The sequence below is a fragment of the Crocuta crocuta genome, unplaced genomic scaffold, assembly GCF_008692635.1.
Source record: "Crocuta crocuta isolate KB4526 unplaced genomic scaffold, BGI_CrCroc_1.0 scaffold170, whole genome shotgun sequence".
In the NCBI taxonomy this organism is placed as follows: Eukaryota; Metazoa; Chordata; class Mammalia; order Carnivora; family Hyaenidae; genus Crocuta; species Crocuta crocuta.
In genome coordinates this window covers 5,067,356-5,211,534 of record NW_027527853.1, presented here as the reverse complement: position 1 = coordinate 5,211,534, position 144,179 = coordinate 5,067,356, and the positions used below count along the sequence as shown (strand labels likewise).

General features: G+C 40.5%; 4 protein-coding genes across 8 annotated transcripts in view; 2 read left to right on the top strand and 2 right to left on the bottom strand.

The window, feature by feature from the left end:
- Positions 1–13,014, top strand: part of FFAR4 (free fatty acid receptor 4) — a 19,452-nt gene extending 6,438 nt beyond the window's left edge. The window contains exons 2-6 of one of the 2 annotated variants that reach the window (XM_077780721.1): positions 2,457–2,585; positions 4,956–4,979; positions 5,085–5,090; positions 7,591–7,608; positions 11,649–13,014. In XM_077780721.1, the coding sequence (XP_077636847.1) occupies positions 2,457–2,585; positions 4,956–4,979; positions 5,085–5,090; positions 7,591–7,608; positions 11,649–12,038 (567 nt within the window). In that variant the 3' untranslated portion in view covers positions 12,039–13,014. The remainder of the gene's footprint in view (positions 1–2,456; positions 2,586–4,955; positions 4,980–5,084; positions 5,091–7,590; positions 7,609–11,648) is intronic. The other variant, XM_077780712.1, reaches the window with a different exon arrangement.
- Positions 13,015–15,281: 2,267 nt separating this feature from the next.
- Positions 15,282–24,013, bottom strand: RBP4 (retinol binding protein 4). The gene is made up of 5 exons (XM_077780703.1): positions 23,876–24,013; positions 23,638–23,774; positions 23,396–23,502; positions 17,580–17,792; positions 15,282–15,565 (listed from the first exon to the last, which is right to left on the bottom strand). The coding sequence occupies exons 1-5, from the start codon at positions 23,984–23,986 to the stop codon at positions 15,528–15,530; spliced, it is 606 nt and encodes a 201-aa protein (XP_077636829.1). The 5' UTR covers positions 23,987–24,013; the 3' UTR covers positions 15,282–15,527.
- A 9,281-nt stretch (positions 24,014–33,294) lies between these two features.
- On the top strand, positions 33,295–74,972 carry PDE6C (phosphodiesterase 6C). The gene is made up of 22 exons (XM_077779691.1): positions 33,295–33,714; positions 39,732–39,884; positions 39,989–40,078; positions 41,006–41,146; positions 42,411–42,485; positions 43,424–43,488; positions 43,589–43,655; positions 46,408–46,455; positions 49,212–49,361; positions 49,946–50,089; positions 51,348–51,416; positions 53,807–53,953; positions 54,206–54,313; positions 54,703–54,812; positions 60,754–60,841; positions 67,596–67,696; positions 69,449–69,556; positions 69,685–69,748; positions 71,884–71,958; positions 72,074–72,157; positions 72,535–72,688; positions 74,640–74,972. The coding sequence occupies exons 1-22, from the start codon at positions 33,295–33,297 to the stop codon at positions 74,699–74,701; spliced, it is 2,523 nt and encodes an 840-aa protein (XP_077635817.1). The 3' UTR covers positions 74,702–74,972.
- A 3,514-nt stretch (positions 74,973–78,486) lies between these two features.
- On the bottom strand, positions 78,487–130,824 carry LOC144244414 (protein FRA10AC1). Of its 4 annotated transcripts, XM_077779723.1 has the most exons (16): positions 115,561–115,611; positions 115,394–115,455; positions 114,959–115,147; positions 113,521–113,597; positions 112,147–112,242; positions 111,975–112,020; positions 109,085–109,161; positions 107,679–107,762; positions 107,003–107,087; positions 98,537–98,582; positions 96,130–96,243; positions 94,620–94,662; positions 92,131–92,249; positions 86,796–86,834; positions 80,763–80,841; positions 78,487–78,665 (listed from the first exon to the last, which is right to left on the bottom strand). In XM_077779723.1, exons 4-16 carry the CDS (start codon positions 113,595–113,597, stop codon positions 78,623–78,625), a joined length of 948 nt encoding a protein of 315 aa, XP_077635849.1. In that variant the 5' UTR covers positions 114,959–115,147; positions 115,394–115,455; positions 115,561–115,611; the 3' UTR covers positions 78,487–78,622. The 4 variants fall into 4 exon arrangements, with proteins under 4 accessions (XP_077635849.1, XP_077635838.1, XP_077635831.1 ...); XM_077779712.1 differs by lacking the exon at positions 114,959–115,147; XM_077779705.1 differs by lacking the exons at positions 114,959–115,147; positions 115,394–115,455; positions 115,561–115,611 and adding an exon at positions 130,812–130,824.
- Between the last annotated feature and the right edge of the window lie 13,355 nt (positions 130,825–144,179).

The window sequence follows — 144,179 nt, the reverse complement described above, 5'->3', positions numbered from 1 at the left end:
ATTAACTTTTACTGCCTTTTTTGGCACATTCTAGAAAATTCAGAAAAGAACAAAAACAACTTGAGTCCCACCTAGAAACAGACACTTAGTTTTCTGGACTGTAGCCTTCCAGGCTTTATTCTATGCACGCATGTGTGTAGGTGTGTATCTATTCATTCACACCTACACATTTTCTTCAACAGCACTGGGCAAAGCAGATTGCTTGGGGATCTACTTTTTTGCCCCTATTGTAGGGAGAATACCCAGCTCTATCATTACATATTCTACAAAATGGTGTTAAGCCTGGAGAGATTTTGGCAGATATTCTGGAGAATGCTTTTGGAAAGAGTTGGGGGCCCTTGGGGGTTTTAAGAAATGGTTCTGGGGCTTTCAGCCCTTCTGGTACATTTACACATCTCAAGTACAGAAATCTGAGACCAAGTCATATCCAGGGCTGAAATCTGTCTCTTCCGGTTGCTGCTTCAGCATATTTGCTGGAACGTGCTGCCCACCGATGTAGTAGAATGAGGGGTCCATGGTGGCCAGAGGTCTGAGAACCAATCAAGCAGCAAGGATTAATTATCTAAAGGTAATCACCACACCGCCACTATTCAGAACTTTGAGAGACACAAGTTTCTTTGCAATCACCAAAATGTAGAAAGATCTAATGGACCTTCTCCCCTCAGGTGTGGACAGTGGGGGTGGGGATGGAAGAACACGTTTTTGGAATTACTAGTGCATTTGTGAGCCATCTAAACAAGGTAGGAGAAGGAAGCAACATTCTCATCCTCCTTTTCGAGGTGAAAATATGGTCAAAGCATTCTTCCCTGCTTGACTTGCCTTAGAGTTTTCTTGGTATGTCTCTGGATTTCTTTTATAACTTCTTAGCTCTCTTGGGAAGACATTCTATGATTAAAAAGTACTATACCAGTAAGTGTCTTAGATTACTGTTTTTGGAGGGTGTTTCTAAGCCTTAGTTTTCTCATCTGTGTAATGGGAAAAACCATAATATGCATTTCAATATGGTTGCTGCAAACATTCAATGAAATAATGTATTTAAAGTGCTCACTGGCATAGAATAAGTGCTCAGTGAATATCAGATTTACTATTTTCTGTTAGTAGGAAAAGAAGTGACTATTTGGCTGAATTTTGAATTTGACCACCAATTGTGATATATGTGATGAAAGTTCTTTGCCCTTGCTTAGTGTAGCATTCAATAAATATAGGCTGAGTGAATAAATGAATGATGCTATAAGTAATACTACTACATTGGGGTGTCTCGGTGGCTCAGTCTGTTAAGCGTCTGACTCTTGATTTCTGCTCATGTCATGATCTCATGGTTTGTGAGATCAAGCCCTGTGGGCTCTGAGCTGACAGCATGGAGCTCACTTGGGATTCTCTCTTTCTCCCTGTCTCTGCTCCTCTCCCGCTCACTCACTCTCTCTCAAAGTAAATAAATCAACATTAAAAAAAATACCACTACTCCATTGGTTAAGATGTCTCATCCATCAGAAGTCAATAATGTGCTCCTTTTACACAAAATGTGCTCTTAAAAGTCTGTTCTATATGTTCAGAGTGTTCAGGACAACTTGCTCTCTAAAGTTCTGTTTCTACAGTCAAGCACACGTGGGGAATTTGTGTTTGGGAGGAAACACAGACAGACAAACAGACAGGCAGACCACTGACCCATCTGATGGAGTGGATTATTCCAGTAGCTCCCAGTAACCACGTAAGAAGGTCCCCGTATGCCTCAAGGTGTGTAATTACTGTCAATTGCCTGAATTCAGCCCAGCAGACTGACAACAGCAAAGGTCACAAAGCATGCTTTTCTGCCCCATTCCGGCGGTTTTACACCTCGACCGATGGAGAATAGTGTGTGGCTGTAGCGTGCTCCCCTGCAGAAGGGACACAGGAGGAGAGAGCTTCCAAGTCTGGACACCACTATCGTCTTGGAGTTAGCCCTGCCTTCTCTAATGCGGCTTGACACATTTTAGACATCCTCATTCCCCTGAATGAGCGCTCAGTGTCTCCCCATGGTTTCTGGTGCCTTCAGCAGTCCCAATGTGATTCACTGAAACCCTGTGCATGTCACTTCCAGTCTATGTGACCTTTCAGGGCTCAGGGTCTCACCTGTAAAATGAAGAGAAGGCTCAAGGGCTCTTTGCAGCTCAGTCCAGGAAGTGGAAAGAGCACTGGGCCTGGAGTCCTGCCTGGGAGCTAACTTGAGCCATTACCTGCATGTGACCCTGACACCCAGCTGTGTCTCCTGGAGAATGGGAGTAACAATTGTGGGTATTCTATGGGTCTGTAGGGGTGGTTGTGTGGGCAGGGGAAGGGAGGCTGGGGTTTCCTGTCATCCTGGTTGTGTTACGGTAACACAACAGTGTAACAGTGTTAGGCACTCTCCTACTGGGACTGAGCTCAAGGCAAACAAGAAACCACCACTTAAATGGCATTTTCTTCCCTCTTGTAACCAGGAAATTCTGATTTGCACACTGATTTGGCCCAGCATCGCCGGAGAAATCACCTGGGATGTGTCGTTTGTTACTTTGAACTTCTTGATGCCAGGATTGCTCATTGTGATCAGCTACTCCAAGATTTTACAGGTACGTGCACTTCGAGGGCCATGGCTGAGCCGCATCCGGGCCGAGGGTGTTTCGATGGAATCTTAGCCTTTCCAGGGGGCAGTTACCTGGGAGCTCATGCCCCAGTCCCAGCCTGGCTCACCGCCCAGGTCTACTCCCTCTGCAACACCAAGGAGTGAGAATGTAGTATTTTTTAAAGTTATATCTTTGTGATTGTTAATATTATTATTATTTTGCTGATCACTAAAGTAATACAAAGCTCATTATAAAAAATTAAATTAAAGGGGCGCCTGGGTGGCTCAGTCAGTTTAGCATCTGACTCTTGGTTGCGGCTCAGGTCATGATCTCACGGTTTGTGAGTTCGAGTCCCACATTGGGCTTTGTCCTGATGGTACAGAGCCAGCTTGGGATTCTCTCTCTCCCCTCTCTCTCTCTGCCCCTCCCCTGCTTGCACTGTCTCTTTCTCAAAATAAATAAAGTTAAAAAAATTAAACAAAATTAAAGACATATAGAAATACGTAATATAGAAACTAAACATCTACTCTCATTGTTAATGGTTCAAAGTACATTTTTCAGGTTATTTTTCTTATAAATATGCCTATATGCATACTTTAATATCATATATATATGATAAACCATATAAAATGGTCAAATATCAACTTTCACCATGGTTCAACCCAATGTTTCTTTGTTTGTTTCAGATTTGAGATAACACTATTAGCTCTGTAATTTCCTTTATTGGTTTAACACTATACTGGAATATCTTTCCATGTTTGTTTTTATATCACTGTCTCATTCTTTTTAGTGGCTTCCTGGTCTTCCACCATATAGATGTGACATAATTCATTTTATGGGCTTTTGGGTCGAGTCCATTGTTACCCCATCACAAATAGCAATACAGTGATAGAGAATGTACACTTTAAAAAAATTTTATTGAAGTATAATATGCATCTAGAAAAGCATAGCCAGCATGCATGTACAATGCACAAACTGACCTCACTCCCAGAAGCAGCTTCCAGAAACAGAACGAGAAGCACAACATTCCCAGAAGCCCCCTCCTGTTAGCTTCCCATTGCTACCCCACACTCCCAGTTGGAAGGTCCTTTTCAAATGCGCGCAGAAAATAAGTCAGGCAGAGAAGGACAAATATCATATGTTTGCACGTATAGGAGGATTAGGAGGAACTTGATGGAGGAACAAGGGGGAGAAGAAGGGCGGAAATGGTGGGGGAAAGGGAGAGAAGCAAACCATGAGAGACTCTTGAATGCTGACAAAAACTGAGGACTGATGGATGTGGGGGGGAGGGGTGGATGGGCATGGAGGAGGGCACTTGTGGGGATGAGCACTGGGTGTTATGTGGAAACTAATTTGACAATAAACTATTTGTAAAAACAAAAACAAAAACAAAACAAAACAAAAAAACAAATGCGCGCTGAGCCAGGAAGTAATCTCTAGCTTGGAGGTGTGTACAGGGACGTAGACAGGACCCTGTCAGCCCGTGTCCCACCTCCTCAGGTGGCCCATTCACATGTACACCACTGGCAGGCAAGCAGCAGGTACGTAGATGTTCATGCCCACCTCAGAAGGTTTTGTGCAAAATCTCAAATCCTCTTGAAGGTTTACAAGTTGTTGAATCTTGGGTTTATTGCGTGTTATGGGTTATCTGGCAAACAAATTTATCCAAATGGGGCCCTGTAGGTCCTGTTTGCTATCTGGCTACTTTTATGGCCTTTTCTTTGTAGCTGAGGATCTAGAACCTTCTTAGCTGCTCAGAACCAGGCCAACCTCCATCTGGGTCTATTAATTTTGGGTTCTGCGGGAGATGGACCCCCAATCTATTCCCTAGACTCTTCCCCACCTGTTGACTTGTGACCCGCTTTAGTGACACCCAGCCTGGGGCTTGTTCAAGGGTATAAGACAGATTCAGGCCTGGAGTCAAGGTCAATAAAGCACTTGCAGTAGGGGCCTGGCATGTGTCGATGCTATGTAAGTATTAGCTATTATTGCCTTAAAAGAAAATCAGTGAGGGAATAAGGAAGAGAAATTTAGAATGAATCCCTTAAAAATGATTTAATAAATATTTGTGTAGTATTTACAATGTGTCAGGAATGAATTCATTTAATCCTGATAAAAATTACAGATGAGGAAACCAATGTACAGAGAGACCAAGTAACTTGCCCAAGAGCACACAGCTCATAAGCAGTGTTATCAGGATTTGAACTCAGGCCATCTGGCCCTGGAGTCCCGACACTTTAATTCCTTAGACATTTGTTAAGGATCTGCTCTGTGCAAAGTGTTGGTGGGGAGTGGAGATTGGTCAAGAGTTATCAGGTCACATTTTTTTTTTTAATACAGAAGGGGCCTCAACATAGGAAGGGGAAGGGGAGACAGACAGCGGGACTGTTGCTTGATGCAGTGAGCCCTTGGCACACATGACAGAGTGACGTTAGGACTCAGTGTGAAGACGCTTGGCAAACCATTAAATGGTTATGAATAAGGGGTAAAAAGACAGAAGAGCAGAGGGCCGTGAAGGGCAGACATGGAGACATGAAGGGCTCTTCTGATAACCTGGCTTTTGAGTTCTTGCTGTGTGGCCTTTGGCAAGTTACTTACTTTCTCTGAACCTCTGCTCCCTCATCTGCAAAATGGTGATGATAACTCAGACAGTGCACGGTTGTTGGGGGACATGTCAGGGATACTACCACAACCCACAGGGCCGTGCCTGCCTGTAGGGGGTGGGGTGAGTAGACTACATCTGTTGTTATTTGTTAGGCAAGGCTGTTCCTCTGACCCTACTCTCAGAGCATGATGGGAAAAGGTACCCCTGAGAGGTTTTGAGAGAATAAACCACAGGGCCCAGATTTGGAGTGTGGCAAGAGCTAGGAGCCGATGCTGGGAAGGGGCGGTCATACTCCTGGGTTCCTTGCAGGCCACAAGGGCCCCCGTCTGCCCCATTGTACTTCACCCGAGACACCTCAGCTGGCTTCTGACGGAGGATTGACCTACTCCACGGAAAGGTTTCCCACCCTCTTCCATCTTTTTCTCAGGCCAGGGCCCACGCAGAAACATTCTAGGAGACCCCAAGAGCCCTGATGAGTTGGGGGAGGTGTCATCATATCCATCTGCCTCTAGACTCCAGTTCATCACTTCCCAGGCACTTTGATATAAACCCATGGCCAGCTTTCAGTTCCTCCCGTCACAGACTACAGGAGAATATCTATCATGACTCACAGTTATGAAACAGTGCTCTGAGTAGTGACTCAAAGGTACCATTTAGATCCCACCACTTCTCTCATGTGTGGAGCAAACCTCAAAGCCCTCACCTTGAGGCCTTGTGTGATCTGGCCTCTGCCAGATCTTCTTACTCTCTCTTGTGTCCACCTTGACATTGGGGCTATTCCTCACACACGCCAACACACAGCTGCCTAAGGGCCTTTGCACCTGTGATTTCCTCTCTCGGATCTCCAGTCCCCCAATTACTGTGTGGGCCACTCCCCCCACTCCATTTAGGTCTCTGCTCAGAAGGCCCAGAGTGCCTCTTCACCGTTCTCTAGTCCCTCATCACCCTGATATATTTCTCTTCAGTGCACTTACCACCCCTGTCATATTCCATTTACATGTATTTATCTGTAAGGCATCTGTTTTGCACACTAGAATGCAGGCTCCATGAGGACCAAGACTTTGTTATGTTTACTGCTGTAGCTCCATGCCTAGCACAGAGCCTGGCTTATTCATTGTAGATACTCAGTAAACCCTCACTGAATGAGTAAGACAAACTTTGGATCACACTGAAAGGGCCAACTGTACCTTCTCCTTCTGGGCAGTGGGGAAATCACTGAACAAAAAGTCCTAAGACCTTGCTTCTAGTCCAAGCTTTATTACTGTATGACCTTAGGCAAGTCATTTAACTACTATGGGCCTCAGTTTTGTCTGGAGTTAGACAGGCCTCAGTGGGTTAATATAATAAAATGAGAGTGTAGATATGATAATATTTTGAACAGGCTGCTAGACTTTAATTGGAAAGGTATCTAACATTGTGATTTTGAAAATCACGTTAATGCAAATGTAAGACTTTTAAAAAATGACTTTTCACCCACTAGCCAAACTTACTATTGCCATTTCCCGTGAGGACTATGAAGTTTGTCCTCACTTTGGACCTGTGGGTTTGCCAGGTGGGTACCTTGGAAGCAGGTAAGCTGCCAGGCAGATGGAGTGTTTGGATGGGGCCTCATAGCTTGTGTGTCTCTCTCTCGCTGAGATACTTGTCACTCAGGGACGCTGGGCCACCTTTCCAGCTGAAATTTTTCTGTCAAGAGCATACTCTGTAAAATGAATTGAACACCAGTGTTAATCAGCTATTTCCATAGAGACACGACCAGCAAATCATTGGAAACCCCAAGATGCATAATTCCACCTGCCATCCCCTTCCCACCAGGTCTACCTCTTACTTGTCGGTACTGTCTCTGCCTCAGTTTCCATCTACAGGCCTGGGAAGTGCCTCTCTGAAATCACCCCGATCCTTTATTCCTCTAAAGACAGTGTCTCCCCTACAGCACTCTCTAGGTCTCCTTGGGCTGTTAGATGGTAAAAAGGGAGTCCGTGATCAAATAAGTTTAGGAACCGCCAATGAGTCCATGTTAAATGGGTTTCTTTGCTGCAGGATGTCTGGGAGGCCTCATTATGCTAATGTCCTTTGAGAGTTCCCACCCCAGGAATAGAGGAGGCAGCACCCCTAACTCTGACCACAGACCCGCTTCTCCTCCCAGAGCAACTCTCTGCACTGTGTTCTTTGGGTCTCCTTTGGGGAGCACTGCTCTGAAGTCCCTGCCGGGCTTGCTGGCTCTGCCCTGGGCAAGGACTGGAGAGCAGGCTTCACCTGGGCTCTTCCCTTCCAAAGTGGCTTCACGTGCTCAGGGCAGTGGCCTTAGGAACAGCTCTGCCTTCCCTGCTTCCTCTTTCCTCATGACTCCAGCCTGCTATATATCTTTAGTGGCTTTTTCCAATCAATAGTTTCCCAGGGTAATAGTGCCCCAGTCACTCCCAAGTGCCTCCAATCAAGCTGGCAATGCTAGCCATTGAGGCTTGGTTTACATTGTCACCCAGCAACCACTGCCGTGCGAAGAAGAGATTCTTCTATCCTTTCTTGTCCCCTCCTCATTCTCTAGGTGCACACTAGAAGGCAAGAGTAGCGGGGGCAGGGCCCCCTTCTTTCTGGCTGTATACCCAGCACCTTGAGAGTACTTGGCACAACATGATAGGGTTGTACAAAAATAAATATTTGCTGAATGAGAGAACGAAGGTATTGCTTGAGGTTGGAAAACCCTCACCCATCTCAGGGCTCAACTGAGAAATGAACTCTGTTTTAGCTAAACACGAAGGTGTTAGGTAGCAAACATTCAGCCCTTTCTCCATGCCTGGCCCTCAGTGCCCAGGTGTGGGGCCTGCTTGCCAGTGATGGAGAGGGAGGTGGGCCCTCTGGAAAGGTGGAATCTGTTGTCAGGAGATTCTAATCTGTGTGTTGCCAGTTGACCAAGCAGCGCCCCAAGGAAACCCAACTCCCAGGGCCCAAGCTGTGTCAGTGGGGAGTCACTTCCCCCTGCACCCACCTGTCAGCACCATGGTATGGTGGCATGGTGACAGGGGTGTGAAGTGGAGAGAAGCTTCCCTTGGGGCCTTCGGACACTCACATGGGTGTGAAGCCAGTATGTCTCAAAAGGACCGTTTAAAAAGTGACTCTTTGGGGCGCCTGGGTGGCTTAGTCGGTTAAGCATCCGACTTTCGCTTAGGTCATGATCTCGCAGTTCGTGGGTTCGAGCCCCGCGTCGGGCTCTGTGCTGACTGCCAGCTCAGAGCCTGGAGCCTGTTTCAGTCTGTGACTCCCTCTCTCTCTGACCCTCCCCTGCTCACGTTGTCTCTCTCTCTCTCCTAAAAATAAATAAAACATTAAAAAAAATTTAAAAAGTGACTCTTTATGAAGAACTGTAGGAAAATTCCAGATCTGTTGTCCTGTATTAGCAGTTCCCATACTTCGGTCAGCAAAGATCACCTGGGAGTTTGTGAGAAGTACAGTTTTCTGGGCCCCCTCAGACCCACAAAAGTGGGTGTCTGACGGTGGGCCCAAGCGCTCAACCGGTGACTCTGACACAGGGGCCATGGACCACATCCCTGGGAGCATCGTCCTCCCCTGGGAGCTCCTCAGTGAAGAGCTCAGACGCCTTCCCTGAGGTGCACTTCCCCTCCACCTTGACCATGAGACCTTGGATGTTCCTTCCCCTCTCAGAAGGAGAGCCTTCATCTTTCGTACCCCAAGTGGGGTAATGACAGAACCTACCCTGCAGGCTTGTTTTAAGGATTAAAGTTAATCTTCAAGTTAGTTGAGCATTTAATTTCTTCTAAAACACATGAAGCATTCTGTGCAACAACAGAGACATTTTAAAGCCTGGATAAAAGTTAATCCATCTTGTCATCTAATGTGGGGTGGGAAGAAGCAAGGAATTATAATGACGCCCTGAAAGTCATGGGAACCATGGGCAGAGGAAATGGTGGCATCAGTCAGTGCTAAAAACACACCCAACCACTTATTCACTCGACCCATGAGTCAGTCCATTTCTCTGTCTGTTTGTTCACAGTCACTGTCAGGCACTTGCTAGAGCCCCAGGCCACAGAAGCCACAGGGCTGCCCATGGAGCCTGCAGTCTGGTGGCTGTTAGAAGTAACAATGATGCTTTAGCATCTCCCACATGGCCCATGCGGCAAGGGCCATGTGAAGACAAAGCACTGCAGGATGCCATGTGGGCGATGAACCAGAAAGCCTTTTTGGAGTTTCTGGCACCAGAGGGTGGAGTTAGTTATAGGCCAGGCAGAGGGATTTCCATTGGTGGATATTAGCAGAGGGTAGGAAGAAACTCATTTAAGATTAAGAGCATGGGCTGGAGTCAGGCTGCCTAGGTTTGAAGCCCAGCTTTGCAACTGCTTAACTGGGTACTGGTGAGCAAGTTCCTCAGCCTCTCTGAGCCTCAGTTTTCTTATCTGTAAAATGGGGATCATCAAAGTACCTATGTCACCGAATTGTTGAGAGAATGTAAAGAGATAATTAAGAGATATGTACAGAGCCTGGCACATAGTCAGTGCTCAATAAATATGAAATCACATCAACATCATTCAAAAGTATGTGTAACACACAGCATGAGGGACTCCATCCTTCCTGGCAGGGCAGTGTGGATGGCATACACGATGAGGCCCCTGTTGGAGGCATCCCTTATGTGTCCCCCCTGTGAGGTGACCATCCCCTGTGGCCGGTCATGGCATCTGGTCTCCATGTAGTTGGTGGAGACCCTACTGACCAGGGGCTCATTCCCAAGTGGCTTGCCTCCTGGGCCCTTCTCAGAGCAGCTTGGCTTTCAGGCTGACTCCTGGAAGCAGCTAGCAAATGACCGGCCTCCCGTCTCAGCCGCCTTCCATCCCCCACCCCTCCCACAGGGGCCTGTGGCAAGACTAGAACCCATTTCAGCTGCTCCTGTGAAAGGAAGGAACCAGATGTGGGGGTTCAGTGCTCCCTGTCTGTCCAGACTGGCCACACCCTCACACCATCTCCCACTGCCCTCTCCGCCACCCAACAACCTGGAGGGGCGGGGAAAGGAACAAGTGTGTGGGCCGCCACTTAAACCAGTACCTTCAGCTCCCCCCCACCCCAACCCCACAAAGGCTAATAAGACCCATCCAGAGGGGCCTGGATAATTCCTGGTACAGGATTCCACAGTATGGAATCTTTGCAGCCACTTCCCAGATAACAAGGATGATGTACCTTCTCTCTGGGCTGATGTGGAATGAGTACCAAGGTATGCTGCTGAGTGGAAAGGAAAAAGGGTTAAGAGTAGGGTGTATCGTGTGGTCCCATTTGTGTGCAAAGCAAAAGTGCAGACGTCTGTGTTTCCATCACCAAGCAGAGCATTCCCAGAAGGACAGACAGGACACTGGTCACGGGTTCCTTCCAGGGAGTAGATGCGGACAGTACAGGAAGCTAGAAGCCTTACTTATATTTTTAATTTGATCTCCTTCAGTATCACGTTGCTTGAATTTGTACCTTGAACATCACATCTGCTTTTAAAGTTTTTTTAGTATTTGAAAAAAATTTTTTTAGTTTATTTATTTTGGAAGAGTGGGCATGAGGGGGGGTGGTCAGAAAGAGGGGGAGAGAGAGAGAATGAGAGAGAGAATCCCAAGCAGGCTTTACACTGTCAATGCAGAGCCCGATGCAGGGTTCAATCTCATCAATCTCAAGATCATGACCTGAGCTGAAATCAAGAGTCAGATGCTCAAATGACTGAGTCACCCAGGCACCCTGAACACATACTGCTTTTATACGGTTACTTACTGACCTCTTTCAAAAATAGAAATAATAAGGAAAATGTGTGTCTTGGTCTGTTTGGGCTACCATAACAAAATACCACAGATTGGGTGGCTTAATAACAACAGAAGTTTATTTGTCACACTTGTGGAGGCTGAGGTTGAAGGCTAGGATGCCACCCAGTCAGGTCCTGATGAGAGCCCTCTTCCGGTTGCAGACTGCCAGCTTCTTGGTGTCTTCACATGGTGGAAGGGCCAAGGGAGCTGGCTTGGGACTCTTTTCATAAGGGTCCTATTCATGAAGGCTTCATCCCCATAACCCGATCACCTCCCAAAGGCCCTGCCTCCTAATACCATAACCCTGAGGGTTAGGTTCTACCGTTTGAATTTAGAGGGACACATTCAGACCACAGCAATGTGCTTCCATTCACACATTTCTCTTCTAGACCATTCAGTTCAGCCTTTCCACTCCTCAGCATCAACTCTATTTACATTATGGACAGGGGCCATGTATCCAGAGGGCCAGCCAGGTGCCCTATTTCCCCCAGAGCATCCTAAGTGCAGGCAGTTGCCAGGCCACTGAGACGGGCCCTCTCCACACAAAGTTCCAAAGTCGAATTGTCCCAGGGCAGCAGGGATGGCAGATTCCCACTTCTAGATGATCTGCTCCTCCTCAGACCAAATCCCTGACATCCTACAGTGAATATGTGGCTCTGGCTCTGTTTTGTGTCCCTGCAGATCACAAAGGCATCAAGGAAAAGGCTTACGGTGAACCTGGCTTCCTCGGAGAACCACCACATCCGCGTGTCCCAGCAAGACTTCCGGCTCTTCCGAACCCTCTTCCTGCTCATGATCTCCTTCTTCATTATGTGGAGCCCCATCATCATCACCATCCTCCTCATCTTGATCCAGAATTTCAAGCAGGACCTGGTCATCTGGCCATCCCTCTTCTTCTGGGTGATGGCCTTCACGTTTGCCAACTCAGCCCTGAACCCCATTCTCTATAACATGTCACTGTTCAGGAATGAATGGAGGAAAATTTTTCACTGCTTCTTCTACCCAGAAAAGGGAGCCATGTTTACAGATACATCTGTCAAAAAAAATGATCTGTCAATTATTTCCAACTAATTAAATTTTCTCTATGGGCAGAGTTTATCACCTTCTGGGAAGCCAGGATATGCTTTCAAAGGGAGTTTATTTCCAGGACCATCACATCACTGTAGCCTGCTTTAAGAAAACGTAACCTATGCAAATACACATTTGTAGCACCAATAAATTAGGGTGATCATTCAGTATGACAATTTTACCCTTTATAAAAGGATTTGTTATGGGTTCCTTTTAAACATGAACTTTTTCCAGTGTGTTTATAATATTATTAGTTTAATAAATTTTTATTTATGGCCATTCAGCAATCACATCTCTTACATATAAAGCCACATCATGCTAGAGTGAGTCTTGGAAATGATCTAACACTCAGGGTTTTCCTTGAAGGGTCACTGCTGCTGTAGGTCCCCGCCCTAGACTTTCAAGGCCTCAAAACTATTCAATAAAGTCAACAAAACTTGAGGAATTTCCAAAAATTCAAAAAAACTAAAGTGACTTTAGTTTTTCACTTATAAGAAATCCATGGACCTCTTTGGGAGAAGCCATGTCATGAAATCAGAGAAGAAATAGGATGATTCAAAACACTGAGAGTGAGAGCATAAGCAATTCCCTCCACGGAGCCACCTGTCAGATACCTCTTAAGCCCATGCTGTGGCCAGTGTTCTTGGTGCTGGGAACACAGCAGTGAACGAGACAGCCATGGCCCATGCCTTTATGGGGGCTTACTTACCTTCTATCTGGGGGAAGAAGCATTAAACAGAAATCGGTACATAATATAGCATTATAGAGTGGATTCACATCATGAAGAAAATAGGATAGTGATAGGGTGCACGGGTGGCTCAGTCAGTTAAGTGTCTGACTGGCTCAGGTCATGATCTCGTGGTTCCTGAGTTCCAGGCCTATGTCGAGCTCTGTGCTGACAGCTCAAAGCCTGGAACCTGCTTCAGATTCTGTGTCTCCCTCTCTCTCTGCCTGTTCCCTGCTCATGCTCTGTCTCTCTCTCTCAAAAAAAAAATTAAATAAACATGAAAAAAAGTTTTAAATAAGACACTGATGGCAATTTGGATGGGGGTGGGGAGGGATCCAGGAAGACCTTTCTGGGAGTGATATTTAGGCCAAAAGATAAACCACCAGAAAGAGCTAACCATCAGAATCCAGGGGAATGGGGCTTTGCAGACATTGCAAACACTGGTCCTAGTGCAAAGGGGCTGGTGTCCTTGTGGACAGAAAGAAGATTAGTGTAGAAAAAGCAAACTATTGACTGATCTTCTTCTGTGCTACACACTGGCGTTGATGCCAGGATAGAGGGGTGCCCTGCTGGGGCCCATTGACTGAAACCAGGGAAGGTACAAGGCTGAACTACGTTGGGGCTGGGAGGCCACATAGGGAGCTTATTCTGTGTTCAATGGGCAACCACTGGAGGTTTGCAGTTGGAGACTGATATGACCTAATATCTATTTTTAAATATTACTCTGCGGTGCAGAGAATGGACTTTGAGGAGCAAGAATAAAAATGTGACCAATTGGGTGGCTGCTGAAGTAGAGAAAGATGGGAAGTCTACATCCTGATTTACTGACGGACAGGATGTAGAACATGAGGGAAAGAGACAATTCGAGAGTGACTCTTGGATGGATGGTGGTTGGATAATTCAGTAGGCCACAAAAATAGGGGAAGACTAGGAGAAGAATGGGGGATGGGAGAGTCAGGAGTTTCATGTGGGGATACATTTGAGATCCCAGTGAGATCCAATGGAAAGTAGGCAGTTGGATGCAGGGATGGGGGGCTTGGGCCCAAAGATACAATGTTAGGAGTCATCATGCAGTGTTTACCCATATCCGTTTTTATGAACTATCCCTGTGACAAAGAGGCGGGGGGGGGGGGGTGGGGGGAGAAACCAGAGCCATTGCTTGGAGGCTGGGCAATGGCAGGACCATGCAGGAGCTTGGGTACTGGCCCACAGTAGGTGCTCAACAAATCTTGGTAACAGAGTACACTGGTTGCCATTGCTCACAAAGTTTCTTGAGTAGCTTGCTTCTGAAGTAAGGTTTATGGTGGTCACAAGCTTGAGAAAAAGAGGACAGGGATCTTTTGTTCATCTTTAGTTGATAGATTTGGTAAATTAAAGCTGTTTTTTGATGTGATGTGTGGCTATGTTATGGGTGTCTGGAACCATCAGACTGAAGGTGAAGAGCCCAGCACTGACACCTGCTGTTCCACATAAACGACAGGCAGAGCCTGCCCATTCTGGGTTTCCTGTCATCTCCTTCTTTGGTGGGAGAAAACACAATGAAGTGGTGGACCCATGAGTCCCCCTCGGCTCCATGATATGCCAGCCCCGAGGCAGAGATCTCTACACGTGCATGCCCTTCTCCACCTCTAGACTCAGTTCATGAATGTCAGCCTGGCATCATCTCAAGGGCTTGCACAGCTCCTGAGTGCTCTAACTGAACCCTCACTGCACCTCATCAGGCAGGTACTGTTTCCCCATATTTCACAGGAGTTGAGTGAGGCTCTCAGAAGCCATATAACCAGCTCCAAATCACATAGCTAATACATATCTAAGCTGCATTTTGAGTTAAAACCAAGACTGTGGTACCAAAGCCTTGATGTCTTTCCCAAATAAGAAACTGAGGCTCCTGGGAGCTCCTGGGAAATGAAGGGAAATGGCTCTCTATGTGGTTAGACACTGTATTCACAAATGCTACTAATGGTGTGGGACACTGGTGTTCCTTCTAGCCCCACTACTTCTAAACCCAGCTAGCCCCTATCCTGCACTCCAGTAGGGGGCGCCATGATCTTCCCACAGATCTGATTTCCAGGACCCATCTCCTAACCCCCTCAGGGAAGCCCACAGTCACCTGTCCCTCAATATTCTGGCCATACCTGAAATAAGAAGTAAATTAAGTGCTAGAAATAATGAAGGGTTGGCGGTGAGCCCAGCATCCTATCCACCTCATGAACCTTGGGTCCACTGAGGTCTCGGGCTCGTTGGCCTGGACTAGCCATCACTCACCTCTTTTGGCCTCGGTGGCTTGGCCAGGCTAGTAGCTAAGGCCTTTCTCAATGGGGAAACCCATTTTTTCAGGAAGTCAGGAGAAGCCACAATTATTAATAATGGAGATTGGGCACTAGAACAGGTCAAAAGTTATGAAGACCTGGGAGAGAAGAGCCCCTCCTGGCACATTAAAGCACACCGTACCCAACTATCTGTAGAACTTCTCACTTTGACACAGATGCAGCACAAATGAAAACCCAGAACACAGGAAATGGTTGACTATATTTTAATAAATCAAAGTCTGGAATCTTAAGACCCTCAAACAATTCCTTAGAACATTCCAGGAAAGACAGACATTTGAGTGCAGATTCACTTATCCCCACATATATTTTTACGTGTACTGAGGTTCCATGTTTACTGAGGGGAGGGGAGCAGAGCAGGGAAACTAGACTCTAAGGTAAGATAGAGTTGAAGGCTAAGTGAGTTAATGGGAACTTTTCAAACGAAACTCCATATTGCTACAAAATGTTTTGTTCTGATTTGCCGTCACAGTAACCTGAAATATAGAAAACAAAGTCGTTAATGACAGATAGATGCACCCAGTGGTAAAGGTACATGGGGAATATCATGATAGCCTTAGGGCTCAGCTTTATTCAAGTATTTCTTGTAGGGTTACACCTAGATGTGGCTGTAATTCATCAGCATCCCTCAAGGTTCTTTCTGAAATCCTTTGAATTTCTCTGGGGGCAAGACAGGGGCTGAAAGCATAGGAGCTGCTGTTTGAAAATTTTCCTTTTACTTGTCTTAAATTTGCATCACTGCATGTCTTTTCTTTTATTTAAAATTTTTTTTAATGTTTCATTTATTTATTTTTGAAAGAGAGAGAGAGCGAGCGAGTGCAAGTGGGGGAAGGGCAGAGAGAGAGGGAGACACAGAACCTGAAGCAGGCTCCAGACTCCCAACTGTTAGCACAGAGCGTGATGCGGAGCTCAAACCCACAAACCATGAGATCATGACCTGAGCCAAGTTCTGACGCTTAACTGACTGAGACACCCAGGCTTCCCACCTCACTGCATTTCAAAGGATTGGACGCACATCCTCCTATTTCAGGAAGCGGAGGCCAAATCAGCCTGGTCTTAGCCATTCCGTGGGTGGTTCTATAGAATGTTCACCATGTCCTCTGTCAGGTGCCAGCAGGCGGTTCCACAAGGAGGGTTGGAGTCAAAAACAACCTTGGTTTGCATCCAACTCAATCACCTGTGGGAGGTTTGGGGCAACCTGTGTAATCTTTCTTAACCTGAGTTTTCTCATTGGTAGCATGTGGATCATGAGAGTATCTATTTCATCAGGTGTCTCTGAGGATTAAGTGACATAACTCAGGGAAAGGGCCTGGCGTGGGCCCTGGCTGTGGTGAGATCCTTTGCGCACCCTCCGTTTAGGCGGCTCCCAGGGTGGAGCATCAAAATCTTATTTTTTAATGTTTTTGGTTTGGTTTCCTGTCTGTTAGGTGTGGCATGGGCCAGCTAATTAGATGACTGACGGAAGAGTTCAGTTTTATTCTCTTTTTCTACATTTTAATATTACCCTATTTGGATTTTGAAACTCAGTTTCCCGTGGGAGTGAGTGTCATTTCAAAATAGACTGCACACTTTCCTCCAGAATGTTACTGAATTTTAAAGCAAGATCAGACAGAGGTAGTGCTCGCTTAAGCAGCACATACACCAAAAAAAAAAAAAAAAAAAAAAAAAACAGATCAGATAAGGGTAAAATCTATAAAAAGATTCAACGTTTGTTCTAGGGGATCTCAAAAAACGTAAGTGAGGAAAACCAGCTAGTCAATGTCAATTTCACGGTTCTCTAGTTCCAGTTCCATATGAGAAAAAGAGCGTTTGTTAAGATGGTTTTGTTTTGGAACTTGCTATGGTGAGGTCTCTCTTTAACTTTTTTTTTTAATGTTTATTTATTTTTGAGAGAGAGACAGAGTTTGAGCCAGGGAAGAGTAGAGAGAGAGGGAGACACAGAATCTGAGGCAAGCTCCAGGCTCAGAGCTGTCAGCAGAGAGCCTGACGTAGGTCTCAAACTCAAGAACTGCGAGATCATGACCTGAGTCGAAATCAGACGTGTAACCCACTAAGCCACCCAGGCGGCCCTCTCTTTAACTTTTGACACCAATGGTCACATTTGCTGCCTGGCTCTTCACTGGGGCACTGACTGCCTAAACAATATTAATTTAGTCAAAATGTTTTTTTTGGGTAGTGTAGCCACACAGACTGGGCCTGGCGTAGCAGATATAAAGGACGAGCTTGTCCTCTGCAGTTTGATTTAATTAAAAGTGCCAGGGTTTTGGAAAAGGGATTTTGCCCATGCTTTCAGAAACAGTCCCATGATAAGGCCAGTGAAAGATCTGGTCAAGAAAGACCTAGCTGGGCCCAATGGGGCTCCTGAGACTCTTTGTTTTCTCTCTCTTGCAGAAGAAACGCATTTCACTGGCCTGCGACCCAAACTCACTGCCCGCTGACCCCTCAGGGAGAGTGTGCAGTGCTCTGACCCTCACCCCCTCACCCACTCACCGTTGTGAACAATCAGCCTGTACTGCCTCGCCAGGCACAGCTCATCCTGTCTCTGCCGCACGATTTTCTGCACATCCGGCGGAAGGCCCTTGGGGTCGCGGGCAAACACGAAGGAATAGCTGTCGGCACAGGTGCCATCGAGGTTCAGGAGACGGCAGGAGTACTGCACCGCGTAGGTGTCATAGTCGGTGTCGATGATCCAGTGGTCATCATCTGCAAGCCAGAAAACCACATCGTCAGTGCCTCTCCCTCGCCCCACTCGGGTCAAGAACCTGGTGACTTCCTGGAACTGGTTTTATTTCATTAGGAAGCAGGAGACTATGGAGACATCTGATGGCTTTTATAAAACTGGGGAAATGAGAAAGGCTTTGTTGTCCTTTGCAGAAAAGAACCCTGGAGTTGAGAGTGTGGGGGGGCCTCGTTCACTTCAAAGATTATCTCTCACCCTGACAATAAATGGGATGGTATCTATCCAAAGAACCACTGAGAATGTGGGCCCATTGAAACCACAAAATAGGCCTTTCTACAGTTGTCTTCTCCATCTATTCTCCAACAGTGTCTGCACCTTTGTGGCTGATGTCTTCTTGCTGCCCTGCTGTCCCCACATCCACTGGAGGAAGCCACTCTGATGATCCCCTTCACGGCTTTTCTGCTCCATCCTAATGCTGGCTTAGAAACCTGACTCATTTCTCTGGCTGGCAAAAGAGAGTAGTTTTTGTGTCGAGGATACAAGGTGCCTGCCCTCTGACATCACATATTCATTCTTAGAGCTTGTATTCTTCAGATCTCCCCCGAAAGAGGCAGAGCTGAGCCCTTGAAGAATTTAGATTCTGTTTATTCCTAAGGCTGGAAGCTAACAAGCCATGAAGAAGTCTACACAAAGGTGATCTAAATGTCAACAAAGGCAGGATGAGAAATAACATACATAAGAATGTATGTTTGAGAGATTTGGCCTGGGGAAACAACAATACTCAGGTTTACCTGAATACCTTATATTTGGTTAAAAAGTGTCACATTTCCAGGGAGCCTGGGTGGCTCAGTTGGTTAAGCATCCAACTCTTGATTTCAGTTCAGATCATGATCTGACAGATCATGGGATTGAGCCCCGTGTTGGGTTCTGTGCTGACAGCTTTGAGGCTACTTAGGATTCTCTCTCTCCCTCTCTCTTCCCCCCCCACCCCCCGCCCCGTGTGCATGTGCATGCACGCTCTCTCTCTCTCTCTCTGAATAAACTTAAAAAAAGTATTGAACAAAATTAAAAAAATAAAAGCCTTTTTAAAAAGTGCCACATCTCTACTTAATTTAACATTCTCTCTCTGTAACCATGGCTAGGGCTTTCTGAGCTTTTAATTATGTTGTCAGGCATTGTCTAAACACTTTTTCAGTGTTTTCTCAATTATTCCTCACGTCTACCAAAAGTTCACACTGTTATTCCTATTTTACAGATGAGGAAACTGAAGTACAGGAAAACTAGGTAATTTACCCATGATCACAAAGAACAGGACAGAGCTGGAGTCCACATGCCTAATGTCTACACCACATTGATTTTCAGGTAGTAGATACCTTGGGGAAGGAGGGGACAAGAAACAAGAAACAAAAAGCCTCTGTGTCTCCATCTCATGGCCAAGCCATGAAACAGGTGACGGTCGCTGTTCTCTGTTGGTTCCATATGAGAGGAATGCAGAGGAACCCAGGGCCCCCCAGTATCAGAGATAAGGGAGCTGTCTACCACCCAAGCTAAGCCACCCCAGGAGAACCCTGGGAGCGCCAGCTGAGGAAGGGTTCAGAGTGAACCCAGGCCCGCAGGACAGCTGAGCCCACTGTTCAGCTCACTAAAGGCTCTCCAGGAGGAAGACTGAGCCACTGCCACACCTCCACGCTGTCCCACAGGAGAAAGTCAGAGGCCACAGCTGGGGGTGCCCAGACACGAGAGCCGGGCCAGGACCAGAAGCCATGGGGGCCCCTGCTGGGCCTCACCCTGAGCACAGCCCCCCCTCGCAGGCTCCCTGGCATCAGGGCAGAGTCTGCCTACTCTGAAAATGAAGTCATTTCTTCCCTGGTGACGGAGCTCAGTGTGTCTGTCAGAGGCGCCCCAGCAGCCTACCCCTCAGACACAAATGCACTCTCCTTTGAAATGTTACCCCAATTTGAGATCGAGGCAGCTGTTAGCTCAGCAAATCTGCAGCTTAATTTTGTTTTTCCAAGATTGTTGCCAGAATGTGAATTCTGACTTAAGCATTAAATCGTTTTCAATGCTTGGTTTTAAGAAAATTGACTACTGTTCTTGGCTTAAAAAAAAAAAAGGCCTACATTGGTTTGGTTTATCTCCAGGTTCTTTTTGGCTAAACAGTTCAAAGAAGGAGAATTTAAATCCTAACGATCTTTGCCAGATTCTCCTTCCTAAGGCAAGAGATGAACTGCCTGAGCGCCGCTTGGAAGAATAAACTTGGTCCTCCAGCCTCCTCCCTCCCAGCAGCTGGGGTGGGTCCCCCTGGAGACCAGACACCCCCAGACATTTCTGAATAGTAGCTGTCTGCATGCAATAGAGTTGGGGAGGGAGAGTGCTCAAGGCAGCGGCCATATGGCCAGGAGCCCCCACAGCTGCCTCTATACTGTACCCACACAGAGGATTTAGAGATTTTGACTGCTGGTCCAAAAAACAAAGAAAACGCTTGGTGGATGGAGCTATCTCAGTGACCTGGGTCCCCTGCAGACCTGTTGCTCAGTGCAGCGGGCTAGAAACGGGTCCCTACAGCATCCTATACCTGTGTCCTCCAATCATCGAAAGTGAACAAACAGGTGAGAAGCTCCCTCTGGTTCCCAGTCTAACAGTCCAGTAGAGCCAGATGGTGGGTGTGATGCTATTTCTGACTAACTGCTCCCCGCCCCCAAAGCCCAACAGGTCCTGGCAAAGTGAGTGGAATCTGAGGCCTTGAAACCCGAGTAAGCAAAGATAACTCTTTGGATTGAATTATCTAGAGCAGTTTCTCAAGCCTCACTGTGCAGAAGGAGCATACCTAAGGACCATACTGAAATCGCCGACTCTGGGGTCCTACCTCAAGAGTTTCTGAGTCAGAAAGTCTGGGTTTGACCTCACAAATCTGCACTTTTAACAACCAGCCAGCTGATCTAGATGTAAGTGGTCCAGGGACCCAGGATTCGAGAAACTGATGTAGAAAATCTGGCCCGCACTGTTATGTAACCTGCACAGGCTCCTTTACCAACAGAGTGACAGACTTTATCTGGAAGACAGACAGTCTTTGTCCAGATCTTTCAGGAATGGTCTGAAACAATAATGACCAAAGCTAATATTTTCTGAGCCCTTATGCACCTGGATAAGCATTTTTCATGCATTACCTTAACCTGTCCTCCCAACAATCTTATGAAATAAAACTATTCTTTATCCCCATTGCAGTTGAAGAAATCAAAGTTCAGAGATGCTAGTCAATGGTGAAGCCTGTATTCCACCAAGATCAGTTGATGGTGGCATTCCTTAACTCCTGAGACGGCCTGTTTGCTGCTGGCAGAGCTGGGGCAGAAGGAGACCAGTACAGAGCACGCCCAAGGCTGGGGCAGCAGGCCGTGTCGGAGTCTGCGAACACTGACACTTAATATTCAACTTTATAGATGTATTGCATTTAATCTTAAAATAACATGACAACAAGTTTAGTGAGCATTTGCTCCTGAGCAATTTTTCCTGCATAAGCGTACCTCATTTTAAACACATCCGTTTGGTGAAATGCAGCTTATGAAGAAAGACAGAGACTAAGAACGCAGGCCACTCACTGAGGCCTCAGACCCTCCTGACCAAGTCAGCGTTTAATGCCAGACTAAGATCAAGGAAGAAAGAAATTGGCACAAGGAGAGAGAGTAGATTTTGTAAAACCTCCCCGCCTCCCCAGCCCCCAAATCACATAAAACACAGGAATGTAGCAGCATCAAATCATACAGTTCGTGGACACCTAGAAAACACAGGGGTAGCTCATGCCTTTTTTTGTGCCCTGGGCAAAGAGATGTCACTAAGGGCCACTAAGTAGCCATGTGGCCCCGGGCTAGTCACTTCTCTAATAGAGTCCTCAGTTTCTTCACTTGTAAAATGAGAGGCTTGAACTGATGGTCTCTGTGAGACCGTCTATCCTGCACCCAGAAGATGTTATATTATTTGATGCCTGGGGAGAAAAGGAAACACTAATGATCTACACTTGGAGAGAACACATGTCTCAGGCATTTTTCCAACTTGCTGCAGGTCAACTCACTGCATCCACAGAAGACAACTCCATGAGGCAGGGGCTTTGATCACCTCCTTTCACAGAGGAGGAAACTGAGACACTGAGAAGATAAGGAACACACTTGAGTTCCCATAGGTAGTGGGTGGAGATAGGATTTGAACTCAGGTAGTCTAACTTTTGAACCCCGCACGGGTGCTTGACCACTATACAGCACTGCTTCTTTCCTGAAAGAGAATCTCACAAGGAACTGAATTCTGATATTGTAGTCATCTCACTGAGTATCTATAGCCATCACTTTAAAGATTTCTAGTGGTTTTTTTTTTTTTTTTTTTTTTGTTTTTTTTTTTTGGTTTTGTTTTTTGGGTTTTGTTTTGCCTACAAATGAAATCCTGGCTAGAATCTCAGTCTACCAGAGGTAAAAGCAAAACTAATCTGGTTTGGTAGCAGAGCGGGGGGAAGACACAAGAGGCAAACCCCAGCTCCTCACGGGGTCCTCTCCCACCCTTCCCAAATGCACTACCAGAAGAACCCTAGTTCTCTCCAGAGTGGATCTCAAGATGCAACAGAGCATTACCTGTTTACATTTACTAAAAATTAGAAATCTTGTACCTTCAGTATTGGTTTTTGTAGTTCATTACCAGAAAAGTATATCTTGCACACTAAATGAATCACTCTAGCAAGTTTTGCTACATTATTTGAAAAAATTTTTCACTACTTACCTGACAGTTGGAACACCTGGCCTTTGACACTGGCTCCCACAACTTGTATGACTATGAGCGATCACTACTCTCTCTTGGTCTCAGTTTATTCATACTGAACCCCCCTTTTAGGGGTAACTCCCCATCTCTAAGATCCCATGATATCCCTGGCCTGCACTATCTCCTAGGTACCAAATGGATTCCAGATTTGAAACTTAAGAGAAATGGAAAGAAAGTAGAAAAGGCATGTAAATGTTCTTATGATCACCCTAAATTTTAGGATACTTTTCTGAGTCTTCAACACCCTGTCTGCCCCCCATCTGAGTTTTGGTGCTTGGGAGAAAGGAGAGAGGTCAGTGCCACCAGGAGCACCGTGCCTGGCTCAGACTCTCAGCATCTGCATGCAGGGCACCCTGGAGTGAGCCACCCCACAGAGCTCCTTACATCCTTGGATAAAGGTCTTCCCAGCCTCTGCTGGGGGCCCCAACTAATCAAGCTGTCGCAGGCATTCAGCCCAGTGAAATGGAGGAAACACAAAACCAGGCTGAGTGGTGATGGAGGATGGGTCTCCCAGAGGTGGGGAGTCTGAGCATGGAGAAGGCGACACACCTTGGCACAATGGCTGGACAGGAAAATGGCAGAAGGAGGTCACCTGACAAGCCCAAAGTCCTTTTGAGCTTGGGCCAGGTTTTCTGAGCTGGAGGTGGGGAAAGTGGGCAGGGAGGGGGCCTCCCCAGTCCCAATCTCACCCCTCCAACCTCAGGCCCCGCTTAGGGTTCCTGCCAGTTACAGACCATTCTTTCCAAGGATGCCTCGGAATAAGAAACTAGACAATCTGGCCAGGATGACCCTCCTCCCCTGAGATGGTCCCACTGAACTGACTACTCACTTCCTTTCTGGAGAAAGGACGCTACGCCCCAATACTTCATCTTGAACTTAGCAGAGTCCTCAGTGTCTGTGAAGGTGCCCACCATGTCTGCGCACACGTCCCAATTACTGCAAAAGCCAAGGAGATGCTGAGCCGGGCAGAGAAAAGGCTTCCTCCCTCCATCCCACCCGGAGGCCGCCCACCCTCCCCGGTCAGGGTTGGGTGCTCAGCTGGAGGTGGGGGGCTGAGGCAGAGGCTCTGACTTCAAAAGGCGGACTCGGCCCTTGGCCGTGGCGCTCATCTGGCCATTCTCATCCACAGAAAACTCGGCGACGATATTGTCCTGCAGAAAGAGTCCCTCGGGGTCCTTCTTGGCCATGGCGTACCAGGTCCCGGAGAACTGCGAAATAGGCGAGCGCAGGGTTTGGTGGCTCTGCGTGCACGGCCAGCCTCCGGGAAGGGAGAACGCGGGGCACCGGGGACCGCCCGGCCGATACCTACGCGAGCCTTGTCGAAGTTCTCCTTGACTCGGAAGCTGCTCACCCGGCAGTCGCGCTCCGCCTGGGCGCTGCCCAGCGCGGCCAGCAGCACCAGCGCCCACACCCACGCCATCGTGCTCAGGAGTCCGCCCTGCGGGGACCNAGCTGCGCGCAAGCCTGGGCGCGGCGTGGTGCGTGCGTGGAACCAGGGAGGCGAGCGCGCCGCGGGGGCCGCCCGGCCGCTTTATAGCCCCGGCGGGAGGGGGGTCGCGCTTTCGTAACGGCCGGGGTGAAAGACCGAGGGGAGGCGCCGGGCCGACCCGCCAGCACTTGCATAATGCGCCCTGACTCACCGCCGCCCGGGTGCAGGGAGGGTCCCATAGGGCAGCTCACCTCCGGGGCCGCCGCGGGCGGTGGAGCTGCCGCGCGGGGTGGCCTCGGCCGAGCCACGGGAACAAGCCCTGGCCCTGCCAGCCAGCACTCGTGCCAGCGGCCGCCAGCTGCGGCCTGGGGTGGCCTCGGGACCCGGTTGCTCTGGCTGCGGGCGCACATCGGCCTGGCGGGAAGACCCAGGGGGAGGGGGACCCAGGGATGCTGGCTGGTGCCTCAGCGCCCGCGTCCCGAGGTCATGCCAGATTGGCCTCTCTAACCTCCGATGGCCAGTTGTGCAGGGGTTTGGGGATATTTCGGCCAAGGAGTTTTTCATTTTATAAAGGATGTATTTTACTCTCTTTCAGGAGAGTTGTGGTACTTTCTGGGTCAATATTTGTTCTTTAGTTTCAACATCTTTAGAAGCATTAAAACCCTCCCTGTTAAATATTCTCCAGAAACGAACCCTGGTCAGGGCAGGAAATACTTGAGCAACTTCGGTGGTCGCCTACTTACTCTGCGGTACTTTCCTCAAACCGCTTTGAAACACGTCTACCAATTGTTTACGATGCAATTTTATTTCAAAGTCATAGTGGAATTTGGTTTTGTTTTCAAAATAGCTAAGGTGAGTTCACTGGGGAGAGGACAGGAGCTGGGAGGTGAACAAAACTCTACCGTCAGTGGTCAATTGAGTCAAAATGCTGTGACTCTATGCTATTTTGCCTACCTGATGGCACCATTTACTAACCACGTTTTTGTCTTATCTTTCAAAGTGAGTGTTCCTCTCATCAAAGAAGTCAGAGGATGCAGCTTTTGACTGAAGGAGAAAGAGAATTAGTGGTGTGGCAAAGAAGTAGTCACCTTCCTGTAACTCTTTGGACATCCACCTGCCTGGTTCTCTGCCTCCACTTGCCACCTTGTCCTCCATCCCTGTGTCCTCCCCCAACTTGGGTCTTTAGGGTGTCTCCACAGCGCCAGTGAGGATGCATTTAACTTCTTACTGCCCCGGAGGTAGGAAAGCCCTGTTCTCGCCAGCGGCTAATTAGGAGACGTTCTGGTTAGGACAGTTTTATCACAGGGCAGATCATCCCAAATAGCTCAAATAAGAGCTATTCCCTCAGGGCCCATGTGGGGGAGATGCACACGTGGCAGTATCTTTGCACCCTGGGTGGAAAATGACTTTCGGGCATCATTCTCCTGTCCAATCTTGCACCCTGTCCTCAACATTCCAGAGTAAAGCTCTTCCAGCTTCTTCTCCAACACGTCCAGTGATGGAGGGAGGGCTCTTGGCCCAGCTAACTGCCCTTGGATGGTTATTACTACCAGTAAAGTTCTCCCAGGAGCCACATCCCTTTCATCTGTTTCCCCTAGAACATGTGCTCGTGGTCCTTGCACACACTACACGCTGAGCAAATGCAGGGAATTTTGGCACATCGTATGGCGATCATTTCTGCAACATGTTTTTTCATGTGTTAGATGCATAAGAGGTGCTGTAACTGTTCCTCCTTTTCTGTCTCTTTTATTGATCAGTAGTGAACCTTGGCATCCCAGATAGCAGCAAAGAAAAACAGTTTATTTTGGCATTCTCTCTCAAATTTCTTCCTGATTACAAATAGGTGAATACAGGTCAACTGATGTTTTTAAACTTCAGCGCTTTGAAATTTGTCCTCATAAAATAATTTTTTCAAATATGCATGTATCTATATAATAATATAAACAAGAAAAGATGTTCATAGTGATTACCTCTGTGTGATAGGATTAAGGATATTTGAAGGNCATGCTGTCTCTCTCTCTCCTAGAAATAATAAATAAATAAATAAATAAATAAATAAATAAATAAATAATATCTTATGAATTTAAATAATATACATCAAAGTTCATTTTCCGCCATATTTCATGGAAAGGCAGACCACGGGTCATTCATCTTGGTATCTGCCCCTCCCCCAACTTTTCCATGAGATTTATTAAGAGACTTGCACTTAGTAGGCACTCCATTAACAGACATCGACTTCATTTGTTTTACTGAAATGAATCACTTTAGGTAAGCGTCATAAAATATTTATTTTCAAAGACTTGGTCAGAGGTCATTCTTTCTAAAATATAATTTCTCCGGATATAGCACTTATAGCAGAGGTGAGAGCTAGTCTTCCACTGAAAAGTGTGCACTCCTCTTCCATGTTGCAGAGTTGTTGAGAAGAGACTTTTTTGCCAGAAGGCACCTCCCCACTTCCTGTAGCTCTATAAAGCCACATGCCTAAGTCTGGAGGATGGAATGCGGACAGAAGTGCTGTGTGTCAGTCCCAGACGGGGCTTATAAAAGCTGCCTGTCCAATCATCCTTGCTGTCTCCCTTCCTTCATCTGCCAGCTGGCTGAGTCTCCATCAGCCTGGTACCCCACCAGTGACTAACTTTTTGTGAATGAAAAATAAACTTCCGTTGGGTTAAGCTGCTGAGATTGGGGGATTGGGGGGGGGTCCCTGTAACAGAACAGTGTAACCTTAATGAATACAGCAACAAGCAAGTCACTAGCTCCTGGGAAATAGGGAAAGATGTTTTACTATAATTGAAAGAAGGACTTTACGTCCTTACCCTCATAACAATTAAGCATTTCAAACCAATTCCATTTCATGCAAACTGACATTTACATCCACATCCTGACAGAAAGGCCAAGGAAAATGAAAAACAAGGAAATTAGGTAGCGTTTATCTTCTCACTACATTCGAAAGATGCCAAAGACATTGGTGGCAAATGAAAAGATTAGTTATTCGGGCACTTTTTCAGGTGCAAAGAGTAAAACTGATTTTTTCAGTAGGTTTTTTTTTTTTTCCCAATGGTTACAAAGTCATCAGTCAGTGTCCTCAATTTAGGTGAAAATAACATGGATTCCACCAAGTGAATTATTCCTGAGACACCTGGTCACACCCATCAATTAGATGGGCTCAGAGATTCCTGTGAGCAGATGTGCAAGGTGAAAGAGCCCTTTGCGCTTGACTGCCAGGATGTGACTGAAATCCCTGTCTTTGGGGGTGCCTTTCGGTGATAAGTAATAGTAGGAACAGAGAACCCGGCTAAGGTGGAGCTGAAGAGTGTATTCAGTATAATGATCTGACACGTACTTGGCTAATCTAGAATATTGTTGTTCGTTTTGTGTTGGTGCTTCAATCTCATGTGCATATGGTTTAGCTATTATATAAACATTGTTTCCTGTAGAAGTCGTCAACCGCAGTGGAAAATGTTAGCAGCAAAAGAAGTATTATATCTATAGTATAGCATACTACTGCGGAATGCAAACTTGTTAAGCAGAAAGTTTAAGGAAGTGAAACCATTCTTTCGTACATCTGTAGGCTTTTAAAAGAGTTCCTGGAATTTTTATTTAACTTTTTTTTTTTTGGTGTTTAATGCCATTTAATATATATATATATGTATATATATATATCCTTAAAGGAAATGTCTTTGTATATTCCCCTATAGCAGCTTTATGATGTCTTGTGTACCTCATGGGTACACTTTTTCATTTGATCCTATTTAAACTGGCCGTTTTGGGGTAGGTCACTATCCTTACTAGTTGTGTGACCTTGAGCTAGTTAACTTAATTTCTCTGTGCTTCAATTTCTCGCCTGTAAAATACAGACAATCACAGTACCTGCCTCATTAGGTTCTTGTAAGAATTAAATGATATAATATATATAAGAGTCTTAGAAGAGTACCCGGCACAGATTGTATATTATAATGTTAGCCATTCTTATGATCAGTTTTTTATTATTAATACCTTGTGGCTTATATTTCTAAAAATATTCTAAGTGGAATGGAGCTTTCACATTGGCCTAATTATTGTTTCAGAGATGTTTTAACTAAATAAATGATAATTAATGTCTGTAATATCTTAGAAATGGTGACATAAAAATTAAAGAATGAAGTTCAACAAAGTCAACAAGTATTGTGTAGTATTAAGAATTCAGGGGCGCCTGGGTGACTCAGTCAGTTAAGCATCTGACTCTTGAATTCGGCTCAGGTCCAGGTCATGATCTCATGCATTGTGAGTTCAAGCCCCGCATCAAGCTTCATGCTAACAGTGCAGAGCCTGCTTGGGATTTACTCTCTCTCTGCCCCGCCCCCTCTCAAAAATAAAATAAACGTTTAAAAAATCTTAAAAATTTATTCTAAGTGGTATGTTTGGTAATTCTAAAAACTATTGCTGTTTTCTTGCATTTGTTTTTTTCAGTGCCTTGGACCAAACAGCCAATGAGAGACACAAAGATCTTGTCAGCACTGGCCAGAGACTCTGCAAGAACTCTCCTGAGCAAGAAGGGCGACAGAGACAATAGGACTTGGTCAAAGACAGGACGACAGAGATATTTGTGTGTGTGTAAAAGGCAGGTGTCCAGAATTTCCTTTAAAAAATATCTTTGTGGGGCGCCTGGGTGGCTTAGTCGGTTAAGCGTCCGACTTTCACTTAGGTCATGATCTCGCGGTTCGTGGGTTCGAGCCCCGCGTCGGGCTCTGTGCTGACTGCCAGCTCAGAGCCTGGAGCCTGTTTCAGTCTGTGACTCCCTCTCTCTCTGACCCTCCCCTGCTCACGCTGTCTCTCTCTCTCTCCTAGAAATAAAATAAAAATAAAAAAGAAATAAAAATAAAAAAAAATCTTTGTATAAAATGTCATGCCATACTCAAAGTAGACAGTGTGAGCCCTTTGTTTGCTTGCTTTTTTTTTTTTTTAAGTTTATTTATTTTGAGGTGGGGGAGGGAAGGGCAGAGAGAGACGGAAAGTGAGAAACCCAAGAAGGCTTCGCACTGTCAGCACAGAGCCTGATGTAGGGCTCGATCTCATGAACTGTGAAATCATGACCTCGGCCGAAATCAAGAGTCAGATGCTTAATCGACAGCCCCCCAGGTACCCCCCGCTTGCTTTTTCTAACTAAACAATTTCCTGCTCCTCTCAACTGATACCTAGAATTGGGACTCACAGTTTATAGTTTCCAAGCAACGTCATCCATAACCTATGAAGATAACCTTAAAAACTTTGTTCATTGGGGTACCTGGGGAGCTCAGTTGATTAAGTGTCCAGCTTCAGCTCAGGTCATGATCTCATGGTTCATGAGTTCGACAGCTCACAGGCTGGAGCCTGCTTCGGGTTCTGTGTGTCTCTCTCTCTGTCCCTCCTTGCTTGCATTCCTGCTCTCTCTCAAAAATAAATAAACAAAAAAAATTTTTTTAATAGTTTTGTTTACGAATGCATGAATTTACTACATAAATTATATATGTTCATTGTAGACACTTGAGAAAAAATCAGATAAGCAAAAAAGAAGATTAATGTGTTGAATCCCATCACTTTGGAATAATCACTGTTAACATGGTGGTATACACACCTCCATGAATGTATATATGAGTGGAACTGTATTGCAAAACTATCTTACAGTTTACTACATATCATAAATATTTCTTTATATCAATAAATAGACCTTTATGGTAGGGTTATTAATACATGTAATTTGTATTCTGTGGATGTATGCCATTTATTTACTCAGCTGCCTATTGTTGAAAATTTAGGCTATTTTTGATTTTTTACTTTTATATTTGTACTTTTCATGAACACTCCTGTAACTACATTAATCACATACAATCTTAATTATTTCTGCAGAATTGCAGAGTCAAAGTCTATACACATTTTTAGAGTATTTGATAATGAGCAAAATGCAATAAAGCTGCTCAATCTGTTTCCTGATGTCCAGTATTTCTTTCCTCCAGCTCATCTTTCTAAGCACCACCAGATTAAATTTGTGGAAAAAGACCTTATAATGTTTTTTTTTACCCCCCAAACTTTCCAGGGTTTAAAATCCTCAGACTCATCTCTGAGACTCTTGTGATCTGAGCCCAATCTGCCTTTTCAGACTCAGCTCTCACTCTTCCCCATTACTCTATGCCCCATGCGATTGCTCCTGTGGTGACTACCATCTGGAACACTCGATTTCCTCCCCATCTCCACCCATTGCAGATATGATCCCTTTTCTGAACTCTCCTAGCCATGTGTATATATCTCATTTCTGGCATTTATCATATTCTGTTCCATGTCTTATGACTCTTTATGTACTGCTTTTATCTCCCTTACAACACCACAAGTGTGTGTGAAACTGGGCAAAGACTTACTTGTCACCTGCATCCCCTGAGTAGAAGCGTAACAGTCAGGACTGATTTAGCTGTGCTGCAATAACAAACAGCCCTCATCTCTCAGAGGCTAAAAACAAGAAAGGTTTATTTCTCTTGCTACACATCCATCTCAGGTCAGCAGGGGGCTCTGTTCCAGGACATCCTTACTTGGAATCAGCAGGCCCCTCCATCTGGAACTGATGAGGCAGCAGGGAAAATAGAGAGTAGAGGGTCTTAAGCTGGCAATTAATTGTTCTTACCTGGAAGAGACATTCCTGCCTACAACCCATAGGCAAAATTAGTCACGTGACCCTACCAGGGGAGGAGGGTGAGAAAGAATAACCTCATATAATGAGGAGGAGGAGAGAATCAGATGAGGGGGAGTATGAAGTCTCTACCACAGAGGCTAATATGGTGGCTTGCTTGTGATGGACAAACAATAGATGTGTTGAAAGAATGAGCAAATCACAACTCTAAGAGTAGTTATAAAAGCAAAAGTAAAAAGAATGGTGACAATAATAGAATGTTTCATTTTAAAATTAATTTTCATTTGTATAAGTAGAGGAATGTTAACATCTGTGGGTATTTTGTTTTTCCTATTAAGTGTGTATCTGCGTATGGAATACAGATATATGTTTCTCCTTTCTCTGCTTATTGAGGGAAGGATGGAACCAGGGAACTGTGAGCACACAACACACTTTTGGTAAAAGTTGGAGCTGTGCCATAGTCACATAAAAGAACTAGGTAGCCACTGGGTGGCTCAGTCAGTCAAGCCTCCGACTTCAGCTCAGGTCATGATCTCAGAGTTCATAAGTTTGAGCCTCACGTCGGGGTCTGTGCTGACAGCTCAGAGCCTGGAGCCTGCTTTAGATTTTGTGTCTCCTTCTCTCTCTGCCCCTCCCTCACTCACTCTGTCTCTCTCTCACTCTGTCTCTCTCTCTCTCTCAAAAATAAATAAACATTTAAAAAATTAAAAAAAGAAAAGAACTAGGTAGGACGTGTCCAAACTGTGAGAAGGTGATGGTCCCATGGGAGGAGTGAGTGAGTGGACTGACTCAACTCCTTTCTCTTCAGAGATAAACCTCTGCATTACTCTGATAATAATGAGATGCCAATCGGGTGTTATTGCTAATAGTAAACAGCACTCTGAAGAGGACCGTTCTGAGACTAGACAGAGGAGGATAGAAGGTATGCGCTCGGCAGGGCCCCTTGAGGTAGCAAGTGAAGTCCATCATAAGAGGCCGCATGGCTCAACAAGGGCCAGTTTGACTTGGGTTCTTCTGGGAAAACCATGTTCCAACCAGGAACCTCTCATTTTCTGACCTAGAACCTGCGACCTCAGTGGATGTCCTTATCTTTTCTGGTGACACTATTATCACTCTGTCAAGGTATGCTTTAAGTTTAGCAAAGTAAATGAAACCCGCAGGCTTGCTATCTTTGAAGTGGACTTAAATGTGGGTCTAACAGTAACTTTTAAAGTCACTGTAATATGTATGCTTATTCAAGAGAAATCTGTCACAAAGTTTATAATCTTATTGAAATGCTTAAAAGACCTTGGCTACCTTTGAAATCGGTATTTAAATGTTCAAGGAAATTGGGGGCACCTGGGTGGCTCAGTCAGTTGAGGCTCCAACTCTTGATTTCAGCTCAGGTCATGATCCCAAGGTTGTGAATTGAGTCCCAAGCCAAGCTCTGAGCTGGGTGTGGACCCTGCTTAAGTTTCTCTCTTTCTCTCCTTCTGCCCCTCTCCCCTGCTTGTGATGAGCTCATTCTCTCTCACTCTCTAAAAAGAAAAAAGAAAATTCAAGGATACTGTATCATTAAATGTGTTGTTTGACTTATTAGCTGTATAACAGTGTTTAAATATTTGGGGAAGTGTGATTAATCGATGTAAAAGCTTAATAAACCAAACATTAAACCAAACTAAGTAGCGGTACATGTTTTTCCATGCACAACCCCCCAGAGATAGTGGAGATCCTAGCAACGGACAGGACAGGTTTTATCCACTAGATTTAACAGACTGTGTCTCAGAGCAAAAATGCATGAGAATGGCCATTACTATTCAAAACAAAATCCAAACTAATATGCGTGGCAGGAAAACCCAGTTAGCAGCTACATGGGCTGCCTTTTACGATCACGTCTGTTGACACGGATTATTGCTTAAGTTGTGGCTTGATTATGGTTGGATCCCGGGCAAATGTTTTGCCATGCTCACCTTTCTAGAATGAGATTAAGGTTTGTTTCTTTACAACACTCCCAAGGTCAAGCTTTTAAATGAGGGGGAATTGAGAGGTGAAGTTTTAGAGAAAGTAGGCCAGGCAACTTGTATGATCGTAGGACTTTTAAGGGAGGTAAAGATTAATATTCCATTTTATGTTGCATGGATGCTAAACCCTTCCATCTCTACTACACGCTCGTTAAAGATGCCATATAAATAAGGAGACACTTCCAAGGTCTAATAGTTTCACTTCATATAGCTATCATAAAAAAAATGAGTCAAATTGTCAATCAATGCTAATGTATTATCATTAATGGATATATTGATGGTGCTTCTTGCTGTGGCCAGTGGCCCATGCTCAGTTATTCTTCTAGAATAGTCACTTCGACTTGCCACTTGTCTGGCTGATCTAAGATGTTCTGAGGATTCTCTGAGGATTTATGAGCTAATAATGCTTAGGGATTTCGTGTCCCGAAGAACTCTTTAATCCTGTGCTTCCTGAATCCTACTCTAATCCAGACCTTCTGTCACAGCCCAAGAGTTACTGGCAGTGTTTGAAAGCTCTGCCGAGCAATCATTCTGTTTCATCTTTGGGGGACCCTGTGAGGTGCCCTTGCCAGGATGTATTTCCTCCTTGGCACCGGGTCCCAGGCGACGCTCTGAGGGTGTCCATTCCTGAACGACAGCGGCAAAGCAAAGTGGACCACACCATGGGTGAGATCAGCCAAGAGGCCGTGGAGAAATACCTGGAAAACAACCCTCAGTTTGCCAAGGAGTACTTCGCCAGGAGGCTGGGGGAGGCGCCCGGCCCCAGCAAGGCGGAGGAGTGGGCCCTGTGCTCCGAGCTGCTGCGGGCGGTGCAGGAGGAGGCCGGCGCTGAGGCCGCCGTGCACGGGGCCCTGCAGAAGCTGGCGCGGCTGCTGCAGGCCGACCGCTGCAGCCTGTTCGCCTGCCGGGCTCGCAATGGCACCCCCGAGGTGGCCTCCCGGCTGCTCGACGTCACCCCCACCTCCAGGTTTGAGGACAACCTGGTGGGTCCCGACAGAGAAGTCGTGTTTCCGTTGGAAATTGGGATAGTGGGTTGGGTTGCTCACACGAAGAAAGCCATCAATGTCCCAGACGTGCATCAGGTAGGTGGCTTTATGACGGTGGGGGCCACCAGACGTCTTGGCGGGGTATTGGGGAGGAACCAATGGAGAGAGAGCTGGGAGCCCGGGGCCACCCTTGTAGCATGGCTTTGGCTATACCCTGAGGAGTAGGAACAGCCGGGGAGAGGATCCTGCAGGCCCAGGGTTGCCGGATTTAGCAAAAAAAATACGCGATGCTCAGTTTAGGTTGAATTTCAGATAAACTTCAGAGTAAGTTTTTAGTGTGTGTCCCTTGCAATGTTTCGCATTTAATCGGGCAAACTTACCTGGGCCTAGTGCATGCCACAGCTGCTCCTTGCTCTCCTCCCTGCTCTGGGAACTGTCCTCCTGAACAGCATGGCAAAGTGGCCCTCCTGGGAGATCAGCAAGCTCCCTCATGCTGAGACTTGTGAACTGCCCACCCGCCCCCAACCTCTCACTCACAATCTTTCAGGTTACTCAGTGCTCTGGGATGGATGGCCTGGCTCACAAATGGATGCTTTCATCTACAGACCAAATGTGTAGAAAGAAAAAATAATACTATTTGAAAGTTCAGATGTTCACATTTGGACTGTGAAAAATGTAAATTTGGGTGATAAGTGCAACTGACCATCCCAACCCCCCATAACTCAGTACTATCCAGAATCAACTCCAGGGGCACCTGGCTGGCTCAGTCAAGGGAGCATGCGACTCTTGATCTCGGGATCATGAATTCGGATTCTGTGCTGGCTGTAGAGATTACTTAAATGTAAATAAACTAAAAAAAAAAAAGAATCAACTCCAATCCTGTAGTTTGCTCCTGAAGAGCCACAGCATCTTGTACAAACACAAGGCATTGTTATGCATTTTTAAAAACAAACACACAAACAAAAAAACCACTCTTCTTACCACCACAGTGCTTGTTCATTAAAAAAAAAAATGATAAAATAGAAATAAACAAGAGGGAGAAAAGGTTATAATAATTACTCTGCTCATCAATAACCACAGGTACCAGTCTGGGCTTTCTCCTGCTGACTTTTCTCTGTATGCACGTCCCATTACTACGATTTGCTATTAACCAAAGGGGAGCAATGGCTTATGATGGAACAGAGTTGATGGGGGAGTGGTCCCTAAACTCTCTTTGCTTTCCGTGCTGAGGTTTGTTGGCTGGTGAATGCGGGCAGCTGGCCACGGGAGGATAATCCCCTTCATGCCTCCTGAAGCTGATTACAGGGGGATGGCTGAATGGATCCAAAAAGCACAGAAGTCGTCAAACATTAGCAACACTCTGCAAACAACCACAGCACAGCCCTTAGGTGCAAGGGTTACCATCACACGGCACAGAGTCCCTCAGCCCTTTCTGATTCCTCCCTTCTGTGAGTTCAGGCCGGTCTAAGTGAGGTTCCGAGGCTGACTGCCCCAGCTTCAGTGACTAAAACAATTTGCACTCTTTCAACAAAATTCTCTTGACACCAATTAGGAGGCTATGCCCACTGACCCTGACGCTTTCTCACGGGAATATGCTTCTTGCCAGTCTCCACCATCTCCAAACTTACTAGGACTTCAAACTTAAAGTGACATGCAAGATTTTTTTTTTCTGAAAAACAATTTGTTTAAAGGGACAGGTAAAATGTTTTCTGTTGTAATGCTTTATTAATGAGCCTAGTTCCACATGCTGAGAGGAGAAAAATAGCAGAGAGCTACTTAACAAATAAGGCTGTCTCGGTCTGTTGCTGTCCATGGTGAGCATTGCTGCATGGACAGGAGAGTAATGGAGGTGGAGGTGGGTGGGAGTCGTGTACCCCCCCTTTTTTTTAACCTAAGGACTCCTGGTTGCTATGGGCAGAACAGAGAAGTATATGTTGAAGACAGACACCGTCCTCAGCTCAGAGGAGAGACAAGGGCCTCATTTGCTTTCCATTTCTATTGCTTTCAGCGTTTTTTCTTATGGATGGAAGAGTAGTGCTTTTCAACTCTGAATGCACATTGAAATCGGATTGGGAGCTTTAAAAGAATACCATGCAAGACTTAATAGACCAGACTCTCAGGGGGTTGGGATACTAGCAATAGTATTTTTTTAAAAGCTCTCCAATTGATTCTAAAATGTAGTCAATATTGAAAACCACTGGTGTGTTGGGTGTGCAGATGCAGGAGGAAAAAGTGGATTCCAAAGCAAGCATGGGACACAGATGGAAGGGGCCCCGGCAGCCTGGAGCTGAGTCCTTCCTTGGGAAGAAGAAGCTGAGGTCAGAGGCTGCATCTCTCCTAGAGCCCATGATATGGTCAGTGAGTAAGACTCACTAGATGAGATGTCCTCACTGTGTCTAGGGATCTTTCCACCCTCCCACCCACCACACATCCCTGCAATTTTGTCAGACTGTAATCAACTGTGGTAAAATCTGCAAAGGGAAAGAAGATGGAGACCAATGTTTTAATGAAATTTCTACTAATTTTTTGCTTTTTCATTGTATCTGACAATTTACAGGCGTTTTCACATTTGTAATCTATTTGATTCCAGCAAAGATCCTGAAAAGAAGGAGGGACCATGTTTTTATTTCCACCCTGTATATGTAAGAATCTTCTCAATGGCAATTAGGCAGCATGTGGTGGGTCTGGGACCATAACTTGGGTCTTCTGAGGCCTCTCTCTTTTACCCCACCACTGACCACACATGGCTTTTCTCTGGTTGGCAGTGTGGGCACAGATGAGGGAAGGACATCTCATACCTTGACGAAGAGGCAAAGCCAGATGCCTTGACCTTGGGGGCGTCCATGAAAGTTGTAGCAGGGAAGCCACATGGTGTAGGGTGAGAGCCCAACCCCGGTACAGGTGCAGGTCTGAGACCAGGTAATTGTGTGATAGACTGCTTTTCTGCACCTGAGACATAGTGGCAAATAAAATACAGATTCAATGTACATAAAGTGCCTGTTTCCTAGTAGGTGCTCAGTAAACTACAACTATGTTAATATTATATTTATGCCAAGGTGCTTTTGGGGTCTGGATATAGGTGGCCAAAAAGGGTCAATGACTATTGCCTGATTTTAAAACAAGTTAAAGACAGGAAAACTTTTAATAATAGGAAACGGAGAGATACTCTCCTCAGGTTAATTATTTCTTTTTCTGTTGGGCAAACTACTGATCGACTATATGGGTAGCTTTCATTCTGACTGTGGTTTAAAAGAAAGCCACAGAGAAGTCCCAAGTTTTCAATAATTAACAGGTTGCCTATAGCTCCCGTTCTTCTTTCCTCTGTCTTCCTTCCCTTATCTCTTTCTGGCTCCTGGTCTCAAGGGATAATGATACTTCATCAGAATCTAACAATGGGAAGATTGGATGAGGGACACAGTCAGTCTGCTGCTCTACACAATTTCTCAAGTTGCCTTCAGTGGCTTCTTTGAAGGACCATCAAGGGGAGTTTGTGAATATAAGAAATACAGGAATTACTCAAGCATACTTCACTGGGGCTTGTTAGAGCTAGTGAACTAGAAAGCCTCACCTACCCTGTAATCTGACAGATGGTTTTTCTCTAAGGCTTTCAAATAAAATAATAAGGAGGCATTGAAACTTGTATGTCATTTTCTCAAAACAGCCTTAAGAATATTTTAATATTTTAATATCTTAAGAACTTAAGAATATTTCCTTGGGTTTAGAATCTAGGATAAAATAGCATCAAGCTTTGAAGCTACAGAGTGAAGTGTGTTTGCAAAGAAACACTGCTTGAGGGGCGCCTGGGTGGCTCAGTTGGTTGAGCATCCGACTTTGGCTCAGGTCATGATCTCACAGGTCGTGGGTTTGAGCCCTGTGTCCGGCTCTGTGCTGACAGCTAGCTCAGAGCCTTGAGCCTATTTCAGATTCTGTGTGTCTCCTTCTCTCTCTGACCCTCCCCTGATCACGCTGTCTCTCTTTCTCTCTCTCAGAAATAAACATTAAAAAATATTAAAAAAAAAAAAAAAGAAACACTGCTTGACCCCATCCCCTGGTGCATGTGTCTGGTATTTTGATTATCCATTTAGTGGCCAAGATTGATGTGTAAATGAGGCAGATTGGTAATCGCAAAAGAGAACTACTTCTCATCCTGGGAGGCCCAATAACGTCCCAGGTGTCTCTTCCCAGTAATTTTTGACTATCTACTATATGTCAGACACCTTTCTAAGTGTTCTACCCATACTGTGTTATTCTATGTATCAGGAACTCTGGGCAGTTAATATCAGCGTTCCTTTTTTTCACAAAGGCTAAGTAGCCTGCCCAGGATCACACAGCTGGTAAACTGAGGCCTGGTTTCAGCCAGGGTATCCTGACTCCAGAGCCTAAGTAAATAGTTTATTTGTAAGGTAAAAGAGAGATCTGGGATAAGGGGCTGCATTTCACTCCCTTATCATCTCACCATTACTAAGGGATCCTACAGGAGTGATTCACCCACTGAAAGTACAGATTTCTCAGGAACATTGATTCTATTTTAGGAAGTTAGGATTCACTGGGTCTATAGCTCTGCATTTATCTGCAAGTGGTTGTGAGGCACAGCCCAGGTCTACTGCTCTGAGCTGAGCTGTGACTTCTATGGGTAGAAATCACATCTATTGTTCCCTGGTAGATTCTGGCCCAGATGTTGCACACTAGAGGACTCCCACATTTTTAATTTGGGATACTGAACAGAGTCCAGCCTCTGCTCTTTTTGTGCTGCTCTTAGAAGCACCATCAACACAAGGAAATGAAAATAATACAACCTATGAAGAGAAAACCACATTAATTTTGGTGGGTGAGTCTCAGAGTCAGGCCAAAAGTTTAGTTCCAACTGAAGGAGACTTAGGTTCAAAGGAGAGATAGTATGAGCCATGAAAGGCTGAGTCTACACCTGTCTAGAATGTGTAATCGTCTAACTTACAGCTAATAAGAACCACTATCCTTAACCCTCTGAAGCTCTTCCATTTTTGAGCCTCTTCAAGCTCATGATCTGTCCTTTCCATGGTTAGGGTATTAAGATCATCTCTCACATCTACTGCATGAGGCTTGTATCTGGGAAGATCCACTTCATCTCTTCCAAAGAGAGAAATTAAACAAACAAAAACATGTATGAACGACATTAGGTTGGTAGCACATTAAAAACTGATAAGTATCTGGTGCTGGCAAGGGAGTGGTGCTCTCATGCATGACCAGTGGAAGTAAGATTTCCAACCTTTTATAAAAGTAGTATGTGTAAATAAAAACTACATACACCTGTGGATCCAGCAAAAGATACTCCCACCTTGGGGAATCCATCACATAAAAATGAAAGCAGGGATTAGTGTAGTGTTGCTTGCAGTGAGGAAAACTATAAACAGGCTAACTCAGTAGAGAATGGTTGAGTGGACCATGGGTCCCCCACACTGCGGTATTGCACAAGAATCTAGAGGGTAAATTCACATCCATATGCACTGGTCTGGAGGGAAGTACATAAAATATTGTTATAGGATGAAAGTATTGTTCAAATTCAAAATGAAAACTTTGTAAAAAAGGAAAAAGAAATCTTTTGTCCAAACATTAGAGAGAGGTAGACAAAGAAACATACCAAGCAGTTAAGACTGGTTCCCTCAAGTAGTTGAGATTAGAATTAGGTGGGGATTATTAATTTTTTATTTGTGTTATGATATACTGGTTGTCTGATTTCAAGTGCACATTTTACTCTCATAATTAGAAAGAAGAGCTTGATGGTCTTTACCTGTAATTCCAGGAGCTGTACGCTCCTTCCCGGCACTTTCTGTCCATTGTAACCTTGCTTCCTCTTAGCACCTCACTTCCCATTTGGCTATGACATCACCTCTTTTCTCCTGGCCCAACCTCAGCCTCACCTAGATAGGCCATAGCTCAGGTGGGAGATGCTTGTCCTGAGACTGGTGAGTTCATTCTGTGTGATCATGGGATGGGAGTGTGGGTGGGACCACTGTGCCGGGGCCCTGGTTATCTGTCCATATGGTTTGGACTAAAGAGAATGGTCTGTTGTCATTCCCGGATCTACACTCCATGGTTCTGTGCTGCTTTGGCAAATGTGTGAATGTGTCTTTCAGAACAACCATTTTTCTGACTTCATGGACAAACAAACCGGGTATGTCACAAAGAACCTGCTGGCAACCCCGATCGTGATGGGCAAGGAAGTTCTTGCTGTGGTTATGGCAGTTAACAAAGTAAATGCATCTGAATTTTCCAAACAGGATGAGGAGGTAATGCTAACCCTGGGCATTCAGTCAGAGGCTTGAGAAATTTATTTGTTGTTTAATGGAGAGAGAGATATCATACCTGATTTGTTTTTCTCTGCCTTTTGTAGAGCTTTTCCAAATACCTCAACTTTGTTTCTGTCATCCTAAAGCTTCATCATACCCACTACCTGTACAGTGTTGAATCCCGGAGAAGCCAGGTAACAGGAAGGTGACATTAATCACTCCATGCTGACCTGTTCTGACAAAGGGACCAGAGGCAACAAGCTCCCACTCCTCCTATCACCCATGGGGTTTAAGCCACATGGAGCAGATTCCCAAACTTTAGTCCCAATTGTCTTCTCATGGTCTGTTCCTGCCTCCCACCCCACTTCCCTGCTTCTCCATCTGTAGATACCACTGCCTTGCCTTTCTTCAGCCTTTATCCTGGTAGCCATGGTTTCTTCTGTGGGTTGGTTATAATTAGAGCAACCTACCCTACACGGTTGTTGTAACTATCAAATGATCATTATATGAATTTGTACACATAAAGCTCTTAGCAGTGCCTGGGACATATTGAAGCTATTAATTTGAGGAGCAAATCACTATTCTGAAGTCTGTTGCCTCCTTGAGCCAGAAGAATAAAGAACAACATTGGTAACCAGGGCAACTGAGTCCAGGCTGCTCTCTGGACCTCAGTTTCTTCATCAGTACAATGTGGGGGAGAGTGGTGGGGACAGAGAGCTTCCAAATCCTCTCCCATCCAACTTTCCAGGTAAGGCTACCTCTGGGTAGCTCAGGATGCATGAAAGGATGGATATGGCTTTCTCCCCACAACTGCTAGCAGGAGCCAGAGGGCTGTCAATACTGGACCCTCTCCCCAAAGACTGTCTCTGCATCCAATTTTAGGTCATTTGCCCTTTGAAGCCAAAACATTTGGACACAGGGACCAATCATGGCTTAATACTTTTATAAACCCACACCCTTGCATCTGAGTAGTTTGTCAGACATGTACATGTTCAAAACTGAAACTGTATTGTTTAGTGATATGTATTCTTTTTATCTGAGACACTTCGTCCTTTCTTTTGACTAATGCTCTATCTCTTCACTGTATTTTGTTCTGTTTTCTTTTTAATTCCTCCTTTCAGATCCTTATGTGGTCAGCCAATAAAGTATTTGAAGAGCTCACAGATGTTGAGCGGCAGTTTCACAAAGCGCTCTACACAGTTAGAACATATCTGAACTGTGAACGGTATTCCATCGGACTGCTGGACATGACCAAGGAGAAGGTCCTCGTTCTTCCGTATATTTTGTCCCACCTCAAATCATCTATACAATACAGTCATCATGTGAAATGTGATCCATTAAAAAATGGAAAATATCACAATGTATAATGTTCATTTCTCATCTTGTTTCATTCATTCATTCGGATGGAGTTCTCCTAGCTCAACATAAGTAATGAACATCGTATCATTTCTATTTCTTCTTATTCTCCTTGTGAATGGAAGTTATTTTTTTCAGAGTAATTGTTCTAAGTGGACAAACACAGGACCAAGTGTCAGGAGAGCTGGGTTCTGATCCTGGCTCTGGGACTTTTTAGTTGAGTGTTTTGGTTAGGGTGCTTTTGGCTGCAAGTAACATCAGAGCCAGCTAAAAGCATCTTTAACAATAAGACAGTTATTATCTCATTTAACAACAAGTCCCAAGTTCTTCTTGGAAGAAGAAGGGCAGAAAAAGGGCAGTTCTAAGGCTAGTTCATTGAGAGCTCAGCACAGTCTTCAAGGCCCCAGGGGCTCCCTGTTTTCCTATGGCAAGGTCTCTGCCGCCTTCAGCTTGGGTTGGCAATATGGCTGTTACTGCTCAAGGCATGGCACATGGACAGGACAAAGCTGGGAGGCTCCTCCTGCAAATGTCGCCTTCATCACCCTTCATGTAATGTGAAGAACACAACTTCCTCAGGAGTGCCTTGACAGATTTCTCCACCTTCTTCACTGCTCAGAACTGGGCCATGCACCTGCCCACAAACTAATCCCAGGCATCTCATATGGGCCACCCAGGGGCTGTGCAGGCTCATCTTTCCTGAGAAAAATGACCACCTGGTACCTAAATAAAATCAGGGTCTGTTAGAGAGGAAGAAGGAGAGAATAGATGTTGGGTAAGATGGCCCACACTGTTGGCCATGCTGCATGACTTTGGCCATCCCTCTTAACCTATTTAGATTTAGTTTAGTTATCTATAAAAGAGCTACTAGCTATTGAGTCACTTTGACTCTGTGTCAGGGCAGGTGCTCTATATGTATTGTTCATTAATGCTCACCACAACCCTAGAGTATAAACTCTATTATTATCCCTGTTTTACAGATGAAAAAGCTTGAGTGACTTGTTCACATTCACAAGTTCATAAGCAATATTACTGGAAATGATAGGTCTTTTTCAGCTTTAAAATTCTGGAATTATAAATTAACATAAAATATACAAAACCATGAAACTCATAGAAGATATAGTAGGTCATGGAACAGTTTGTTTAATAATGTTTAAATATAATTGCTTCCAGGAATTCTATGATGAGTGGCCAATCAAACTTGGAGAAGTCGAGCCTTATAAAGGTCCAAAGACACCAGATGGCAGAGTAAGTGCAAACATCTTCCTCAGTGATATGTGTGCATGGTACAGGGTGCCAAAACCAGTAGGTAGGAAAGAGCACTGGGCTGAGAAGTCCTGGGTTCTAGTCCTGTACATTTCTGGGGGACCTTGAAGTAGTAGAAAGAGCAATGGACAAGGAGTTTGAGGTTCAAGTCCCAGCTCTTCCCAAGCCAGCTAGCTGCTCCTTGCCTTAATTCATTGTTTAACCTCTTGATTTCCTTTTCTGTAAACCTGGGCTTGGTGAATCAGTAGATCTCAATAGAGAGGGACACATCAGAGCCACCTGCCCAGCTTTTTAAGCACACTCTGCCCAGGCCCTCCTTCAAATCTGCTGGACTGGAAACTCCAGGCAAGGGTTGGATTAGATTTAATGTCCCCCTTGACACAAGCTTCAGAAGGCAGGAACAATGTCTCACCACCATGTTCCCAGCACACAGGAAAGTGAAGGTGCTGGGATGGACTGTGTCCAGGCCTCGGGTTTTTCATCTGTCCAAAGAAGTGGAGAGATTAGTTCTCAAGTTCCTTCCAGCTTGGAAGGCGGGAAATGTTTGTTATACAGTGGAGAGGGAAAACATTGACTGAGGTTGAGAAATTACATGGTTTGTTCCACTGAAGTTAGCAGTCAGGTATTTTTGGACAATAGAAAGGAATCAGCTAAAAGTTAAAGAATATTATTCCTGTGAAAGCTGTTTGGATAAACTCAACTTTTAAAATTTAGCTTAACAGGCTTGTTCATGTAGGTAAATGGCCCATAGTATTTCTAGTTGTGTTGCAAGCTTGTAATCAGGACATGAGTAATTTCCTGGTAGTTATGCAGAGCAATGTGGTTACAATATAAGGTACCATTTACATGAGTTTTAAAGTATTAAAAAAGAGTGTTTTCTTTGGGAAATAAGATTATTCTCATGATCTCTTTCTGCTTAGGAAGTCATCTTTTATAAAATTATTGATTACATTTTACATGGAAAAGAAGAGATCAAAGTGATTCCGTGAGTACTGTCTTGAGGAGCCAGGGGTCACCATTTTGTTTTTGCTCACAGTGCATTTCTCTGTATGACGATGATTTTCTTTCCTCCAATCTTCCTCAAGGACACCTCCCGCAGACCACTGGACTCTCGTTAGTGGGTTGCCGACCTATGTTGCTGAAAATGGGTTTGTAAGTTACCGAACACATTTAAATCTTGAATAGTATTGGACAAAACTCTTATTAGCTATGGGATGGGAGCAGTTGTGAAAGTAAAATGCATACACATGTGAGATGCCCACACAGGACATGAGGGAGAGGAATCTTGGCAGTTGAAAGTAGGTTAATTGAAGACAAAAATATTTAGTTATTGTGAGAAAGATTCATCCATTCCCCCCAACTTCTCATTTGTTAGCCATGCAAATTTCAGATATCCTTTGGAAATCTGTGACCATGATTCACGTTGGGCTTAATTTGATCTTAAGTACAGTTACCTTGGTCAAGATTTTTGAAGCATGGAAAATTACTGACAAGAGAGAAAAATGAATGGAGATCTTTGCCACTGATTGCAATGCAAAATGTAGTGGATTGATAAAGGAAGTGAAGATCTTTGCCCTGGTCTGTCGGGCAGGGTGGGGTGGGGTTGACAGATAGCAGGCCATGTCTGTCAAAGAGAGATCAGGTGTGGGTAGACAACAAGCACAAGGTCTCTGGTAGGTCCCACAGGTCTCCAGGCCAGAGAACCAGTGTTGCCATGGCTTTCTCACCGCCTCAACCATGCTTTCCTTCTTTCTCGTGGCTGATTTCTCTCCCTTGTTGGGCTTCACCATCTGTGTCATCTTTTGGCACCAAGATTCCTCTCTGCAAGAGAGTTCAATGCTTCCAACATTTCTTTGTGTTGGCATTTTTCTATCTTCCCCCTTATGAATCCAAATTTCTGTAATGTATTTATAGCACTTATTTGCATATTTGATTTTGCTTTAGTGTTGTCCTTGTGTTTTGAGCAGTGTTCATTCATCTTCATTATTTAATAAATGGGCATGTGAATTATCGTGACTGATAGAGTCATTCGAGGGTCAGAAGGAAGGAGAAATAAAACCTAGGTTAGCTCCTGTTTTCTTTTACTGTCACAAATTTGCCTCTTCTTAGTGTGAAAGTTCCTGGGTTTCGAATGATAGCAGAGTAAGGAAAATTCCAGATGTGACCACAGGATGTTCCTATGTCAAAGGGCTTTGCTTTGGGGTTTCCAGGAGGCCTACACCCTGGGCTCACTGGGTACAGGAACAGGTGGCCTCAACCAAGTGACATGATCCCTTTTTCTAGTGTAGGGACGTGCCAAAGGGGAAGAAAAGAAAATGAAGAGAAAAAACAATTTTGTTTCTTTTAGGAATAAACAGCACTATACACTAACAAATATCATGTTTTCAAAATCACTCCAAAATAATTGGAGTGTTTTTCAAATGTCATTCCTGACTTAGTAGTAATGACCAAAACATTCCAATTCATTCTTGATTCCACAGATACCACAACTTTTCAGCTTCAGTACATAACCAAATTGCTTGACCATTGACCCCCATCCTTGGTTTCCTGGCAGGCCACCTACCAGACCCTTATTTGGAGCTATTATCAAATTTGATATGGCCAGAGCTGCTGCAGCTGATGTGAAGGGATTTATGCCCCAACTTTTAAGTACCTCTTCTCTCCTAGGAAGCTAGGAAGTTTTTCCTAAAAATCAATTTGGAGAAAGTGACTGTGTCAAAAGCCCATTCATTGAATGGTTAATTTGCCGGGTCATCGACTTGCCATAAAACCAGCTTGCCAGTGGATTGATTCCCAAAATGGGAGGATTTTCCATCATGCACATGCTTCACTGCTGCCTTCCACATCTGAGCTCCTTTCCTGGGCCCCATCCCTGCTCTGCTGGGAGCCAGGCTGGTGGCAAACTGTTGTAAATCTAGTTTAAGGTACTTCTCACCAAATTGCTCACTAGGCAAATCGGCCCTGGGACTCCATAATCAGGGCGAACATACATTCAGTTTGCCTGGGCCAGTCTCCATGTACACCTGTTATGCTTGAGTTACCAAGAGTTCTCCCTTTCACTCCCAAAGATATCACCCTATCCTGGGTACTTAAAAAGAGGCAAGACTTACTAAAAACATATTCTGTATCTCACACAGGATTTTCTCCAAATTGACGTTACTGACATTTGGGGCCAGACAATTCCTTGTGGTGGGGAACTATCCCGTGCCCTGTTGGGTGTTTAGCAGCATCACTGCCCTCTGCCCACCAGATGCTGGACACCATGCTGGCTGGGAGCCACTAGCCTAGAGGATGATTTCAAACATTTCAGTAGCCGCGGCCAGAGCAATGCATTCCTGGAGGGCTGCTGTAATATGGTGGTGCACTCTATGACTCAAGAGCCCTGGGTGCCTTGCCTCAGTCCTGCCCTGGGCAAATCCCTTGGCAAATCCTTGACCTTGGGCAAGGGAGGGAGAGAGGGAGGGAGGGAGAGAGGGAGGGAGGGAGGGAGGAAGGAAGGAAGGAAGGAAGGAAGGAAGGAAGGAAGGAAATAGAGCCTTTCCAGCATTGCTGTCATCCCTGCCCCAGCAGAACGACCTTCTCCTCTGCTTCTTCCGCTTCTTGGTCTGAACAGCTAAATGCTTTGAATTTGGAAGAAGAATCCTTAGAGGCTAGGAGAGTAGGAGGAAGCAGAGATTGTGCTAAATGTCACGCAATGACTTAATTAGCAGAAGAGAACCTCAATGTGTTGTTAGCAAATGTGGCCCAGCCCAGGTTCCGTGTGAATAATTTGCCTGCGAACCACGGAGAGCCACAAGCCACGGAAGAAACCCCTGCTTCCGAAGCATCCTTTCTTACTCTGCTTTGTGGGTTGGTGGTTCTACTACATGATGTTTCAGCACTTCCCTGTCCTCTTGCTTTCCAGATCTGTAACATGCTGAATGCCCCTGCAGATGAGTACTTCACCTTTCAGGTAATGTTGCCCTCAGCCAGGCCCCGCCTATCAGCACTGCCCCCAGGCCCCATCCTCAGAGTCTGCCTTGTGCTCAGGTAGCCAGGAGGCACACACAGGCTTATGTCCCATTCACCCTGGAGGGACCAGGGCCACCAACCAAATAGCAGAGTCTTCAGGGAAGGGAGAAGAGGTGGAACATGGAGGGGGATGGGAGGAGACAGGGTGTTTATTGCCCCAGCACTGGGTGGGGGTCCCTGCCACTTCTCCATGTTCTGCCACTCCTGGTCACTCAGTGCTTAAAACAGCGCCTGGCACATCATGCATGCTCACTCAGTGTTCTTCACTGGTGTGATCAGCTACACACAGTCTACCACCTGGATTCAGCCCTTTTTTGAATTTCCCAGGCCCTTCCCTGCAGCTTATTAGAAAAGAAACACTATTTATTGGGTCCTCAGGAACCTCTCCTGCCATCAGAATCTTGGTTTTATCATTCCTCCTGCAGCATCCTGGGACTCCCCCTCCCTACCTGTCCCCTCTGCCACCCCATCCCCATGTGACTGCTGGGGAGAAACTGTCATCTGTCTCTGCAGCCCCTCCCTTTCTGCCTTCTTGCCTGTGTTCTGTGTCCCTATTTTAATAAACATCCATTTAGAGCCCTAGTTCTCGTCGGGAAGAGAGAGCCACCAGTATCTTCCTGTCTTTCTCACACAGACACACACACAGAGACCTAGCTCTGCCTGCTGGACAGGCTGCCACCTTGGGTGAGAGGGGTGTGCGAGCAGCAGCAGATGCAAGCTGGTCTGGGAAAACCTATGGGCGCCTGCTTTGTTTCCTGGAAGGCTTCTCTCGGATCTCCTTGTTCGTCCTCTGCTCGCTGACGTGGAAAACACACAAACACCATATGGCATATTTGCTCCAGTTCTTCCCTCCTTGCAGCCAAAGCCTCAGTGTGACCATGCCTTTCCGGCCCCGACCCCTACATTTATGGCAATCAGGTGCCAGGGAAGAGTACACAGGAGGGAACAAGGGGGCAAGCACTTTCTAAAGTGTTTGACCTTAATCAGAACAGAGAGGGAGGGGAGCTGACCTGGGAAAGCCCACGCTGTGCTCTGATATTTGGGGCAGCCACGTGCGGCTCCGAGGACAAAGACTTTGAGAGCCACTGTGCGCTTTTTTCCCCCAAAGCTTTGAACATTAGGGCACAATAAGTTGAGGGTTTTTTTCTCTGCTTTTCATTCCAAGTATAAAGACGAGCTGTCTAAATAATAAGCAGTTGTTCATTAAGCACCTGTCATATGCCCAGCATGGGCCCAGCACTTACTCAGAAGCCTACAGTGTAGGAAATGCTCTTCAGCAAGATTCAGAAATAGCCTCACAGGCAAAAATCAACAACCCCAAAACAATTGGAAATCATCTAACTGTTACATTGTGTCCTCCAGGCTATAAGTGCTGATAGAATTCTGAAAAAGAAAAGTTCCATACGGGTGAGAAAGGTGAGACAAGACTTCACAGGAGAGGCTGGCCAGCCGGGGCCTCTGGGGATGGCTAACTGTGCTGAAAGAAGCAGAAGACAGAATAGGGTGGTGTGTTGACTGCTTGGCTACCTTTGCCTTGCTCATACTGTTCAGGTTCCGCATCCCGGATCTCAGATGTCAGAGAACATCAGAATTACCCAGGGAGCTTATTTAATTTTTTAAAAATGTTTTATTTATTTCTGAGAGAGAGAGAGTAAGAGAATAGAAGAGTCAGAGAGAGAGGGAGAGAGAAGGGAAGGGTCGGAGAGAGAGGGAGATACAGAATCCAAAACAGGCTCCAGGCTCTGAGCTAGCTATCAGCACAGAGCCTGATGCGGGGCTCAACCCCATGAACTGTGAGATCATGACCTCAGCCAAAGTCGGACACTTAACCAACTGAGCCACCCAAGCACCCCTCAGGGAGCTTATTTAAGATGCACACCCCCAAATTATGAAACAAGGTTGAAAAAAAAAAAAGTGTTGCACATAGACTTTGGGCCACACTTTGAGAAATGCTTCTAGACTTCTGTGTCTGCATCCCCCACTAGAATGTTATCAACCTGAGGTTAGGACATGTGGTTTATTCCTCTTTGTAGCCCAGGTCCTGGCACATCACAGGGTGGAGCTGCACCCCAGAACTAAAAACTCTTTTGATGGATCCATCAGGAACACAGAAACCACACTAGGTATTTCAACAGAGAGAATTTAATATAAGGAACAGGTGTTGGGGGACAGAAAANAGAAGACATTAGGGTCGTTACAATGCAGACACCTGTTTCTAGTACAATGCATCAAATGGCCTAGAAAACTTTCATGGCTCTATACAGTCCCAGCTATGTTCTGACAGAGTGTAGGAATTGTGAATCTAACATAGAGATTAGATTATTCTTCTTTAAAGATATCCAGAGTTGGGGGAAGGTGGCTATGACAAGGCTTTAAAGAAGCCTGTGGTGCTCCTTTAGTCTGCTATCTCGATCCTAGTGATGGGTGCACATATGTACACATATGATGAGCTTGCATAGAAACACATGCACAATAAGTACACATAAACCTAGTGAAATCTGACTTAGATCCATGGATTGTATCAGTATCTATTTCCTGGCTTTGGTGCACTATAGTTACACAAGCTGTTACCCCTGGGAAACCGGGTGAAGAGTACCTACAACTTCTCTGTACATTTCTTTTGCAACGTCCTGTGAATCTATAGGTATTTCAAAATTAAAAGTTAAAAAATAATCTAAATGTCCTTACTGTTTGTAGAAAGGACCTGTAGATGAAACTGGCTGGGTCATTAAAAATGTCTTATCCCTGCCTATTGTCAACAAGAAAGAAGATATTGTGGGAGTAGCTACATTTTACAACAGGAAAGATGGAAAACCTTTTGATGAATATGATGAACACATTACTGAGGTAAGTGCAATCATAAAATAATGGAGGCAAATGAAATTCATGAAACAATAGAGGTGGCGCAATTATTTGTTATTCTGGAGTGATATTTTTGAAGGGCCATTAAGGCATGAGTCACACATGTTTGCGATCAATATGTGGTTATTGTGTCACTTCTGTTTCCTGACTTCTGTAAACTGCAACATTTTCTTCCAAAGATTGAACTCGGGCTTAATCAAAATTCTTTACAATATTAGGAAATCGGACAGAAAGTTTTTATCTCCTTTCCCCGCCCCCCTCTATTCCTTATGTTTCTTGCTGTCACCCTCAATCCTCTGAGTTTCAAGCTGTGCTTTATTCTACTGGATATTGTAGTTACTTTTCTCTAATAAAATATTCATGGTGCCTGGTGCACTTTGAAAAGCAAGTGATTAACCAATTTTATTGTCTAGGGCTGATTTTTAGGACTTTTTTTTTCTTAGATTGAAATACGGAGCTGGATTGTTGATGGTAGAAGGGAGATTGATTGAGAGGAAAGAATGTAGGTGGTTGCCTCCCAAATCGGTTCTTCAGTTTTAGAGAACTGAATCACATTTTATCCATTTCAGACTCTCACTCAATTTCTTGGATGGTCTCTTTTAAATACTGACACCTATGATAAAATGAATAAGCTAGAAAACAGAAAGGATATAGCTCAGGAAATGCTCATGAGCCAGACCATAGCTACTCCTGATGAAGTCAAGTCTATTCTGGTAAGTGGGGAATTCAGTCCTGTGGACATTAGGTGGCATCTAAACACAGCTGCTTGAATTTGCTTAATTACCTAAAGGTCTGACAAATGAGAATAGGTTTAGTCCTAGGCTGAGGAGGAGACAAAGAAAGGGGGGGGGGTTGCTGCAGACCTGGGTGGCCCAGTGGACACAGAGCCTTATTGGACTTCTTGGCTGCTTGGTTGGAATAGCACTTTGCTTAAACAAAAGCAGCAGCAGTAGCAGCAACAACAATAACAAAACAATTCCTGGGTCTATAGGAGCTGGAGGAGTGACATCTATATTCAAGTATGTTAGCAAGAAAAAAAATATTTCCAGGATGGGAAGTGTATCAGCCAGTTATTGCCGTATACATTGCCATGTATAACAACCATAATATCTCAGTGGTATACAACATTAAACATCTATTTTTCACTCATGCATTGGTGGGTTAACAAGTCTTCAACTGATTTCTAGTTGGGCTTGGCTCTAACCTGTGAATTTGGTTCCTCTATGTATACCTCATCCTTCTCAACCAGAAGCCACTTGATAAATGTTCTTCTTATGGTGAGGTCAGAGGTGCAAGAGAGCAAGCCCAACTGTGCAAACTCATTTCAAGTCTTCACTCATGTCACATTCACTAAAATTCTCATTGGCCAAGTGTGGTCAAGACCAATATCATGGATGATGGGGAAGCAAGTAGATAGATATTTATTAACAGTGTTCTAATCACCACCAAATGGAGGGAATGTATCACACATCCACTATCTCTATTCCTTTTATTTCCCTGGTTTTCAGAGTATGTGTGTAGGTATAGTTTTCTTGGGGTGGGTCATTTTTTTCTGGTTTTGGTTTTGCTGAGTTATTTGAGGGTTAAGAGAAATTTTATTTGACAGTTTGGGATAATTAAAATGAGAAAACCTAGGGATGATAAAGAGAAATTTCTATAAACTAATAGAAAAACAAATATAAGCCACTCACTTTCCTCCCTTTCTTGCCTACATACAAATAATCCATTTCTCTCTCTCTCTCTCTCTCTCTCTCTCTCTGTCTCAGCTACTGTTACATTTTTGGGGAAATAAAGAAGTTAATTATATTAATTTTTTGGAGAAAATTCTTCATAACCAATGCTATATATAGATTTTTTGTATCTAGAATACATCTTTGCATAGAACTCATTTAAACTGATTTTAAAAGTAGAAGAATCAGATAGAAATTTACTTTATGGGAATTTCACACTTCAATTGCTTTTACATTTTAGAAAATTAAAGAGAAGTTAAATATAGATGTAATTGAAGACTGTGAAGAAAAACAACTTGTCACAATTTTGGTAAGTGTTTTACTTCTATCCTTAACACCTTTTAAATAAAATATATTAGGACACATGTTCTCATTTCTCATGTAAGTGTTGACTTTCCTCTTCTCTGGCACCTTTAAAGGCTAAAAAGAAAAGAGATTTCTTATAAAGAGTGATCTTCTAGTTCTCTGCATTTCTTCCTTCTTGTCCCCTACAGTCCAATCCACAAAAATAGTGTAGAATCAGAGACTAGGCTTTTGCATAAAGGGATGCAGGCACAGATTCTAGGCATGTCATGGCCTTGTTTATTTTGATAGTTTTGGATGACACTGTGGTCACTCCAGGAGACATGACAGAATTACAGTAGAACACAGACCCTTCGAGGCACAATTGTCCTCTGCCAGCACTAGCTTCTGCTTTCTGAAACTTGGTTCCAGGAATGTGGAATGTGGTTCTTTTCTCTTTTTGCCACCAGATGAAATCGTTGAAATAACTTCTCTTCCTGTTATTAATTCTATATTTGGTTCTAGATAGTTTTGGCCAAAACTTCTTTGCTGTAGACGTCTTTGCCACCATTTTGTGGCAAACGTTTTTGCTGCATAACTAATTGATCTGTTAGGGCAGTTTTTCTATAAAAGATAAAAGATAAAACCAAACTGGTTGACAGTTTGGTTTCCTTTCTTCATTGATGAATTAACTGCCTTTGGCAGAGTTAATCTATTGAAGCTAGTTATCAATTGGGTTTCATTTCTCCATTGATAAACCTCTCATCTTTCTATTATGTAAACCTCAGCAAGCCCCCACAATGGTCTATATGAACCTCAGCTAGCCTTCATAGTGGTCTGTGCCATGACAAGTAGACAGGGTGGTCTTAAAGTAAAGGGTGATGACAGCTGTTTATACGGAGTTCATAGTAAATACCGTGATAAACCTCACCAAAGTGTGGAGTAGAATGTGAAGCCAGGCTGCGCACTAGGCTGTACTAGACATTGGTAACATGCCAGTCAGAATGACGGAACCTCAGTTGCAAGCGCGTTACAGCGTTAGCGTTTCCTCCACATTTCCCATAGAACTTTGGAACATCTATCAGCAGACGTGGGACAGTCTGCCAGGAACAAACAGTGGAGAAGGCTTTCACAACATAATACAAAGCTCTGTTACAAATATGCATCCTAGTATTTGGAAACTGATGCCTCTCTTAATGAAGGAAGAAATTTTAATGAAAAAAAAAGAAATTGTGATGCCAAAGGAGGAGACAAATCAACAAGCAAAAAAAAAAAATGTGTAATACTCTGAACGAAAGACTTTGAAGGCATGTGCTTAGGTTCAATCCACAGAATAAAATCAGTTATTTGTGCAGTATTTCCATGAATCTACCCTACGCATTCTAAATTTGAGGGACTTGGCCTGAACATAGTGTGTAGGACTTAGGACGGGTTCAGTAAACACCCACTGCACTGAATCTCTCCTGTACATGGACCCGCGTTGCTCTTGCTAACTTCTCCCTCCTGGTGCTTTCTCTCCTTCCATGCGATTTCCTCCTCCCTGCCTTCCAACAAATCAGCTGAACCCACATCCTTCCTGAATCTCTCCTTCTTTAATCCCACCTCCAGTCTGCCTTCAACTTCTCCCCAGCCCTGGGCCCCGGATGTTATACTTTGTGAATATTCTAAGCTCTCACCTTTCAATGATCTATACTGTATAACCATTTCAATAAGCTGAGTTCTTTAAGGGCAAGATCCATATTTTTGTTTTCCAGGCCATGTCAATAACCATGTGCTGAGTTCACTATCTGACCCATAGTCCTAAATCCTAACAAGTTATGGAGGTAAATGAGGTGTCTCCAAATGTACCAATTCACCACGGAGCATTTGTTCATTCAGTCCACAGGCACTTCCTATGCACCTGCCTGGGACAGGCCCTGCAGACTCTGGGCTACCACAGCAAATAAGACACACATGATCCCATATTGTGGCACCCACAGTCTACTGAGCATGCAAAGAACATGATAGAAAAGAATGAAGCAACCACATACTATTTACTGAATATTTCTTGAATAGGAAAAAAAGAAGTCAAGTACTGAAAATGGGTAAGGTTGCTGCAATGAAACATTTCATTTAGCATCAGAGAAAGAAAACAGCCACTGGAGATGAATTTGGACTTGAAATCCTTCACTCAGAAAGTTTCTTAATATAGCTGAGTCTCAGTGTCACCATCTAGAAACTGGGGATAACTGTGCAGGTTTGTTGTGAGGATAATAGTACATGTCAATGGCATCACCGAGAGCCCATCCCACTGAGGCTCAGGGGATTGCGTGCAGTATCATTTTGTGGTAATTTTGTTTTACGCCCAGTGTTGAATGTGTGAGACCAAAAGGAAAGAAGATGCATGTAACCTGAAACAATCTATCCTTGTCTCAACAGAAAGAGGACTTGCCAGACCCACAGGCGGTGGACCTGTATGAATTCCGCTTCAGTGACTTCCCCATCACAGAGCACGAATTGATTAAGTGTGGGCTGCGACTGTTCTTTGAAATAAATGTGGTGGAGAAATTCAAAGTACCCGTAGAGGTCAGACAGCATTTAATTTAAAATACTGTGTGATTAATTTAAAATACTGAGTTGCTGTACTCACTAATGTGTCCCATGGTTCAAAAGATTAACTTCAGTTTGGGTTTTCAATTATTATTAACTTTGTAAATATATCAGCTTAAACCCTGTCAACAAGACCAACCTATCTTTTTAGATAAGATTGTCACAGACCTTCTAACCTTCAGAATTCTATTCCAAAGTCTGAATGGTGTTGTCTTCTTTGGGTGACAGGTTCTTACCAGGTGGATGTACACTGTGAGAAAAGGGTACCGTTCCATCACTTACCACAACTGGAGGCACGGGTTCAACGTGGGGCAGACCATGTTTACCTTGCTGATGGTAGGTGCAGAGAGCTGTAAATAATTGTAAACCCACACATTTCCCTCTTAGGCATGATGAGAAATGGATAGGGTCCACAATTTTAGATCAGTAATTTTGGAATTCATGAACACAATCCTATAAATCCCAAACTTCCCTGTAGATGATGCCAGGGAACATGGGTGTCCCTGGGCACGTGGCCAGATTATCACTGTGACATTCACACACTTACCTCTTTAAAGGAAAATTGGGTTACCTGCTGGGTTTTGTAATTGCCCAGAATGAGCTGCAATACGCAAGAAATAAAGCCAACTTGCTCTGAAAACACAGCAGGCTGTCTTCTCCTTTGCAGGCAAACTTGTTCAGAAGTGTATTTATCTAAGTAAATGCATGTACATATGTTTTTTTAGACAGGGAGACTAAAGAAATACTATACGGATCTTGAAGCCTTTGCCATGCTCGCTGCTGCTTTCTGCCATGACATTGACCACAGAGGCACCAATAATTTGTATCAGATGAAGTAAGTGATGTACTGATGACATCTGAAGGCACCTCGGGGGAGAAGAGAACTTGTCCCTGTCCCTCAGCCCTGTCAGCTCCTCTTAATCACGTTTAGGAATCTTGGGGCCATGTTCTGTTCCTTCTCAGCTTCAGCCTCATGATAATATCTGCTCTTTCTCCCTGGAAGCTTGCAGCCCCGCAGCACCCTTCCCCATGGGTTTCCAATTCCAGACGTGCCCTACACTATTCCTAAATGCCTTCACTCCTCCTTTCTTCAGCTTGGTTGTTCAGAGTATCAAATTCGTATATGAAAGTGCACCAGCCTTGGTGCACTTGTACACACCTGTGTGACCCCCAGCTTGAGCCAAAGGGTGTTTCTTCCTGGGCTCACTCCCCTCCACTCCCCTGGCTCTCCCCATCTCTCCTTCAGCTGGTTTTCACCTTATTCTCCTGCCCCAACAATGTGCAAACAGTAAGAGTACAGGTTCTCAGCTCAGACAGATTTGGGTTCACAAGTCATTTACACTTTGTAAGCCTCGACCTCCTCACCTGGAAAGAAAGAGTTATAATAATGATACCTAACAGGTAAGGTGGTTGTAAAGATTAAATGAGATCATATATATCAAGCATTTGGCTCATGGTAGCCTCTTGGCAGTAAAGAAATAATACGGACTATTATTATGTCACTGACACTCTTCACAATTCATCAGCAATGCCCGTGGCCAGCCTAGCTCCTTGATAATGGGTTTTAGCATGCCCTGTCTGCTTTAGATACCGAATCTTCAACTCTGACATACTAGCTACACATTTCCAGAGGCACTAGGCATTCTAGGGACAGCAAGCTTTGGAGTCTGGGCTTCTGGGGTCCAACCACTTCCTGGTTGAGGGAGCTTGGGGAAAGTCATTTTGTCGTTTTGTTGAGATTCCATTTCTTAATGGTAGAATGGGCACAATATCTACCCACAAAAACTTGTGGGAATCAAATGAAATTACATGTAGATGAAACTACATAGTTGGGTGCTCAAGAAAAATGTGCTCAATGAGTGAAGAACACATTGTGAGCAGCGACTTCTCACCTATGGGGCTTTGCCTTGAAAAGAGGACTGGCACTCTGGCTTCTGGCAAGGGACGTCTTTCTCCTGAGAGACTTGGCCCACGTTGGCCATTCTGCACCTTGCACACAAGTCTCCCAACAGTTGGGTCCCCTTTCTTTCTGCTGATCACTGGTGCATTAGCCAATTCAGGTCCAAAGGAGTTCACATTTATTGAGCCCCTATTGTGAGCTGATCCAGGCTAAGAATGTGACACTCATCATCTCATTTAATCTTTGCTATTCTCCACCTTTTACTGATGAAGAAACAAGCTCAAAATGTTAAGTATAACTTGCCTTACTTTAAAGGAAGTAGCCATATTGGATGTGGCATCTGGCCTCTAGTTTGCAGGAAGGATGCAGCCACAGTTGAGGTCTCTGCTCTGGTCTGGGATTCAGAGTCTGTATGATCCCCTTGTTCATCAACTAGGGGGCATGCTGACCTTCTCCCAGCATTTCTCCCTGTAGACTGGACAGTAGAAGTATGTGGCTGCGGAAGGCCTGGGACATGTGCACGTTTCCCCACCATGGGCACAGATGTGTTCCTGTTCCTGGCAGCTCTGCTACAATGCCATGACCAAACACTGTCTTTCTGCTCACTGTCCTTCATTAGTGACACTCGATGAGTCTCTTCACATCCTTATTGTTCTGGAGGAATTGCTTAAGAGCCTACAAAGATATGGAGACATTACATTGGCAAAAGCAGTTCACAAAAAGGTTGAATAAAACAGAATTATAATTCTCATATTGATGGTTACAAATCAGGTCACTGCCTAGGGTGACATGAAGCGGCAGGGACAGAGATGACTCCACTTCCTGGCTGGACCTTGTGCCCTTGGTCTGATTTCTTGTCTCCAGCATGTCTGGCCCCCTTGGTTCTGGTTTCCCCCCTTTTCCCCCAGCCCTAGCCTACCCTCTGACAATGCCCTAAAAACCTGGCCATTTTCAAATTTCTGTTATTCCCTCCACTTCTCCTGTGCCCTGTGTTCACTTCACTTTGCTAGCCAGTTTGTTTTCTGCTTCCCTCATTTCTAAGCTTATGATTTCTTTGTTCCATTCACCCCCTTTCCTTGTTTAGTTTCTCACCCCTCTTGTCTTTCTGCCTCTTTACTCTCCTCCGTCTTGTTCCTGAAGAAATACAGTTATCAGGACAAAAACACAAAGAAGTTTAGAATTTATCTCATCTCCCATCCAATGCAGACCTCTCCTCTACTGCCTTCCTCCCCATGTCCTTGAGTTCACATCTGATTTTTTTCCGTAATGGTCCACAGGTCAGACAGCTCTATTTGTAGATGATTCTAATGGTTGGACGTTTTTCATGATATTGAACTGAAATTGGTCTGTCCNACAATAATTAAGACAGGATCTTAAGTGGTTTAAATTTAATCTTTATTAAATTTCATCTTCTTAATTTGATTCTTCATTCCACTTATTTGAAATCATCATTTGTCGTGCTCTGTCAGCCAGTGGATTATTTATTTTCTCCAGTTTTCTGTCATTGGAAAATTAGTCATGATTTCCATCAATATTCATTCAAGTCACTGATAAAGTTATGCATCAGGACAGGAGCAATGGTCTTGTTTTGGGGCCCAGGGCTGGAAATCTACTTCCAGTGTTGAAGATGGTCAATTAAGTACACTCATAGAGCTCTGCTGTTCTGGCCTGTACTGAAGATATCCTGAGGTGTCCTGTCAATTGCCTGGCTGGAATCCAGACACAAGAGGTCCCTGGCCTTCCACTCCCACCAGCTCTGTCACAGAAGGGTCCATAACGTCAACTTGGCACCATTTTCTCGTTCTAAACCTTCTCTGAAATTTCCTTGTGATTATTCTGTAAACGTTCACAAACTCCTAGTGATTATTCTGTAAGCATTCATAAACTCTGAAACAGTTTAAACTGTTAAGATAAAGGTCAATCTTCCTGTTCTGACATCTACAGATTGTGCCATTTTCTACTTCTTACATTTAAGGATAAAATTTGCTTGTACTCAGTCTTCAATCATTTCCTCCACCACCTCAGAATTCTCCAGGGAATACTGACAGTGGTGCCCACCCGCCCCCACCTCACCTCCCAACTACAATCCTCAAATTTCTTCAGGAAGTTGGGATGTTAATAGTCTACCATAAAAGAAACCCTTAGTGCTTCTTTACCAACACTGCTCCTTGCTAGAGTTCTAATTTTCAAAAATCATTCTTGGGGAATGTTCCAGAGAAACTGGTAGGTTGAAGTCAGGTCACACCATAATCTCTATTGCTTGAGTTTCTCTCCTTCGGTTAGTTTCACCCTGAGTGCCTGGACAGTGTCACAGTCTACACTAGTGATTTTCCATACTGCAAGCTTACTGTTGGCAGACATCCAAAACACAGAGAATTATTGATGGATGGTGTGATTTAAAATTTTTTCCCTCAATATCCCATTGAAACTTTTAATAACTTCTCTAAAATTTACTTTAAAAAATATACCTTGCCAAATTCATTTTCTCTCCAGATATGTATATACATATGTGTGTATGTATATAAATTCCTTTTTTTTTTTTACTGAACCATTTGTGAGTCAGTTGCAGACATCATGACATTTCACCCTGAAGTATTTCAGCATGTATTTCCTAAAATAGGGGAGACATTTGCCCATATAAACACAACATGATGATCACCCTCAGGAAACTTAGTGTTGGTAAAATACTATTACCTAATATAGAATGTTTACTCAAATTTTTCCAATTTCCCCAAAAATGTCCTTTAGAGCTTTCTTTTCTTCTGATTCAAGATCTATTCAAGGATTTCCCCCTTGCGTTTGGTTGTCAAGTATTTTTAATCTCCTTTCATCTAGAATAGTCCCTCAACCTTTTCGTGTCTTTCTGGATACTGCCTTTTTTTGAGTCTATGCCAGTTCTTCTAAGGGAAAGCCCTCAATTTGGGTTTTCCCAATGGCTTCCTGATGAACAAATTTGGGGTAAACTTTTTTTAATATTATTTTCTTATTAAGGTTTTTTTTTGTATGTGAGAGAGAGAGAGAGAGAGAGAGAGAGAGAGAGAGAATGAGTGGGGGAGGGGCAGAGAGGGAGGGGGACAGAGAATCTGAAGCAGGCTCCATGCTGACAGCAGAGAGATGGATGCAGGGCTCAAACTCACAAACCATGAGATCTGACCTGAGCTGAAATCTAAGTCGCACACTTAATCAACTGGGCCACCCAGGCACCCCCAAGGTAAACGTTTTTGGCAGACACTCTACATGGATGGTGTTGTGCCCTTCTCAGCTCATCAGGAGACCCATGAGAGCAATTTGTCCCATTATTTATGAGGTTTAGTTAAATTATTTATGGGTGATACCTAGGAGATCTCTTTATGTAAAGGTACATTTTCTCCTTTGCATTAATAAGTAATCTGTGAGGTATTATTTTGAGACTGGGTGTATCTCTAACTCCCAGAAAGCTTTCTCAATTGATATTTTTAAAACTAAAGGAATTAAAGATACTACTCCTTTCTGACTGGAATCAAGCTTTGATTTTTAAAAAAAATCTTCAGTGCTGACACAGAGTATGTATTTAAATATCTGCTAAAATTATGATCAATTATAATATTGCTGAGGCATAATCTGATTGTTCCCAAACTGGAGCATTTGGTTTACCAGACTTGTTCGTGACCTGTTACTGTTTCCTCTACTCCCTAAAGTTCTGTTCTTGCTGAAATGAGATGAAACTTCTCTACGAAGGCTCCCACCCATATTTCTGATTTCTTCCTTCCTTCAAATTATGTATTCGCTCCATATTTCTATAACAAAGTCTTCACATTATCTGTGTAGGCCTTCGGCCTCAGCCTCTCTCCATTACTTCCTCTTTCTACCTTTTTATTTTCAAGTGCTTCCCTTTCCTCAAACAGGAAGATTTGAAGAAAGGGCACCAAAGACTAAGGCCCCCCACTTATATAAAGCTGTGACCTAATCATTAACAAATGGGAACTTTAGGGGTCCCTGTGTGGCTCAGTCAGTTGAGCGTCAGACTTTGGATAGGGTCATGATCTCATGGTTCATGAGTTTGAGCTCCACGTTGGACTTGCTGTGGTCAGTGAGGAGCCAGCTTGGGATCCTCTGTCCCTCTCTCTCTGCCCCTCCCCTACTATCTCTCTCTCTCTGTGTCTCAGAAATAAAACAAAACAAAACAAAACAAAAAACAAATGGGAACTTTACCTTAAAACCTGTGTCCCTGTCTTTGAGGAGGAAAGAAATGATTGCTTTTTTATTTTGGTTCCTGGAAATTCTTAATAAACATTTTCCTTGCAATGGTCTGTGGGACTTCAACAGATTTGTTACATATTCTGGAAGTCATAGGCCAACACCATAAGCTCTAGGGAACCTAAAGATTTTAAAGTTAATGATGCAGTGGATGAACCAGACTTCCTAATTTAAATAATTCAGTCATTTTATGCATTCAACAAATTAGGTTTTTTAAAGAATTTTTTTAAAAGAGTGTATTCTCATGTTCTAAACCTAAAATAATCTGTTCCAATATGTTACAGTTTACAAGCATTAGAGAACAGGGAGAAAGAAGAAATGGAAAACATCCTCAGAGAGTAAAGACTCAGGGTGCCTGGGTGGCTCAGTTAGTTAAGCGATTGACTTTGGCTCAGGTCATGATCTCACAGTTTGTGGGTTCAAGCTCCTCACTGGGTTCTGTGCTGACAGGTCAGAGCCTGGAGCCTGTTTCAGATTCTGTGTCTCCCTCTCTTTCTCTGCCTCTCCCCCACTCATGCTCTATGTCTCAAAAAATAAACTATAAAAAATTTCAAAAAAAACCAGAGAGTAAAGACTCTATACACTAAGAGTTTATGTGTATTTAAGCTACTAGAATTATGGCATATCCTCTTCCTCCTAGATCCACGTCCCCATTAGCAAAGCTTCATGGATCTTCCATTTTGGAGAGGCACCACCTGGAGTACAGTAAGACCCTACTGCAGGATGAGGTATGTGAGCCTTTCCCAGGGGCAGCTCAGAAGCTCTGGATCAAAGCACCAACACACAGAAAATGCTTAGAAAGAGGATAGTCTTGAGTTGTGGCAGTTGGCAGTCTATACCCTCACTGAGGTCAATTGCTAGAAATCGCTATTTTGCAACAGTTTTTGAGCAACCAGGTTAGAAGGAGCTGAGACAGAAAAGAGCCATGGAAACTCACAAAATGTCAGTGGGTCTGTGGAGACAGAAGCAAAACCTTACAGTGGACATGTGAGCGTTCTGTGTACCCTAATGTATATATCCATGGAAAGGGGAAAGGAGACCACGTAGCCAGTGATTTTCTTATTCATGGGGCACACGCTGTGAGGTATTGTCCACATCTTTGAGGAAGTCGAGCTTTGGTAGTGGAGGCAAGCATAAAATCAGGATACAAGACAGAGACAGACAACTGCCATCAGACAGACAGAGGGAGATGCCACATTCAGGAGTGGGTGTGGCATGGGGAGCAGAGGGGCAGGGTCACCGACAGCTTTGTTCAGGAAGTGGCTGGAGCTTGGTCTTGAATCACTTGGATTTGCACATGTCATGTACTACCAACATTCCATAGGTGGTAGTCATTCTTCCTTTTATCACTTTTATTTAAGGGGTATATAGGCTTATGGAAAAGTTGTGGATACAATCTAGTTAGACTTAAAAAAAATCTCTTGAGAACGTTCCAAACAAAAACTGATTAAATGAGTCTTATTAGATGGAGGGGAACACTTTTGTCATGCTCAGTTAGGAGAAATAAGTCCTTTGGGGGTGGAGCTTTTCTGTTTCTGTAATAATCTTTTATTAAAGTCTCAGGGAAGGAACATACAGAAATATGTCCAAATTTAGAGACACTATATCCTTTTAAGTAATGAAAAGCTAAGTGGAGAAATTTGTAAGGCAGAGACACCAAGCTGGAAGGTGGAAAAAGAAAAAAAAGTACTTGACTGTGTTTTGTTTGTTTTTCAAGTTTATTTATTTATTTTTGAGAGAGAGCAGGAGTGAGGGCGGGGCAGAAAGAGAGGGAGAGAAAGAATCCTAAGCAGGCTCTGACTGGCAGCGTAGAGCCTGACTCAGGGCTGGATCTCACAAATTGTGAGATCATGACCTGGGCCAAAATCAAAAGTTGGACACTTAACTGACAGAGCCACCCAGGCGCCCCAATACTTGAGTGCTGTTAATCACCTGTGATTGATGACGCCCCAGAGAGAGGGATCCGGACCCAGTGCATCAGATTCACAACGCAGGTGTGTATAGGCTGTTAAAAACAGATCCTGGACTTCATTTCACACTTACTGATGGGCCTTGCTGGGATTTTGGCCCAGGAATCTGCATCTTTAATAAGAATGCTAATAATTCTGGTGGATAGCTAGAGCCTCTCCCTGTAGGGTTCATAACATAAAAATAATGGTAATATCTGTTCTATGAAAATTAAAGGAAGTGGAATTAAAGGTAATTTGGGAAGATAAGAGTAAATTGCTATTATTTAATTTTTTATGAGTCTTTGTTTTACTGGTTGGGACAATCTTACATTTTTTAATGAGAATTTTCTCCACTTTCCATAATCAGTGATTTCCCTGATTATGTGACACCACAAGCAGGTAGTTTCAAATATAGCTTATTATTTAATTTTATCTTTACCTACTGAAGCAAAATATATTTAAAAACTTCAGCCAAGGCATGCCTGGGTGGCTCAGTCTGTTAAGTGTCTGACTCTTGATCTCAGCTCAGGTCTTGATCTCAGTGTCATGAGTTCCAACAAATGTCTGGGTGGTACTCGTATCTCATATGTTTTTCCTTTCTGGGATTTAAGGGTTTATAATGTACTTGTGGTTTTCCATCCTCTAATTTTTTAGATGCTGTTTACTCTGGAGCCTAAACTGGTTTTGATGGCTATATAAAGGCTTATTATTCTTTCTAAAAACGTGTAGTGCATCTCAGTAATCCATACCACCTTGGCAAGGACCTGTCTACAATGCTATCCAATCTGCTAATTGTAGACTTATAAGGCCTGTAAATAGAGTCGCCAGGCAATGCAATCACAGAGATTTTTATGAGCAGACAAATGGAACGCTAAAAAAAAAAAATGACTTTTTTTTGCCATCAGATATTCTTTTTGCACTTTTGGGAGACAATACTGCTTTTATTTACTTTTTTCGTATAAAGAAAATATTTGCATTAAAAGCATTTAAATAAGGGAAATCCTCATGATTTATATAACAATTTTGGCATTTTGTGGTTGTTACTCAGACATTTTGTTCTGTATATTATGAAGCTTTGACTTAAAATGTCATTAGATCCTAGTAGATTGGGTTTCACTGTTCTGAGGATTAAGAACCACCTGTATTCCAAAGCAGACAGCAGTCAACTTTTTCACCTGAGTGAATAGGTGGAAAGCTTGCTAGTCAGATAAGAGAGTGTATACATTTTAATGCTATAATGTATTTTAGAAATGACAGAAAAAAAATTGGCTCAGCATAAATAACAGAACCCTGTTATTATTCCAAACACGTCTTGACAGAGTTTATGATAATCTTATTTATGCTGTTTCATACCTATCCCATCTTGTAAAAGGAGTGAAGAAGCAATGAAATATCCAGTGTATGGTCACAGGAGTCATGAACACGTTAGCAATCTCCTCCACGGGTGTCACAGGTACCACACTGAAGACTAGAACAGCCTATATGTTCTCCTGCCTCACCTCACCAGGAAGCTCTGATCAGGATGAATTGGAGTCATTCCTACCTATTTGGATGTACTACTGGGAATTTATATGTTTAATAGTAGGAGAGAACAAACACAGACTCTTTCTGTGGGCCGATGAAACCAGATGGGCAAGTGGGGGCCCCACCGGAGTGAGCTGCGATGTGGCCCCCTCTCTTGTTGTGTTGTGCCTGTCCCTACCTCAGGTTTTCCACACAAACCTCAGGAAAACAAATGAAATGTTACACATGTCTATGTCCTCAAAATAGTGGTTGTAAAAATTACACTTGCTCACTATGAAAACTCAATGACAGGTAAAAATTCAAAAATAAATATAAAAAATTCATTTCAAATCCTATTACTCAAAAATAGCTATTTAATTAACACCTAATGAACTTCACTGCAGCCACCCTGTGAATGTATGCAGGCAGGATGGAGAGAAACAACTTTAGAAAAATTGGATCATACTATTCAAGCTTTTTTTTTAAAGTCAGAATTATGATTTTTTTTTTAATTTTTAAAATATTTATTTGAGAGAGAGACAGAGACAGAGAATGAGCAAGGGAGGAACAGAGAGAGAAAGAGAGAAACAGAACTTGAACCTGAAGCAGACTCCAGGTTCTGAGCTGTCAGCACAGAGCCCAATGCAGGGCTCAAACTCATGAACCATGAGATCATGACCTGAGCCAAAGTTGGATGCTTCACAGACTGAGCCACCCAGGTGTCCCAGAGAGTTATTTTTTTTTAATGTTTATTTATTTTTGAGAGAGAGAGAGAAAGAGAGAGAAAGAGATAGGGGGTGGGGAGAGTCAGAGAGAAAGGGAGAAACAATCTGAGGCAGGCTCCAGGCTCTGAGCTGTCAGCACAGAGTCTGACACAGGGCTCAAACTCACGAACCATGAGATCATGACCTGAGCCAAAGTTGGACACTTAACTGACTGAGCCATCCAGGCACCACAAGATATACTGGTTCTTAGAGCCCTCTAAAATGAATAACAGAGGACTATGAGAAATTGTGAAAAACCATAGCTCAGCATTTAGATGTTTGGTATTTTTAGACTGTATTAACTTTATACTATCTACTAACTCCCTGCTATGAAACATGAAACAATTAAAATACTTCTACTGCTTCCCACGTCTTCACCTCCATTTTGTAAGGTATTTATTATCATTAGTATTTTTTATGATTATATATCCAAAAATTCACATGCTGCTTGATAATTTTCATAGTTGTTTATCCTTTAAATTTTTTTTAATGTTTATTTTTCTGAGAGAGAGAGAGAGAAAGACAGAGTGTGAGTAGGGAGAGGGGTAGAGAGAGAGGGAGACACAGAATCTGATGCAGGCTCCAGGCTGTCAGCAAAGAGCCTAAGGTGGGGCTCAAACCCACTAACTGTGAGATCATGACCTGAGCTGAAGTCAGACACTTAACTGACTAAGCCACCCAGGTACCCCATCCTTTTTTTTTTTTTTTTAAATTCCCAGTTAGTTAACAGCATTATATGTTTCAGGTGTACAATAAATACAGTGATTTGACACTTCCATACACACCCAGTGCTCATCACACCTGCACTTCTTAATCCCCATCATCTATTTAACCTGTCCCCTGACACACATCCCTACTGTTAACCATCAGTTTGTTCTCTGTAGTTAAGAGTCAATTTCTTGGTTTGTCTCTCTTTCTCCCTTTCTCTTTTTCCCCTTTGCCCATTTGTTTTGTTTCTTAAATTCCACATATGAATGAGATCATATGGTATTTGTCTTTCTCTGACAGACTTATTTTGCTTAGCATAATATTCTGTAGCTCTAACACAATTGTTTATTCTTAATTCTACATTTAAATGGGCCCACTACTTACAATCAATCCTTTAATTATGGTTTCTCTATTCCTGTGTATCTTATTTTGACTCACCTCTTGATTGACTAGATTTTTGTCAAATGGTAGTTTTTCCAAGAGAGTCTAATCTAAATACATATTTAAGAATACCTGTTTGTTACATTTGTTTTTGAAGATCAGTTCGGCTGGACATATAGTCTTGTGTCACACTTTTTCTCAGAAATTGGAGGATATTGCTTCACTGTCTTTTGGCATTGAAGTGTTGCCCTGAAAAGGTATATATGGCCAATCTTTTTGCCTTACCTGTGACTTGCTTTTCTGCATAGATGCTCATCTGATACTTAATTCTTCATATTTTAGTAATGTCATTTGATGTCTTGGTGTTATCTTATATTTTTTCCAGCTCTGATTGCTGCCTCTGCCTTAGCTTACTAAAAAAATTTAAAAAAAAAAAAAAAGGTGTATGTATATTACTCAATTTGTTCCCAAAAGGTATTAGTGGAACCTTCAAAAATACATATTAGGTTAAAAAATAAAATAGAGCTACTTGTAAAAATGAAACTAAGATGAAGCCATAGTAAAGGCCCAAAATGTGTACAGTGAAAGGGACAAGATACGGGCCACAAATTTGGTCAAAAGCTTTCTAGTAATTAATATAAATCAGAAGCAGGATTTTCAATATGAATCTATATCCATAGATTAAAAAGAAACCACTCAGGGGTACCTTGGTAGCTCAGTCGCTTAAGTATCCATGTCTTGATTTGAGCTCAGGTCAAATCACCTGTAGGGCTCTGTACTGACAATGAGGAGCCTGCTTGGGATTCTCTCTCTGCAGCTGTCTCTGCCCCTCCCACACTCGTGCACATGCATGCTCTCTCAAAATAAATAAATGAGCGTTAAAAAGAAAAAACTACGTAGAAACTCTTCTTTTATGATCCTTAGATATGAAAGAAAAAAAGAGAAAATAAAAAGTATAGAATTAAGACAGGATTTTCAGTTTGCAGACTTATCCATGTTTTTAGATGAATGTCAAAATGAATGAGGAAAAAAGATAAGAATGCAATCTGGGTATATATATGTATTTCATGACCATCAACTTCATGTGGCAAAACCACTATACATCTATCCTTTGGCCTGTATGCCTAAAATGATTTATTTGGAATATGAGACCTTTTTCAAATGATACATATTATTATACTACTATTAAATATGCTTCCATACATCAATGGTTATTCAGTGTAGTTTGTTGCTTAAAAGAATGTAATCAACAAAATGATACATATTGGAATATGAAACCATTTAAAAACCGGTATCAAGGGGTGCCCTGGGTGACTCAGTTAGTTAAGTGTTCGACTTTGGTTCAGGTCATGATCTCACAGTTTGTGGGTTTGAGCCTCGCCATCAGGCTCTGTGCTGACAGTTCAGAGTCTGGAGCCTGCTTCAGATTCTGTGTGTGTGTGTGTGTGTGTGTGTGTGTGTGTGTCTCTCTGCCCCTCCCTCACTCTTGCTCTGACTCTCAAAAATAAATATAAAACATTATATACATATATATAATATATATATATAAAATGCCAAATTTACTCTTGTTTTCTAGTACACTATTAAGCTGATCCATATGTGAAGAGATTATTAGTGAGAAACTCTTCGAAGGAAGCCTAGTTGTTTGTAAAATACAATTGCAAGAAAACATTTTAAGAACAACTTGAGAGATTTGATTATTTTTCCCATATATATGAGTACTAATATAATTTATAGTTTCTGAAAGTTTTACAGCAACTTCTTTGATTACTCAAAAATTATCTGGTGGATAATTCAGCATGTCTAATATCTGGATGTACCAGATAGTCTTTATCAAATCTCCTCAGTTAATTCAAGCAAAGTTTAAGTCTGCTGTTACATTTTTAAGTGATCCTGGAAGAAAACACTTTTATTTAGTCCCAAAACTTATATATACTGATAATATGAATATTTGCTAATAGTATCTACTTTTATAGTTTAAATTACTTTACTCAAAGTAGACTGGTAACTTAATCCAAGAGAAAAGCTGAAAACAAAACAAAACAAAAAGTGAGAGAAAGACCTAGTTTTTCATCTCTCTATGCTAATAATCCTTATTTTGTTAAACATAGTTTGGTTTATTTGTTGAGCCAAGGCAAATTAATTATTGCACTTTATTGTGAATTTGTATCTTACAGAGTTTAAACATCTTCCAGAATCTAAATAAACGCCAATTTGAAACAGTTATTCATTTGTTTGAAGTTGCAATAATAGCAACTGACCTGGCCTTATATTTCAAGTAAGTACAGAAGTCCCCTAATCTATGTGTTTCTGCCTCACATAAATGATCCGCTGCATTCAAGTCAAAAGGCATTTATTCACACACTGGTTATTCATTTTCCTTTTGGATCATCAGTAGAACACCCTCAAGGTACTGATAGTGAGTTTACTAGATATCTTAAAACACATTTTTAAAAAACTAAGTCCTGATGTCCATTAGTGTGTTATCTGAAGAAGTCTGAGGAATGCACAGCAAGGTTGGTGCACCTGCCTGAAGAGTGATGCCCCAAAGCCTATGAGGATTTTGTCCCAGTGGGGTCCTTATGGTCCAGAGTCTGGTATTAGAGTTGCAGGCTCAGACATCTGATTCTGCTGGAGACTCGAGCTAAAAAAAACCTTGGCAATACTGGTGCACATAAACCAAACTCACATAATTCTGAGTTATGTACAGCAGAATGCTATAATGGTAATCATCATAATGACCAAGGAGACCAGGTACTCCAAACCTCTGCCCATTTTCTTGTCAGCGAAATATAGAGTTACTTGGTGAAAATGGATTAGAACTAGGTGAACTAGTTATAATATCCAACTATTTAATGACTTAAATGGGTAGTATCAAATTGTGCCTCTCTGATCCTTCTTAATTAAAAAAATTATTTAATAGTTTGAAGATGAAGATACTTGGAATAATATATTGATAACCAAATATCCATGACCCAGATTCAACAAATGCTAAGATGTTGTCACACCTGAGATTTTTTTTTTTAAAGGAAAAAAAGTAATGCAATTGAGCCATCCCACCCCACTCCACCACAAAAACCCCTCCCTTCTCTCTCACAGACATCATCATCCTGATGCTGATGTGTATTCGTCCTTTCTATCCACGTTTTCATATGGTATTGTTTTTGTGTTCTAAAATTTTCCATAAATGGCTTCATCTCCTACATACTTTTCTGCAACTTGCTTTTTCATGCAACATGTTTCAAAGATTTACCTTGGTGGTAAATGAAGATCCAGTTCATTTGTTTTAACTGTATATTCAGCTTTGTGAACATGCCATAATTAATTTAGCCGTTCTTCTATTCATGGACATTTAGATTTCCAACTTTTCGATATTGTTGGCAATACCACATCGTATGTCCTTGCACGCACATGAGAGTTTCTCTGAAGTATGTACCTAGAAACGGGATTGTGACAAGATTTGCAAATCTTTAGTTTTATGCACCATTGCAAAGTTGTACTCCTGAGTAGTCTTCCCAATTTAAACTCCCACCAGCAGTGTGCAACAATTCCTGTTACCCCTCTTACGGATTACCTTTGATCTGGGCATGCTTACATCCGTTTACTTGTTTATCTTGTTAATTTGAGAGTGAGATGGCTTCTTATTGATGTTCAAATTTGTATTTTCTTATTTACCAGTGAAGTTGAGTATCTTTTCATGTATTTTAGGTTCTAATTTTTTGTTTATTTTATGCATTACATCTCATCACAGCCTGTGGCCTTTATGTTTATGTTATAATCTCTTTAGCTTTAATGTATTCAAGTTTACTAATTTTTTTTTTCCTTTCTGTGGCTTGTAGTTTTTCTGTCCCTTTCTGTGCCAAGGGTTAACAGCTATTCCCTATTTTCTTACCCCTTGACCGCTTAGATCCACTATGTACACATCTGATGCAAAGTAGGAACTTTAACTCTGAATAGCACATATTAAAGGCACTTTTTTAAATCTCTGGTCTTATATGTTAAAATTCTTGCACAGCTGTATCTTTTTTAGGAAGAGAACCATGTTTCAAAAAATTGTTGATGCCTGTGAAAAAATGGAAACTGAGGAAGAGGCCATTAAATATGTAACCACTGATCCAACCAAAAAAGAGGTTATAATGTGAGTAGTCAGAATTTTATTCCTCTTTTGGCCAAAAAACAACACAACAACAACACAAAAACAAAACAAAAAACAAAAAACTTATGTTTTATGTCTTTCTATTTTAACAACTTCTGTTTTCTTCTAAGGGCAATGATGATGACTGCATGTGACTTGTCAGCTATAACCAAACCCTGGGAGGTACAAAGTCAGGCGAGTATGGTTACATTTCCTTTTCTGTCACATTCTTAGGTATGGTCTAGGTCCCATGTAAGAGTGAATGTGAAGATTCTGGCAATCTCAAAACTGTATTATAGGTAGCAACTTATATGACTATATATTTTGTACACAATTATATTTCATTACCCTGGAACAAACAATCAGTTTATAATTTAAAAAGAAAAAAACTTGAGAAGTTAAAACAAAAATAAAATGTTCCCTGTTGGACCTCTGTTAATGAAGAAAAGCAAATAGCTTTCAAGAGCTCACAAATGTCAATAACACAATAGGTCATTTGGTTAGGCCCCAGAACAAGGCAAAGAGAAGGGACCTTGGAAAGAAATACTTTCTGCAAAGAATTCCTCATCATTGAACAGGCTGCAAGAATTATACAAAATTATTCAGGGAATGCCTGAGTTTTAAATAGAGATAAATCAGCACAGGACAAGATGAATCTCAGTGCCTTCTCTATCTGGGGTGGTTTTGCTCCGACAGCCTCTTCTTCACTGTGCTATCAGTTATTACAAGGCACCATCTGTAGTAAGTTCATGCTTCAGGGTGCCTTCCCAGGAAGTTCTCTGCCAACCTTGGGTAGTGGGAGTGAGGAGCCACTAGTTTACTACTTGTTTCTTACGAACTGGATGAAAGAAACTTCTCATTTTCTCTCAGTGACATTTAGGAAAAACCCTAAAAAGAAAGGCCAGAATTCACTGGGTTCAACTATAAATGTGGGTTGTATTAGTAAAGACAGAATAATTGGAACCATAAAATCCCAAACCATACACTGGTGCTCCCCCACCCTGATGTGCCTGCTCTTCCTCCTTTATTCTTTATCTGCACAGTCACCCTGGCCAGCAACCTGGGCCTTGCTTGAAGTTCATCTCCCCCATTCCTGCCCGTCACCCTTGCCACAGCCTCAGGTCAGATACCCTCTGTCTTCCATCAGCTCTGTGGTGGCAGGATCCTCCTGAGTGATCCTCCCTCATCCTGAACTGCCCAGCCTTCCTCTGAGCTGCTGCTGGGTTTATTTATAAAGAGTTCTGCTCAGCCACTCCTGTGCTTCAAAGCCTTCTAAATTAAATTCCCCATTGCCAGAGGTTTTCAAGCTTTCTTAAAAAAAAAAAAAAAAAAAGCAGTCCATTTCCTGCTCCCCCACATCCCACAAAAAGTTGTACAAAGATCACTTTATAGAAAAGAAAAAAAACAAAGTTACTTTTGCTTAAATCTCTCTTGGCCCCCACCTGCCCGGGCAGCTAGTGCATCCTGGAGGAACTCTACGGCTCCAAGAATAAGCATCAGTGGTCTAGAGAATCAAACTTCCTAATAAAGCTCACATGGCCTGTCCCCACCATTTTTCCTGTAATTACCAGATTATTTCCTGTAATTCTCTCCCCTTTACTACCTCACACTCTAAGCTCTGTATGTTCAATTTTAACTCAGCAGATAGTCTGCTCCTCCTCTTGACCTAAAACTACTATTCATCCTTGATGATACAACAGAAATTCAAGCTCCTTATGAAACTCCTCTTTACTCCCTTCTTGATCCACAGCACTTCCTCATGTAACTGTCTCTACTAGACTGTGAACATCTTAGAGAAAAAGGTCACACCTGAGTTGGGTTCACGCCAATGAAAGGGAGCTAGCAGATAATCATAAAACGTGATACATATTAGGGTTTTAAAAGCTATATAAATTTTCCCTCAATGTCCTCATATCATAATCAAGTAAAGCTGTGTTCTAATCTGTGTGCGTGTGCGTGTACATGCAGACGCATGCTAGATGCTAAGAGACAGCAGGACAAGAGGAGGACATGGGATGATTTAGAGCTTGAAGCAAAATGTAATGGAACTAAACATTCTCCCATCCCCCCTTTCTATTGTTGAGAGGTGGTGGCGATAGCAAATAGGAGACAGGTGCTCAAAGAATGGGCCTACGACACTGAAGTCCGAAGAGGAACTCCCCTTTCCCATTTCAATATAATCTGTAGATGACATCGTTTCAATACCAAAGATGTGACAATACCTCAAACATTAATATATACACTATCCTTAAATGTCACTCATACTGATAAAATGTAGATTCGCTACTAATGAGTCTCTTTCATGAACTGAGTCTTATTCTTACTTGCAGGTGGCACTTCTGGTTGCAAATGAATTTTGGGAACAAGGAGATCTGGAGAGGACTGTGCTGCAGCAACAGCCTATTGTAAAGATTGTGACATAAAAATGCACTGCTTATTACAAATTGTTGATACAAATCAGTCTCTTTTGTTCACTGAATCTTAGAGAACTATCCTTAAAGAATGTATTTCTCTTTCTAGCCGATGATGGACAGAAACAAAAAAGATGAACTACCCAAACTTCAAGTTGGATTTATTGATTTTGTTTGTACTTTTGTATATAAGGTAAGTAAACAAACTGAGTAAAATATATAATAATCTGGACAAGGGTGTTTCTTTCAAACTGTTACCAAAATCAAGTCTCCCACATGGAAAACCATTAGGGGTGTCCTTGTTTCTCCAAAGTGGCTTGAGGAATTATCCTAATCTCTCATTCAGGGGTGGAATAAAAATTAAGAGAACTCAGAAGTGAGCACATTGAACAGACCCAGACATACTTATAAAACGGCACCTGTCTTTCTTGTTTCCAAGGCCCTGAGTTAGGCTCATCCTAGCAACTCTGAGCATTGTAATACTTCCTTACAGTTCCTTTTCTGCATATGATCCTAAGTACTGAAAATCAACTATGATTTAAATAGTTTCTGACCTAAAATTCTCTTTAGGAGTTCTCACGGTTTCATAAAGAAATTACACCAATGCTGAACGGTCTTCAGAATAACAGAATAGAATGGAAATCCCTAGCTGATGAGTACGATGCAAAGATGAAGGTAGTTGAAGAGATGAAAAAGCAGGAAGAAGGAAACACGACTGCAAAAGGTTAGATGGAGTCTGTTTTTGCTCATTGTAAAGTAGGCAAAAGTCAGGCTGAGCTTAATCTCAAGAGACAAAACCATAAAATGTAAATGCAAACAGGGGACTTGCTTTCCCAGTAATAATAAATTGATTAATGCTTTTCAGAGATTTTTCTTCCCCCAGAATAAGACCTTATGAATAATTCCGGGAGCAATTGATGAGTCCAGCTGAAGTATGGGTTGGGGCTAGTGTTCTTTATCTACTCTAGTAGGTGGCTCCTGAGTCCCTCCACTGACTACTGAGTTTTTAGAAACACAAAAGTCATGGGACCAGTGGGACCAGGGTTAGGAGAGAAAAACAATTTTAGTCCTAACATTATGCATTCGCTAGAAGGCTTTGGACAATTTGCTTAACCTCTCTTAGCTCAAAATTCTTCTCTATATGAGAAGATTTTACAGATCTCCAGCCTCCCTCCCAGTCTTAAGGAAGCCCTACATGAAAGTAAAGCTGGACAACTGAATCGGGTGACTTGAGGCTGTGCCTCAACTGTCCCCATATAGTGCTGTTTTTCCCGATGAAATTTCTACTTCTAAAGTCACTGTTAGATTTAACATTATCTTCAGAAAGCCACTGTTAAAATGCTTAGGATCAACTATGAGTTTATCAGATGACTCAAATCAAATGTCATCTTGAAATTGGGATGCTAATGCCATGATTTTGTATTTTGTCTTGACAGCACACAAAAGATTTTGTAAGAAATTCTTACTGTTTAGCAAAAAAATCAACTCTTTCCAGAAGAGGCTTGTAAAACAAAAGATATGACATGCCTTTTAGATGGTTCTATTGTTTTTAGTGGTATTTTTTAAAATTCATGGAGGGAGAAACTATTTTGCTTACAAGGTTAAGGATGTCCTTCAACGGAATAAAAGGAGTTTATGACTTTTTGATATTCATTCAGCAATGTATTTATTGGGTGTCTACTCTGTACAAGGCCCTGTGCTAGGCAGGGCCTGGGGAAGGTTGGGGTCCTTATCTCACAGAGCATACCACCTGGTAAGGGAGCTAGACATTAAACCAGTAAGTGAACAATTGATTATCTATCTATAACTATCAGAGGCTGCACAGGGGAAGGCTTTCCTGAAGAAGGATGCTTAAGCTAAACTCTGAAGACGGTAGGCTTTGGCTAAGCAAAGAAAGGAGGTGGGGTTGGGGAGGAAGTGAAAGAACAGAATATGCACAGAGGCCTTGAAGTGGAAATAAGCCTAGTGCAATTGTAGAACTCAACACTGGTGTAACTGGAGTCTGGGAAACTGGTAAGAGTTCTGCAGGGAAGTGTGGCCTTAAGGGCCTTGCTTGAGGATCTACAGGACCTAAGGGGACTCACTAAAGAGCTTTAAATGAGAAAACAAGAAGATCTGATTTGCACTTCAAAAAGATAACAAACATGGTAAATTTTACTATGCGAGTGAAAAGCAAAGATATTTCTTAGTACAAGTAAATTTAATCCTTAACTCAATTTTATGAACAGGATATCAGGTTAAGTGGCACCTGACATTTTCTTTTAGTATTCAGTATACTGGATATGGATCTTCTATACTTTATTTGCATAAAAATTACTTCTGAACTTTCCTGCTACCCTGAAAAGTCTGTGACCTAAGAACATAATTTTGTACCCTCAGGCAACAACATTTGTGCCTTGCACAGAGCAACAACTCAAGATTCCCAGATAGTGCAGATCAGTGGTTTCCTTGAGAACCAGATGTTAATTGGTTAATCATTTATTAGATTCTGTTTTTTAAAAGCACCAATCCTGAACATGAGTTCACGTTTTTAAATTATCAAACCCCTGGTACTTGTTATAAGTTAAAACTATTAATTAGGCTATAAAGTTGATACTAATGTCATGAGAGTGTCAGAATAAAAATACTCTGGGTCCACTGATTCCCAAAACTACTGTTTTTCTTGTTTCTACTAGCCACAGAAGATTCAGGAGGTGGCAGTGATGACAAAAAGTCCAAAACATGTCTAATGTTGTAATATAATCCAACTGGTCTAAACTTCAATTACTTTTTCTACTTTTGAAGAAAAACAGAAAACATGAAAAAATACTTCAGCAAATTTCATTCAGCAAACCACAAACTAACAGAGTAAACGGATCTACAGATAAGCCACCCTTGTGACCACCAAAAGAAAATCTATTGCTAGCATGAAAACCCTGAGGGCAAAATAAAGTTCAACAAAAGTGGAAAATACAAGATGAAAATAAGTGCATTTTTGGTGCCAATTTGTTTTAAATTAAAAATATACAATCCTGTAACCAGTCACAAATTCTTTTTTTAAAATTTCTTATTAACAGTATTCATTTGCTCTGGATACCATAACAAAATATCAGACTGGGTGGCTTGAACACCAGGAATTTATTTTCTTACAGTTCTGGAGCCTCCAAGTCCAAGATCAAGTTGTCGGCAGGATTGGTTTCTTGTGAGGCCTCCTTCCTCTTAGCTTGTAGACAGTCATCTTCTCCCTGTATCCTCACAAAGTCTCCCGTCTTGTGTGTCTGTGTCCTAATCTCTTCTTATAAGGACACAGTCATATTGGATTAGGGCCCATTCTTATAATCTCAGTTACTCCAATAACCTCTTTAAATACCCTATCTCCAAATATAATCACATTCTGAGGTACTGGTGGGTTGAATTTCAACATGAATTTTTTTGGGGTGGACACAATTCAACCCATAACATTAATAATTGTAATTCACACCTCAAATTCCTTCCTAAATCAAAAATCTCTCATCAACATGTCTTAAGAGTAAATACAGTACAGAATTATAATGCCTGTAAGTAGTATATGGAAAATAAAATATCAAATGTTATTCTATCTGAAATGCTATCATCTATTTCCTCTACTTTTTATCCTTGACCATGGAATGGTGAAGACCACACCCACTTTTGGCAATCTATAACAGAGATAGTTATAACAATCTATAACAGTCTTCAACAGAGATTATTTTAAGAAAATGATTACTATAACTATGTACTAGGCATTCTAAATTATTGATTTGTCAAGAGAAACTAAGGACAATCAACTACTTCTACTATATGGTGTACATCAATCAAATTAAAAATGTATGAACTTCAAATATTTTGTTATACAGAAGATATTGTTCAACTTTAAGGAGACAAGAAGAAAAAAATCACCATTTGTTTATGTTTACAAGTAAAAATTTTAAGATTTAGAATCCTAGGATTGCTGCTACTCTTACACTAGAATGTACGGTCTGTGAGAGGAAAGACTTTTGTCTATTTTTGTCTATTTTGTTCCTAAGTCTATCCTGGCACCTAGAGTAGTGTCTGTTACAAGGTAGGTGCTAAGTAAATATGGATAATATTTTGAATGAATGTCATAACAAACAGGTACAAATGAGGAGTGCCCAAAAGTTAAAATATTTTTAGGGGGAAAAAAATATTCAATAGATACACTCAAATGAGTGTTATCTATTAAAGTCATCACCTTGAGTAAGTAATACATGTACACCTGATTTCCATTACTTAAAATAATTTTGAAACTCCACTTTTAGGATTATTTTAGAAACTGCTTAAGAAACTCTTCCTTTAGCTTTATGTAATTTTTGACACCAAAGTATCAGCTCAAACAACTTCCCCTCCTTATTCACTAGAAAGCAAATTGAGGAGCAGAGATGTGCCACCACTGAAGGTCTGTAAAAATAAGAATTTTGCTTAAGAGCAAGTAGAAGAAAGCATAACTTCATGTCGCAAACCAGTGGTCCACTGGACACTGCTGACTGCAGACTGTACTATAGCCAAATGTGAGACAGGTCTGCTGGAGAATTAATCTTTAAACTCATCATCCTGAGGCCTTTTCAAAGACTCTTTACAAATATGACTTCCATTATGTATGAATGGATTAAGTGTTGTTATTATATATAATGATCTGAATTCATAAATGAACCTCATGTCCATAAACTATACTTGCAATACCAAATATATGGATCTATTTTTAAAAAGTCTTTAGTTTTTCTAGTCATCATTTAATATTACAGGAATTTTATTTTCTGATGACCACTAAACTATGAATATATTTTTATCATAAAAATGTTTTAGCTACATATATACTAATTTCAGTTTGCTGCTGGACATTTCAAGACTTTTTCCTCACAAATCAACGTTCCTTTTTAGTTACTATAAGTAGTGAAATATTAAAAAAACACAATTTCTTTAAGAAATGAGGGGATATTAAAACAATATTAATAAGCCAATACTGATTCATTGTTTTTTGATAGGTTAGAAATGACTGCGTAATTATTTCCTAGACAGTTCCTTTGTAGCAATATCCAGCATAGTGCCTCACATATAATAGAACTCTGATAAAATAAAATGAATAACAAGTATTTAATAAAAGGAAAATCTCTGATGCTAACCATTTAAAAATAAGGCACTAGCTGCTCAGTCGGTTCAGCATCCAACTTTGGTTTAGGTCATGATCTCATGGTTTGTGGGTTCAAGCCCCGCGTTGGGCTCTGTGCTGACAGCTCAGAGCCTGAAGCCTGCTTTGGATTCTGTGTCTTCCTCTCTCTCTGCCCCTGCCTCACTCATGCTCTGTCTCTCTGGCTCTCAAAAAATAAATTAACCTTAAAAAAAAAAGACACTAAACTACTTACTCTGCAATTGAATACCAATCATTCCATGCTTAAATGTCATTTAAAATAGTATATCTTCAGGGCACCTGGGTGGCTCAGTCCATTCAGTGTCTGACTCTTGATCTCGCTCAGGTCATGATCTCAAGGTTCATGGGACGGAGCTCTAAGCCCCGTGTCAGGCTCTGTGCTGATAGCGCAGAGCCTGCCTGGATTCCTTCTCTTCCTCTCTCTCCGTCCCTCCCCAGTTCGCACTCTCTCGAAATAAATGAATAAACTTAAAAAAATAGTATATCTTCAACAAAATAATCAAAATGCTATTATGATCACTTTCTATTGGTCCTCTCTCTTCACCAAATCATGCATCTTCTCTACCTCTTGGCTCTTGCTCTTTACAAAAATTGGTTAAAACCTTTTTTAAAAAAAAAAATCAAATATATCCATTTGAAAATTTAATGAAAACTGNAAACATACATAATCACAGAAGTTTGCACACAGATTCTAGGAGTGCTTAGCACATCCAGTGACTATAAGGGGTATGACTCTCAAATTAAGAATCACATTTTATAATACATCTTGGCACAGAAGTACATCCATATTTGCATGACTGTATCTGGGACAAGCTCTAGCACATACTATTACTCAGCTCAATTTTCTTACTGGAGACTCTCTCTGTTGGAGAGTTAGCTTTTGTGAACCTAATCTACTGGTTTAGACTTCTGGGACCTCATTGGCTCCCCTGCCCTCAATAGTATTAATTTAATAAACTGTTCACACACTGAGAAGTCAAATTTGATTATAGCTGCCTTAAAAAAAAAAAAAAGGTAGCTAGAAATAGGTTGTGATGGGAAAGCAGGTGCTTAAACAGAGGGGTGCCACTGACAGGAAAGTAAAAAGAAGCTGAAGACATACTTACTCTATTTCATAATTTTTGTGAGGTATCAATAATTCTAATAATTTAAGCTAACTGAGGCAAGGCAAGATAAATATGAATGAGTAAAAACAACAACAAAAACTACAAATTACAGGAACCACAGACTCTCTCTGTACAGTGTACTAGCTTCATCCTCGAGGAGCCACAGGCGGAATGGCCTGTAAGATAAGCAACTGAAAAGATACAGAAGGGAAGGCGAAACATGTCTCCAATGGAACTGAAAAACTTCCAAAGTAGCTGACATCCTGACAGTAGTTGGATTTTTATTTCCAAAGATAAACCACTCAAGCTGCAACTTGTAGATGATATTGTTGTGAAGAGTTTCAAAATGCACTTTCATATTAAGGAACGTGGGCTTCTTTCTTGCATCTCACAGAAATAAATCTTGAAAATAGTCATCAAATTCTTCTTCTCTATTTAAAAGAAAAAAGTACAAATATTGATTAAAATAAATAATTACAGAAAAAAAATTACTAGGTGACACATTATATGAGATTAATGAAAATATTTTCACTCAATGTAATTTGCTGATTCTTCTATATATCAATACATTTCATGATTCAGCCATCAAATAATTCTTAACTTCAATCATAACTATACCCAGACTGATTAAAATGTTCTATATGTTGTCACCTTCCTCTAAATATACTTATTCCCTAAGATTTTACTTTAAAGTGCATACTTTATAAAATGTTATTGCTTCTCTTTACTTTTTTGGTTGACTTTATAGCTTCCCTGTTCATTCTCATTTCAAATTATAGTCTCATCAAGAAATAATGAAAAAGAAAACTATTTTCAGGAAAAATATAAGTCTTACTCCTAATAATGGGAAAAACCTGTTTAGGCTATAGGTTTTTATTGCTCTGAGAATAGTAAATATATATTTGTAGCTGTACAAATCATGTCTAAAACAAAGAATCAAACTCTGAAAAGAGATATTAAATTGTATTATAAATGTGTTAAAATACTATGAAAACTGTCAAGTACTAAACAAGTATTTGTGTTTGGAACCAGAGTGATGAAGGAAAATACCACAGGTTTTCAAGTCAGACAGTGTTTAAGTTCCAGCTCTGTCACTTACTAATATGAGCAGGTTACTTAACTTCTCTGGGCTCAGTCTCCTTATCTGTGCAATGGAGAACATATTTCCTCACAGAGGCACTATGAGGATTAAAGGTACAAACATCTGCTTTTCTTCCTTCTCAGAAGGCAACCAAGCTGTAAAGTCAAATCCAGTTTACCAGTCTCTTCAGGAAAAGTTCTTCTACTTCAGGGATTCACAATGGGCCTCCATCATTTGATTTTAAATACTTGCAAATGCATAAAGCCATTACACCCATGTTCAAATAAAAAAAAATAAGTACACAATCAGCTAAAGTTGAGTTAAGAATTATCTGCAATTTGGCATTCCTCATGCTGCTGTCCCTTGTTCCCCAGCATGACAGCAAAATGCATTAACATTTTAAAAATTGTAGTAAGAGCTTAAATATAGAAAATTAGCTGAATCTCTGTTAGACTGAGATGTTGAGTACTTGATCAATGTCAAGTATTTATTAAGGTTACAAAGAATTCTGGATTATGAGGGCCTTCTTAGGATTTACTCAAGTATCTTCACTGCCTGAAAAGATGAGCTGATCATAAGACCTATTCTGTCATTTTCAGCTATAAAGCTCTTCAATGGGAAGTTTTACAGTTGAAAGTTTAGTCAATAGCTTGACTAGGATAGCAATATTTTATTCATAGTAATAACTTTTACACGAGAAATTATTTGGCTGAAGAAAAAAGTTAAGGTCACAGAATAAAAATAAAAGAATATTTAAAAAAAAAAACCTCTTTCCAACACACTTGAATTCTATTACACTGGGAACATATCCTAATTAGAAAGATGTTTTGTAATCAGCTTAAATTAGTGAATAATGATGGATTCAATAGGTATCTTTCCATTATGAGCCAAAATGCCTAAAAATGGGACTAAAATTTATTGAGCACTTAGATTTGTAGATATGGCACAAAGTGCTTTCCATTCTTTATTTCATTAAATCTTCACAATAAATTCTTTGCAGTAGGTATTATTTTATCCTCTTTTAGGAGATAAAGCTCTAGTGCTGAACTTCCCAGTATATGACAAAAGCTATCTTTGGGGACTAAGGTGGTTGTTAGCAATTTACCCAGGCATATCTTCAAGGGGCTCTCCTGTACAGATTTATGATAATCAGAATATCATGAAGAGGCTGCAAAGACTCTGGATTCTAAGCAAAGACCAGAGAGGGCCATCTGTCAAGGTGAGCTGAAGAAAGATTTACTCACAGAGAGGAAGCTGGACAAGTTAGCTGTCTATGGCCACAAACAATGACTAGAATTAAACTCTGATGTTATCAGACTAGAGAGTCCTTGGAATTAAACAGACATTCATGCTAAGGTTTTTCATCAACTGTTATCAAGAACAGCTGTGGTTGCAGCTTCCTAACTGACGTAAAGGGTATGCATTATCTATTAATATCAGGACTCACTGTGATTTTTCATCTGTCTCTGGTACGGGACCCTTCCAAAGTTCAGATTCTGAAGTACCTTCATCTTCATCAGAGTTTCCTGTTCATTTAAAAGAGATTTTTAAAATGTGTTATATTTAAAACATGTTTTGAACTACCCATCAATGCAGTTAATTAACTTCAGAGTTAACTACAATTTAGCTTCAGCTTTTATGTCTCTGAATACATAATTCATTCTTCCGGGCAAATATAATTCTTTTCAAAAATAAATAAATAAGCTGAGATATACCAGAGTCTCAGCAAAAAGACCAAGGAAAGTCTCAAGGGAAACTTCCTAAGTTACACTGAGTTAAAGTAGTGATTACAATATTAACACTTATAAAGGAATGATCTCTTGCAATATAATGGTCTTCCCTTTAGTTTCTTCTTTCTATCAACATATAAAGGACACACAGGTTAAGAATTTTATAGAGAGATGGGGCACCTGAGTGGCTCAGTCGGTTAAATGCCAACTTCGGCTCAGGTTATGATCTCGCGGTTCATGGGTTTGGGCCCGTGTAGGGCTCCGTGCCGAGAGCTCAGAGCCTGAAGCCTGCCTCAGATTCTGTGTCTCCCTCTCTCTCTGCCCCTCCTCCGCTCACACTCTGTCTCTGTCTCTCTCTCAAAATTAACATTAAAAAAAACTAAAAATAAAAAAAGAAGAATTTTATAGAAGAGTACATTTACCTTAGGATTACAACCTCAAGAATTGAACTAGTGTGTAGGACAGCTAGTTAAATTACAAAAAAATATTGTCGGACGCTTTTAAAATTTAACACTGATAAACGATTGGGACCTCATAAAGATTAAAAGCTTCTGCACCGCAAAGGAAACAACCCACAAAACTAATAGGCAACCAACGGAATGGGAAAAGATAGTTGCAAACGACATATCAGATAAAGGGTTGATATCCAGAATCTATAAGGAACTCACCAAACTCCACACCCAAAAAACAAACAACCCAGTAAAGAAATGGGCAGAAGATATGAACAGACACTTCTCCAAAGAGGACATCCAGATGGCCAACAGACANTAAAAAAATAAAATTAAAAAAAATTAACACTGTTTAAATTAATTAGAAGAAGCCAGTTTCAAAGAAACAAGCATACTCATACACTGTTAGGAGTAAAAATTCTATAAACTTTTTTCTTGAGGAAAATTTAGCAATATAGATTGGTGTAAAATGTACATACACTCTGACCAACAACACTGCTTTTAAGAATTTAATTATTTTCTTAGAATAAAATAAGCACCTGAGATACATGTACAAACATATTCACTGTATAGTAACAACAAGAAATGAAAACAACCTATATCCTCTCCAGTTAGGGATTAAGGGTTGGTTAAATTAATACCATACAGCTGTTAAAAAAAAAAAAAACCTTAGCATATCTATATGTATTACCATGGAAAAATATCTGTCCTATATCAAATTTCTTAAAAGTTACAGAAAGCCTGCATGGTATAATACAATTTGTGGTTACATATACTGTAAGTCTGTAAGGTCCAAACAAACTTTAACAGTCATTATATTATCTGTGGGCCTGGGATAATTTCTACTTTAAGCATTTCCAAATATTTTATATTTTAAACAATGATCATGTATTGCCTTAAAAATCAAAACAATGAAGATACTTCTATTTTTAAAAATACAACAAAATAGACATGTTTCATATAAATCACCCTATGGGGTGAACCAAAAATTATCAAATACTGAAAAACACAATAAAAGTATATGTCATATAGTAATTTTAATAGCAACTAGTTCCTCTCCAATAAGTTAGTCTTAAAGAACTGACACAAATTTGGCCTGTCAATACAGAATGTCCCTTAGTTAAACACACACAAAAATAAAACAGCATTGATTTGCCACAGTGGTTTCAGCCTTTTACCTGTTGGACTTTGATCCTTGAATCAATATGCATATCTAAACTTTGGTTCTAACGGAGTCTATTCTAGCACAAATTCTGACAAAAATGGCAAAAAAGAAAAAAAAAAGGAGAGAGGTTGTACTTTTAATGATCTACATACAAAGACAATAAAAGATGATAAAATTATAAAGCCTTGGGAACAAGATTCCCACTCAGTAACAACTAGCACTGAAACTGTCAGGGTCCCAAGCCAAATATGAGAGAAAAAAGAACAAAAGTCTTCTACTATTATTTTTATTTTTTATGAAAACTCACTAACATGAGATTAAAAAGGCACAGAAAAACTAATCAGGCCTAATAGTTAACACTACGGTGTTACCCTGTTAATGTCATCAGAGAACAAAACCTACAAGGTATTTGAAAATGGGCAGCTCATCTCCCAGTCAAGGGTACTTCCCAGAGGCCAGCTTTCCTACACCAGTTTTCTGACACCAGACAGTCCAGTTTTACTAAAAGAGCAAATCAGTTTAGAGTATTATAAAATAATTTACTTTGAAAGATAACATGCTAAAAAAGTGACCCAATACTGTTAGAGAATCAAATCCAGACGACTTTACTACATGACCTTTAGCAACCCTACGAATCTATAATATTCTAGTTCCCTGACAGTGGCAGTAATTAGAAACCATCCTATGGTAACTGCTACAGCCTGCCAGAGGTGGGAGGGGCACTGCTAAGGAAATAACAATGAGAAAAGGCAATACAAAATGGTACTCTTGTATCAGTGTCAAAGGTAAGCAGCAGTTATTAGCAAGTGAAGATCAAAATCACTGACTCTCTGTATGAGATCTTGGAGGTCTTTAATCTAGCTCTTATCCAATGATTCAGTCTCTTACTGTAGTATCTCCACAAGTGCAGTCCAATCTATGCTTAAACACTTCACTACTGCCTGAAGCAGCCCATTCCCCCATTCCTTTCTTCAGATAATTCTAATTGACAAGTTTTTCCTTAAATTAAGGCAAAAATCTGTCTCTGGGCAATTTTCTTCCATAGATTCTAGTTCTGCCAAATAGTAACCAAAAATAAGTCTACACAAAAACAGTTTTACAAACATCTACATTTTCTGTGTCTAACTCCTTATCCCTTCTCTCCCAACCCTTCACTTTTCTCCAAACTAAACATCTGTATTGCCTTCAACCTTCTTCCTATGACATTTTCAAGTTCTGTCAATGCCTTGGTTAATAATCCATTTTTGACCTACTTTAAGTTTTCAATGTTTGTTTTAGAATGTGTTACAAACTGCATACAATTTTCCCTATATTTTGAATAATGAAAACAGATCTGTCATCTTGGTTTTTCTAGATATTATATGATGCCTAAATAACTTGGGCTTACTGAAGAAGTGGCAAGTCTCCAATTATGATAACAAACGGACAGGTCAAACTTTTATAGACTTAACTTTTGATTTGACCAATTCTAAAGAACAAAACCCAGAATCTGTTTAATGTCTGGTTTTCTTTCTCTTCCCAAACAACAATAATAGCTATAGGTTATCAAGAACTTGCTTTGTGTTGGACACATGCTTTATATGTGTATTGTCTCATTTGGCTCTGATAATAAAAAAAACCAAGTTAAATCTCTTTATACTCATTTTACAGATAGAACTGAGACACAGGTCAAATCATTTAATAGATTTAATCATTTAATAGATTTACAGAATGTATCTGCCAAAATTTGGGTATAAAGAGTAGACTTACATTTGATTCACTGATGAACAGTTACTGATAATACAAGTAAAAGGGCACAGACTTTGTAGAGTTATGAATCTGTGTTTAATCCAGCTCTGCTATTAACCAATGACTAAATCTTAGGCAATTTATGTAAAATCTCTGGTCTTGGTTCTCCTGTCTGCAAAATGAGACATTATATGTCCATTATTAAGATTAAATGAGGTAACATAACTAAACCACTTGCCATTGTGGCCGATAGAGTAGATAATCAACAAATGCAAGTTAAAATTATTTTTCCCTATAGAAATTGGGATTTTCTTCATGGATTTGGTTTTAATAATCCATATGTTAAATGGCAGTAAAATGGTAACTGAACATTATCCAAGTAGAAGTGAAAAATATTTCTACTATTTATTTATATATTTTATATATATTATATACATATTTTATATATATTTATTTATACTATTTATTATTCTANTCCCCCATATAGCAAAAGTCTTTCAGCATCATGACTGGCTATGTTCTGGAAACTGTTACTATACTTTCTCTAATTTAGGAAAAGGGGCTACACATCAATGAGGATCTACTTGGGGAAAAACAAAGATCAGTGCTTTAGAACATTTTAAATATGCTGAAAACAAAACAGGTATCAGCAAAATAATTTATAATAAGTATGTTGTATTCCTAAACTAGAGGAATGCTTCCACTGACACTTCCTTCTCCATTAAATCTTTACACAGCAAATATCTTAAAACCTCTTTTTCTATTTTTCCCAGGTGCAAAATTTCTGATTACTGACCACTTAAAAATTCTCCTTCAGAATTATATTAAGGGGCACCTGGGTGGCTCAGCCAGCTAAGCATCTGACTCCTGATTTCTGCTCAGGTCATGATCTCATGGTTCGTGAGTCTGAGCCCCATGTCAGGCTCTGCATTGAGAGCAGGGTGCTCCACCTGGTATTTTCTCTCTCCTTCTCTCTCTGCCCCTCCACTGCTCTCTCTTTCTCTCTCAAAAATAAATAAACAAACTTAAAAAAGAAGAATTAAAATGCTCATAATATTTCTATTTGAATAGTGGGATTTGGAGTAATTACAAATTTTTTTTACTGATTTTGTCACAGTAAATATGTATTACTTTAAATCAGATAAAAACTTACCATGGGGGAAGGGAAGGGGAAAAAATAGTTAACAAACAGAGAGGGAGGGAGGCAAACCATAAGAGACTCTTAAATACAAAGATCAAACTGAGGGTTGATGGGGGGTGGGATGGGGGAGAAGGGAAAGTGGGTGATGGGCACTGAGGAGGGCACTTGTTGGGATATGCACTGGATGTTGTATGTACGTCAATTTGACAATATATTTTAAAAAATCAGAAAAACTTAATTCTTAAGTTTATAAATTTCTAAGCCTAGAAGTCTCAAATTCCTGAATTTCTATAAAATAGGCTTAAATAAATTAGATATGCTATTTGAACTATACTTTATTGTTAGCCTAACCCTACTGCAATGTCTTTAAGAAATTTGACACTGTATTACTACTGAGATGCCAAGGCTACTGTTTGTTATATCACAGATGGATGCCCCATATGAATTTACAGGAGAGTCTGCTCTCAGAACACTGCCTGGAAAAAGATGAACACACTACATATGATTATATGGGTACAATTAATCATTCTGCTGGTGGTTTCCTTCTTTGGTTTGATTGTGTAGAAGAAGAGTGACAAATGTGTGATCTACCTTTGTAATTATGTAGGACTTTTTGGTAAATATTTGTCTAGCTTTATTTTCCTATTCTATCTTACTTATCCCTTATTTTGATTTCACTTTTAAAAATCTTATTTTATTGTAAGTTATTTAAATGTTTTTTGGAATGTCACAGGGAAAAACAATAAAATTTGTGGCAAATAGTCAATGAATCCAAGCTGGTTTGATACAGTCAGGTGAAAACCACATTACTTATTTAAAAACTAACCAGTAGTAGCAAGATGCCAACATTCTACTTTTCATACACAAACCGCACATTTCATTTGATCACTCGAAACCATGAAATAACAGAGATAATTCAGTCTCATACAATATAAGCAACATTTCTTAAATTGTAATCCACTTCCCCAATTTTTCCATTCCACTCTCATCTCTTTTTCTTCCTTTATATTCCATAATGTGAAATTAAAGTGTGTATCCATAATATTTACTGAAAAAAAATTTTATGCTCTTCCATTTTAAAAAACTTTAAAATGTTTTAAATTGGGGAAGAAATCATAGACTCCTAGCACTTTTTCTTTGATTCTTCTCACACAGTACAAAAATAAAAAATAATATATCAGAGCAAGTCACAATTGATGGGAAACCCAAACTGTAAATAATCTGAATCTATATATGTGTATTAAATAAAAAAATACTTAATACTTACTGTTCACAGAATTTTCTGATTCCTTTGAGGATGAATGCCCTGAAAAGAAAACAGCATTGTTTTGTTAAAAATCATTTTGCAACAGCATAACAGTTATAGTTGTGACCAGAATTCTTCCCAAGAGTCTAGTTTACTTTATATTCTTACAGAAAAGCACCTTACTGCATTTGAATCTTTCATGTTTCGCAGACTTATGTTTCTAATTAAAGTGTTAGAGTCTTTTAGGCAGAGGTATTTTATGCTTGAAATATACAGCACAAAGCTTAAACAAATAATAAACACCTCAAAAAAACCACGAAAATATTAACTCGTTTGTATTGTTTAAAAAAAAACTCTCACAGATTAACTCTAATATAATCATATTTTATCTATAGTAAGATGTTCAACATCGGAAAGCAGTTTACAAATAAATACTCATTTTTCACAATGCTTTTTCATATACAGATGAGAATTCTTAGTAACTGAAATCCACACCAAATATTACTTCATAAAACAAACATTTTCAGTTCTACAATAGTCATCCAGTGAGGGAAACAGAAAGAAAAAAGTACTAAAAATCTACTAGCATAATTTTTAAAAATCATAACTCTACAGAATCTTCTGCAATAAGACCAGAAGGGAAATAATTCTGAATGAAGACTGATAAATCAGAAAATGGCAGATAACAGGTGGAAAGTAACAAGTCCGCCAACCTCCTTGGATAGGAGATCTCATAAAGCAAAGGAGATACATAAATGGCCCCTTTCAGGCCCAATGAAGAGGGTGTCACAACCACAGAGTAACAACTCCACAGGAAGCCAAGGCCTGGACTGTAGCAACCACTTTAGGTTATTGTTTCTTTTCTTTTCTTTTTTAGGTTGTTTCTTCACTCCTATTTCCTACTTATCAGAAAGCAAATAAAAACATAGCTAAGCGGGCAACAAATGAAATGATTCCTCTCTGTCATATGAGGAACACAGTACTGGGTTCCAAATGTCTATAGGTATATTAAAAAAAAGAGGTTAGCTCGCTTTGGAGGCCTAAAGACATATCTGGAACCAAAGGGAAGAAATTGTAGGTCTGGGCTAAATTAGTTAAGGAGAAACCTGCTAACAATTACAACTAACCAAAATATAAAATAATATTTTGGATGGTAGTAAGTTCCTCTTCCCTGGAGGTGTCAAAGTGAAAGCAGAATAAGTACTGATATAGAGCAGTGCAGCTCAAATTTTATGATGCCTATGAATCACCCCTGAACTTAACCTGTACTTATAATAATTCAGGAGATCAGGAAAGGTCCAAGACTGTGCATTTCTAACATGCTCCCAAGTGATGACAATACCAGAGGACCATATTTTAAAAAGAAAACCACACAGTATCTTTTTGATCATGATCCCAGGGCTGATCTCTGATGTTCCTTTCAATGTTGAGAACTGTTTCACTGATTCACTCACTCACCTAACATTTGTTGAACACCTACTATGTGGAGAAAGCACTGTGCTTAGAAATTGGATAAAGAAGGGGCGCCCGGGTGGCTCAGTTGGTTAAGCATCCGACTTCGGCTCAGGTCATGATCTCATGGTTCATGGGTTCGAGCCCCACATCGGGCTCTGTGCTTACAGGTAGCTCAGAGCCTGGAGCCTGCCTCAGATTCTGTGTCTCCCTCTCTCTCTGACCCTCTTCTGCTCATGCTCTCTCTTCCTCAGAAATAAATTTTTTTTTTTAAGTTTTTTTTTAATGTTTTATTTATTTCTAGGAGAGAGAGAGACAGCATGAGCAGGGGAGGGTCAGAGAGAGAGGGAGTCACAGACTCTGAAACAGGCTCCAGGCTCCGAGCTGGCAGTCAGCACAGAGCCCGACGCGGGGCTTGAACCCACGAACCGCGAGATCATGACCCAAGCGAAAGTCGGACGCTTAACCGACTAAGCCACCCAGGTGCCCCAGAAATAAATTTTTAAAAATTAAAAAAAAAATTTAAGAAATTGAATAAAGAATTAAATAAGTTACATTTCTTAACAGAAAACACATTAGTTCAAGGGTGATATGTATTTCCAAAGGAGAAGTACAAGGTGCTACTGAAGTGTTTAACAGGGACCTAATCTTGCCTGGAGGTGTGGAATGAAGGGTGCCGGGAAAGGTCTTCCCAGGAAAGTGAGCTTGGGGATTGACTGGTAGTGGTGGGAGGAGTAAGATCTTCAACTTTCTGCCAAGATACTCTACCTAAGTACTGTGTTCTGCTCAGACCTGTCAAAGCAGACTGGTCCTCAAAGTCAAGCTATTGATCTTTTTATATTTTTTTCTCTATCCACTGACTCAGCAATCTAGCTATCCAATTATCCATCCATCCATCCATCCACTTACTTAACATTTTGTATGATAGAAACCTGACACTATGGGAGCCAATGGGACCACAAAAGGAGAACACAGAAAGAAGAGAAATGATGTGAGAGCCATAGGCAATTCCCAACACCTAAGAGTAAGACTGAGGAGGACCTATAATCAAGAGGTGTAGAAAGGCCAGAAAGACAGGAAGAAAATCAACAAAGGAGATTGTTTTGACAAGTTTTGTCAACAGTTCAAATGAGGCTGAGATAGGGGCGCCTGGGTGGCTTAGTCGGTTAAGCATCCGACTTTCGCTTAGGTCATGGTCTCGCGGTTCGTGGGTTTGAGCCCCGCGTTGGGCTCTGTGCTGACTGCCAGCTCAGAGCGTGGAGCCTGTTTCATTCTGTGACTCCCTCTCTCTCTGACCCTCCCCTGCTCACGCTGTTTCTCTCTCTCTCTCTCTCTCTCTCTCCTAGAAATAAATAAAACATTAAAAAAAATTAAAAAAAATAAAAAATAAAAAAATAAACAAAAAAACAAATGAGGCTGAGATATTAGCATTTATTATTATTCAAGTTTGGGCCAAATTACGGTTGTCTAGTTATAAAGTTTCACATCAAAGTCAAGCTAGCTCCAGATGATCCCAGATACAAAGATATTACAGAGTTCAATATGGTTTTCCTAAGTTTGCTAAAATCCTGTCATTTTTTGCTTTATGCCACAAAAGTTGAAAAAAACTAACTATGTTTTGTGCTCTCTGCTATCAGGTGCTCTGAATAAAGAATAAATCAGAAAAAGATCTCTCAAATCTACTCTGCTTTCATTCTCTATCCCTGAAGTTGTCCTGAAACAATCTTTAAAGTCTTTCATTTTCTCATTCTTTCTTACTTTCACCTTAAAGGTGCTGGGATACAGCAACGAACACAGCAGACGGATACACAGCCCAGACTTGGGCTTTTATATAACTGTCACATATGTAATGAGGAAAAGTTCCAGTTCTATAATGTTGATGGCATTATAATTGGAGGTATTAATTTAAATTCATGGTCAGGGATGGAATGAGGAAAGGATCCCTAAGGAAGTGACATTTAAGCTTAGACCTGGAGGATGAGTTAGGATGGCACTGGGTGGTAGAGGGAGGGGTTAGAGAGAGAGGAAGGAGCATCTCCACAGTCCCTAAGAGGAAAGAAGTTTGGCATTGTCTAGAAACTGAAAGGCTGTGAGAGTGGAGTGTGAAAGTGAGATGAAGCATGATGAGAACCACAAGTTTTGTATGCTGGGTCATACAGAGCCTCTGGGTTTTGTGCAGATTTTGGTTATGTCCTAAGAACAATAGTAAATCACTGCTTTATGGAGAACGGATTAAGGGGAGGGCATGCGGGATAACAAGACAGTGGCAGAACTCGTGAAGAACAATAATACGTCAGTGGTCTAGATGAGAAAACATGGTAGTTTGAACTAGGGTAGAGAGAAGTTGAGAAATATATACTCTGGGGGTAAAACTGACATGATTTGGTGACTAATTAAACATAAATAATGAGAACAAAGAAGGCAACTTCCAGATATGATTTTAGGCTGACAGAGGTGTCATCTATTAAAATATGGAGCACTACAGGAAAAACATCTGTAAGGAAGTTCTGTGTGTAATCTGAGTGTTCCAACCCCATACCTGACCCTGAGTATCCAGATACCTGTCTGCTTTGAAGGTACTAAGCTTTTACAAGGTAGGGATTAGTTCTTCTTTAATTTGGGATACATAGTGAGTAACATGGTATCATACTATGATATGAATACAGTATTATATAATAATGAAATCAACAAAACCCTCAAGTATGATACATTAAATATTTCTAAAACAAAAATTTTTTAAAAACAGAAACAGAATTTTCACATTTACTAACATTTATTTTGGAGTTTGGAAATGATTAAGATAGACACAAAAAGGAATTCTGCTTCAAATACCATTTCTCAATAAACCCGCAAGAGTATTTTCTTCTCACCATCTATCAATTTCACCAACTCTATTAGTTGGTGACACTATATGCTTGAATATGTTATGATTCACTAGAAAAAAAACTACATGTAAGAATGAAACCTATTTAATAATCTTCAGAGCTGGAGCAAGGGAGCCCTCTCCTGTCCAAGTATTGTGTTAACATTTGGCTGAAACTAATATAATCTTCCATTAACTACATAATTTAAATTCAATTCACTCTAAGTTATAGCCAATTTGACTCTAAGATGGACTAAAAAATAAACTAGCAGTAACCTTCATAATAGCTAACTGTGTACCACGCATTGTGCAAACAGCTTATCTTCATTATCTCATTTCAACTTCTGAACAATCCTATGATCCAGGTACTACCATCATGACCATTTTACACATGAAGAAATTAAGGCTTAGAAAGCTTAAGGACTACTGAGGAAGAAGTAAGTGATGGATGGATTTGAATTTAACAATTATTTACTAAGAGTATGTGAACAGCACGATGCTAGGTCCGGAGACACATATGTATCAAACTCTATGATTTCAAGAAGCTCATAAGCTAGTAAGAAAATCACAAAGGCCAAGGTAATTGAAATCACAGTGTTATAATTTTATACTGACTTACGGATTATGTACTGTTTGGCAGTGTTCAAAGTGCCTTTCACATTCTTACTTGATTCTCCACAATAAGCTCAAAGAGCAAAGAAGCCCTTTATTCATATCATCCCTACATATATGAGGAAAGTAAAACTCAAAAAGTTCATGGACTTGCCCAAGGTAACAGGTGTATGAGACAAAGTCAGGAAGAAGAATGCTGTTTACAATATTATTACCATCTGCCCAAAATGAATTAAAAGCCAACTTGCTTTCGAAACCCCTGTAAATTACTATAAATTCCTATCTAATTTCCCAACTAGTTTCTTTTCAACTACTATAAAACAGAAATCTAAATATGTTCACCAATTAAATTCTACATTTGACACATATAGCAGATTATACTTCATGTTAAAAAATGTGAGAAGGTATTATATTTGAATTCCCTTTTACCTTTTTCTTTTTTCTGAGAAGTCTCTTCTACAGAAGATAATCTGGATTTTTTATGTGATGACTCTTCACGATCTTTTTTGGTTTTGTCCTTTCTTTTTTTTGACTTGACTTCTTTCCTCCTTTATGTTGAACAATATAAAACTAAAGTTAACTTTTTCAACTGACCTTTATGAAAAATAAGAACCAATGAGCAAAACAGTCAAATCAGTTAAACTACTTATTCTTATAATGTAATTTACATAAGGAACCCTTAAATGAGTCCATAAATATTTTAGGTTAGTATATTAATTAAGACAATTTTGAATGGAGCCTAAAATTCTAAGACAAATTATTTTTTATAAGTTCCGTATACAAATTTTAGTAAGTATAAATCATAGTTTTACTCATTTCCTCCTTTTTGTTTTCTATCATTTAATCATTTTTTAATTACAGAAACAAATGTCATTTCCCTCCACATAATTCGTATCTACCTATACTTTGAAAAAACACACAAAAGACGAAACACTATAACAGTTCTAAACTACCTGTTAAGAAAAAAGGAATACGTTAAAGGCATAAAGGAATGAGGATGGAGGTGCTTACTTTAACTCAAATGTCTACTTTAGACCATTTGTCCTTTTATAGCTATAGCTTCATCTCTTCTAGGCCATGTGTACAACGCTGTTGGTACCATGGCTGGCAAATAATTGATTTTAACTGATTAAGAAAGGAAATACTAGATAGGAAAAGGTGATAATGCTAAAATTGGGACCGGGAAAGAGAAGGAAGAGACAACAGGGGATTAGTTTCAAGAAATTTACTCATGAGACCTTCCAAATTAAGTTACTTAGACCAAATGCCATAATACTTTTTAAGGCAGTCACAACTTTCTGCCTTTCCTAAGAATCATTTCAATTTTGAAATGAAGCTCGAAAGTCAAGGTAAAAAAAAACCCTCTGGTATCACTGATGGAGAGGGGAAATAAAGGTTAGGCTATTCAAATAATCTAAAAATTCTGCTAATTTCAAGAATTTAAAAATTATTATTTAATATTTTTTAATAACTAAAATACTAGATACAGCACATTTATAGCATAGCTGATTTAAAAATTAATATACTGGGATGTCTGGGTGGCTCAGTTGCTTAAGCGTCCGACTTCAACTTGGGTCATGATCTCGCAGTTTGTGAGTTCGAGCCCCACATTGGGCTCTGTGCTGACAGCTCAGAGCCTGAAGCCTGCTTTGGATTCTGTGTCTACCCCTCTCTCTGCCCCTCCCCTGCTTGTGCTCTGTCTTCCTGCTTTTCAAAAATAAATAAATGTTAAAAAAAAATCTTTTTACCATACTAACATGCATATTTTATAAAGCTGCAGAATCTCATTGTTAGACTTTCAACTTATTCAGGGCTTGACAAATTCACAATAATGGCAGGTCACAGATTTTGTCTGAACATCCTCAATGCCAGGGACCTCTCTATGCTTGACTTAGCATATGCCAGACACTATGTCAAGCACTTTATAGGCACTTTTACCAGTGTATCCTTAGCATCCTCATTTTTAGAGGTGATAAAATTGAGTTTTACAGAGGTTACTTTTTTTTAATGTTTTTTTTCTGTTAAAGACAAGTTTATTATTTTATAACGCTGCAGTTTATTTTTTTAATTCTTTTTCTTAAATAGTTTATTGTCAAGTTGGTTTCCATACCTTTTTTTAATGCCTATTTACTTATTTTGAAAGAGAGAAGGGTGGGGAGAGAGAGGGAGGGGCAGCAACAGAGGGAGAGAGAGAATCCCAAGCAGGCTCTGCACTGTCAGGGCAGAGCTCGAGGTAGGGTTGTCTCACAAACCGTGAGATCACCACATGAGTCATATCAAGTCCGGAGGCTTAACGTTTAACTGAGGCACCACGGTGCCCCCTAGAGCTTAAGTACCTTGCCCAACACAGATAACTAGTAAGTGGAGAAGCTGAGAGGAATACACAGGGGGCTGATTTCCAAGCCCATGAGCTTCTTGATATGTACTGCAGACTGCAGAACGTGGATACTCCTCCCCCACTGAACATGACAGCCACATTCTAGCTCACTCAACAGGAGCCTGATTTTGACATTTGAAATGAGAACAGAGGAATATAATTCCTTTTAAGAATGACAAACTCCAAATAAAACACTATTTAAATGAGACAGAAGTATCACTTTATGAAGATCTGCTTTATAATACAGTTTCCAAGAATATTATGGCATCTGAACACTGACTCCAAACTAAACATTCTAACATCTATCTACCACCGTGTATGGGCCCTCACATTTAAAACTGCTTGGCTACAGTACGGCAAGGCAACCTTCCAGTTCCCTGGTATATGTGTATGGTGTATCACACAGTAATGCCACATATTCTACACAGTCAATTAATTAAACCATCAACCACTCAGGTCTACATTTAGACATTCAGTGTAAGTTAAGTGACTATTCAAGACTAGAAAACAATAACAACAGCATTTTAAAAGATAATATTACCTGTAATGAAAATTTAATTTAAAGGAACATTCTTGGCATAATCCTAAAAAAAAAAAAAAAAAGTGACACCACTGAAAGGCTGAATTAGAATAACTGTACTGCTACTCTACTTTTAATATCATACATTCTCATTCTTCCTTATATACCTTTACTATAAGAGGGGAAATAAAGACTCTGAAAAAAACAATTTGATTCTCTCTACCTCAAAAAATGGCTCTGGGGGTGCCTGGGTGGCTCAGCCGGTTGAGCGTCCAACTTCAGCTCAGGTCATGATCTCATAGTTCGTGGGTTCGAGCCCCACATCAGGCTCTGTGCTGACAGCTCAGAACCTGGAACATGCTTCAGATTCTGTGTCTCCCTCTCTCTCTGCCCCTCCCCCACTCATGCTCTCTCTGTCTCAAAAATAAATCATTAAAAAAATTTTTTTTAAATGGCTCTGCACAGTAAAAAGGGTATTAGAATGCTTGAGACATTGAAAATATTCTAACATTACTTTAGAAAAAAGTACTGTCAATTTATTTTAAAAGCAAACTGTTTTATACATAGCATTAATGAGTGCCTCATAAAAAAGATATCTAATAACAACAGTGTGAGTATAGTCACTTCCTCTGAAGTCTTCTAAAAGTTTTCAAATAACAAATAGCATTTCAAAAAGTTCCACAGTTGTGGGCTCTTCTTTTGTCTTGTATAGACTTAATTTCAGCTCACACCAGCTGTCTTATCCCCATGAGCACTTCCAGGAGGGACTTCTGCTCTGGTGAGCATTAAGTAGCACATGAGGAAATTTTTGACTTCTGTATGGAGTGAGCAGAAAACTCTGAAGCACATTTATTTAGGACCCAGGTACGGTAGATGACATGACAGGAGAAGAAGCTGACACAGAAGACTAGCTGAGAGAGAAGAGAAGAGAAGAGAAGAGAAGAGAAGAGAAGAGAAGAGAAGAGAAGAGAAGAGAAAGGAAATAAAGAGGGAAGAGAAGAGAAAAGAAAAGGGAAAAGAGAAGAAAAGGAGGAATGACAGATTCTAAAACATGCATATTACGAGAGGCTGCTGCATTCTGGGGTATAACCTTAAGCTTTTAAGACTGAACCATTACCCTCCTAAAACCTTTTCTTTATTGACACAAAGAGAATGTATTTATTGTCCACACCATAACAATACGGCTACTAGGTAATGAGATTCTATGCTCCCTTTTCTGATACACCACATCTCATTGTGCATTGGTGACATTCTCACATTAATGGGAAGAGGTCTTAACTTTACAAATTATCAGTTTCTATCTGGCACTAGAACTGTTTCACCTAAAATGTCACCATAATGCCAGCAATATAAAAATTTTATCTTCAAAAGTTATCTATCACTTTGGTAAGCTCTCAGAAAAATGAGCACTTCCACAATGATACATCAAAAATTTTTAATTAAACCTTAAATTAGCTTATATATTTTTAAATCTAAGCAATTAGATAAACTTTGAAGAAAGTGATTATATCCCCCCCTAAAGTCAACTTACTTAATTTAACAAGTGCATTTCTCTTTTCACCATGCTCAACGTAACCAAAATTAACTTCCCAACTCTTCAAGTCTTCTTTTTCATCACAACATTTATTTCCACAGAAAAACTGGCCTGCAAAAAAGAAAGGAATATTAGCTATGATAGTTGGTGACAATATTGATATAGAATATTAATATTAATCTGGAATTACTCCTGAAATTTAACATACATAAATTCTAATTCTAGCAAGTCAGCATTAAAAAATAACTGAGTGTAATAACTATAGAATGCTCAACAAATGTGTAAAGAAGTATTAAATCAAAGAGCTGAAGAAAGCGTTTAAAAAAAAATCAGTCGCAGAATTCTTGCTCAACAGATAAACTGTTTAGATCAGAGTTTTACTAACTCCCTGTTAGGGAATCTTATACTTCGGAAAATGGAAGTACTAAAAAAGTATACTCAATAATAATACCCTAAAAGAATAAATATATTTTCCATAATACATGTATTTATACCTTGGAGAATTTCTTTTAATATTTAATAATAATTTTTAAATTGATTAAAATTCTTATTTTATTTAACCGACTAAGCCACCCAGGCGCCCCTAAAATTCTTATTTTAAGTATTAACATTATGCCATCTATATTAAGTACCAGCATAAAATGGCATTTAAAGCACGTTTTAAAATGGTAGTACTCTGAGATGAAGCAGAATAAGTAGAATAATAATGCTCTACATTTTAGAGTTATTTGACACTAAAATCAACACATTATCGTGTCTGCTGTATATGAAAACATTCTGCAAAACAGGACTGATAATGACGATTCAAGAGAAAAAAATGAAAGAAACTACGCAACTACTATTTACTTTTACAGAAGATGAACCTTCTACTTGTACAGTAAAAAAATAATTTATATCTCAATAATTTGTACCAACAGGAACAAATCTCAACTTTTCATTAAAAAGAAATTACTGAAATGAATTTTGAAAATTATCAGTCCAAAGAACCTGTAACTTTTCTAAACTGGCATTTTTTACTCATTCTAAATGAATACTTCATGAAATGTATGTTTAGTAATGGCTCTATTGTTAAAACAGCAACAAAATTATAATTCTAAATCATAGCAAAAGCTTTCTCTCACCAACTAGTCCTTTTTTCACTTATATTAGTTCAGAGAATGCCCATCAATTTTTTAAAGGCAGCATTACTTACCATCACCTGAAAATTCCAGTTAAAAAAAGTAGAAAATTTTAAAACTGAAACATTTCAAAATTTTTCATTGTTTACATAAAAACATAAACTAAAATGCAATACTAAGAAAAGTTAAAAAATAGCTTTAAATTTATTCTTTTTCCTTCTTCTTTAGAGTATCTTCAGGGCTGATCCTTTATCTAAAGAAAAAAGTGTCCTACTCTTTAATTTTGTTTTATTGCATATCCAGTTTTATACTCCACATAGACATCGAATTTATGGAAGATGGAAATGATCCACAGTGATGGCGTCGATGTTTAATCATCCTAAAGTGCAACCTTTATTTTTAGTTTAAAGGTTTTTTTAAAGTTATTAGTTTAAAATAATTTCCTAAATGCTCCTTTGTAGCTTTCAGAAGCATTAACACCTCAAAATGCAATTATCAATAAAGAGCTAACTTTACAGCATGAAAGACGATAAAGATTAATTTTTCAGAGACTTATGAGTAGATTACAACAATGCATTAAAAAAGCATTTAATAATTACCTCCCAAATGTTTGATCTTTTGCTGTAAGACTAAATATTTGGTCTCAATCTCAATGTCATCCCAAAATAAGAACTAGCCTATCCAAAAATCCCATTAGGTTCAAAGTGATAATCTCTACTTTCAAAATGTGATTAGACTGAAATACAGTAATACCAAATCATTCTTCCAAAAATTAACTTAAAAAATCCTCAAGTATTCATCCTTTACTAGTTTAATTCTTTAAACATTTTTGGAGTGCCTGGGTGGCTCAATCAGTTAAGCATCCAACTCTTGATTTCAGCTCAGGTCAAGATCTCATCGTCCATGGGCTCAAGCCCCACATTGGGCTCAGCGCTAACAGTGTGGAGTCTGCTTGGGATTCTCTCTCTGTCTCTCTGCCTCTTCCCACTCATATACTCTCTCTCAAAATAAATAAACAAACTTAAAAAAAGTGTTGTTGTTTTTTTAATTTTTCTACTTCCACTCTATCAAATGTTCTAAAACCAAAAATTCTAGAAGTAAAAATCAGTAAAACATTATATTTTGACCTTTGCTCATACATCACAAATATGTTGACTGTAATTTTATTTTTATAGATAAGCATTTATTGTATAAATTAGGAATAATCTTACCAAATGACTTCAATTCAATAATATAACAAAATAACTTTATCCTATTAAAAAGTAAAATTTCAAAAAAGGAATTACCTTTTCCTGAAATTACTTCTTTTTCTACTCGCCACCTAAATCCAAACTAATGAGAAAAAGATTACATTTATGATAGGATAAATTTAAACATTATTTAAACTGTATATACATCTAAACACAGAGCCAACAAATAACATAATGATACTTACCAACCTGAAAAGCAAATCTAATTCAACAGCAGGGGAATATGGCAGGGGAGTAGGAGGACCTTAGGCTCCCCCTGTCCCATGAATACTAGTAGATAACTATCAAATTATCCTAAATACCTGAGATATCAACCTGAAGGCTGACAGACAAACTATGTAAAATATGATACTATATACCTAAAACATAGGGAGAAGAGGAGTGAACAATAGATTCAAACTTAAACCATCAACTTAATAGAGACTGTAATATATAAAAGATGTTATATCTAAATCTAATGGTAACCACGAAAAGAAAAACTACCAATAAATATGCAAAGAATAAAGAGAAAGAATTCCAACTATCCCACTAAAGAAAACCAGCAAACCATTTATGAGAGAAAGACAAGAAAGGATCAGACAAAAGAAACAACCATAAAATGAGTAATAAAATAGCAATAAATACATATCTATCAATAATTTCACTGAATGTAAATGAACTGAATACTTCAATCAAAAGACATAGGGTGAAAGAATGGATAGAAAATCAAGACCCATCTATACATTGCCTATAAGAGACTATTTTATTTTTATTTTATTTTATTTTTTTAATATTTTTATTTATTTCTAGGAGAGAGAGAGAGAGACAGCGTGAGCAGGGGAGGGTCAGAGAGAGAGGGAGTCACAGACTCTGAAACAGGCTCCAGGCTCCGAGCTGGCAGTCAGCACAGAGTCCGACGCAGGGCTTGAACCCACGAACCGCCAGATCATGACCTAAGCGAAAGTCGGACGCTTAACCGACTAAGCCACCCAGGCGCCCCTATAAGAGACTATTTTAGAACTAAAGACACATGTTTTGAGGATGTGCGAGGTGAGAAGATAGAGAAACATTTATCATGCAAACGGATGTCAAAGAAAGCCAGAGTAGCAATACTTGTATCAGAAAAAAGACTTTAAAACAAAGACTGTAACAAGAGACAAAGAAGGACAGTATATATTAATAAAGAAGACAACCCAACAAGAAGATATAACAATTGTAAATATTTATGCACCCAACATGAAAGCACTCAAATACATAAAACAGTTATTAACAAACATAAAGGAACTAATCAATAATAATACAGTAAGAGTAGGGGACTTTAATACCCCACTTACATCAATGGACAGATCATCTCAATCAATAAGGAAACAATGGCTTTGAATGACACAGATGGATTTAACAGATATATTCAGAACACTGCATCCTAAAACAGCAGAATTACGCATTCTTTTCAAGTGCTAGTGGAACATTCTCCAGGACAGATCATATATTAGGCCACAAAACAAGCTTCAATAAAGTCATAAAGATCAAAGTCATACCATGCATCTTTTCTGACCATAATGCTATAAAACTAGATGTCAACCACCAGAAAAAATCTGGAAAGACCACAAATATACAGAGGTTAAATAACATGCTACTAAACAATGAATGAGCCAACCAGGAAATAAAAGAACTGAAAAAGTATATGGAAACAAATGAAATAAAAACACAACGGTTTAAAACCTTTATTAAAAAAAAAAAAAAAAAAGGGAGTGCCTAGGTGGCTCAGTAGGCTAAGTGTCTGACTTGTAGTTTCAGCTCAGGTCATGATCTCACCGTTGGTGGATTCAAGCCCCACATCAGGCTCTGCACTGACAGTGTGGAACCTGCTTGGGATTCTGTCTCTCTCTCCCTCTCTCTGCACCTCCCCTACTTGTCTGCTCTCTTTCTCATGATAAACAAACATTTAAAAATAAATACAAAAATAAATAAATAAAACCTTTGTGATGCAGCAAAAGGAGTCTGAAGGGGGAAGATTACAGCAATATAGGTCTACCTCAAGAAGCAAGAAAAATCTCAAATAAATAACTTAACCTTACACTTAAAGGAGTTAGAAAAATAACAAATAAAACCCAAGACCAGCAGAAGGAAATAATAAGATTAGAGCAGAAATGATATAGAAACTTGAAAAAACAATAGAACAGATCAATGAAACCAGGAGATGGTTCTTTGAAAAAAAAATCAATAAAATTAATAAATCTCTAGTCAAACTTATCAAGAACAGAAGAGAAAGGACCCAAATCAATAAAATCACAAATGAGAGAAGAGAAGTAACAACCAATACCACAGAAATACAATTATACAAGGATATTATTAAAAAAACATATGCCAACAAACTAGACAACCTAGAAAAAATGAATAAATTCCTAGAAACATATCAACTACCAAAACTGAAGTCAAAAGAAATAGAAAATTTGAACAGACTGATAACCAGCATAGAAATTCATTCAGTAATAAAAAAAAAACTACAAACGAACAAAAGTCCAGGACCAGATGGCTTCACAGGTGAATTTTACCAAACATTTAAAGAAGAGTTAATACCTACTCTTCTCAAACTATTCCAAAAAATAGAAAAAGAAGGAAAACTTCCAAATACATTCTATGAAGCCAGCATTACCCTGATACCAAAACCAGATAAAGACACTACAAAGAAACAGAATTATAGGCCAACATCTCTCATGAACATTGATACAAAAATACTCAACAAAAATACTAGCAAACCAAATCCAACAATCCATTAAAAAAATCATTCACTACAATCAAGTGGGATTTATTCCTGGGTATCAATGTTGGTTCAATATTCACAAATCAATCAACATGATATATCACATCAATAAGAGAAAGGGTAAGAACTATATGATCATTTCAATAGATGCAGAAAAAGCATTTGACAAAGTATAACATCCATTCATGATAAAAACCCTCAAAAAAAGTAGGTTTAGAGGGAACATATCTCAACATAATAAAGGCCATATATGAAAAACCCACAGCTAACATCAATCTCGGTGGGGAAACCTGAGAGCCTTTCCCCTAACTAAGGTCAGGAACAAGAGTGTTCACTCTCACCACCTTTATTTAACATAGTACTACAAACAACAAAAAGAAATAAAAGGCACCCAAATCAGTAAGAAAGAATTTAAAATTTTCACTATTTCAGATGACATAATACTACATATAGAAAACCTGAAAGACTCCACCAGTGAACTGCCAGAACTGATAAACGAATTCACTAAAGTTACAGAATACAAAATCAATGTCCACAAATGTGCTGCATTTCTGTACATCAATAATAAAGCAGTAGAAAGAGAAATTAAGACATAATCTTATTTACAATTGCACCAAAAATAATAAGATACCTAGGAATAAACCTAGCCAAATAGATACAGATGAAAGACTTGCATTCCAAAACTATAAGACACTGATGAAAGAAATCGAAGAAGACACAAAGAAATAGACATTCCACACTCCTGGACTGGAAGAACAAATATTGTTAAAATGTCTGTACTACCCAAAGCAATCTACACATTGAATGCAATCTTTATCAAAACACCAACTATATTTTTCACAGAACTAGAACAAACAATCCTAAAATTTGTATGGAACCACAAAAGACCCTGAGTAGCCAAAGCAATCTTGAAAAAGAAAATAAAAGCAAAGCTGGAGGCATCACAACTCTGGTTATATTACAAAGCTGTAGTTATCAAAACAGTATGGTACCCACACAAAAATAGACACATAGATCAATGGAACATAATAGAAAATCCAGAAATAAACTCACAATTTTAAGGTCAATTAATCTCTGACAAAGCAGGAAAGAATACCCAATGGGAAAAAGACAATCTCTTCAACAAATGGTACTGGGAAAACTGGACAGCAACAAGCAAAAGAATGAAACTGGACCACTTTTTTATACCACACACAAAAATAAATTCAAAATGGATTAAAGACCTAAATGTGAGACCTGAAACCATACAAATCCTAGAAAACAGCACTGGCAATAATTTCTCTGGCATTGGCTATAGCAACTCTTTTTTTGGATAGGTCCCTTGAGGCAAGGGAAACAAAAGCAAAAAACTATTGAGACTATATCAAAATAAAAAGCTTCTGCATCATGACAGAAAGAATCAAAAAAACTAAAAGGCAATCTATGGAATGGGGAAGATATCTGTAAATGACAGACGTGATAAAGGGTTATTATCCAAAAAATAAAGAACGTACACAACTCAACACCCCAAAACCAAATAATTCAATTAAAAATGGGCAGAAGACATGAATGGGTATTTCTCTAAAGAAGACACACAGATGGCCAACAGACATATGAAAAGATGCTCATCATCACTTATCATCAGGGAAATGCAAATCAAAACTACAATGAGATATTACCTCGCACCTGTCAATATGGCTAAAATCAAAAACACAAGAAACAAATGTTGGCAAGGATGTAGAGAAGAAGGAACCATCTTGCACTGCTGGTGGGAATGCAAACTGGTACAGCCACTCTGGAAAACAGTATGGTGGTTCCTCAAAAAGTTAAAGATAGAAATGCCTTAATATCCAGCAATAACACTACTGGGTATTTACCCAAAGAATACAAAACCTAATTCAAAGGATACATGCACCCCTATGTGCATGTATTTACATGCAGCATTATTTACAATAGTCAAGATATGGAAGCAGCCCAAGTGTTCATCAATTGATGAATGGATAAAGAAGATGTGATATATATAAATACACACACACACACACACACACACACACACACTACAATGGAATATAATTCAGCCATAAAAAAGAATGGAATCTTGCCATTTGCAATGCCATGGATGGAGTCAGAGAGTATTAGGCTAAGTGAAATAAGTCAGTCAGAGAAAGACAAATAGCATATGATTTCATTCATGTGGAATTTAAACAAAACAGATGAACAAAAGGAAGAGAAAGAAAGAGAGAGGGAAGCTGAGAGGGAGAGGGAGGGGAAGGAGGAGGGGGAGAGAGAGGGAGGGTGGGAGGGGGAGAGGGGGAGAGAGAGAGAAAGAGAGAGAGAGAGAGAAAGAGAAACCAAGAGACTCCTAACTATAGAGAACTGATGGTACCAGCAGGGAGATGGGGAGGGGGATAGATGAAATATGTGATGGGGAGTACACTTGTGATGGGCACCAGGTGATTAAAATAAAAGGTTGAAAAAAAAAAAGCAAACTTAATTTTCAACATGATACCTTTTTTTTCTTATAGAGAATTCCAGGTCTTTAAAAATACATTTGAACAATGTTAAAGAGCAATCTTTACTTTTAAACTATCTATTAATAGGTACAGGTGGTAGGCCACAAGATACCTACCTTAATAAAAAATATATATATTGTTTTATGCCACTGATGGGAAAAAAAGAGGTTATGGTACAGTGAATAGGCAATATACTACAATGCAAAAGAGTTGGATTTATCTACATTTTAGGTATTAGCCCCAGTGCTTAATAGATTATAATATTGGACAAGGTATTAAATATTCTTGTGCCTCAATTTCCTCATATGTAATGTAGAGATAATACAGTTCTTACTTCTTTGGTTTAAGAAGTTTAAATAGGATAGTACACATAAAGTGCTTAGAGTAGTACATGGTACATAGTACCCCAGGGGTTAGCAAACTATGGCTGACAGACCTGCTGCCTATTTTACAAATAAAGTTTTATTAGAACACAACCACAACCATTTATTCATGAATGGCTCTTTCCCCACTGCAATGGCAAAGTAATGAACAAGAAAGAGAAATGGGACCATCTGGATCCCTAAAGTGGAAAGGTGTTAAACTTCCTTCCAGATTCCTAAACATAACTTTGTATTTTAGCTAAAAATAATTTTTTCCACTGTCTTTTTAAGATCTTTCATATTCACATACTAATTTTCTGAAATTATAGTAAATTACTTAGTTTTCTATTACGTTTACTATAATGGTTAAAAGCTCAGCTCTAGAATCATACAGACCCAGTGTAAGCTCTACCATTCACTAACTAGCTCTGTGATCTTTCTTCTCAGTCTATATCCTTTGTATGTATTAAAACCCCAATATTATAGGTTGTTGTATTAAGAGAGATAATCCAGATTAAGTGTTCAATGCCTGGTTAACTTTGCCTATTTTGTTTTTTATCACCTATTATTTGAATTAGGCAATTTTGTATTTTAAATGCAAATGAGGGCTCAAAATATTTGAAAATATTCTCATTAAAATCTAATAAAAATAAAATCTCTCCAGTCTAGGAAAAAAAAATAAAGCATTCAAAATAAGTCTGTTTAATTCTATTTTTAAGTCCATACATGTATGTGAGGATTGCTTGTCATCCAACATCTATGTTAGGATGTCCACTGAAGCACAAATGTGTACAATAGTTTCCCAACTTTTTCTCCCATTCATTAATCTATTCAACAAATAATTATTAAGCAACTACTTACTGGGCCTGGCACTCTGCTGAAGATATAAAATGATTATTAAAATTGTGCCTGTCATCAGGAAGGTTATAATCTTATAGAGGGATAAAAAAATGTCACAAATACAGTCCTACTAGTTAGTTACTAAGGATTTGGTGCTGAGCCGCCTCCTCTTACTCTACCTTCTAGCACAAAGATATCACACATACAAGCAATAAGACAGACACACCCTAACTTCCTGAGTACACAAAGTTCCATGACATCTACCTGGACTTCTATGTAGAAGAAAAATAAAATTCTATCTCATTTAAGACAGTGTTATTTAGGAGTGCGTCAGTCCTTCCAGCTGAATCTAATCCTAACTGATGCAACAATCCAACCAAATTCTCAATGATGAAAGGGAAGAAGTAAAAGGAAGGGAATAGGTGTGTGGGACAAAGGCTGGAGCTCACTAAAACTGCCCCATCTACTGTATATATTAGGCACTGAGCTAGGAGCTGATTTTTAAAAAATGAATAAAACACTGTCTTTGTATAAATAAAACTATGAAAAAATGCATCCTGGCAAGAAAATCAAAGGCACTACTCAACTTTTTTGAGCACTTCAAATGTGGTATGCCAAAAAAAGTCACTTTCCCCGTAGAAAAGATCCCCGTCATGTGTATGGGGAGAGGGGTATATAGGAAATCTCTGTACCTTTCCCCTTTATTTTGCTGTGAACTTAAAACTGCCCCTAAAAAATGAAGTCTTTAAAAAAAACAACACATCTGTCTCCCTCCAAATTTCCTATTTCTGATTTCTTACTTGGATTTACCTCATATCTAACTAGTCATCATGTTCTAATAGGAAAATATAATTTGTTTCAAGATTATCCTCTTTCAAGCATGATTTCCAGTAATATATTGTGCTTTTTAAATGGAGAATACAAATATTTAATATTGATTTATGTACACTTTCTTCCCTCAACTATTACTATAGGTGGTTTTTTTTGAAGGGCAGTCACTACAGTGACTGTTTTAATCCACTATAACTTGCCTATTCCTTAATAAATACTGAAAAACAACAAATGAGTCAGCGTTGAAAAAGCTGCTTTATTATGTGGTCTTAGAAAGATTTATATTTCACATTCAACTTGCAGTTGAGTAACTCCAATTGTTGTGATGCCTTTTGGATCTGATGTGATCAATAACTACTACAGAGGAGAGCTAGTTCCTAAGAAACTGAGGAAGTCTTTCGGATATATGACATGCATTGGTTTATAAGCAGGGTTGTAAAAATAGATACTATTACCTATAAGATTCTGTGAAGCAAGACACTACTGAAAAAAAAAAATTAAACCAATCATGATTCTGAGATTTAACTGAAAAACAACTTCTTATAATACATAAATCTAAAACAAATTTTTAAATAGCTTATCTTTTTAAACAAATGTACACTAGCCAAAACATACAGATTTATGCAACACTCCCTCCCTTCCCCCCCCCCATTTCAAACTAAGATCATCTGTTCCTAGGTCACCTTCTCTAGCTACAAATGTGAAATTTGAGATGGGAATAAAAATCACTTTAATATCAACTAGAGTAACATGTAAAGTGGGAACGGAAATCCGTCATTACTAATTAGCAGTAGTTAAGATTTAATTCTACTAGAATAGACATTTATATAAAAGAAGATGTGCATCTGCCTCTTTACAGATGGTAATTTATTTGAAAAAAAAAGTTTATCAATTTCAAACATCATCTGTGAGACAAGACATCATTCTGCAGTGTCAAATCATTCATTATAATCAGTAGAGGCTCTAGGCCAGAGTCAGGATGAAACAAGATCCAGTAGCCACTTGTGCTTAATTTTAGACTATTCATGCCTCAGCTCACAAAGCACCCTTGACTAAGAGACCCTTTGTAAATTTCATAGCTCTAGAAGTTCAATGGTCCAAATGACTCTTCATAGATGCAGGGCTAATTCAACCTAGACTTCAATTAGCACCTTTAAAAGAAAAATGTGAGGCATGACAATAATAATAATACTGTACTTAAATAGAACCTTCTATAAATATTTGGAAGGCATACCTTATTTTCTTTGTATCTACTGAGATCTGCTATGCAGTATTCCTTGAATAATTTATCATAGTATTTCTTTGCAAGTTTCTTCTCCCTAGAGCCATAAAAAATATATCTATCTTTTACATTTATAAATTCAACCACAGTTTGCTACTTGGAAGCAACGTCAAATAAATAACACATATGATATAAATATTAATGTTTTAAAAGAGGCCTATTACTTACATGTGCACAGAATACCTGAATATTAACTATTAATACTGGCTCTCTCGGGAGGGAAATTGCAAGATTGACAGTCAGAGAAGAGGAACCTTACTCCTCGCTTTGTATCTTTTGTCATATTTGCATTTCAGGTATTACTTTCAAGTAATACTTCTTAAAAATATTTTAAAAATTTAAAAAGAAGGATATTACAGAACAACAAACAATATAGTAAAAGTGTAATAAACTATCTTTTCAAGACAAAGTCAAGCAACGGCAAGTCAGTTAAAACTTCTAAAAACTACCAAAAGAACCAAACTAGACTTAATACTACTCCAAGGCATGTTCTGATGTCCTCCATTCAGAACTCCTCCATGCAGGGGCTGAATGACCTGGACAGGTGATAGAGTAAGAAAACAGGGAGCAAGTAGGAGAGACAGGACTAAAGCATTTTATGCATTATGTGTTGGATGGCAAAAATTACCAATTCATGTCCATTTCATCCTCCTCATTCCATAGGAACCTATGATTTTCTCGTATAACATCCATGTCTGTCTTGTCATTTTCCCTGGAAAATAAAACTATTTCAATTTAACATACACACAAAATGTGTCAAATTTAGGAGGTTAAACAGTTCTGTGAAGTTTTTAACACCTGAGTAAAAATACATGAAGATAAAGATAGTTTTATGTGTGAATATGTATATATGTTCATAAACGTATAAAAATGATTTCAATATTTTCAAAAGACATTGATAAAGAGGGCTGCTACACAAGCAAGTTAAATGGATAAGGTGTCCATCCATCTCTAGTACTGGTTTCAATTATACAAATGGTGCTAAATTACCAAAGCTAGGATGAGAAATCCAAATAAACACTAAGTGGATAAGGAAAAATGAATGAAAGTAACTTTTAGATCTAAAAAAAGTCAGTAACACCATGCCACAGAGATCAAATTTAAAAACCGTATGAAGAGTTTTCCATACCTCATTTTACTACAGCTTCCTAGAAAGACTGAGTAGGATGGAAGAGAAAAGAGGAGATGACATTTTAAGATGCTAAGAGTTTGGGGGTACCTGGGTGGTTCAGTCAGTTAAGCAGCCAACTCTTGATTTTGGCTCAGGTCATGGTCTCACGGTTCGTGAGCCTGAGCACCACATCAGGCTCTGTGCTGACAGTGCAGAGCCTGCTTGGGATTCTTTCCTTTCTCTCTCTGCTCCTCCCCTACTCTCTCTCTCAAAATAATTAAATAAACTTAAAAAAAAAAGGTGTTAAACAATTTTGGGGATAGAACAAGGCATTGTTGGGGAATACAGGTTAAATTGAGAGGGGAGATAAATTTGAGGTAGATAATATAAAGTGTTTTTAGGGTTCTACCAAACTCAGAAAATTATTAGGTCAGGAAAAAAACACACACACAATGAAGAGGCTGTGATAGAAGAGCCTCAACTACAGGAAGAAGTTGTTTTTTATTTTTTATTTTTGGGGTTTTTTTTGTGTGTGTTTTTTCTTGTTTTCCCTACCTTTTAAAAAGTAATACCAAACATTGAGGTCTTTTTTAAAAAGTTAATTATCTCAAAGATCTTTACCAAAAAAATAATAATAAATAAATATTTGCTGCATAATCAGGCACATGAGTATTCCTTACATATCCTGTTACTGCTAGAGGCAGATCAGGCTCCGCAGACTCCCTGAGACCTTTGCCAGACTACGGGGTTCATGAGAAGTTACTTTAGCCAAAAGTTATGGATAGCCTCTCCATTTCAGCATATTATAAGGAAACTGGAATGGAAAGCAGGAAAGAATGACAGAATCAGAAGACACAGTAGCTGTGGGTTTTTAAAGACATCCATACCTTCCTCCCATTCTATATAGGCTTCATGACACTTACCTTGATCGCCTGAAGTCTTCTTTTTTGCCACCATAGTATAAAATATAGTCATTTACAAACTTTGTATGCCTTTGATACTGAAATGCAAAAAATTAAGGATTTTATTTGTTCAGGGGTTGTTCTGTGCCCATGATGTACGAGTAAGTAGAGAAAAACAGTAAGAATCTACTTAGTTCTTTATGCAAACACATACTATATATGCTTATGAATTAAAAAATATCTAAAAGGGTAAATAAATATTAAACTGTTAAGAGTCAACACTACAGAGTAGAAGGACTTTTACCTTCTATTGAATACTGTTTATATTGTTTTGAACAGTTTTCAAGCATATACTATTCTTGTGATAAAATATTATCTCCAGGGGCGCCTGGGTGGCTTAGTCGGTTAAGCGTCCGACTTTCGCTTAGGTCATGATCTCGTGGTTCGTAGGTTCGAGCCCTGCGTCGGGCTCTGTGCTGACTGCCGGGTCAGAGCCTGGAGCCAATTTCAGAGTCTGTATATCCCTCTCTCTCTGACCCTCCCCTGCTCACGCTGTCTCTCTCTCTCTCCTAGAAATAAATAAAACATTAAAAAGAAATATATATTATCTCCAACTGAGAAGAAAGAAAGTCTCCTGTTTCATTGCTGAAATACAAACAGCCTCACATCAATATTCATTTTAATCATAATATAAAAAAATAAATTATAGTTTCCAAAATTAAAAGCATTGAGTACAATTTAGCTCTTATCACTATAAAATATAGTTATTCCAGTAATGACAAAGCCTCTAAAAGATACAACTTTTATAATATTAAATCCTAACATTAAGCTTTCAAAAACAATATAAGATATATTATTTTTTATACTTTCTTTTAGTATTTGAAGAATTCAGTCATGCTTATTTTTAATACAATATAACAAGATATATGACCATTTTACTTTTTGTTTTAAAAAGCTCAATGGTATTTTTTCCAGAGCTGAATATGCAAATAACAAAACTAACTGTCTGACTACATCCTATTATATCAAAGATAAATAATGACTTAATTCATTACAATGTGTTCTGGCAGAATACTGAATCAGAATACGATACTTTCAAAACTGGCCATAAAGCAGCTAACCTTCAGAAAAGAAAAAAGAGAAAAGCCAGACATCCAGAGATTTGGGTTTTTTCCAGCTCTTGGTCTATTTCTAACTGGTCATATGACCATGGCAAGTCAGGGTCAGCAAATTTTTTCTGTAAATGCGGTCTTGTCACCTGTAAATGTGTCTTTGTCACAACTGTTTGGCTCTGCTATTTTAGCATGAAAATAGGCACAGATAATGCCTCAATGAAGGAACACAGGTATGTGCCAATAAAACTTTATTTATAAAAGTGGGTGCTGAGTAAGACTTTGCTTCCAGGAAGATGGAGCAAAGATGTACTTCTCCCTATTCTTCTCATTAAGAACACTAATAACCTTGGAAGTTCTATCTAAAACAAACATAAGAATGGGGCTCCTGGGTGGCTTAGTCGGTTAAGCGTCCGACTTTTGCTTAGGTCATGATCTCGCGGTTCGTGGGTTCGAGCCCCACGTCGGGCTCTGTGCTGACTGCCAGCTCAGATCCTGGAGCCTGTTTCAGAGTCTGTGACTCTCTCTCTCTCTGCTAGAAATAAATAAAACATTTAAAAAATTTTTTTCAACAAATATAAGAAGACTCCAAAAGTGAGGAGAAGAAGGCATTAGTAGCCAGGGAGCTCAAGACCCATGGCATGACATGATGTAAGTTCCCCAGGTTTTCTTTTTGCCTCAATAACTCAGACTGGGAGTGAAGAAGCTGGCAAACTTGGAAATGCCAACAAGCACAGACAAGGAAAGTCCCAACAAAAGCCTGCTCTAACTGAATAACCAAGAGAGAGGCAACCTGACAAGACAGGTAACTTTTAGACAATGCCTACTCTACTGCAGCCAAAAATTCTAGAAATAACTGTGGCCCTGCCTCCATCCATACCAGAAAATGGGACCTACACTTTCACTCTCACCAGGCTGTAACTAGATGCCCAAACACCCCCAAATGAGTGGTGTCACACAAGGCACAATTGATGTGGAAATGCTAAAGGAACATGTGACGGAGGAGAATAAATCCATGGGAAAACTGAGCTATCAGCTTATTAGAACATAAGAGGAATAAATAAATTGGAAATAAGAATTTCTACAACTTATAGAAATGGATTAGGAATGATAACAAGGTGAAACAGATGTCGATAGATAGGGGATGTATCTAATTGCCATTGTCTCTTAATCCTGCCCATAGTAAAAAATATCCAGAAATACTTCAGGTCTTGCTTGACCTCTCTTTCATTCTCCCAATATTCCCAACAGTAGTATGGATGGACAGTGGTAGCAGTTAGTATAATGAGCCAGTCTTACCAAAAAGTTGAGGTGAGATATGGCTATAATAGGGTAGCAAGAAACATCTTAAAGACAGACCCAAGTCATGTCTGAGAGTTGAAGCCACAACAGGCCTGAGGACAGTCCACAGACAGATCTACCTTTAGATAAATAAAGAACTTCCATAACCAAGAACCAGATAGCAAAAGAATAAGAGTTAAAATGAGACTAAAGATAAGATTTTAATACTTTAAAATGAGAAATTTTGAAAGTCAGGCAAAAATAGGTTGGAAAAATATTTGCAAGTTCATGGACTTTGTAAACTTATTTATAGATTACTAATATGTTTTATTATTTTTGTCTCTAAATCTTTCTTATGTATTAATAGAGAACTGTACTGAAAAGTAGAAATGACAAGATTGCACATCAATAAACATTTACCTTTAAAAATATAAGTCTATCTGCCTTCACAAGATTTTATGAAATAAAGTAGATTTAAAAATACTCTATTAGTATCTAGAACTATATAAAAAGGATACAGCATCCATAGCTATGAGATGAAACCTTCTATTTCTTGCTTCTTCCCTGTTAAGACAAATTTTAAGCAAATTCAAATGTCTATATTCTAATTAATATAATCAAATCTCCCAAGTCCCTAAGCTTACAAAAACATCTTAAACCAAAAAAGGACATTTACACTGAAGTACACACCTATCCAGCAATTCTGCGGCAACTTGTTTATGGGCCACCTTTCCATGCTTTTCTTTCTGAAATGGCTTTTTGAGCAGTAAATCATCTTCAACTGTCCTGGTTTGTGAAGAAGAAAAATTATTAAAAGAGTTCATTTTTCCTAAAGGGTATTTCTTATTTCTTTTTATTTTCCTAATGGGAACATGTTCTAAAAATTTCAAGTCTTAACTTAAAAATGACTCACTGATCTTTAATGAAGCATTTTAGACCTAAAATTAATATCTTAACTTTATTTAATACTTTGAAAATGAAGAAGGTGAAATAAACAAATGCATGGGTTCTGATGTTAGACCACCTAGGTTCCTGGATCCAAATTTGGGTTCTGTCATTCACTATCTTTTTTTTTTTCTACTGTCTTAAACTTATATGAGATTAAGTTATTTAATCTCTTTGTGCCACAATTTTCCTGTTTGTAGAGATATTGATGCTTTTGGTAACTGATAACATAAGAAAGAATAAGGGCTGATTATAAATGATATAGACTGTATATGATCAGCCCTAGTTATAAAGATAGATATAACTGAAAAGTATAGACTATTCAGCTATATTTGCTCAAATTCTATTTTTACAAAGCAATATTTTTCAGTGAAAAATCTTAAAAACATAAAGAACCATACAACATAATTTGTTATAATCATTTCTATTCTTTTGGTTATCCATGAAGACTGAGTACCCAACAAAAATGTTCAGGCTCATTTAGTATGGCTAACATATTGCTCTCAGTATGAAATAACAAAACAATTTTTATAGGTTTGGTTAATATAAATCAGTCAATCACTCCTAAATTAACAGATAAAATCAAATTTCTAAGCACTAAAAGCTGAAAACAATGCCCCTAAAAAAAGCAATATAACCAAGAGTCAGTGTCCTTATAAAGCCCAGTATCTTTATGAGCTTCTTCCTTTAGACACTCAATCTGCTCATTCACAAAACCATAAAACTGCATAATCTCACCCTCCACATGAACTTCATTTTGAGGTCAAGTACTTGCAAAGGGACCTCCAACTGAGCCCCTTCTTAGCTATGACATTCACAAGTCATAAGTCCTTAACAGGTCAATGAAAATCAGATGCAACAGAGAAATCTAAGTTTTACTTGGTTTCCTTTTGCCCCCACCTCCTCTTCCATAAATCTCCATAAACCATTTCCTTATTTGTCACATAACTGTTCTCAAATTCTCGAGTCAATTCATTATAGTTTAAGGAACAAAAATTCATTCAGTAGAGTCGTTGTTTTCACATGCAAACATAATCCAAAAACTTTCAGTATTATTTATTTATACCTCTTCTCAATCTAGAAAGGATCTGAAACACAGATTAGTAAAAAATTACTTACCTTTTTTTCCTTTTGTTAGATTCGCCACAGTGTTCGTCATCACTAAAATCAGAGTCATAGCCTCCATGACCATGCATCTGTAAAGACGTATAAAGTCAGTTACTTATAAATATCTCATAGTTCAGGAAACAAAATAGTTAAAAAAATAAGTTATCTTTAAAAGCTGTAATAATTGTAAAGGATCATGGTGGGTATATCACTGTTCAGGGGTTATCCAGCCATCTAAACTTTCATTCACTTTTAAATAACAGACTTACCCTTCAGAAAATGAATCCATCAACATTTTTCACCTTAATTACTATTAGACCAACCAGGGAAGCTACTCTTTGACCTCTTTGTTGAAAATGAGGTTCTTTTCAGAGAACCTACCATGTGACCGCACACAAGATTCAGCAATGCTTCACTTTTGACTCAGTGTATTTATCATCAACTTTGTTCCAGACATTATGGTAGGTCCTTAACAAACACTGCTTTTAATTCCACAAGTTAGGAACTATGCGCTCCACTTTACAGATGAAGAAATCAAAGACAAAGTAAATCAGTCATAGAGCAAATAAGTGGCTAAGCTGATCTACTTGATTCTTAAGCCCATGATTTCTAGTACTCCAATTTGCCTTTCTGGAATATGCTACCACTGATTATTTTATTCCATTAGACTTACTCTATTTGTGAACAGTACACTATCAATTCATTAAAACTTAACTCTTTTTTCAATATGTTGAAATTTCCTTTTTCTTTTAAACCTAGTTTCTTCAAGGCAAACAGCTTTGCCCTTTGGTCTAGTAAATTTTATCTTGTTCCAATTCATTTTTTAACTGAAATTCTTAGAAATATAGAAAGATCTCAATTGTCACTGAGTTGTATTGGAGGAAGCAACTGGTTTCAGCATTACATTGAATTTGGAACACATGTTAATGGGGAATCGGTGGATTATTTGACTTTTGAGGTCACCAATACCCAATTCATATGGCTACAAGGAACTAGTCCAGATCAAATGATATATCGAAAATTTTCAACTTTAATATTCACTATTACAAGTGCAGCAGCGCTGAAAGGAAGGAACTCCCTAAACTTTATTGCACTGGACCTAAGACAAGACACCTTTCTAGTCCTGGCTACCTTGAATAAATTACTTTATCTCTTTGGGCTTCATCTGCTAAATAAGATGGCTACATCAAATAAATCTTAAATCATATATCTGTGAATTCTTATGATTCCATTTTCAAACTTAAGTGTGTGAGTGAACACCTCTCTTCCCTGTCCCACAGAATTCTAGAGAGGAAGGCCCCACTGAAGGTTGGCGGTAAAGGTTCTAGGCCACAGTTCCAACTCTATCCTCCCTTACATCTGTCATCACCTGGATCTCCCACCCTTTATCATGTCAACTTCTTACTCCAGCTGTCTTAATGCATCTGTTCAAGCCGTACCAGCTTCTCACCCTTTATGTCCTCATCTTCCAAATATCTCGATGGGGATCAACCACTGCGTGGAGCTTAGAGATGTATTTCTGGCATCAGCCTACCAGAGTGCAAATCCTGGCTCTGAACTTTTCATTTGTCTTTTGTTGTGCATGTTCCTTTACCCCTCTGAGCCTCAGTTCCCCCTTTTCTCGTTCTATAAAATGAGGCTATTAAGAATACCGGTTCGATAGGACTGGACATTAAATGTAGTACAGCATAGAAAGAGTTTTCGAAGAGAGTCTACTATGGTAAAATCCTGTAAATGTTGACTATTATTAATGCCATCCTGGCCTCACAGCCCCGCGACACCACCTCCTACCCTTGCTCCCCCTCTCCCATTTTCCCCCTCTGGCAGTTTCATCCATCCCATGCCCATCTCAAATTAGCGGTTGCACTGAAAAGCCCTCACTCACTTCTGGCTAGGAATCAACTGACAAGGACCGAGAGAAATTCGAGACGGCAGACGCCGGTGTCTCTAGAACCAAAAACAACAACAAAAAGTCAACTAGTAGCATATGAGGAACAAGTTGGGAGGTCCTTCTACCCAACCCCAAACACACTGAAGGCCCTTATCACACACCCCTTCCCTTCTCCCTGATCTGCCAAAGACGCCCGCGGGAGTCGCNCACCCGGGCAGCTCAGCCTCCCGGCAAAGAGGGCAGCCACCGCCCGCTCCCCGCCTCTTTCTACGGGTCCCGATTGGGCTCCGCTTCCGGTCCGGCTCGGCCGCGTGTCACATTTAAATGACACCGTCCTCGGGCGCGCCGACCTCGTGCTACAGCCAGAACAGCCCCGGGAAACAAAGGCAGTGGCAACCAGGGCCCGGAGGAGAGACAGAGGCTTTCTACGTTCTCCAGTCGCAGCCCTGTTTTTTCCTCGGCCTCCTTTCCTTCGCGAGCCCAGCTTTTAATTTCGTGTGGTACTTCTCGCACTACGCCCACGCCCCTCGTTTGAAAATGTTTTGTTTTAGAAAAAAGCCCTGCCTGTACATCACCTGCCGTCCTCTTTCTAGTAACCTTAGTAACGCCTCCTCGGAGCATCACCGCTGAGCGTCTGTCTCCGATTTGCCTCTCCTCCCCCTTCCAGAAAACAGTTCTCATAATTAGAACAAAAATAACTTTCCATCGTTTCACCACCCACACAATAGATACCATTCCAAATGCAGTGCTGATGGCAGAGGAGCTCATGGAATATGGGAGCAAAGGAAGAACGGAATAGGGGAGATTTCACAGGGTCGCAGATTCTCTGCAGACAATCACCTGGCACATGTGAAAAAGGATCCAAAATATTTCCTTTTAAAAGGAAGAAAAAGACAAAAACGTAGGCAGGAAAATTTAAATGATTTGAACTCCACCAGGTTCTCCCTGTGTTTTACCTTATCTACGTTATGATGCCCCATTCTGCTTTGCAGACTAGTTACTGGGTTCATGTCTTGTCTTCCAGCGATCTGATGCTTTTCATCTTTGCTTCCTCTCAACACCCAACACACTTCCTTGGAAATCACAAGCGCTAATTAAATATTTGCTGAATCGAACTGGCACGCCACTGACTTTTACAGCGGGCCCATTTTAGAGAAAACCTTGGCACTTAACATACATATCATTTTTACATCTTTTGCGCTAACCAGAAGATAATGATATTCAAGGCCCCCTTCTATTCCTGAGAGTAAATTGTAGATAGATCTTTTTTTTACTCAATGCAGTGAATGTGATCTCAAAAATCTGTAAGTTAAATCATTGTAAATTTGATTATTTCAAAATGCAATAAGATTATATTTTAATAGGGCGCCTGGGTAACTCTATCGGATAAGCGACCAACTTTGGGTTAGGTCAAGATTTCACGGTTTGTGGGTTCAAGCCCCACGTAGGGTTCTGTGCTCGTAGCTCAGAGCCTGGAGCCTGCTTTGGATTCTGTGTCTCCCTCTCTCTCTGCCCCTTCCACACTCATGCTCTGTTTCTGTCTCAATAATAAATAAACATAAAAATTTTTTAAGATTATATTTTATTAAAAACATTTATTCAGAAAATGTAAAGCAATAGGTAGCCTCACAATTTACCATTATACTATATTGAGTTACTTTGTCAAGCAGTTCCTTTTTTAGTAAATATCTAAAACCTATATTTAGTTCTTTTATTATTATTAATACCAAGCACACCTGTACCTTGTATTCAATTTATTTTCTATCAATATTTGACATTTATTTTAATTTTTTAATGTTTATTTTGAAAGAGAGACAGAGAGAGACCAGAGGAGGAGCAGAAAAAGGGGGAGAGAGATCCCAAGCTGGCTTTGTGCTCTCAGTGCAGAGCCCCATGTAGGGCTCAAGCTAATGAACCATGAGATCATGACCTGAGGCAAAATCAAAAGTGAGCGGCTTAGCTGACGGAGCCACCCAGGTGCCTCCACCACCCCTCCCCCAGCCCATATTTGACATTTAATAGCATTTTTCTACTTTTCTTCGTATGTTTTTGTCCATTTTGTCTGTTGCTTCATTTTACTCTTAAAACAAGCCCCATTTTGCACCTGAGAAATAAAAGCACAGAACTTAAAGTCATAGACCTGGTGAAGGTCTAGAACTGGGAGTGCTTGCCTCTTTACAAGACTCAATTTTCTGTCCCTGTGTCTCTCTCTGTCAATTTCTCTCTCTTTTTTTAACTCATTCATTGTGTAGGAAGTAGCTCCTGGTTCTAACATTTTAAGAATTTCAGATCTGTTGCTACCAGACCATTCCGTCAAAGATTTGCATTTTCCCCTTTGAGGCAGCAGTTATTGAAAAAGAGAAAATAGGAAATACATGTTAAGGATAGAACACGTGATCTGTACTAAAGACAGTTTATATAGGATAGAAAACCTACCTGAACAGAAAATCTCAAGTTAGCAATTACAGCTCAACTCTAAAAATACAAATATTTATTAAATGCTTGCTCTGGGCAGAGCACTATTCTAGTTATACATATGTAAAAGCCACTCCTTCCTCTCAAAGGTTGACGACTAATCAAGAAAGAATGTATAGTATAATGACAACAGTATATTCTATGGGGGCACCTGGCTGGCTCAGTCAGTAGAGCATGTAACTCTTGATCTCACAGTTGTAAGTTTGAGTCCCACATTGGATGTAAAGACTACTTAAAAAATAAAATCTTTTTTAAAAGAACAATATATTCTATCATATGCCTAGTTCATAGTAAATAGCATAAACCTATAGTTCCTAATCTATAAAATGTATTATTTCAATCAATGTGAAAATTTTTAGGGGCGCCTGGGTGGCTCAGTCGGTTAGGCGGCCAACTTCGGCTCAGGTCATGATCTCACGATTCCTGTGTTCGAGCCCAACGTCAGGCTCTGTGCTGACAGCTAGCTCAGAGCCTGGAGCCTATTTCAGATTCTGTGTTTCCCCCTCTCTCTGACCCTCCCCTGCTCATGCTGTCTCTCTCTCTCTCTTAGAAATAAAAGCAACAAAACACTATGGTAAGTGTTGGGGTGAGGGAAATAGGTCTCATGCCTCTCTGTTACCATTACCCTTCACTCTCAAGATACATACTCTTATTGCCTACCCTCCCCACTCTAAGCTGCTCTGGGAAACAGTATAGTAAAGTGTCATATTTCACAGACAGTCAGATTTTCTTCCACTTACTAGCTGGGAGATCTTGGGAAAATTATTTAATTCTCTGAGTCTTAATTTCTTCATCTACAAAATGGAGATTAAAATAGCAGCTATCAACATGGCAATGAGAAAGAATGAAATCTGGCCATGTGTAGCAACATGGATGGACCTTGAGGGTGTTATGCTGAGCGAAATAAGTCAGGCAGAGAAGGACAAATATCATATGTTTGCACGTATAGGAGGATTAGGAGGAACTTGACGGAGGAACAAGGGGGAGAAGAAGGGCGGAAATGGGGGGGGAAAGGGAGAGAGGCAAACCATGAGAGACTCTTGGATGCTGACAAAAACTGAGGACTGATGGATGTGGGGGGGGGGATGGGCATAGAGGAGGACACTTATGGGGATGAGCACTGAGTGTTATGTGGAAACTAACTTGACAATAAACTATTTGTAAAAAAAAATAAAATAAAATAAAATAGCAGCTATCTCATAAGGGGTTAATGAGGTTTAAAATGAAATGATGCAGCTAAAATGCTTAGCATGATGCCTAGTTCACAATGAGTATGTAATAAATGCTACTTGAGGAAAGAAGCAGATTACAAGCATTCTTTCTTGAGAATAAGTTTAATAATTAACTGCTTCTGGAATATGGCCCAGAAACAAACCCACACCTATATAATCCCATGATTAATGGCATAGTTTTAAGTACGGACTCTTCAATAAGTAGTAATGGGTCAATTGAATAATACGTTTTTAAAAAATCAGTTTCAGAGTAAACGGGAAATTATCTTCATGATATTTCATATCTTCCTTAAGGCAGAAAAAATTTTTCTCGACAGGACACACAGGGGCTAACCATAAAGGAAAAAAAATAAATTAAAGACTTCTGTTCAGGGGTGCCTGGCTGGCTTAGTCAGTGGAGTGAGCAACTCTTGATTTCAGGGTTGTGGGTTTGGGCTCCACATTGAGGGTAGAGATTACTTATTAAAATTAAATAAATAAATAGGGGCACCTGGTTGGCTCAGTTGGTTAAGTGTCTGACTCTTGATATCAACTCAGGTCATAATCTCCTTGTCCTGGGAGACAAGGAGAATAATACATAAAAATACATAATTCCCCTGTCAAGGCTCAAGCTCTACATGAGACACACAGAAACAGACATTGAATCCCCATATGGGGCTCTGCACTTAGCACAGGGCCTGCATGGAATTCTTTTTCTTTCTTTCTCTCTGCCCCTTCCATGCACACATGCCCATGCTTTCTCTCTCTCAAAACAAATAAACTTTAAATAAATAAATAAAGACTTCTGTTGAAAAATTAATTCACAGAGTGGGAAAAAAATATTGCAGTATGCACAGTCAACAAATTTTCAGATTATATGAAGAACTTAAAAAATCAAAAGTAAAAGGCAGAAAGCTAATAGAACATTTAGCAAAAAGACTTGAACAATTAACAAAATAAGATATTCAAATGGCCAGTGCATGTCAAAGAAAGTGCTCATCTTTACTAGTTACAGAGAAATGGGAATGAAGAACAGAAGGCACACCATTACACACCCACCAGAATGGCTAAATGGAAAAGACAGATCTAGTGCTGATGAATATATCCTATGTCTCATATATCCCATTCCTCAGTGTATTTTCAACAGAAAAGTGTACATATGTTCATTGAAAGACCTGAACTAGAAAACACTAGTTAAAAATAACAGCACTATTTATAAGTAAAAAACTGGAAGCAACCCAAATATCCCTCAGCATTGGAACAGTTCAATAAATTATAGTTTATTCCCACAATGGAAGACTATAGAACAATAAAAATGAATAAACCACAACTATATGCAACAGCATAGGTGAATCTCATAAATATAATGCTGAGCAAAAGAAATACTGTATATGATGAAATTTGAAGTGGGGTTTCTGAGAAAATGGCTAAGAAAGAATTCTTGAGATGTTTTTGGTTCAAAAAGGTGATTTTATTAAAGCATGGGGAAAGGACCCGTGGGCAGAAAGCGTTGCACTGGAATTGTGAAGAGTGACTGATTATATATTTAAGTTTGTGGAGGGAAGGGAGATAGAGATAAAGTCAGTTTCTAAGGAATTTTGGAAGCAAGGCTTTCAGGACCTTGAGGGGTTAGCTGCTGTTCAGGTAAGGTTACTTTTAGTTTTTAACAAAACATAAACATTAAGGCTAAGTAAGCTAACCTTGAGTTCCTTGAGCAAGGTCACGCTCTGTATGTTTCAGGTGTGTATCAGTGGGCTACAAGCTGCAAGGAGATTTAATTTAAGGCACATTTCTCTTGCCTTTGTTTCCTTCATCAATCTCTGCAAAAGAATACATTTAACACAATCCCATTATATAAAGAACAAAAGCAAAAGTAATCTGTTATGAGTCAGGATAATGGTTTCCCTGGTGGGTGAAGGGGTGGTGAAGGGGGCTCAAGGCCATGGTGGGCAGAGCTTCTGGGGAGACGGCAATATTCTGTTTCTTGATCCTTGCATTAATTACCTGAGTGGTTCATTTATACCTATGGTTTGTGTTCTTTTATTTATGAATGTTATGCTCCAGTAAAAAGTTTACATTTAAAAAATTTAACTACTCCTAGAGGGTTTTTAAAACTTTGACTCTAATGGATAAATGGAAGTATTGGTGATTAAAGCAATGTTAGGCACAATAGAACAGGTTGGGGAGTAGATAGGTGGGATTTCCTGGGGTCCCAGAAATCATACCATATAAATGCTGCAGAGTCAAAGACAGATTTCCTAGGCACCAAGATAGGAGCAACTGGAGGGAGGGGTGGATACTGGAGGGGGAGCTCTCTTAGTGCTGAGAAAGACTTTAGTCAGCACCCAAAAGACTGAAAGACCCTTTTGCAAGGTCAGCCTGTACTTACCATACATTTCTAAGTCAAGATTTGGCAGAAGGCAGCTGTATAGCCTCCCTAGTAGAGCTCAGTGCATGAACAGAGACAAAGTCCAATGGCTATCTTTTGCAAGCTGGTCAAAGGTCGGTCACTTGCTTGTGTAAATGCCCAAAGGAAACTGCCAGAGCAAGAACACTGTGGTTGGATGGAAGTTAAGCAGAGAAACTGAGCAATATATATCAATTACCAAATGAATTGATTGTCATTTTGAGGCCTGGTCCCAGGAGGCAAGAACAGAGACAGGATGTCTATAAAATCCCTCTCTGAGGCAGTCGTGGATAAGGAGCCTTGTGATTAAGAGATAGGGAGACACCAGATCAGACAAGATGAGAAGCAGACACCAGGAACACTAAATGTCACCGGAGAACTGGTGCACTTATTTCTTGTCATATAATATCTATGGGTATAAAGATGTCGTGCCTCACTCAGGAACGTGCAAAGTGGAGAGACTCACTAAAATAATGAAGGTTGATGTGTGTTGTACCTCTGGATACTGCCTCAGGAGCTGGCTAGGCCTGGACTTATAATCATGGAAAATACATAATTCCCCTGTCAAGGCTCAAGCTCTACATGAGACACACAGAAACAGGTCATTAGAGTATAGCACTGTGGGCAGTGATAGGAATAGACCCAAAAGGCTGTGGAAGCGCCAGGGAGGGGCCTCTAGTCCTAAGAATAGGAAGACTGGAAATGCTTAGGAGACAGAGGACTTTATGTTCCAAATGTTTAGACCACAGAGTTAACTCTATGCTACAAATTGGACTGACTTTGCATTCAAAAGAAAGGGAAGTATGTCCTCCTAGACCTCCCATATTCACTAGTGACCCCCAACAGCCTCTCTCTCTTTATAAGGTATAAGCAAGAACCAAGTAGAAGTTGATCAAATCATATGATTTCACAGTGTATGGACACAAGTTGACCATGTAGAAAGCATGCTGGTATATCAAATAAAATGTCCAGTGAAGTAGGTCTACTGGATGGTTAAGGATCATGTCAGCATCATTATGTGGGCAGGCAATTATATGTAAGTAGAAAGCAATTTTCCAAAATGATGCCTTAATTAACATATTCTCTGAAAGTAAAGCCTCTTTGACTAGTTGTCCTAGTACTGAAAGTGATCATTGGTGGTAGGAAGTGGAAATACTTAAACATGTACAACAATATAAACGACTGAATAGATTCAGAGGAGCAGCAGTAAACAGGAGATGGAAAGTCATGCCTCTCCTGACTAGGGCTTTAAAAAAGCAACAGCACCCAAAGTAATATTTGGATTCATAAGTAGAACTTTTTCAATGACACACCTTATTATCAGGAATTCTGTGAAACGCTGTAGGAAGCATACAATAGAAATGCAGGCCACAATTGCTAGAGCAATCCATTTTTCCTGAGGAGTTGGAAATCTGGATTTTTAGATTCAATATTCAGATTTTTAATATTGGCGTCAAATTCAAGTTTGAAAATCAAAGCAAAACAATCCTTGGAACAAAACACTTTTATGAGTTGCATTCAGCCCATAGGATGTAAATTTCCAAGGGGTGGTCCATTATCCTCAGACTTGCATTTTGGAGGTGGTGGTTTGGAAGAAAATGTTATGGGGCTATCTTGGATATATGTCTTAAGGATAAGACAAGCTCCTGGTAAGCCAAACAGAAGGACTCTTTCAAAGGAGGAATCAAAAACCTTAAAAAAACACTCAGGAAAGGGGGCTTGACAGGATTCCAGCCTGGGCCACAGCAAAGGGTGGTCCCTAAATTCCTGGGCAGGATTATCTATGCTGGCTGAGAGGACCAGGGTGACTCCCAGATTGGGGAGATGGAACTCACCTCCCAGAGAATGCTGACAGTATTGAATTTTACCTGAACTCTTTGCTCCTAGAAAATGCTGATGATTAAAGGAATCCTTTCAATTTTATTTTTTGGGGTTTTTTTTTTGGGGGGGGGAGAGAGAGTCAGGGAGGGCCAGAGAGAGAGAGGGAGAAGGAGAGTCTTAAGCAGGCTCCACGCTGAGATATATTTCATTACCTGCAATCATGCTCTGAACAGAAATCAAGAGTTGGATTCTTAATTGACTGAGCCATCCAGGTGCCCCAGGAATCCCCTCATTTTTGTGTTCTAGAAAACAGCTTACTGCAAATCCCCATATGACTTAGATAAGACTCTGATGACTCCTGTTTAACCTATAACAAAGCCACACACAGACCTTCCAAATTCCCATTCTTTGCCTCATAAATAATGAGCTGGACTGCTTACTCCACGGATCAATTGGAACACAATGCTTGTTAACCAAACTTTGGTTGAGCTTCATTCCTTCTTCCAAGTCCCTGAACTTTGGCTTGTCACAGCATGAGCCAGCATTGAGCCCCTCCTGAGAATGGACTGGCCTTAGCATAAAATCCTTCTGATCTACCATCTGATCATGCCAGCCTTTCATTCCATTTCCCCACACTCAGTTCTTTCCAGCCTTGCTTACACCTTTCTACAAAAGACATTTATTTGCCCTGACCTCTGACACACTTGCAGGTTCTCTCTGTTGCAATAGTCCCTGTCTTCCTTTGTAATAATCTTTGAATTAAAAAGTCTCTCCTATGTCCTGATTTGTTTTCTATTAGACAACATCCTTATGCAGGCTATACTATTTAGCACAATGTCTGACAATAAAGTGTGTGACTGACAAGGTTCTCTTTATGACGAGAAGTATTACTCTGTTGGGTGATGATGCTTTCTTACATGACAAGAAAAATTAGACCATGGCTGATGTGGCCCCCAGTCACTGGACAGCGAGTTGCTAGATGTCAGGAGTAAGGTCGCTAGTCTGTCTTGGCTTCTGTAACCCCACACTCAGTTTTTCCTCTTCCCCAGAGTCTATGCCTTCTCAGGCTCCTGGTGTTCTGCAGGGCTAGGTCTGGGTGTTCTTCACTACCTGCACTATGGGTCACTGTCATGGCTCAGAGGTCCATCTACTTGCTGATGTGCCCCACTTTATATCCTTTTAATGGCTGCATAATACTCATTGCATATATATCACATTTTCTTCATTCATTCATCTGTCAACCAATATTTGGGTTGTTTAGACCTTTTGGCTATTGTGAATTATGATGGTATCAATATTGGTGTAGGAATATCTATTTGAGTCTCTGCTTTCAATTCTTTTTATATACATGGAGAAGTAGAATTGCTGGGTCATATGGGAGTTCTCTGTTTAATCTTCTGAAAAACCACCAAACTGTTTTCCATAGCAGCTACTATTTTACAATTCTACCTTCTCCACATCCTCATCAATACTTGTTATTTTAGAAAATTATTATTATTATGGCCATCTTAGTAGGCATAAAGTGGTAGCTCATTGTAGTTTTGATTTTATTTACCTAATGACTAATGATATTGAGCATCTTTTCATGTGCATATTGTGTATTTTTATATCTTCTTTAGAGAACTGTCTATTCAAGTCCTTTGCCTATTTTTGAACTGGGTTCTTTGTTTTTTTTCTGTTGTTGAGTTTTAGTTTTTTATAGATTACAGATATTAATTTCTTTTTTCAAATGTTTATTTATTTTGAGAGAGAGAGAGAGAGAAGCAGTGTACACATGTGTGCAAGATGTGGAGGGGCAAAGTGAGAGGGAGCAAGAATCCCAAGTAGCCTCTATACTGTCAGTGCAGAGCTTGACACAGAATTCAATCCCACAAACTGTGAGATCATGACCTGAGCTGAAATCAAGAGTCGGATGCTTAACCAACTGAGCCACCCAGACACCCCCAGATATTAATTTCTTATCAGGTATATGATTCACATCTATTTTCTCCCATTCTATACACTGTCTTCTTGCTTTCTTGATAGTGTACTTTAATCCACAAAAGGTCTTGATTTTGATCAAGTCCAATTTAAAAAGATAATTTTTAAAAAACCAAAATCATGACTCTTATACAAATATCAAACACACATCAGAGATTTTATTTACCTAATTCATGAGGCACCAGCAAGTATTTACTTGCAGTTCAAAGAATTCAAAACATCCATGCATAAAGGCAATCAGGAAAGCTAAAATGAATTTGCAAATAGGTGTAAAACTGGTCAATATCCAAGGCAATAATCAGTGCACTTCCACCAGACAAAATTCATTTGCATCTCTAGTGACAAGAATCATTTGTATTGCTATCTGTTTTATACAACCTAAAAAGTTGTAAAATAGTTCAAAGATGATGAAAGTCCCAGTAACTCAAAACAGTGCTAGACAGGATGCCTTGTAACTTTTTTATGCCTATTTCAAAGTCTTTCATAATTTTTTCTGATGCTACTCTCAGAGCCCCCCTACCACCACTATCTCACCAGTATGTTGAACCAGCTGTTCTCAGGTTGCCTCAAGTCTTTCAGCCCTTGGACGGCTACTGGGGACTGTTACTGGAGCTCAGGGACTTAATCACTGGGTGCCGGGGGGGTGGGGAGGTGCAGCTATCCAGTCATTCCTGCTACAGATACTGAATATCCACTCTGCTATGAGCACAGTGGGAATCAAGCAGACTGATCTCTGTCCTCTTGAGCCTTACTGTCCAAATGGGGACAGGAAGAATAGTAAATAAACAAATAAAATAATTACAAACTGGTGAATGCAATGAAGGAAAATAGCTGCCAACACAGAGAATCACCAAGAGGGGCCTGGGTGAATAGGGCAGTCAGGGCAGCCGCTCTGAAGAGAACATTTAAGCAGAGACCTGACAGATGAAGAGGAGCCAGCTACTCTGAGTGTGGACGGTGGCAGGAAGCCAGCAGAGCAACCAACGTTACAGTCTGTCCTCACCCTCTGTGCTTCTAGGGATGGGCCTGCAAGCAGCTCAATTATTGCTTATGTCTGCCCGGGTGTTCGGGAGGCAAGAAAGGCCAAGTCCTGCCCCCACCCCAATGGTGTTACTAGCTGCCCTTGAGTCTAAGCTTCAAAAAATGTCAAAGAGAAGAGAAGGTTCCCTTCCAAACCAGCTTGCCCTCTTTCCGCTTCCGACCCAGTTTCCCTCTGAACTACCCTCATCTGCTAAGTGAAGCCTGAAATGTCTTCAACTTGTGAACAATGGTTGAACCCACATAAAAAGATAAAAGATTTTAAAAATGCAAATGAGTGGCAGAATTAACACGTTAGTGTGACTGTGTAACATGATCAGCTTTTTGCCAAACTGATTGGATAAGCTGCAAAATACAGGGCTCTTAGGGGCAAGAGGAAAGACCCAAGAGTGATGTGGGGTGATGGGGCACCCAATTTGACGTATCATCTGCCTCACAGTTCTGTCCAGAGCCTGGGAAATAGTTCATTGCTGTTCCAAAATCATTTCATGCTGCTCCATGACTCTCGCCAGGAGGCTGGCACCAGAATGGCTGTGTGGGGAACCATCTGCCTGAGTTGGAGTGCTGCAGGTGGATGGGCTCATGGGGACAGACAGCAGAGGGAGGAGAAGGCGGAGGGCAGAATCTGGGGCCACTGATCCGGGCAGGAGAGGGAAGAAGGCGATGGAGAATAACAGACTCAGAGAGCTCACAGAACCAGAAAAAAATGTTGTATCATAGCAACCAAAGGAAATGTTTAAAGAAAGGAAGTAGCCAATTATGTCAATACAGAGGGACTGTTTCTCAAAATGTGTGTGGTTCTGGGAACACCCACATCAGAATCATTTGGGGAATGATTAAGAATTCATATTCCTAGGCCTCAGCCACACCTTGTTTGGAACCTGTGGCACTGGAACCAGGAACTGTCATTTTAACAGGCGCATGGGGATTCTGATACATGTTCTGGGTAATATGTAATACATGGGATGTGGAATCAGAACTGGGTCGGATTCTGGTTCTTTCCCTTAAGCTGTTGGGCAAGTTGTTTATCTTCTCAGAGCCTAGTATTTTTAATCTGTAAAATAATACTGGCTACATAGGGTGGATTTGAGGATAATCTTCACAATGAGATTGTATTTATATACATAAGCTACATATTCAGTGCTTAGCACAATGCCTGGAACATAGTTGGAAGTCAATGAATATCAACTGTTATTGTTACCTAGTAAAGAAAGGCCACTGGATTTGGGAAGAATGGTGATTTTCAATTTTCCAGATAGTCTCAATAGAGCAGGTTGAGAAATTTCTGGTACTTTTAATTTATTTTATTTTTTAACATTTATTTATTTTTGAGAGACAGAGAGAGACATAGTGTGGGTGTAGGAGGGGCAGAGAGAGAAGGAGACACAGAATCTGAAGCAGGTTCCAGGCTCTGAGCTGTCAGCACAGAGCCACCAGGGGTTGAACTCACAAACTGTGAGATCATGACCTGAGCTGAAGTCAAATGCTTAACCAACTGAGTCACCTGTGTGCCCTGGGAAATTTCTAGTACTTAGAAAGCAAATACATGGGTAAGAAATAGAAGTAGCAAGTGAAGATCAAGTTCAAGTTCAGATAAATGTGCAGTAGAAGGAAAGACAGTTGGCTTGGTAGTTAGAACTGAGTAATGTTGGTGAAAGAAAGGTTACTATTGGAAAAGCAGTGACGGGAGGGTGCTTGAAAGATGGGGTAAGGACAGTTCAATGGCACAGATATAGGAGACACTAGAGGAAAACAAGAATAAAAGCCCAGTCTCAGAAAAGATTAGAAGGAGGTTCAGAGGATTTGTAGTTGGGTGGGTACTAGTTAGAGAAGCTAAACTATTTCCTCTGACATCAGAAGAATTATAGCAGGAGTTTGGCAAGTGTGAATCCTGGTCCCGCAGCATCAGTACCTCTAGGAACTGGTTAGAAATGCAGTTTTCCTGGGGCACCTGAGTGGCTCAGTCGGTTAGGCATCTGACTTCGGCTCAGGTCATGATCTCATGGTTCGTGGGTTTGAGCCCCGTGTCGGGCTCTGTGCTGACAGCTAGCTCAGAGCCTGGAGTCTACCTCAGATTCTGTGTCTTTCTCTCTGACCCTCCCCTGCTCTCGCTGTCTCTGTCTCTCTCAGAAATAAATAAAACATTAAAAATTTAAAAAAAAAAAAAAAAGAAATGCAGTTTTCCTGCTCCATCACAGAACTACTACATCAGAAACTCTGGAAGATGGGGCAATTTTTGCTTTAACAAGCCCTCCAGGCGATTCCAATGTACCCAAAGCTTGAGAACCACTAGATTAGGCAAGAGGTGAAGAGGCAGGGGTCTTTGAGACAAAGAAAGCTATGTAGTGTCCTGCGCAAGCCATCTGCTGAATGTGGGGGTAGCAGAGGGCACAAGTGGAGGCTGCAGGAGCAGAGAAGGAGGCTGGGTCAACTGTACTAGGAGGGTACTAAAGATTCGATAAGATATATGCAAGGATTTCCAAACTACAAGATGCCGTAAGCAGGTAAGAACATTTCTGTCCTACAGTAACAACACATCTGAGGTGAGTAAAAACTAATTCAAAATATTCAAAAGCAACATATTTATAATATTGAAAAACTAAACACTTAATTGCCCAACATTAGGCAAAGCGTTAACAGAGTCCCAAGTCATTTATTAACACCTTGTGCAGATTATGAGACAATGAGAGAAAACCTCTACAATACAATGCAGCGCAGGGGGGGGGGGAGCCTAAAATAGTATTCATATATACAATGACAATTACATTTTTTAAAAAAAGCACTTTTGGGAGGATTATTGGAATTTTAAAACAGATTGCCAAAGGCCACTGGAGCCAAAACAGGGCTATTAAACTTAGCACCCTAGAAGCTGGGCTATTGGTAGGACTAGTCAGCAAGGGCTGCATGGGGTGGTGCAGGGACCAGGAGCTGCTTTCCAGCAGCAGTGGTGACTCAGAGCCAGAGCGGATAGGATGGAATCATTTAGGTTGGTTCAGAGTTCTTGAGGCCACACACGTGTCTGTAGTAGAAGAGTGTTACAGAGAATAACAGGAGGGGGATGACATTTTTAAAACCCAAACTTGGGACCCAAGGAGTGGCTGAGTAAAGATGCTATTGGGAGTGAGGGCCAGCATATCTGAATCTGGGCACTTGTGATGTAAATGTGTGAGACCAGGGCGGTCATGTTGGATGAGCAGTTCTAGGAAATCATTTACATTTGGAGACTTCAGTCCCCAGTCATTTTATAGATAAGGTAAATGATGGTAAGGGAAGTTGAACAGTATGTGCAGAATCACACAGCTTGAGTGCTGCAAAGGCTGAGGCAAAAGCTAGGTCTCCTATTTTAATATCATGCTTCCTGAGCTAAAATACTAAACCCTGAGCTAACAAGTTGACATGAGATGTGACAGGTAACAGGGATCCATGCTAAATCATGCCCTAGGAAGCCACATGGGGAGTGGAGCATCTGAGGAAGGGCAGTGACGTGTGACCTGGGCAGGAAGCGTCTGAAGGACGGGGAATCACTGGAGGACCAGTAATAACCTAGACATGTGGTTAGTGAGGGCCTGGACGGATTGCTGGCTGTCAAATTAGGAAAGAACCATGGAGAACCATGGCATTCCTCCCTCCACACTTTCCCCAATTTCCTTCTGTCTGTTCCTTAGAATTCATTTCATTTATCTTCAAGGCTTTGTGGACCCAACTCAGTACAGACGTTAGCTACCCCGTAGATCTTTCTGTATTTTTTGCTGGGCCATGCTCCACACTTTGCAGAGCCAGGGCTATACCCACTGGTTATTAAAAGGAATCACACACACCACAAACTGCAAGTGGCCCTAACCTCGTGGCCTTCCACAAATACTGTGGTATTTAAAGCGGAAGCTGACAGAGCAGAGGGGCCGTAGAATGTCTCCCCCAAATCCAGCACTTCCTTTCCCGCTTCCTGCACCACTGTGGCTCCCTCACATTTCCAGTTTCCTTAGCTCAGCTGGCACAGTTGCTGGCTTCATCCAGGACCGTAGGAGGCATCCCATTAACTTAGGACTGACCAGTCAAGCTTTCAGGCTAAGCCGTCAGGGACCCAGAACTCGAGTGGTGAAGGAGAAAACAAGACCGAACCCAGGTATCTTAAAGCCCTCTCTAAATGGCAACCTGTCTTTCCTTATCCCTGAAATGCAACCAGAAATAAAGTTCCAAAATAAAAAAAAAAAATTTCAGTTCAAAAGTGTACTAGTTATATATAGAGAAGATATGTAATAGAAATATATTTATGTAAAATGTAATTATGTATTTGTACATGAAATATACAAATAAACATCGTATATATACAGATGAAAGTCAATAGAAGGCAGATAAAGTTATGGTAAATATGTAGAAACCCAAATATCACCTTAAATGCAGTAAATGAATAGCGTTCTTTAAGTTGAATTGCTTTAAAGAAGAGGAAAATGAAGAATTTTCTCCTTTAAGTTAGACCTACCATCAGAAGTAACTGGTCCAGGGGTGCCTGAGTGGCACTGATGGGTAGGGGTCCAACTCTTGGTTTCTGCTCAGGTCATGATCTCACAGTTTGTGGCTTGGAGCCCTGAGTGGGGCTCGATGCTGGTGCGGATTCTCTCTCTCTCCCTCTCTCCCTCTCTGCCCCTCTCCCCCTCATGCTCTCTCTCTCAAAATAAATAAATAAACATTAAAAAAAAAAGAGAAGTAACTGGTCTACATGTGCTTTTTTTGGGCACATGACTGTTACTTCCCTCAGAACTGCATTATGTTATTCCTTGTACTTATTTCCCTTTCCTTCTGTGACCCAATCTGCTGAAAGGAAAAGACCTTATCTTTGCATGCCTCATGATTCTTTGTATGGTTTTTGGCACATTGTTTATTCTTCAAAGATTTTTGGCATGGTGTTTATGCTTTATAAACATTTCTGGAATAAAAGTGCATAAAATAACTTGCAGCCAATATTTTTGCAACTTGTTCCTTCACCACGTAAAGAAAGAAAAGTCAAATAGCAAAGTGAATATGCCACATCAACTGGAGAATTTAACAACTTGTTTTTCCAAAGAAAACACCTCAGGAAGCATTGGGCTCATATATAGTTCTGAAATCCACATCATACAGATGGGTCTGAACAGTTGAATCAAGTCTTTGGACACAAGTGAAAAATTTGACCCATGGCAATTTGGGCAGAATCAAATAAGATGTCAAATTGCATTGAAGCCAATTTCCCTTCCTATAATCAAGGAGTTGTTTTAAAGCCAAAAAAAAATCCTCAAGATTGTGTTTACTTACAATATTTTAAGAAGACTGCTTTGCTTGCTTTCCTGTAAAACTAAGAACATAGTGGGTTCCTAGACTCTTTGCCGCTTCGGCTAAAAAGTTAAATGAGCACCAGTGCCAACAAAATGAGGAGAAAAATTATGCCAAATGCTTGACACCAGCTGCAGCAATTAAGCAAGCACCTGCCTTGTGTTTCATCTCCTGTCATCCCCTCCTGACTTCATTTAGGCTGGTTTCTGGGTGGTTTTTTTTTGTTTTGTTTTTTGTTTTGTTTTGTTTTTTTTGAGAATAAATGCACCTCAGTGCACAAGCACACAAATGTGCTTTTCCCTTTCTTTCTTTCTTTCTCTTTGCTTTGGCTATCATTAACTGGGGCAAACTGAGTGGCAGGAAGATCCAGACAAAGGCAGGGTAGTAAAGGCACTTAAATTTCTAAAATCTAGAGTTGTTGAGAATGTTGGGGGCAGATGTAACCATAGCAATCAGCTCCAGTATGAGTGCTCATGTATGCCGCTGTACGAAGCAATACACTACGCCACCCCAGGGACACCCTGCAAATGAAGATGTAGATTTGATTTCTGGAAGCAAGGTTTCTATTGGCTTAAAAAGCAAGTTTCTCTGCAGAGATTCAGGCTTGAAAAGAGACGCCATCAAGTAGTTCTAGGCTGTTATCAAGGCAGTGCTAGCATGAGCATCAAACAACATATGAAAGAGATGACAGTGCTTTGAAAAGTTGAAAAGATTATGCAAATGAGAGGCAGGTATTAATATTAAATATGCTTACTGAAATCTACCAAATAGAAACTAGACAGTAAGCATATTCATCCCTTGGAAGTGAATTAGCACTTTTCAGAGCCCTGAGCTACCATCTCCTCTTTCCCCTTTTATCTTCTCTGTAAAAGCTGGCTAATGATGTCTCACTCATAGGAGATTGGGAGGCTTACACAAGACTAAATGAGATAATGTATGTGAAGCACCTTGCTCCGTGCCTTGTATATAAAAAACACTTAGTAAATGTGAACTGATTTCAAGGGGGAAATTAAACACATTTTCCTGAGAATTCTTCATACTTGCAGCCTACCAATAGATGCTTCGTATTAAATCGTTCCCGAGAGAAAAAAGGTCACTCTCAATAGTATGGGATCAGTGAAGCTGACTACTTTTCACATGGAGAAACCAAGACATTAACACTTCAGTTTGTGGGTACCAAAGTAGCAACCATTCCTTTCTTCCCATACTGATTACTAGTGCTCTGCTCTCCAGGGCAGAAATGTTAAAGCTGCTTTTGAAGTCCCTCGAACATAGCCAGACCCCTGCAAAAGAGAGATTCTGAGAACAGAACAAGAACTTCCAGCTAGAAAGAAGCAGGTCCTTGAGGGCAGGGACCTGCCAGGACCCAGAGCTCGCAGGAGTACCCAGCACATAACAAGCCCTTGGGGCACAGGCACTGAATCAGTTCAGCACATCAGAGATATAAGGAAGAAAATGAGGTATCAAATCAAAGGTTGCTTTGTTTCAACAATTTAATTGGTACTCTTCCTCTGCTTTTGGTTCAGAATGAGGCCACATTTGTGTTAGGGCTCACACCATAACAATTCTGTAGCTCCACGTGGTGACAGATGGAATTAGTCTGACTATGGTGTTCATTTTCCGATGTGTACAAATATTGAATCATTATATTGTGCACCTGAAACTAATACAATGTCATATGTCAATTACACTTTAATAAAAGAAAAACATAATGATTCCAAAGTTTCAGTCTTCATCGAGGGTCCATCCTATTCTTACTAGTGTGCTCATCTCACCACTAAGAGCAAGAGCTCCAGGAATACATAGTCCAAAGTGGTCAACCTGTTAATTGTTAATTAGCTAATACTGCTTCACTGGAGAAAAAAACAGAAAGTCTGGTCAGCCTACTAAAGGGCTCTGCCATCTGCTGTTGGTATAGATTTACACTGGTGTGGAAGAAAGGAAGTTGTATAGAATGAGCCTCTATTTTTTTTTTTAAGGTATAGTGGTCTACAGTACCAAGACAGGTAGTCATTGACAATCCTGAGAGATTCTTAGGGACTGTGGGGAAATGGTGTCTCCCTCTCTCTCTGGGTCAACGCCCACCCTTGGAACCTATGCACCAAACAAGTCAGTGATACCAATGTGATATCACTTGCTTGTTTACACATACACACACACAGAGCCAGTTTGTCTCTAAGGCATGTCTATGGTACCTGGGTGGCGGGATCAGCAGGTCAGACATCATCAGCCTTAAACCATGCTGAGAACCCCTGTCTTGACTCGTCTCTTCCTTGGAGAGCCTAGAAACCCTGAGTTTGAGTTCAAAAAGGTAACATTTGAGCAGACCAGCAAGGATGAAAAGGGGAGGAGAAGACAGGCATACTAGGAAAGCAAACAGTATCTCCAAAGAGATTACTTTGTTTTTTTGTTTTCTTCAGGTTTCTAGCATATTTACTGCACAGCTCTCAAAATGCAATGGCAAGTGCAAGGTGAATAAAATAAAAATGGAGTCAGGGAAGAGGGCCATGGGCACACACAGGGAGGGGCAAGAAATGGACAAGTTAGGAGCTGGATCAGGGCAGCTTTTATGGGCATCACATTTCATCCAGCCCATAGTCTTCCTCAGGGAAGTCCCTCCACTGTCACAACTGATGGCTTGATGAAGGCGCTGTACCTGGCCAGAATTCACAGTAGCATTTTTCATTCACACCGTCATCACTTTACCCTAGTTGCTCATCATAGTGGGTGCCAGTCTGGTAGTTAGGTTTGAAGTCTTTTGAGTCCTATGTACATGATGGTGCTGTGGCAGAGGGCTGCCTGGGCACCTGCACCTCACAGGGGCTGCCCACCAGGAGTCTGGAGCTTCCCCTTGGTGAGGAGCTGGGTGGTCTTAGCCTCAAGCAACCTTCATTTGTCTGGATACAGAATTCATACAAGGGTAGGGAGGTAGGAGATGTCATAGAAAGACAGGGTCATTTTTAGGCTCTATAGTTGCAAGGATGGGTGGAATAAAGAAGTGTCAAGATTTAAAGAAGCATTCATTCTTTCCTTGGAATATAAAGATACCTTGAGAGGTGCTATTTGTACCACATTTTAGACTTGAGGCAAAAACTAGAACCCACTGCCATCATTTCAGCATCCTGAAAATCAGTGGTAGCTCCAGGGAAGCTATAAAGAGATACAACAGCATATTGGGATTAGACAGTCTTCCCAAGATTTGGGGCAACATTTTCCATGTCGATCTATCACATAACATGGACCAGTTAGCCCTATGATAGACATAGGTTAAACGTGTTGAAGGCTCTTGAACAGATATCCAAGTCAATCTAGGACAGTCAGAGAAATAATCCTGGTCATGAGAGTGGACTCCTCAAAGTCCTACTAATTTTGATCGGTAGGGAGTATATTCATTTGTTGATCTGGCCAAAAAGAGTGTGATTAACTATGATTGGCTGAAACCAATCCTTTCATTGGTCCTCTTGCTGTCGTAAAATAGAACCACCTAGGGAGCTCAAAAAAAATTCCCAATGTCTAGGCCCACACCAGTGATTCTAGATGGGTCTAGAACAATGACTGGGAAGGCCTGGAGAACAGGGTACATTTATGGGGATAATTACATTTCTACATGCCTAGAACACTGAATAGAGAAATGAAGCATCAAGTGACATACTGGGGCCACCACTGTTCAGTGGGACATGGAGGTAGTGGTGTACAGTTTAATTCCCTGTCCCCAAGTCTAAAATGTAGTAGATATCACAGCGGAAGCTATTAAACAAGGGAATCTTAAAAAAATCTTTGAGAAAGGGTACAATTGTCATTCTGGCAGACATTATGTATTCATCAAATCTTATCTCCTTCATCTCCTGGTAAAGGATCATGTGATTGAATTCCAACAAATGGAATGTGGGCAGAAGGGCTACATGTCACATCCAGGCCTAGCCCTGAAAAAACCTTACCTGAGAACCTCCCCATGTGCACTCTCTCCCATTCCCCTCGTCTTCTGGTGGGAGGCAGAGTCCAGTGGAGGATTCCAAGGTCCTGGTGTGGGTGAGATATGAGTAAGCAATCAGCCTATATATGCTAAGTTCCTGAACTTCGGGGAACATTTGTTATAGATAGCCTGCCCTGACTTATACAGCAATCATAGATCAAACAAGTTAACTTATTTACAAGTATAATGTAAAAACATAGCGAATGTTTAGTAAGCAACAGCTATTTATTATTATGGGATATTTACCCTGCATTAGTTACATAGACTTTCCCTTCCATTTTTCTAATGCTATTCCTTCCCTTTGAGCCAGTGACCAAGGCATATCTGGATGTCTATTTCTGCCCTGTCTTTAAGTCCCATCAAAATGTCAATGCAGTGCTTCTTTCTGGACCTTGCTTTACTAATAGCATTTTCTTGAAAAAACTATGGGGATAGAGGAGATGCTTCTGTTCACATAAGAGTTCTGAAATGAGTCAGAGGCATGAGGCAGTCCAATTGGCACCATTCATCTCCACTCTGTTCTGCTTTCCCTGCCTTTCCGTATGAAGGCTACAGGGCTGAAAGTTCAATTAGTTTGAGGACTAACCTGGAGGAGCAGCACAATTTGCTTGCCTGGAGAAAACAGTCCATAAAAACTGTTCCTGCTGAGTTTTCAAAAAACTTCCAGATTGTAATTAGAAACTGGAGAACCAGATGGGTGACAGAAGGAATTCTGACAACGTCAAGGAATTTGGGGTATTAAATCAATAGTTGTGTGACTAGGTGGTCACTTAGCATGATTTAGGGACATCTAGGGTTTCCTCCTGTGCCCCCCCAAACATCTCCTCCATTGTGTGTCAGCAATGCGTGACATAACAACCTTTCACAAATACGTATCCCTTTGCATGATCTCTTTAATGCTCCCAATTCTCCTGCAAGTTAGGGGTATAAGAATGGACCCCAAGGCTCCATGAAATCAAGCAATTTGCACAAGATCACACAGCTGGTAAAGGGCAGAATGGGGACTTTTCACATGTTCAGTGGCTTCAGAGTTCTTTCGAGCCCACCATGCTGCCTCTGCTGTTATTAAAGATTCGCTTCTCTGGGTTCAGTGCATCTCCTAAGGAACTGATCATTCAAATGAAATCTCACCTGAATCTTAGTGTTTAAGTGGAGTGGTTCTGGTCAAAGTATATTTATGGGGAAGAGAGACAGGGAGAGGGAAAGCTCAGGGAAATAGATGCAAAGCCCAAGAAGTATAGTCTAAAAGCCACTAGGTTAAAGCATTTGTGCCCTATTTTGATACAAATGGCCTTGGAGGAACCACTTAGTGTCATTCATACACTGTATTCCATCAGATAATTTCCTACTAGTTGAGACAAGGAGATAAAACAGCAATCCCAGAATGAAGGGACCTGTCAGTGTATGGGAAGGAGGGAAGGAGGGAAGGAGGGAAGGAGAGAAGGCAAACAATAAAGAAGGAAAACCAAATTCAGGTTTACTCTGCCTGTGGAGGGAATCGGATTCTGCTGCTGATAATAGATCATTGTGCTTCTTGAACATTGATGTTTAAAGTTAATGCTTTAAAGTACTGTATTTATCGAGTGCTGTGAGAATCAGGATTTTAGGGGCCAGAGAGAGTGATGGAACCAGCCACCATGCTCTCCAAATTCCTGGGAGCAGGACAATGTAAGAGAAGAGGGTGTGGCAGCTGGCCTATGACTGGGATTGGTGACAGAAGAACCTGGGTGGCTCCTGATGTGTTGGGAGAAACTAACTGAGGGGTTTCCCTCATTCTCTTACTCTCATCTTCATGCCTTACTCAGTTCATGTTTATTGAGTACCTTCTTGGCCAGCACCACCAGGTGCTGGAGGATTTACAATTCCTACCAAGGATCCATTTCTTGATTCTTTTTAAATGCCCCTTTTAATGAACAATGGTGTTTCCCACCTTCACTCCTGCAAAAATTTGCCTTTACTAAAAAAGGATCAACTAATTTTATTATTTCCCTGGACTCAAATCCTAGTTCTGCTGTTGGCTGGCTCTATGACCTATTCATTTGACCTCTCTAGCCTCAGTTTCCTTACTTGGAAAATGGGCATAATAACACCTACCTCATAGAGTTGTAATCAGAAATAAATCATATAACAAAATATACATAAACAGTTCTGAGCACAATGCTCAATACCCATTCAGGGCCCAGTGAAAGGGATGAGAGTATGTCACCCAAAAAATGCCACTTTGGAATAAGGTTTGTTTTGAGCTGAAAGCAACTGGCTCTTTCCCTCATGGAGGAAGGCACTTGTTGGGATGACCATTGGGTGTTATATGGAAACCAAATTGACAATAAACTATAAAAGAAAAAAAAAAAAGCAGTACACACATTTCCCTTTGTAAATGTAATGTAAATTTTCATTTGTGAACATGCATTTCACTCCAGTACCAGGAGAAGAACTACTCTGAGACAATCACCTTAGAGAAACTTATCTGCATAAGAAAACTTATTAAAACAAATCTTATTACCATATATTTCCTAGTCCCTTTTCATAATTTACCCACATTCCAGAAGCCCCTCTTCCTTTGTCTCCCCTTGTCCCCCAACAGTATTACCCTTTGTTAAGATGATGTACAAGTCCCAAATTCTAACACCTCCTTAAATCACATTTCTTGGTGAACTCTTGTCACAAGTATATAATTAAATCCTGTTTTCAAAAAAACTCTTGTTAATCTGCCTTTCATCAGTTTAATATGTAGGACTCAGGTACAGAACATAAGAAAGTAGAAGAGAAAAGGTTTTTCCTTCCCTACAGAGGCATAAAACCTTTTTCTTCTTGTACTTTTTTTTTCCCATTTCACATTATATTCAACATTCCATGGTTTACCCTAGTAACCATTTCTCTGAAGCCTTGGCCATTTTGGGGAGGATTCAGAGGCAAAGGAGTGAGGATGTTTCTAGATCTTTGAGAGCAGAAGGACTAAAGTGGGACACTCTCTACTACTGAGCCATCTGACATCTATAGGGAATCTGGGAACCTTGAGGAAGCTGCCAGCATGGACTAAAAAAGAGATGAGGCCCTTTAGGTTTAGTTTAAACTTTCCTGACACCTTAGGACTCGGTGCTGCTATCGCTGCTCCACCAACCTGATCATCCCCTAACACAGCCTTCTCCCACACTGTTCTTCCTCTTATTTAATTCTCATGTCCTCCTCTAGACTGCATGATGCTTGAAGGCAGCAGCTCTGTGGGGATTTCCCTGTACTGAATGTCCAGTGCTGTGCTGTGCCTCACATGGAAAACACACTTAGCAAACATCTGTTGAATGAGTGAACTTACACAGCTATGCTGAGTAAGAAATAAGATTCATTTGTTCAAAGTAAAACCAAAACCAAAACCAAAAACAAACAAACAACAACAAAACAGTCCAGCTATCTAATCTGAGTGGCATAATTACAGTCAGTTGTCGGCTGATGGACACTCCACTTAAGCAAGGCCTGTGTCCATCACAACTTACTTCAGAGTTGGTCCAGAAAAGTGAAAGAAGGGAAAGTGCTGTTTTCCTGGAAAAACCTTAACAATCATCTCAGGGTGTTGAGGCTGTCATTTGAGAGCCCTTCTGAAATCTGGCTGCTCTTCAGGCTGAGGATGGAAGGGAATGCCACCTCTGGACTGTGTTTCTTCAGGGTCCTTTGATTTACTGTCAGACTAGAATGAGGACACCTGTAACAGAGGCCTGGGCTTGAGAGGATAGTCTGGGTTGGGAAGGCAGCCTTTCCAGTCTGTTCTCCTCCCTAGGTCAGGCCTGGTTTCTCCCTTCAGTCGTTCTGACATGTTCAGGAGGGATGCTTTCTTAAGGGTACCTGAGACATGGGAAGACATCAGAGTACTAATAGTTTGCTATGTGTGCTAACCACTTTCTTACAGTATCTCATTTCCTCCTCATCGCAATCCTGTGAGAGGAGTATGATATCTCCATTTTACAGTGAGAAAAATGAGGATAAGAAAGTTCAAAAGTTTTCCCAAGGTCACTCAGCTGGTAAATGGCCGAGCCAGGAGTGAAGCTCTAACTACCATGCTAGATCACATCCTACTGGTTTGGGATGACCCAGGTGTTCCCCCAGGTTTCCTCAGAGAGCCTCCAGAGCCAGGGCTGGATCAGCCTCAGTCATTTCCAGGCCTCTAATGCCACATACTCTACAGACATCTAACATAACACTTGCCTCACATGGACAAGGGCTCCAGAGCTGCCCATAATTTCATATACAACAAAAATAAGGAACCACATGATAAACATTTTGGATATAGACAGAAGTCAGTTTGAAGTCAAACTATATGACCATGGGCAAGTCATGTAATCTCTGTGGGCCATGCTTCCTCTTCTGCAGGGTGAGGATGGTAATGCCTTGTATGCAGAGCAGGTAAGATGACCAATTGGCCCAGCAAGTATTGACTCTTCCATCTTCCTTGCTCTACCTCAGGAACAGTACAGACAGTGCCACACATGTGGGCAGGAAAGGGGCTGGTGCAGGTGCCTGATGGTTCCCTGCTGTTTATGCTCCTTCCTGCCCCAGACCAGCAGGGTACTAAATCCTATGTTCATAACCATTCCCTTGCCATTTTCTGGGGTTAAATTCCAAGCTTCTTGGATCATCATTCCTATGCAAACATAACAGGTGTAATACAGGCCATAAGTCACGGGCAGCAATGGAAAGCTCTTAGTTCTTCCAGAATGAGACTTCAAAGCCAAACAAAATAAAACAGGACCTTTCTAAATGAATAAGAGAAAAGCAACAAGCTTGAAATCCAACATCATAAAGTTCAAGTTTCCAAAGCCCAAGCAGTCTGGTTGTATGTTTCTCCTTTAATTTCAGAATCTTAAACCAAAATCATCAAACAAAAAAGCACTTAATGGTCTCCTTGAAAAGGTGGAGCAGTGTCTCTTTTAAGAAAAAAATGACTGCTAATAACTTTTGTGGCAGTGATTCATGCATAAAGTAGAAGAAGAAGGGAGGATAATCATATTTTCAACTCTACATTTCAATAAACAAGTCCTCCCTAGAGGCAGTGTTTTCCCTTAGTACCACCCCAAATCATATTTCTGGCTCAGTTACATTCACCTTGCCCATGACTTAGAATCATGCTTATTTTATTCACTAACAACCTTCTGTTTCTTCTCTATTCAAGTCCAGCTGGTAGTTAGGGCAGCCTACCATGGCCTCTCCTGCATTTTTGGTGTTTGGCTCTGAAAAATTCCAATATATTTCTAGAGAAAATGCTAAATAGCTAAAATCCTAGTTCATCAAAAATATTCTTGGATCATTAGCTTCTGTATGCTTTTTTAAAAATTGAGATACAGTTGACCTATAATATTACATTAATGTCTGGTGTTCAACATAATGATGAGATATTTGTAGGTAGCTTTGCAAAATGATCACCACGATAAATCTAGTTAACATCCATCACCATATAGAGCTACAAAAAAATTTTTTTTGTTTTTTGTGATGAGGACTCTTAAGATCTACTTCCCTAGCAATTTTCAAATATGCAATATGGTATTGTTAGCTGCAGTCAATATAGTCAATAAAGAATGCTTTTGTATTTTGATTTAAACTTCACCATGTGCATTTTGGTTAACTGAAGGATATGCATCTGCCAGAAATATAGTGAGGAAAACAGAGTCTTTTCAAGACTCTGTTTTGACAAGGTATTGCTCCTGCCTCTCCTGTGACAAGGAGAGAAATTTGGAAGTTACAGAATGCTAGTGCTAGAAATGTGGAGAAACTGAGGCCTGCAGAAATGAGGAAATGAAATGCCAGTCCAAGGCCACACAGCCTCTCCTCAGTTCTTGCCAAAGTGTATATGTCAGTTTGTTTTGGATTCTGTATGTAGAGCATTCAGCTTCCCTGAGTTAATGGATTATTGATTAATGTTCAGAAAAATGCACAAAGAAGTTTTTTATGCTCCCACTATGAGAACTCCTTTTATTCCTTCTCAGTGGGAACGCTAGGAGCTTTGGGGCAGGACAATTCTTCGTTGTGTGTGGAGGTTCCAAGAGTTTCAGGAGGTTGGCATCTCCCGTTCAACGGTTGCAGCCAGGGTGAAGTGGGAGGCAACTAGGCCAATGTTTTCACAAGTCCTCAGGGCACCCAAATAGCTAGGAGGAACTTACTACTGTATACTCGAGAGCCTGCTCAACTCTCTCCCTGCATTTCAGATAATCTTCCCTCTAGGAGGGTTTCTGACAGAGGTAGAGAGATCCCTAGAGATATCCAGCCCAAGTGGTTCCTTTGAAAACCAGAGCCTGGATGTCAAGAGCTATGCACAAGGTCATACTGCTCATCCCAGACAGAACCAGATCCTGGCCTCTTCTCTTTCTACCACAGCTCAGAGACAAACTTCCCATACACCACAGCTTTTACCAGGATTAGCCCCCATTACACACCCAGAGGAGCACAGGGGCTGAATACCCATCACCTCACAGGGGTTCTGCACTCCCACAGTCCCTGCCTGCTCTTGGGAGTACAATGAGATCACCTTTGTTCCAGGTTGAAGCGAGGAGACAGTGCTGTGGGGTGATCAAGAGTGTGGAATGTCTCAGTTTTAAGCCAGATGGACTTCTTATCACATATGGATGAGCTGCCTAGCCTCTGTGCTTCAGCTTCTTCACCTACAAATCAGGAGTCGATAGGAGCTGAACTATGTTATGTTTAAATGGGGTAGTGGTCCCAAAGCACATTATAAACACATGCCAAGTGTTATTCGTCAGCAACATCATCACCACCATCATTTTCTTCTTCTTCATCAATTACATCAACTTTCCTCCCCTGAAAATTTAACCAAGGAAAGAAAGCAGGGCTGGTTCAATTTCTACCACCAGCATGAGCCAGAGGGTCTCTTTCTTTGGAGCTGCAAGCAATGGTCTCCAGTCCATGCCTAAATCAATTTCTACTCAACATTGAAGACAGTTATGAAAATGTATAAATTCAGCATACTTAACTGTAGTAATAAAAACTAAACAAAACTGGGGCCCGGGGTGGCTCAGTCAGTTAAGCATCCAACTTAGGTTCAGGTCATGATCACACGGTTTGTGGGTTCAGGCCCTGCATTGGGTTCTGTGCTGACAGCTCAGAGCCTGGAGCCTGCTTCAGATTCTGTGTCTCCCTCTCTCTCTCTGCCCCTCCCCCACTCATGCTCTGTCTCTGTCTCAAAAATAAATTAAAAATTAAAAATTAAAAAAAAAACTAAACAGAGCTGAGTTTATTTTTTAAGAACAAAAGTAAGTACCAGCCCACACATCTAAAGTACATTTTTCTCCTTTGCAAGGACTATTTTAGCTATTTCTCCTAGGTAATGATCATTCCATCAAGGGAATAGAAAGATAAATAAAATTGCAGATCGTGGCTTCAAGGAGGAGGATTCTTTTTTCCAGCAGTACAACTTGCTGCCTTTCATCCCATTTATCTGGGCTTCACTCTGTGATGGGCTTGGAATCCTGGTAAACTAAATTGGGCCAGGGCGAAAACTCTACTGGATTCACGAGTCTCCTACTCCCTTCCTTGCAGTCTACCACTCCTAATAGCTTCCCCAGGCTTCCACACTGTTCTCAGTGCCTTTAGAGTCCAGTCAGTCACTTCCTATTGAGGATCAGTTGGAAGGGTGCAGTAAGTATGTTTTTTTATATTCTATATTCTTTTTTTTTTCGCTTTTCAATAAATTGTCTTTATTTTTTTATTTTATTTTTTTACAAATAGTTTATTGTCAAGTTGGTTTCCATATAATACCCAGTGCTCATCCCCACTATATTCTATATTCTGATGGTTTGACATCTGTGGCCTTCCTGATCTTGAAAGGACAGCCTCTGGCAGAGTTACCCAATTCCTAGAGACAGTAAACTACTCATCTGTAAGAATATCTTTCATATTGCAGCTGGTTCTGCAAACCAACTAATGTGGAATCCATCTCCCCAACCATCTGCTCTATTGGGATCTCTTTCTCTGAGCCACTATCCACCTGCCCTAATCATCCCAGAAACAGGTACCAGATGATTAGGGACAGCTCCTATGTCCCAAATCCCACTGAGATGATTCAAACTAGCACAATAAAGGCTCTTGTCTACATTTTCCCTTCACTCCTTCTGCCTCCTGACTGACCCAAGTGCTTCCCCACGTGGCCTCCCTACATGGTGTGCCACGCCTCCTATTTTATACTCCAGGGTTGAGTACAGCAACTTCTGTGAGTATAGTAACTCCATCCTTCATGATAGTCATTTCCATGCTTGCTGTCTTACCATACCTGACTCAAACAAATCTTGGCTACCCTTACAATAAAGGGTAATAAAATGGGGAAAGATTCAGAGATAAGAGCCAATTGGGGAGGAAGGGTAGTAAACATGACTAAAACAGCATAATAACCCCTCACACTTGATCATTGGCAAAAGCCTGTGAAGTCAATATTAATCTCATTTCACACAAAGATACTGAGACAGAGAGAGGTTGCATGACTTAACCATAATCTCACAGCCAGTGGGTGGCATACATACATTATACTGTATAATCAGTTTTCAGTGTGTGGTAGCAAGAGTTATCACCTTT

What these genes read in the sequence shown, in the direction of transcription:
- RBP4 (XM_077780703.1), bottom strand. Translation starts at nt 23,986, where the DNA reads ATGGCGTGGGTGTGGGCGCTGGTGCTGCTGGCCGCGCTGGGCAGCGCC. An exon ending in GTCCTTTCTCCAGAAAGGAA is followed by an intron (nt 17,793 to 23,395) that starts GTGAGTAGTCAG and finishes TCTGGCTTGCAG; the next exon opens with ATGATGACCACTGGATCATC. An exon ending in CAGGCTGATTGTTCACAACG is followed by an intron (nt 15,566 to 17,579) that starts GTGAGTGGGTGA and finishes TCTATATTTCAG; the next exon opens with GTTACTGTGACGGCAAATCA.
- LOC144244414 (XM_077779705.1), bottom strand. An exon ending in TTCTCAGAAAAAAGAAAAAG is followed by an intron (nt 86,835 to 92,130) that starts GTAAAAGGGAAT and finishes TTTTCTTTTCAG; the next exon opens with GGCATTCATCCTCAAAGGAA. An exon ending in GAGACAGATGAAAAATCACA is followed by an intron (nt 78,666 to 80,762) that starts GTGAGTCCTGAT and finishes TCTTTTAAATAG; the next exon opens with AGAAGAAGAATTTGATGACT.
- PDE6C (XM_077779691.1), top strand. Translation starts at nt 33,295, where the DNA reads ATGGGTGAGATCAGCCAAGAGGCCGTGGAGAAATACCTGGAAAACAAC. An exon ending in ATGTCCCAGACGTGCATCAG is followed by an intron (nt 33,715 to 39,731) that starts GTAGGTGGCTTT and finishes TGTGTCTTTCAG; the next exon opens with AACAACCATTTTTCTGACTT. An exon ending in AATAATTTGTATCAGATGAA is followed by an intron (nt 54,813 to 60,753) that starts GTAAGTGATGTA and finishes TCTTCCTCCTAG; the next exon opens with ATCCACGTCCCCATTAGCAA.